The sequence below is a fragment of the Seriola dumerili genome, unplaced genomic scaffold (assembly GCF_002260705.1).
Source record: "Seriola dumerili isolate Sdu_G_001 unplaced genomic scaffold, Sdu_1.0 BDQW01000025.1, whole genome shotgun sequence".
NCBI classification, from domain to species: Eukaryota; Metazoa; Chordata; class Actinopteri; order Carangiformes; family Carangidae; genus Seriola; species Seriola dumerili.
The window spans coordinates 16,093,230-16,224,514 of NW_019174280.1; the positions used below are offsets into that span (position 1 = coordinate 16,093,230).

At 40.0% G+C, this 131,285-nt stretch overlaps 6 protein-coding genes across 8 annotated transcripts; 3 read left to right on the top strand and 3 right to left on the bottom strand.

The window, feature by feature from the left end:
* Positions 1–70: 70 nt before the first annotated feature.
* On the bottom strand, positions 71–4,445 carry nek2 (NIMA related kinase 2). The gene is made up of 9 exons (XM_022767583.1): positions 4,148–4,445; positions 3,145–3,362; positions 2,780–3,020; positions 2,515–2,597; positions 2,293–2,419; positions 1,925–2,159; positions 1,208–1,262; positions 976–1,052; positions 71–658 (listed from the first exon to the last, which is right to left on the bottom strand). Exons 1-9 carry the CDS (start codon positions 4,241–4,243, stop codon positions 453–455), a joined length of 1,338 nt encoding a protein of 445 aa, XP_022623304.1. The 5' UTR covers positions 4,244–4,445; the 3' UTR covers positions 71–452.
* Positions 4,446–13,535: 9,090 nt separating this feature from the next.
* Positions 13,536–60,104, bottom strand: lpgat1 (lysophosphatidylglycerol acyltransferase 1). 2 transcript variants are annotated; one of them, XM_022769511.1, is made up of 8 exons: positions 59,511–60,104; positions 58,587–58,839; positions 41,589–41,707; positions 39,518–39,613; positions 36,313–36,592; positions 29,785–29,911; positions 15,514–15,620; positions 13,536–14,494 (listed from the first exon to the last, which is right to left on the bottom strand). In XM_022769511.1, the coding sequence occupies exons 2-8, from the start codon at positions 58,822–58,824 to the stop codon at positions 14,343–14,345; spliced, it is 1,119 nt and encodes a 372-aa protein (XP_022625232.1). In that variant the 5' UTR covers positions 58,825–58,839; positions 59,511–60,104; the 3' UTR covers positions 13,536–14,342. The 2 variants fall into 2 exon arrangements, with proteins under 2 accessions (XP_022625232.1, XP_022625238.1); XM_022769517.1 differs by lacking the exon at positions 59,511–60,104 and adding an exon at positions 58,933–59,012.
* Positions 60,105–62,283: 2,179 nt separating this feature from the next.
* Positions 62,284–70,722, bottom strand: ints7 (integrator complex subunit 7). Its single transcript, XM_022770290.1, has 20 exons — positions 70,549–70,722; positions 70,267–70,396; positions 69,314–69,460; positions 68,994–69,131; positions 68,851–68,897; positions 68,391–68,590; positions 68,151–68,273; positions 67,943–68,060; positions 67,691–67,825; positions 67,456–67,553; positions 66,816–67,055; positions 66,311–66,448; positions 66,007–66,213; positions 65,552–65,746; positions 65,012–65,115; positions 64,852–64,920; positions 64,203–64,335; positions 63,766–63,864; positions 62,972–63,157; positions 62,284–62,652 (listed from the first exon to the last, which is right to left on the bottom strand). The coding sequence occupies exons 1-20, from the start codon at positions 70,640–70,642 to the stop codon at positions 62,371–62,373; spliced, it is 2,883 nt and encodes a 960-aa protein (XP_022626011.1). The 5' UTR covers positions 70,643–70,722; the 3' UTR covers positions 62,284–62,370.
* A 719-nt stretch (positions 70,723–71,441) lies between these two features.
* On the top strand, positions 71,442–78,162 carry dtl (denticleless E3 ubiquitin protein ligase homolog). The gene is made up of 15 exons (XM_022770418.1): positions 71,442–71,555; positions 72,529–72,666; positions 72,771–72,863; positions 72,947–73,008; positions 73,289–73,409; positions 73,736–73,801; positions 73,991–74,106; positions 74,213–74,286; positions 74,401–74,507; positions 74,604–74,708; positions 75,249–75,361; positions 75,478–75,567; positions 75,778–75,901; positions 76,154–76,800; positions 77,310–78,162. Exons 1-15 carry the CDS (start codon positions 71,504–71,506, stop codon positions 77,373–77,375), a joined length of 1,974 nt encoding a protein of 657 aa, XP_022626139.1. The 5' UTR covers positions 71,442–71,503; the 3' UTR covers positions 77,376–78,162.
* A 613-nt stretch (positions 78,163–78,775) lies between these two features.
* On the top strand, positions 78,776–119,938 carry ppp2r5a (protein phosphatase 2 regulatory subunit B'alpha). Of its 2 annotated transcripts, none has more exons than XM_022766759.1 (13): positions 78,776–79,859; positions 97,010–97,206; positions 105,609–105,710; positions 105,818–105,910; positions 111,270–111,400; positions 112,849–112,908; positions 113,748–113,856; positions 114,572–114,625; positions 114,813–114,863; positions 114,963–115,082; positions 115,932–116,059; positions 116,985–117,086; positions 117,659–119,938. In XM_022766759.1, exons 1-13 carry the CDS (start codon positions 79,712–79,714, stop codon positions 117,921–117,923), a joined length of 1,560 nt encoding a protein of 519 aa, XP_022622480.1. In that variant the 5' UTR covers positions 78,776–79,711; the 3' UTR covers positions 117,924–119,938. The 2 variants fall into 2 exon arrangements, with proteins under 2 accessions (XP_022622480.1, XP_022622489.1); XM_022766768.1 differs by having other exon boundaries at positions 114,575–114,625.
* A 3,564-nt stretch (positions 119,939–123,502) lies between these two features.
* On the top strand, positions 123,503–129,749 carry LOC111236955 (opsin-5-like). Its single transcript, XM_022765883.1, has 4 exons — positions 123,503–123,605; positions 126,026–126,307; positions 127,561–127,892; positions 129,240–129,749. The coding sequence occupies exons 1-4, from the start codon at positions 123,503–123,505 to the stop codon at positions 129,747–129,749; spliced, it is 1,227 nt and encodes a 408-aa protein (XP_022621604.1).
* The last annotated feature ends 1,536 nt before the right edge of the window (positions 129,750–131,285 follow it).

Below are 131,285 nucleotides of genomic sequence, written 5' to 3' on the forward strand. Positions count from 1 at the left end.
AAAGCTGTTGTTTTATCATAATAATTTATTACTACCATCAATAGTTTTTCAACAAAAAATGTACTGTAAAGGAAAATAAATTTGCATAGTTTACATGTTCATTGTTATCACAGGCTCAGGAGTTGTTTTTCACACCATTATCACTTCTTACAGATACAAGTCATGAAAGAAAACTTCACTTACATATATATATACATACAGCGCAAATGGGCTACACAGTACATTCACAATCACAATAGCTGCCAATAAAATTAACACATTCACACATCAAACTGTCAAACTAAGTAAACTTGTGACACTACAAAGCAACAGCATTAACATAAACTGGATTGAATCATTTGACTTCACTACTGTCACAGCTACTCAATTATCATATAAATAAATCTTCATTTACATCCAGTTATTATGACTCTTAGCCTTTGGTTTCAAGACCACCAATGATATCTGTTTGATCAGCGGATGCCGAGGATCTGTCTGCTCTTGAACTGACAGGCCTTTTCCACTTCGTTCAGTGTTTGAGCACGCAGATTGACCGCCTGCAGCCTCCTCAGCATCAGCTCCTGGGACGTCACACTCTGACGACTATCAGGTCGCTGGTTCTCTTTGCTCTCACCAGCAAAGTGGACCTTCTTCTTGCCAGGGGAGAGGCTCTCCACATCTAGGACAGTAAGGAGTTACTGATTAACAAAAATTGGAATAAACTTTATATCATCAGGCAGCCTTAAGAACAGTCTTTGCAATCCAACATGACAGCTGGATTTCAGATTGTCAGGCATGTAATATGAGCTAGAAACTTTAAAATGCAGATTTAATTTCATTCTTTATTGGTGTATAAAAACTTTATTTGCATGATTTAAAAGGTGATAAATAAACTTGATTTTAGTCATCTGTAATCCAAACAGAAGCACAAACACATAAAAACTCAGTTCTTGTCTTGTTTCATTAAGTCCAGAGGTTGTCGTCTGATTCCCATACCTATGTCTTTGCCATGGAATGGTGCCAGGTCCCTCTGCTGCTGTAGACGGTTGTAATTCTTTAGTAAACTCTCTGCCCTGAAACAATAGGTAAGAGTGAACAAAATGTACCAGGTCAGGTACAATCAGGTTGACAGACTGACAAAAAGAGCAAAAATGTGTAATCAGGATTGTTTCACTGACCATCTCTAGTCTTCTTTGAAAATATAAGAAGGAAAAAACAAAAGTTGTACCTTGCAAGCTTCTCATTTGACAATCGTTCACGAACACAGAGCTCCTGCTCTCTTTCTGCCATGAAAAGACAACAAAAGTAAAACATTATTTTTGGAATTTGTAGCACGTTTGCCATGTGTGACTTACAATGTTTTACTTGATCATCTTTTAGACATACTGTATGCAGACATTTATGGCCAGGGGCTTTGGGTGTGGAGGTTACTAGAAGTAGGCAAACGTCTGGTTCCAACACTTCTGTTGCAACAGCAACCTGTTCAAACCTGTTCCAGTCACGCAACGTTCTTCTACTACACTGTCACCCTCTTAATAAGACACACAGTGCTCTCTTTAATTTATTACAAACACACTGCATCAGTACTACTACTAATCTTAAGTGGGCTGAATCAAACCACATCCTTAAAAAAAACAAAAAAAAAAAAAATGGCAATAATGCCTATAAAATGCTTGTAAAGAAAGGACTTTGTCCTGAGGAGGACACATGTAAGAGTGATACATCGGTACTCAAAGATCCTCCAAGTGATTCTTTACACAGATATCAAAGACCTGGTATAGAGTGATATATAAATGTTTTTCAGAATCCACACATTTGTAATGGAGAGTGAGTGCAACTGCAGGTCATACCGTCTCTGTGGCCAGGCCGCAGTACAATTAAACCCTGACTGGACATTGAATCAAGGTCTGTGTGGTAAAAATGGGACTGAGGATCAAAGTCTTACGCTCCAGCCTCTCTTCACGCTCCTTCAGCGCCTTTTCTCTGTCCCTCAGTGCCTGTTCCCTGAGTCTGAGCTCTGCAGCAGAGGTGGGGGCTGCTTCAGCCGGCTTGTGTAGGGGACAGTCAGAGTCGGCTGACTTCCTTTGCAGCCGCACCTCTGCCCTCCTCTGCTCCTCAGCAACCGCGTCAGCCAACAAGCTGCTCTGGAGAATAGACTCCACAGAGGGCCTCAGATAGTCCTAGCAACAGAGAGGACCCATTACTGTACCCCAACTATACCAGAAAAAAACAGACAAACTGAGTATACTGTTTGGCAAAGTGAATGGCTATCTTAAACAATATTACAGGATTGGTGAATAATTCATTTCTAACCTTTAGGTTGAGCATTTTGCCGAGTAAGCTATTCAGTTCCTCAGAGTATCGGTATGGGATTCTTCTGAACTTTCCCTCTCTGATCCTCTCTGCCAGCTGTTTCTGGTTGTAAGCAGTAAATGGAGGGCTAAACAGGAGAAATTCAGGCAAAATGTCTCACTTGCTGTCAACAAACCACATACTGGGGAAAAAAAACTGAAGCAGAGGAGTTGGAAAACTTACGATAATGCACAGAGTTCATACAGCAAACATCCCAGTGACCAAATATCTGACTTCTCGTTGTATGACATCCGGTTTATTTGTTCCTTTAAGAGAAAATGTTGACATATTGTGGGTAATTAAGCTACAGTTAGGAGGTCTGCTTAAATGCACCATATATGCGCAAGCAAACAAACAAGCAAGCAAACAAGCAAACAAACAAGCAAGCAAACAAGCAAATGGGTATTCTGAGAAGAAAACACCTCAGATAAACCAGAATTCAACTCACTGGAGACATATAGTAAGGTGTCCCTACAAACGTCTTTGCGAAACTGGTGTCATGATTTAAGATCCTCGCTAGGCCAAAGTCACCGAGCTTAACGTTCTGTCTGATGTCGAGGAAGATGTTGGCTGGTTTCAGGTCTCGATGAAGAACCGTGGCCCGACCATCGCTGCGTCTGTGGCACTCCTTCAGGGCTAACGTGAGCTGTGCCATGACTCGCAGGATGAACTGCTCCTCTAAATAACGCCTGTAATGGTGAACACAAACAAACAAATATAACATTCAATACTGCAGATACTGTCAGGAAGCACAGATATGAAGTGGAGGGACACGTAATTCATGAATTTTACATTTTCAACACTAGGTTTCACCTTTCTTTGATGCAGCGACTGATTAGACTGGACAGATCCCCACCCTCGCAGTACTCCATGACAATATACAGCATGGTGTTGGTACGGTCTATGATCCGGTCGTAGTACCTCACTATGTTTGGGTGCTTGAGCTCCCTCAGGAGGTTCACCTCTGACACCAGCATCTGCTTTTCATTCTCCGCCATGGTGCCATAGTCCAGCTCCTTCCACACCAGGATCTACAATACAAGAAGAGGGTTAATTAAACAGTTACAGCACACAGATGATAATCAAAGAAGTCATGACTGGGAAGGGGTTAAAGCCATCAACCAGGAGTCAGTGAACAGCTGGAGAAAAATCCAGGTGGCAATTCACAATAGACGCCAGAGACAAATCCTTGAACAGAGACTGGGGTAACAAGAAATCAAAAGACTGTGAAATGCAATTGAAAGCTCTGGAAAAAAGCTGTGCAATTTGAGTTCAACTATTTATTTATTTACTTTTTTTTCACTGCTATGAGTTTCCTAATAAAAAGGACATAAAATCTCCCAAACTGCTATCTCTCTCTCTATATATATACAACAATGAAAGAGTGACACCTGTGCTTTACCTGAGACAAGTCAAAATGGCTGCCTTGAGAAAGGTGTGTTAATCCGAAATTAGTAGCGGTCTCTTCAAATAGCTCCCAGCATATCCATGTGTATGACATTTTACAAACCAGCACTAATAAAGAAAGGCTATTAGATGCTAAAATGAAGTGACGAACACCCTTCTAGTTATCCTCCGCCAGTTATCTTTGTGTTACTGGACAGAAAGATTTTCGTGTAACATTTCTTGATAGCGGAGACAAAACTTCCTAACATAATAGCAACTAGTTCGCTATCTCATCATCAACAACAAAACCCGAAATTCACGGTCGACGGTCCAGCGTTTAAATCAAGTAAATTTATGTACACCGAGGTTATGCGTAACTACAGGTAAGCAATGTGATTTTTGTGCAGACAGACGTGTAAAGTTTACTCACTTTCCCGTCAGATTTCCGTTTTATTTTCTGGCATCTTCCATAGGAACCTGCGCCTATAGTGTACAACACCTCGTAGTCCTCAACACGGGACGGCATGTTCGTTAAAACCGAATCCAACGTTCAGTTAACTGACTTCACGTTAACCCAGCAACTAAACCTGTTAACGTTAGGACAGACTCGACTTCAGCATGAACTTAAACCCGCGACTTCCAAATTAGTCTCTTAGTTTTCTCCTGCTGGACGCCTTTAAATTTTATCTTTTTTATTAAAGACAAAAAGTTTGTTTTGTTTTAGGTGTCTTTCCTCGTCCACTCGTGTGTGTTGCAGGAAACAAAACAAGAAGCTAGTCCTCTCAGTTTAAATTAGTGCCCAAATCCACGATTGTGATTGGCCTACGCTCCTCACACGGTGACTCCTGATTGGTCAAGGCGAAAATGCAAGTTGTGAGGTTGCTAAGCGCCTGAAAAACCGCGAGAGTAAAGCGGGCTGATGACATGTATTCAACCGTCCACAGGGTGGCGCCAAAAACACACTCAACTCAACTCAGAGCCACTCTGTTTGGAAAAGTTTGGAGTGTACTAAATATTTAAGCACCTAAAGTAAAATGAGGATACTTTCAAAATAATACCACAAATTGTTTTTATTCACCAATTAACACTAAGAGCTGTAAACAGTAAAAACCCAATTCAGTATTTGGTGTGACCACCCTTTGTTTTTCAAACACCACCTTGGTACACTTGCGCACAGTTTTTCAAGGTACTTGGCAGGTAGGTTGTGGCAAGCATCTTGAAGAACTTGCCACAGTTCCTCTTTGGATTTAGGCTGTCTCTGTGTCTTCTGTCTCTTAATGTAATGCCACTGACTCCATGATGTTGAGATCGGGGCTTTGTGGGGGTCAGACCATCTGGGGGTTGTTGTCATGCTGCAGAATGAATTTGGGATCACCTGTTGGACTCTAATTCTGCAAAAGTACAAGTAGCCTATTATCCAGGTGTGTTTTATTATGAAATACAGTAATCCTTCCTCAGTGTAGTGGCAAGATTAAAATGACTTTCCACCTTAGACACATGGTTAAATGAAAACCTGAAAACTGTGGTGCTCTGTAATGTTCTTCATTGTGAAGCTTCACACAGTCATTCTAGTATGTTGAGAAAAGAGTTCTGAAATAGGTTGAGATTACAGATTGCACAGAAGATAAGTCATAAACTCTACTCATTACTAGTAGCCTTAATTACCGTTGCAGATTTTTATTATTCGTACAGTTATCATAATAGATGCATTAAAAGGGAAAGGGGGGCACTGAGTCAGCAAATGTACAGGGCGCAGATTCTTATACTACACCAGTGACTGTAGCAATCGTGTTCCTGGAAATAGGGTTAGGATAATTCAATTATTTAGCAAAATTGAAAAAAGATTTTGAAGATGGTTTGATTAAAAGAAAAAAAATGATTATGTGGGATTTTCCCATTTATCTTCAATAGATTTCTCAAGGTCTCACTGGAAAGTAATCTGCGGCAGTATTTGGAAAGCTAATCAAAAATTTATGATGTTGATAAGACGAATGAGGTTTAGTTCTGTCTGTCTCCAGAACAATGGCAAACACAGCATTTATTTATTATTCTATCAACATTTTATTTTATTTGTATATGAGAAATATGAGAAATAGAATTTAAATAGAATGTAAAAGCTCCCTTTGTTTCACCACAGTTCAGTATTCAAATTTCAATGTTTTTATTATAACTATTATTTACTGCAAATAGAGTATACAGTATACTATTTTAATATGGACGTCAGGAGGAGTAGTGGTTACCAAGGCAGCAAGAAATGGGGATCCCAACAAACACAAAACTATTTAACTTTGCCTCTGACAATTTTAGTATTTGATGCTGCTCAGATGAAAGAGTACTCAGAAAAGTCTTTTGTTCTATATAAATAAAAATTCTGAAAATATAGTAGATTAAATGTGATACACTCTCACATGGGATCCAGCTCTTTAAACAAATCTTCCTTCTCCTTTGATGCTCAGAAGCAATTTAAGTGGCTGAGTCATGTACAGAGGTGGAAAGGGCAAGGAAGTGTTTCTTGTAGCCAAAGCACTGGGACTTACATTTCACTCAAGGAACAGTAAGAATAGCTGTCTAGAAAATTAATTAAGCAATGGTAAAAATAGCTCTCCAAAAATATCCAAGGACCAAGTAACTTGTGAGAATAAATTAAAAACGAAAAGTTTTGTGTATCTTCTTAAATCTTCTAAATGAACAGACTGCCCATGTCCTCACAAACAAAAAGTAGCAGATACTTCAGTTCTGTTGAAAACAGCAAAAAGACCTGAAGCAGAAGTCTAAAATACCGCGCATCTGAAAGCTATACAGCATTTTTCTTATTGTTTTCTGTCTGTGATGCTGACTGACATGATCCTCAGGGCTTTGTTCTCCTCACCGTGTAATCCCCAGTTATTCCCGAATACATGAAAAGGTCACAGGCCGTCATCAGAGCAGTTTCCATGGCTGCATATGTAAGACACAGGGAAGGCTGATGGGTATCTTATTGTCACTGGCCATTTGATTTGACCAGCAGGACCACCTGAAGAGTGGCCATCTGAGAGCAGCAACACACAGCAACCTCTCACTCTGCTCCTATTTCTGGGTATAACATATGTCATCAATGCTCTGAAAAATATGCCGTATGGTTTACTGATGTTGGTATAGTCTCGCCGTTGATTAGTCGCTTAATCGCTTAGTCAATTGAAAGAAAATTAATCACAGAAAATTTTCAAGGTGTTTATCAAAGAAAAAAACAAACAAATATTTCTTGGTTTTAGCTTCTAAAATGTGAAGATTTGCTGATGTTCTCCATTTATATCACTGCAGATGAAAATCTTTGGGTTATGGACTGTTGAAATGAAAAGAAAAATGAAGACATTACTTAGTTTTTCACAAATTTACAACATAAACCATTAATTGAAAAAATAATTGACAGGTTAATTGATTAGAAAATGGATTGTTAGTTGCAGCAGATACTCAAAAAATAATAAAAAAATAAGAATACACTTTATTTATACTGCACTTTTCTAGATGTTCAAAAATACTTAAAAAAGGTTAAAGTTTTGTAAATACCCAGATATTGACTTTCTGCAGAAACAACTTTTCCTTTCTTAACTATACTAAGCTAATCTCTGAGGGAATAACCTTATTTTGGTTTCACATTCATTCTTAGTCTGTGCTGCATTTGATTTCTACACAAGGATCTTACAGCTGAAACATACTGAGATGAAACTTCTTGGATCTGGTTATTAGCTGTAGTAATGTCATGCATTGCATTTTCAACACATTTATGATTCCCTGACACTTCTACAAAGAGCAAAGAAGTTCAAGCGTGCATAATCAAAGCAAGACTTGAGAAAATCCTACATGTGACAGATAAAAAATAGTTTTTCCTCATTACAAGTAAACTCTGATGTGTGATTCCTGCCTGAGATAAATGCAGTCTCTGGGATTTTTGTCAGTAAACGGTGGTGTCAGCGGGGCAGCCACAGTAACAGTTGTGTTCAAATTATCCCTTCAGCCCGCTCTGCTCTCTGCTGCCAGTACCACACACTGACACCACTCACACCACCAAGAGAGTGAGCGCCCGAGCCGGTCTGTCAGTCTGCCTCTGCAAAGGTCACTCCTACAAAGAGCTGGAGGAGTTTGGACATCAGCCAGGAACAGTCTGGGGGGGCCGAGCGGAAAACTGACAGCTAAAAACAACAGAGACATTCGGGTGCCTGAGGCCACTCGTGACGTCAGCCGCCCCTGTTAAAGGCCAGGAGTTGAGAGGGAGCGGCAGGGAGGACAGACAGCTACATCCCGTAATAACCTCCTGACCTCTCCTGGGGTGACTGTGGTCCTGTAATGGGGGTGACAGGAGGCTTATGGTTCTCATGTCACCCCCTAACTCCCCCTTTTTTCGGGTGTAGTTTTAGTCAAAGAGAAAAATAACACACATAAAGGTGACATGAATGAATCACACACACCTGCTGGGTGATTTCTCTTCTTTGACAACATTAATAAGTGTTAGATGGGGGGACTGATACTGCTCTCATATCTGTATGGCAAATATGAGACTGCAGTCAGCAGCCAGTTAGCTTAGCTTAGCATAAAGACTGGGGACAGGTGAAACAGCTAGCTTGGCTTATCTGCAGGTAACAAAATCCACCTACGAGTACCTTTAAAACTCACCAATGAACGCTATTATGATATTATTATTCAAACTGTACAAAACTAAAGCGTAACACTGACAATTTGCCATTTTGCAGGGAATTTTGTGCCAGGCTGTTTCTTGGCCGGGAGCAGAAACTCCTAGCCAACAAACAGTCTGGCACGTGTGTGTGTTGCAGTTTATCATGAGAAACTGGGACATTGTTTCTGTAAGGACAATTTTTTCAAATGCAGTTTCTAATCTCAGAAGCAAATATCTCAAAGTATTGATATGTAAAACCAAAACTATCTGCACCATGGAGAGTGAGCAATGTTTTTCTTATTTGAGTGAATCTGTTCATTTTTTTTCACTGTTGCACTCCTGATGTGTTGACAAGATATTTGCATGCCATCTTAACAACTCTGAGGGTTCAACCCGCAGTCACACCCATCACGCTCTCTTGTGAAAGCAGGAATGGCCAGGGAGACTCTGCGATGCTGGCGGCTGCTGCAGTGACATTCAGCCCGGACCTCCTCTGCACAGCTGGATGGTTTAGTGCTTGCTGACTCAAGGGATGCCACCGTCACTACAGCATTCACAAGAGAGCAGGCATCAAAGCGTGACAGTGAGGTCCTTGGGGAGCAGTGCCCGTGAAATAGTTCATTGCAGGTGTCACAGGAGGAACACTGGTGCATTCTGCAGAGGACACAGAAGTTCCTCTGGAGCCTAATTTGTCTGTGTAATGTGGGTGACCTTGGAAAGAGGTTTTGGGCTTGTACTGAAGAGTAGGATTCTCCATGCAGGGTGATGCTACACCTTCTCCATCTGGACACCGCGCTGAGCAACAGATCACCCTGTGTTCTCCTGACTGTTAGCCCTTTGGTATGTTGGCGATGCTTCTTGCATATTTAATCCCATTTTCCAGCTCACTTCCTGCTGTTTTCACCCTTGATTCCCATTGGCTGCCTGAAGCTTGCGGCTTTCCTGCAGACCCGAGCCTCCACATATCACTCCAGCTGCCATAGAAATGTCGTTGATGGCACTCCGACTGGCCTTTGTGTTCATTTATCCTGTGAATCAAACAATTTTAGGGCACACAATACCCCCCCCCCCATATTGACTGTCATAGTCAATATAAGGGGTACTATGTAATGTTGACCATCTCTTAAACTGTGATAACACATTGTACTGGTCATAAATCAACTGGTCAATATAACAAAATACATTCATTCAGGTACTGTACTTGTATATTGTTGGAAATACCTTCACTCTCTTTCTTGAACAGAAAAATAAATATATAAAAAAAAATATATATATATATAAATAAATATGAAGCTAAAGCTGGCAGTCAGTTAGCATAGCTTAGCATAAAGATTGGAAGCAGAGGGAAACGGCTAGCCTGGCTCTGGCCAAAAGTAAAAAGAGAAACAAAGCATCTCTAAAGCTCACTAATTAGTACATTATATCTTGCTTGTTTAATCCATACTATCTACAGGCCAAAGTGACATTCTCAAGACTTGTTATTGACTAAAATACATCAGCAGAGACTCAAGGAGAGCAGTGCTCCTAGCCAAAAAATGGTTTGGCATGAAGCCTGTAAAACTGTAGCTCGTAGTTTCTACACTCTGGGTTTTGTAAGGATTTAACAAACAGGATATAATGTTAATCAGTGAAATTTAGAGGTCCTTGTAGGCAGATTTCGTCACCTTTGGGCAAGAGAGACTTCCTGTTTCCTCATGTTTTCAGTCTTTATGCTAAGCTAAGCTAACCAGCTACTGGCTGTAGCTTCATATTTAGCATGCACCTAATTCTTGGAAAGAAAGTGAATAACTGTATTTCCTAAAATCTCAAACTATTCCTTTAAGTACAGACAGTTGTAGTACATCATCATTTTATGGTACTTGTTTTAACAATATTCTACAAAAAGAGTACCATAAAGACAAGTTGGATTGAATTAAAAACAGATTGAAATGTTCTTACTGCACTGCTAATAGGGGGTTTTAGGACTCAATTTTTGACAGAAATATCTTTATAAGATTTAGGTTTTGCAGAAACAGCCCAAACTTTATCAAGTTGTACACTATGAAAGGAGACACGTTTACTTGTAATGGAGTACTTTAACATTGAGGTATTATTACTTTTACTGAAGTGAATGATCTGAATATTATCCACTCCTACTTAGTTTCCCCTTAGTGTCTCCCCTTACCCCCAACCTCTCTGCATTTGGCTGTACTCCACACACACCTGAGCAGAGGTACAACAGGTCTCAGTCTCTCTGTGACGGATGCAGCCATTACTCCCTGCTAAGGTAAGGAGATGTCTCCTGTCTTTGGCTGAGAGTTCGCACCAACATCAAGTCACTGTCAGAGACCTGACGTCACAACTGAAATCAGAACTCACAACATAAACCAGTGACTGTCAACAGCCAGTGACTGACACCACAGTTAAACAACGGGCACAGAACTGAGCAAACACAGGCTTCAGTTACCTGGAGACTGTCCTCAGCTTGTATCTCAGTGCACAGAAAATGGATAAGTTGACATTTACATTTGCATACAAGAGAGAACACCCCCCCATAAATGACAAACTGTACAGAGATATTAACCCAGGCTCTTGTCCATATCCATCATCACAACCATTTTGACTTGTGATCCCTTATATACAAATCAATGAATACTTGTGACCCTTTACCACCAGTTTGGTAAGTCTACTGGTTGTGACCAAAATATGTTTAACAAAGACCCAACCAATTCTTTGATACATAAATGTAATACTTGAATGTACATGTATACCTCTAGTAAGTTATTTTCCCTCCTATATATACGTTTCAACTGAATGTCGTAGGCTACTAGCATTAGCTTTTTACCGAAGGTTAATTTTGTGCAAATGTCTCAATCCTTTTCACTTTTCTTCCTCGTTATGTTCTTAGAGACATTTTTATTGTAATCTTACTTTGACCATTTTCAATAAAAAAAAAAAAAAAAACATGGAAAAAGAAAAATTATTTATAAAAATGATTTAAGTGAAAAAACACAGTAAAACCCTATGATTATCTTGTGACTATGTGAATGTCCTGTATCATTATGCTTTACCATTTCCTGTGAGGCAACAGTATTTGCTTTATAGAGTTCATAAATATATTAAAGAGAAGCAGTACACGGGTTAGGATCTTTATGATGTTTTATTCCAGCACAAGTTTTTTGTGTTGTAAAATGGCTGTGTAGCTAGGAATTAAAGGAGAAGTACAAAATGGAAAATTACAGACAGTTCTAGTATAATTTGTTTAAATCCCTATTTTGTTTATTTCCTAAAACCACATCTAGGAAAACATTATTTCCCTGCCTTCTTTGGAAACATGGTCAAATAAAAATTAAAAAAGAAAAGAAAAGAAAAAAATTAAAAGGCAAAAAAAAAAAGAAAAAAAAAAAGAAAAAAAAAAGATGAAGGTTCATTTCAAGTCACTCTCACGATGGAGGGGAATCTGAAAGGGCCGCTGGATGAAACACATTTACAGCCTGATTCAAAATGTATTCACCTACCCAATCAGGTAGCCCTTTTTTAAAAAGTTTCACACACAGTTTCTACCAACAGTGGCGCACAGGGAGGGCAGTAACTACTAAGCACCTTTTATGCATTAGTTCTTAACAATGATAACTGCTGCTCCTCTATAATTTTCCTATTTAAAGCAGGCTAAGCAAATTACATATAATTGACCTCAAAACCACAACACAAGTACATTCGAGAGAGAACAGCTGCATCATTGCAGGGCCCTGCCAGAGTTTCCCTTCTAAGTGAAGAGTGATCCCTTCCTCACTGGCCCAGTTTTAGCTCGACTCCTTGGAACCATCTTTATAACAAACAAACCAAATGTTTGTCCAGAGGGATTGTGAGGAAACAGCATTATTTGGGATTGTGGTCTACCAGGACATCAGGTAAGGCTTGATAGTCGCAGTTTTTCCACTAATTCCCGATGATTTAACATGTACAATTGTACAAGTCTGAAACTGGGCCCATGTTTTGCTGTGCAAATAGTGTGTCAGCCAGGACACAGACATACAGTAGCTCTAGTGTCTTGAAGCACACAACAACTTCCTGCTCAGGAGTTCAAAGAAAAAAAAAAATACAGGTTTAACACTGAGAAGTGAAGGGAAAATCCTTGCTCTCTTCTTCTTCCTTTTTTTTTTTTTTTTTTTTTTTTTTTTTTAAACATTCATGATAATTTAAACTAAAATTCTCTGAAATTATCACGGACCAAAAGAGAGAGAAACGCTGCAGTTATTCCATTTCCAACAATGAAAACTCTTCCTCTGCTTTATGTACAAGATTTAAACATACCATGACATGAGGACAAAAGTTCATGTAATTTAAAATGAAATAAAATTTGACCACTTGTGGTGAAATTGCCGCCACACTCTGACGTCACAGAGCAACACGACATGAATCATATATATCAAAAATGGGGGGGGGGGGGACAACAACCACACACACTCACTTAGGCAGGTTATGCTGTAAATTTACAGTAATGACACCTATAGTTCTGTAAGCCAAAATCTCTATTTTAGAATGCTGAACATTAGGGTAGCTTTCTATAAAAATCATATTTTTTTTCCATGTCTTTTTCCCACCCCGACAACACTAAGCATATGGCTTAAATATTTGTAAAACTATATAGTCCAATGGGGGAATAAGAGTCTGTGCCTTCTCAGTCTGGCTTGCTGAGATGATCCTCGAGACAGACGTCTACTCTGCTGTGTAGCTGCACATGGCCGTGTGTGCGCATGTGTTATTTGTCTGTGTAAGTGTGTGTGTATGCATGTTGGAGAGCAGAGGGTGAAAAGGAGAATCCACATAGAGAGAATTACTTCATAGGTGATCAACTCTTGCCCTGGGTGCCACCAGACTTTTTTTTTTTGTTGTTTTTTTTAATCCTTTTTTGAATTTGTGTTTCGGCACCGTCTCCTCTTCCTTCCTTCACGTTTGAAACAGAAAAAGATCCTTGATCAAGCACCGCATCATAGCCACCGTCCTTTTAGGCTTTCAGCAGGGCTGCCAGTGTAAACATGATCCCCCTTTTTCAGTGAGCTCAGAATACTGCCTCAACAGACAGGCGGACACAGGAAAAAAGTTCCAATGACAACAACATTAACAATAACAACAACGACGACGACAAAAAAAACCAAAAAGAAAACCAAAAAAAAAAAAAGACTACAAATAACGATGGCTGTAGTTGTGGAGATATGCAGGTTAAGGGGAAGAAAACAAAAGAAATTAAAACACTGACAGCTACCATTCAGGAGCATTTCCTGGGGCAGGGAGCAGTTAGGGCAGTATGGATCCTTAGTGCAATGAATGCCAGAGGAGCAGCCAGCTGTGCAGCCTCGACGTTCATACAGTCGCTCGCTCTGGAAGGTGTGGCCAACCGGGTAGTCGGCGGGCTGAAAGAGAGGTCCAGTGGGCTTCGTCAGCTCTCGCCAGGAGGAAAAATAAGGGCAGACATTATGCTTCTAGTCACATAGATTCACTCACACACGCGTCCATACATACTTTATACTCTGTAAAACTACTACGGCTAAAGCCTGGGAGGGGAAGAGAGAGAGAGTCCGGTCCAGAACGTCTTCTGGAGGAGTCCTGAGCCTCATTTTCATTAACTTTGAATAAAAAGTTATGTACGTGTGAGCGTCTACGTGTATGAGGACGTGTAAACATCAAAATGTGAGTCGTGACGAGTGCGAGAGATTATTCTGCTAGGCCGTTGGAGCGAGTGTGTGGTGTTAGGGCTGTGTGTTAAGTTAACTATGCCTGTGAACAGTCTCATATCGTATGGGCTTCTGTAATCTGTGTGTCTGTGTACTTGTCTTCATATGTTTGCTGTTTCCGGTTTAGTCTCTCCACTGTTGCAAATGTACATTCATCCATCGTGGGGGGGGGGAGGGGCATGTATGACGCTGGGCCACACACCAACCGATCCTGAGGCTTTTCCAGTGGTCCGATTAAGACTCTCGCCTCATCAGCGCACTCAAAATAAACAGCAGTAGAGGTACTGGAGGACGCTGTACCACATGTAGCCGGAGACAAAAGCAAACGACTGGATGATGCACAGCCACACAGGGTCAAGGGTCATCTGCCGGGAAACAGCCTCCTTGTGTCCTTCTGGAGGGGGGAATGATCCTGTTTAGAAACGGATAAATACAAACTTGTCAGCAGTTTGCTCTTACGGAGATTTCTCGGTCTTTGATGCCACAGAGGTTGTGGTGATTTAAAATTGAACTGAAATTAAAATTTATTTTGGCTTAGAAATCTTAGAAATTCAATGTGTTCGACGCATGACCCCCCACTGCTGGCTACTTTTGCTCTGTTATGTATATTGAGTGTTTAATTAACAAGCGGTACCCGATGCAATTCGTAAAGCTGTACAACTCCTTCTAAATTATTATCATTTATTATTATTTAACTTTACCAATGATTGCTTTACAACCATGTTGGTGACACTTCTGTGGAAGATAACGTCGCTGCGGAAAATCCTCCAACTTCAATTACAACCAGGAGACTGATGTGAATGGTTATTCTGATGTGGTAGCTTGTAAATAAAGATTACAACATTAGCTTAACCGTCCTGAGAGACAACACTGAGCAGGCGTGGCAATAACATGAATAAAAATAGGCGTTTAGAGGGAGTAAGTGCTAACTGATGCCACCAAATGCAGAATGCTGTGAGGGGACAGAGGGCTTCAACAGTTCAGGAGCAAAAAAAATACTTTTGTTTTTGTTCATACACCTAACGGGGCAATAATATGCTATTTAGCTATATAGTGCATTAGAATTACTACCTGTCATTTATTGAGCGTCTCTGAGCGAGTTTATCTTTCCACTATACGATGCCCTCCAACATGCCACAACTGAACGAAGTAAGCAGCGTCCATGGCATGAACATTTCAGAGATGAGAAGACGACTGCTGCAACTCAAACTTATTGTAAGCAAGTGTCTGAAATTTCATTTTACTGCCCACTCCTGAGTGAACTACTGTTTGTATTATATAGGGATCAGTGAATGAGGAAATGAGGGAGTGATTTCCACAATGTCCACAAGCAGTTTCTTGCCTCTTTTGAATAATAGAGAAAATATGTGCGATAGCTGCACTGTTATTATGTTTATTATTTCAGTTTGACTTTACCAAAGTGAGACAGACCTGTGTCGTAGAAATGGGCCAGCAACTCTTCCTTCTCCACAAACCTCTGATACAACCAATCAGTCAGGGCCTCTGCCTCCACAGGAACCTCTTTTATTGGGTACATCCTGAAGGAAAAGAGAGACAGACAGACAGGGAGAGTGATGAGAAACACACACACACACACACACACACACACACACACACACACACACACACACACACACACAGAGGATAACTGAAGTCTCTCTCAGCAGAAACTGTCTGCATTGATCCGTCGTGGAAGCTGCAGTCCAAACCCAGGACGTCAGCGATGGTCCCTGAGCAGAGCAGCCTACTTCAAACCACAGTCTATTACAGCAAGTCTGTCTTTGCTGTACCTTCAGCTTGTTTTAGGGATTCATTAGTTTGGCAAGCTCATCAGAGTGTCACAGGGAGACAGAAGTGCTGAGGGGGACCCCTGACAGGACACAAGACAGGTCTGCAGCTCCACAAAGCGGCTGTTAGAAGTGAGTGGGAAGACGAGACCGACAAATTAGATCGAAAAAGTTAAATCAGTTTTGCTGTCAAGGAAGGGAGAAATCACATCTCCAAACCAGCGCCGGCCTCATGGAGCTGAAATATCATTAAATCGTGACGAGGCGTAAAGTGGTCAGGCTTTCAGCGTTTTGAAATCAGACACAGTGTTTTACGTGTGTGGGGGGCGCTGTGGTCGTACAGCAAGACTCCAACTGCAAAAAATATTCATCATGACTTTCCAGAGCCCATGTATTGGTAAATTGATTGATTGAGATGACAGATTGTATTTGCTAGAAATATCCTGAAAAGATAAAAGTAATGGTATTTTATTGAAAAAGAGTGCTGTTTAAGCAAAGTAGGAATTATACAGTTGCTTTGTTTATTTTTCTAATCACATATGAGAAACAGTGTCCGCTGCACTGGCTGACATTGTGAAAACAGTAGGAGGCTTATAAAAAAATAAAAACTAAAAAAAAAGGGTCACTTTTACAGGCCATGATGAGAGTGCTGATGAAATCTTGTTTTTAGCCAGAAGGGGTCCCTAGTAGGCTGCACTCCCACACAGGCAGCTCCTGGTCACCTTCAAATAGAGGTTACAGTCTCCTCCCTCAGACAAGCATTTCCTCTGCACTCAAGGCTTGCTCAATATTCCCGACAGGATAACGTCCAGAGTAACAGTACGTCTGTGCCTATGAGGAAAGCTTCTGTAAGAGGGAAGTAATAAGTGATACAGTATTGATCAGTAGAGTGTTCAATATGTATTAGAACGCAATCTAAGAGAAGACAGTTGTCCTGTAAAAAAATGATGTCTTTACTTTTAGATGAGGACAGGCATGTTTCTTCTGCTACGCTGCAGGTACAAACGAATGATGATGAGTTAAAGACAATCTCCAACCTCAGTCACTGCAGCTACATGAACCACTACTCTCACGATTGCCTCAATAAAAATGTCATTAATACGAAACTAGAAAATAATCAAGAGTGTTAAATGAGTTTCTGAACGAGTCTTTATTCTGATTCTGAGTGGGATAAAAGTGAGCTAAAGGGACTCGTTCAGACAGAAAATTAATCAGCAACTCAAATGTCTATTATTATTTGCTGCTAATCTTTTTCAGATACGACAGTAAACTGAATATCTTTGGGTTTTGGACTGTCCCCTTCATCTCTGGGAGAATAGAACAGGCTTTTTTCCTGACCTTTTATTTATGAAATAATTAATTGTCGAATCAAGAAAATACTTGGCAGGTTAAGTGAGAATGAAAATCACCATAAAAGTACAGAACCGAAATGAAAATGAACGTGCAGCTATGTGGATGATTGTGTAATCATTTTTGTAATTTCTTGAAGCAAAAAAAGTGAAATATTTGCTGCTTAAAGCTCCTCAGACATCAGGATTTGATGCCCTTCTCTATCTTATATTAATGTTAAGTAAATATCTTTGGGTTTTGGATTTTTGGTCAGACAGAATAAGGAATGTTAAGACTCCCCATTTTATTGACATAATGATGAACTGATTAATTTAAAAAAAATAATCTGAAAATGAATTGATACTGAAAATAATCATGAGCTGCGGCCCTAATTTCCACAAGAGTATATTCAGGATGGTTATAATGATCAATATAATGTAAATACAAAATAATCACAATAAACACTCACATGACAATTTCAATTGTGTTGAACAGATACTAATAAAGTTTAACCCTTTGATTATTGACATTTCTTTTGAAATGAGCCCGTACCGTCTGGGTCTACATGAAGCATTTTTATTCTCACTGAGCACATATGCTGAATATTATTAATGTAACATTAGGACATTAGTGCAAATAGACAAAAATTGGTCTGAAGCCATTCGTATGACCATATCAGGAAAAGGCTTGGCATTCTTGTTCCACACATCAGAAGAGCAGGAGCTGATGATTCAACACAGACTTCCTGTTGGTTTGTATATCTTAAGTGCATATCTATGGACACTTCTCCTCATTATCCAGCAGTTCAGTGTGTGAGTGCTGCTCTGTGGCAAGTCTGAACAAGGTCCTGTTTAAGTAGAGCAACTTTTATGTCCCAAGCGGCATGAAACTCCTGTTAAATTCAAGATAAAACTGAGTAAGATCAACCACTTTCATCTGTGAAAGGTTCTAATTAAGCTGAATTTTTGAAGATAAAAAAAGCTTTTGACCAACAGCTACACCAGCCACCCCCCCCGAGCAGCTCAGGCTGCCCAAAACTGGTGCTAAGCTGCTGTGGCCACCTGATAAGGTGATTAGAGGTCAAAGCAAGACGTTCCACGAAAGCTTCTCCTACTGTGTCTGTGAATATCAGGTATCTCGTGTGTTACTGATGTGCCATAGGAACCAACCACTCACACTGATGCTTTTCAAACCACTGAGGAAAAAGAATGAGTTCAGGAAGAGGCTGAGAATAATAGACACCATCAGTACCCTCTAATAATAAGACTGATGAGATAATATGTGGACAGAAAGTAGCAATTAAAGCAAAGGATAAATCAAACAAGTCACCACTACAACAATAAAAGCAGTGTTTTCCTGTAACTGCCTTCTAGTTGTAGTGATACGTGGTAATTTGTGGTTTTGGCTGCACATGCAGCTCCCATTACCAGTTTATTTTTGGGGTGTAAAATTTAGCAATTTTTTTTCACAGTAATTATCATAGTGGTGGTGTCATTAAATATAAGTGCATGAATGAAATATGATTAAAGCAAACATGTGTGAGCCTTGAGAGTTTTTCACACCTGCTCCAGTATAGGACGCCTATATAGGTCCTCTCTGCTCAGAAATGTAAACGATAGCTCTGCAACTCTGGCAGAGGAGAAAAGGAACCGGCTTGCGCCGCTTATTGGAGGGTTTGTGCATTTTGGGCCTCTGGTAGCAGGTGGATACCACAGCGCTTTCATGGAGCTGAAATATTCATGCAGAAATCAGGATCTTTCCGTGTCTGCAAAGGCTGCTGAGGTTTGGAGGAGGCGCTGATGATTCAGATCCACAGGAAATCAACACAACAGCTCAGATAGAGGGATGTTGTTTCCTCTCCCCTTATCCGCCGCTTTCACTGGTTTAAGAGCCAGGTTTACTTGGAAACAGCGTCAGTAGCCACATCTGCAAAAGTGGCTTCACATTAACCACTTGCAGCTATAGTCGAAACAGCACGAAGGGAGTTCACAGGGTTCATTTCCTGCCAGAAAACACCTGACTCTGCATCTCAAGACATTAACAAGGACACTGTCTTGCTCCAGTCCTGTGGATAATTTCTGATTGTGGCTGCATTTTTTTCATTATCAATTAATCTCTCCATTATTTGTGCCACATTAAACGTGATTATATGTGTCAGCAAAAATCTAAATGTGTCTTACATAATATCATATATGACAAAGAAAAGCATTCAATCCTCATAGTTCAGAAACAATGATTAAAACGATTAAATGAAAGATTAACTCGCTTTCCATTATCTTTATACAGAATATTAAAGAATGTAATATTATATTATACTTGCATCAATTACTAGCTTGATGAAAAACTAATGACTACAATGAAAAGCACAATTAACAAAAAGACTCTACACTTTTTAATAAACCATTAGCAACAGTCCACAATACACACAAAGTTAGAAGAAGTCTTCCTCAGTGTGTGTGATATTATTTTAATAATAACAATATATGCTACACAAAATAACACTAGCTATACATTTTTCAAGGTCTTAAACTTAGGTGACAAGTTATCCTTTCAGCATGTGCAGACAGTTCTCTGGATGTGGTGCAGATGCCAGGACTCCACTGGCTGCTGATATGTAGCAGGTTGTACTGAAGTTCAAGCTGCGGCCAACATCAGCGATCTCGTTTTGGCTCACAGAAAACAAACGGACTTTGATCAATCAGTTTAACATCTCGCCTGGGGTGAGATGAACAGTCGCTAGCAATGCGTGTGTGTGAAAAATGGAAACATTGCTCTACAGTGTCAATACTGCGCTGAGTGAAGGGAAACGGCGCACGGCTGCATGTGTAACAGTGTACAGTAGCGATGGAGGCGACAGTGGTAGTGGTGGTGAGGAACTGGTGGTGATGTGCTGGAGTGAGGCCACGGCAGCTCTCTCATTTCCACCCTAACCCACTTGGCACCGGCCCGCTTGTTAACCTGACACCCTGGCGCAGAGACAGACAGCTGGGGGAGAGCTGCACTTTCTCCTGTCAATACCCTTCAACATCAGACTTTTACCATGTCTTGACCTGCGCTACATGAAACAGATGAGTTTGCAGAATAGATAACAAACAAAAATCTCAAATTTAGTTAACGGATTTTAATTACAGCTGTTACTTTTTTGGCAGATAGAAAAAAGGAGACAAAAAAAAAAAAAAGACAAATTAGGGTTACGAACAGTGTGAATAAGAAGCTCTTGATCCTCTGTATTCACCGCCTTGTATAAACCATTTAGCTCCTGAACAGCTCTTATTCTTGAGATATTGTTTTCCCTCCAAACTGGGCTGAGAAGCTAATTAAATTTGGACTGTGGCTGGAGAAGTCCGTCCACTCAACAAGCCTCTTTGGAGGGCAGCCAGTCATTGTTTGGGGACTCTACACGGACTTAAATCTCTACGGCTGTGAAATCTTGAGAAACAAAAAGGTGCCCTGGGAGGCATGCGCTCGGGCACAAAGTTGCAAAAGGTGAATATTGAGATTAGTGGTCAGTGTGGCTCTGGGACAAAGAAAGTCTCCTGTCCTGCTCCCCGTCTCTTTCTAGTTAAGATAAGGCTCCTCATCTATGTGCAATGAACCTGCAAATCCCAAACCGCTGCCTTCCAGTTCTTTCTCTTGGTTTTCCTCAAGAGCGACGATCAAACGAAGAATAAGTTGTTGTGTTAAATTATACATGTCTTTCTTTTATTTATGCTACACCGGATCAATAACGATGGAGATTTCCTTGTATGATTTTACTTTTATGGTCAATGGGGATCCCTTAGTAAACCACGCACTCCACATGACTCTTAAGGGCTCTTGCTCGCAAAATGCCAAGAAGCGCTTATCTGCAATCAGAGAAGTTGAGGGACGGTAGGAGTCCGCTTGTTAATTGCTCCATTTAGTCTTTAATCCGTTTCCTCTCCGACTCAAGGCAGTCTGTGTTCCAGGAAATGCTTTGGCGCAGAACAACAGACACGAGTGATTCTCCACCAAGAAATGTAAAAAGGGCTCAGCCAGAGGGAGGAAGGTTTAGGAAAACTCCCAAGGTGTTGATACACTTGACTACTTTATGTTCACATTAAAAACTTATAATGAGAAGACTTAAGCAATACGCAGCAGGCAGAAGCTTTGGCTAAAACCACGACAGACAAACTGATACTGTTTTGTTACACCATCATGCATGATCTCCAACTTATTGCAACAAAAAATATCTTAAATATATATATATATATATATATAAATAACATCAGTGACTGCTACGTAAAAAGGTTTGATTTGATTGATGATGTATTATATTGTATAGTTATGACAGTCTCGTTCTAATGAGCTGTTGCATTATTACTCAGTAATATCAGTGAGGGTGTGTCGATCACATAATTTTGTTTATGTTATAAAATTAGAAACAGCTGATAGGAGCCATGAATGCTGTCACATGTGCACTAATATCCTTGCTCTGATCTTTTGGAGTGTCCTGTTAAAGGTCATATTCTGGCTTTGAAAAGCTAGACATGTTACCTGGAGCTACTGTGACACCAACCAGGATACTGTGGCATCTAAACACCTGATCCAGGTTTCCAAACATTCTCCATTTTGTGTGCAGGTTCGTCACCAACTAAGGTTTTACAATATTTAATCAGAAAAACTAAAATATATGATAATAGATGCAATTAGGAATGAAACTAACAATTACTTTCATTATCATTGTATCTGCTGATTTTTTTCTTGATAATCGATTAGTTGTTTGGTTCAATGAAAAACAACAAACGCGATGTCTTCAAATTGCTTTGTTTTGTTTGACCAAAGGTCTGAATTACACAGACAGAAACCCACAGAGTTTATCCTCAACTGCTGAGGGAAGATCAGAAACCTGGATACTGCTCTGATTATGTTTACAGGTTTAGGAATATCCAGGGTTCTTTATCAGATCCAGAATCTGATTAAAACCAGTATGAGATTTAAAACCACAATACTAGTGTGCATATAAGCATGGCCAACTTCTTTAAAATTATGGTAATCAGTTGCTCAGTCACTTAGTGGCTAAAATGGAAGTCCAGATTAATTAGTGTACAGCAGGTTTTAGGAGGAAGAGCCAGTGTTTATTTTAAGTGTGTAAGACCAACAGATACAGACACAGAGCTATACACCTGCTGCAGGGAAAGTGTGATCTCTGTCCTTGTTTGTTTGCAGTGACAGTGTCGCCATATTATCTGTGAAATTCGTAAATTTATCACAATGACAAAAGTGTCAGAACTTGTGTACAAAGACCCGGCAGTCATTAATTCATTTCCAACTAGAGGTAGTTTATTAAAACACGACCAACTGTCCATGTTGCCCATTCACCTTAAAGAAATAGTTGCTGCCTGAACAGTGGACATGACAACTGAATATGTATCACACTATGTGGCACATTGGCAATAGAACAGGTTGTGATATCGGTCTCAGCAATTTTCCTTAAAACGCTTCTAACTCCAAGACACTGAATGCAATTTAACAAACATCCAAACAGATTTGGTTCAATCTGCCATTTAAGGGTGTTGTGACACCTGACTTCGTAAGGAGGATGTAGACTGAAAAGAGTGAAATGGAGTGGTCCCACACCAACTATCCTCCTGTTGTATTACAGTGCAAAACTCCTCTTTTTGTGATATTTCTCATCACTGTCTATGATACATGAGGTTGAGCTGCAGTCAGATGAATAATTCTCATAATCAGTTACGCCTTTGTGAGCCAAGTGTGACACCAGGGAGCTTACAAAAAAAAAAGGAAGATTCAGTAAAGTGTTGCATGACCTGCTGTAAGTCACCTGAACTTGATTGTCCCTCATGACTCTGTATAGCACTGATGAGGAAAATTCACAGTAACCAAAACTTCACATGTAACCTCGCATTTTCTATTCTTATTTAGGTTGTAAAAAGTCAGTGTGAGCACTGTTTCCCTTGGTCGAGATCACATGAGCCTACCTGCAGGTTAGAAAGCAACTGGAAAATCTGTTTTGGATTTGAACCTGAGTGAACAGCAAGCACTACAAACACTACCATGTCTTTGTCCCCCGTTATCTCTACAGTGATCTTTGTGTCTACGTGGCAGGAGCACAGTTTCACCTTGTCACTGTGACCATATGCCTCTGACAGAGTGTTGCTGTTGTCATTTGAGGACACAGGAACGAGATGTAGTGTGTGGGAGGAGCAGTGTAGAGGTTAACAACAGCCTAGCGTGAGAGCATGGACCCGTTATCAGTGCAGAGGTCACAAGTAAGGGGCCATAAAAACCACTGTCACAGGTGGACGTAGATGATGTGGCCCCAACTGACATGATGGTCATACAGATGTTAGTACAACAGCTGCTGTTTATGATGGTTCATGTTTGAGGTCAATTCAACATCAGAGGAGAAGGAGGCTCAACTCAAAGACCAGAGACTAGGAGAAATCACTTATGAAGTCAGGGGCACAATTCAGGATGATAAACTGACTTCTGAGGCCAACAATGACTTCATCTGCAAAAAGGCCAATTAGACTGTTCTTCCTGAGAAGGCTGAAGGGTGTAAAGATGACAGATCACTCTTGAAAATCTTGAAACTTTTATCAAATCAATTCCTTCTTTTTTTTTTTTTTTAAAGTTAGTTTTTTGGGCATTTTTGCCTTTATTCAGATGGCAAAGTGAGAGAGAGACAGGGAAGTCAGGGAGAGAGAGGGGATGACATGCAGCCAAGGGCCATGGGTCGGATTCGATTGGGACTAAGCCCATGTGGTACACGCTCTACCAGGTGAGCCCCACTGAGGCGCCCCCTGTCCAGGTTTTAAACATGTTGTCGGCCCAGTTGTTATTGTGATTAACAAATACTGTTGAACTCTTTATTTATCTATTTTATTATTTTATTTTATGATGTGTATTGGTTGTGTTAACTACTGTTGTAAACCAGATTGCCTCTCAGGAACAATAAAGACTTTCTAATCTAATCATGTTTAGTCTGGAGCCAATCTAACTTTTTTTTTTTTTTTTAAACAGTCCTTAATATTCTGACACAGAAAACTGCTTTTACTTTCTCCCACATTTCCAATCTGTATACAACACCGCCTCAAACTCATTGGAGTCATTTCTATGTAAAGTAACAAGAGGCCAGCGATTTCTGTGACATGAAAGGGAATGTATGAATATACAGTAACTGGTAGAGAAAACACTTGACATTGACAGAGAAGCCGTATTTAGTGTGGATCAGTCGCGGCCGGCACTTCTGTCAATCTGTCAGTTTTCACAGCTAAAAATTGAGCTAAAAAAAACCAACTTTTTTTTATAATTCAAGTGCTGCAAGACAAGTGTTGAAGATTCTCCATCAAATGAGCATATAGGTACTGGATGACTCCTACAATGGGTTTCTATGGCGACACAACTGCTCTGAAGATCCTATGCTTTGAGAAAAAAAAAAAATCTCTACTCATTCATTATCCCTAGGCACCATCTCTAATCACCAAGGTACTCATTACACTAAAAGACCAGTGTGAGGGATATTGATCTTGGAGTGAGGCGTTAAAGGGACCTCAATAAACACAAATTGGTTAAAAGAAAATAAAAAAACAGTAGGAAATGTAGTGTTTGATTTACATCTAGTAAGCACTGACTTTGCAACTTTTTTTAAACATAGTGTTAAGAGAAAAAAAAAAACCTGCCTCAGATATCCTAAAGTGTTACGTCCGGCTGCGAGCTGAGTGAGCACCTTGTCTCTGAGAGAGAGCCAGGTGTGCAGCTCCAAAGCATGCATGTGATGACCAGGCAGACTCTGACTCTATAAATCATGTCACCTTTCAGATATTTTCAAACAGCAACTTTCAGAAATGCACACAGCGGCAATAAAAAAAAAAAAAAAGAGAGGAGAAGGTGCATTTTAAAAGAAAAGGATTTCAACGTATTTAACACCCACTACTGCCCTCGCTCGGCCTCTGTACACCCACCTAGCTCTCCCATCTGCCATTCACAGAGGGCTTATGTTGCTGCAGTCTGTGAGGCTGAGATTATATGGAGAGAGGGTAGGAGACACAGCAAGGGAGGGTGGAGCTGAGGGGTGAGGACTGGAGGCAGGGACAGAAAGAGGGAGGTAGAAGGATTAAATAAAAAAGAAAAAAAAAAAGAAAAGTGCAGAGCGCTGAACGTGGATTCATCTAGAATGTTATCAAGGTCAGTTCACATAGAAACCGTCAGGCTGAGGGAGTCACAACACACCAAGGTGACAGCAAAGACTGATCAAATGCTTCATGTCTTCTGTGAAATCACACCACAAAGGCTACATCCAATGACAAGCTGACTGCTGACAAACACCTACGTGGAGGAAATAACTAGTCGGTAGTCTGTATTTACAATCCAGAAAAAGAAAACCAGATGGTACAGCATCTTAAAAAGATGTTCAAAAAAAAAAAAAAAGAAAAAAAATAGCCAACCATCTTCATGCTCATCTGGTGGTTAAACAATCTTTGCTGTTCTTCTGTTTGTACGACAAGAAAAGAAGAGGTGGAGGCAAACAACCAGGAGACACCACAGTAAATGGGTGAAATCTCCAGCTGAACAGACACTCGGAGAGCTCTCTTACCGACTGCCTCCACTGCAGATTTAATGTGCTGAATCATCAATAAGGGCCGACGGCTGACACTCACAGCCCTAACACTGTACAGCAAGAGTCTGACAATCATCTTTTCTGCATGTTTTCCGATAAAACTTTCAATTTCATGACTTTTACCACAAATATTTAGAAGTGTTATTCACTCCAACTTCAGTCAGGCTGGTTCCTCGCCAGCCCATAACAGCAGGCCGAGTCCTATATATGCGAATATTGCTGACTGACTGAGTGATGTGATTCAATTCAATGCCTTTATTGTCACTGCACAGTGTACAATGAAAGTACGTGTCTCCAATGCTACATGCAGTAAAGTAAACATAAGCACATACAGTGGCAAAACTACAGTAGACACATTCCGATCGAGGCGAGAGCAGAGCTGCTGCATCTGTGCGTGTCGCCATCATAACGCCCAACAATCCAACTACAGTGTGAGTGATGAAGTTACACCATTGTTTGGCTGGACGAGTGCTGGAATTTTGCCTTTGAAATTGCCCTTTCAAAATGATTTCGAACAAACAGTGTTGTCAACTTTGACAACTTAGCATCTTCGTCACTAGATTAAATTACTTTTTGGAGCCCTTTAGCTGCCTAGTGACAAATCTAGCGACTTTTTGGATAAAGCTTAGCTTCATTATTCTGTAGTGTGAGGCTGGGCTTTCCCTCCACAGGCACACCTCTCTGTGCTGACCACACAACAGCTGACGTGAACGAGCTTCTAACTCTCTCAGTGATCATTTTACAAGTAAATATAGCCGAAATCACAACACACAGCTGTTGTCTTTAACTTCTATATTTGGTGATTTTGTCAGACACCGTTGCAGTTATAAAATTAGGATATTAGCAGGGCAGCAGCTTAGAAATGGTTTGGAAGTGACTGCTGGTTAACATGCAGTCTTAATGGGCTGCGTTTCAGTCACTATTTCAAACTTGTTCTGTTGTCTGAAAACAGAAACAGGAAAACATATAAATGAGAACAGCTTTATCACAGATTCGTATTTGTGAGAACAGAGACTAGGAGAGAAGCAAAAAGATAAAGAAGTGAAACGATCTGACACAAGGCAGAATGCAAATACGACGCAGTCCAGCCATTTGATCTAGTCTTGTTTAGTTCAATTTGTGTCTTGCATTACTGTTAAATGCTCCTCTAAAAATGTCAACTTTATTGCATTTGGAAAAGTACAATGTTTCAAGTCCAAAGTAGCTCTTGGTCATGTGCAAATTGAAATAAAAAATTCCCCTTTGTCTTGACTACGTTGCAATGCTGAAAACCACCATCTAATGCAACAGACTCAAACTACTTTGCAGTATGGTGCCGTAATGTGTCCTATTTGTAAAATTCACCGACTTCCCCCGAGAACAAAATCCCTGACCTTCCCCTTCTTAAGTAAACCTGTTTTTCGTCCTTTTGTGGCATTGAGAAAGACAAACTTTCAGATAAAAGATGCAACACAGAGTCTGTTGAAACAACCTGAAGCCTGATATGTACTCTCAAAACACTTCAACCAATGGTCAAGTATCATTCAATTCTTCTTAATAGATTTGTCTGAAGTTATTCTGCGTGTGTTGTCATTGTAGATGACGTGAATAAAGACGCTGTGAATGGTTAGCTGGACAGGTGAAACCTTTCTTCTCACCTGTATGACTCTTGTGTGACTCGTATCGTTCGTGTTTCTCTGACGATGTCTGATTTCAAAAGCGCAGCAATTAAAGTGAAGTCTTATCAATGTTATTATTACCATTTTATAATTTGCAGGCAGGCTGGTGAAAAAACGCAGCACTCACTGTAGAAATTGTCCCAGACTGACACAGCAGAAACACTGTCGTGGGGTGGCACACTCTTCTATCTGCATCACCAAAGTGCATCATATTGCTCACTCCCCCACGGGCACATTAATCCTCTTGTTGACTCTGCACCTGTACCAGCACGGGCCTAACTTCTCTATGATCAGTGCCGTCTACACAGTCAGAACTGTGTGCGCACACTTATAACAGGAACAGCTGTGTCTGTAGCTTGGTTGGGTGCCTCCCTGCCCGTACCCAGGATGCAGAGCTGCCGACCAAGCGGGGGAAGCTGATTGTGTCGATGGCTGATTAGAGAGTCCCCGAGGTGGGGTGGGACTAGTGCATCCTCTGCTCGTCTAATTACAGACTTAATGAGTCCTTAGCTTTAGTCCAAGCGGCCAGAGAAGCCTCCTGAGAGGGTCTGGCAAGCCAGGGCTCATAAATCACCTTTTACTTTGCCCTATCCCACCCTGCACACAGAAGTGTACACACATACACGAGCTGTGTCACGGAGGTTGGTCAGGGGTGCAAAAGAATATTAAGGGTCGAGATGACTTCTGCCTGATGACTCCTGTTTGAGCTGGGATACGTCCCTTGCGATCTACCTTGTCAAGACAATGCACAGAGGACCTCATCTATCTTGAACTGAGTCTACAGAAAATCTAATCCTGGCCCACCTTCATCATATCCTCAAGTGGATGGATTAGCAACAGAGGGGAACCTGGAGGGCAGTGAGAGCAGGACAACATGGAGGGGCAATGCATTCACTTTGCATAAGAGCAGTGATATTCTTAGCTACAGAACAAAGGATGGTGATTGTGAATAATGCGGGTTAATTTCTATTATGTCCTGCATTTCCATTTTTCTGTGTGATCTATGAGAAGTCCTGTTGCCATTCTACCACGTCAACATTTCCATTAAAACCCAGTAACGCTACAATATCACCAACTGGAATTTCTTTGAATGTGTCTTAAACATTTGCAAAAATCGACACAGTCAAATACTTGTACACTAACAGTAGAACATTAGTCAAATCTATGAAAAAAATTGGTTTAAAACTATTCAAATAAACTGATGTATGTCAGCAACTGATGATTATTTTACTATCTACACTGCTGATTATGTTCTCAATCAATCAATTCATTGCTTTGCCTGTGAAATGTGAAAAATGTCCAATGTAATTTCCCAATGCCCAAGGTGATGCCGCACCAACAGTCCTAAACCCCAAAATATTTTGTTACAATATACGACAAAGAAGAGCAGATAATCCTCACATTTGAGAAGCTAAAACCAGTGAATATTATTAAAAATGAAATAAATTATTAAATGACTAATTTTGTTGATCAACTCATTTATTTTTTCAGGTTTAAAATAATATATGTATACATTTTTTCTTTTTTTAAATCACTTGAGTCTAAAAATGTCATTACTTGTATACAAAGGCAGACCTGGAGTAAACACTCTGAAATCTAATTAAACAAGTTATGTTAAATAAGCCTTATCCGAAGCCGACTCTAATCAAAGAGGGAGAAAATCAAGGCAACATTTGGCTTACATGAAATGACATGATGACTGAAATGTTTTGTCACATGTGAAGGCATGCTGTAACTCTTTACTATCAAGTGTGTTCTGCTGATTTAATAGGCATGCAAGGTGGGTTTTTCTGCAGTGAACTTGTGTCATCAGTGGGTGGACTTAAAAATCAGTGATAAGTTCTTCCTCTGTATATGTGAACACTGGTAAAGTGAGTAATATGAATATTGTGGAGTCTCAAAGTCTCTGTGTATCAAATCTAAGTGACTTGTAACTCTATTACAGATCTGTGATGTGACTCTCTTGTAATATGATTCCTCTCATGGAGAAAATTTATAAAAGACATAGACATGGGGAGGGTTATGAGAGCTGGAATGTGACATGAGCAAAGTCACTTTATTAGTATCATAACCTGAAAGCACCAATACAGGTCTAAAATGTTTAAAGTCTACTAACATTATGTTGCACTTCCTTTGCGATGCAATGTGGTGCATTTTCATGTGATGCAGTTTCTTTGCATGTAGGCTGCATAATGAATTTGCATAGCAATAATGGTTCTGGTGTTCCCTCTCATGTGAATGACAAATTGCAGTTCTGAAAATAGGTTAGAACAAACCTCAGATGGAAAAGTGAAAGCTGAATGTAATGACAGACATTTATCCTTACCTGTAATGTACATGTGTGACTGTAGGAGGCCTGTAGCCAAAGATCCAGGTCTGAATGTCCATGGGTCTTGCTTTAGGGTAAGCTATGGTCACGTCTATTACCCAATGCAGGCCTTTACGCTTGTTACCTGTCATGGAAGAAACACAAATACAGAAAGAGAGTTGACACACAGGGAGCTAGCTAAAACATACTCAAACTTAGCCTTGTATTTTAGGTATATGCCGTATTCCAATAATCATCACAGTGACAGTCTTCTTGTTTAACTCCCACACAAGCCACAAGGTCTTAGAGGTCAAGATGAGTCTCCAGCACAGCAGCCCAGCAGCTGGTAGAGAGTCAATTCCATCAACCTGCTCCTCCATCTTAAGGACAGTGTCTGTAACTAGTATGTGGATATTTTCATATCATAGCAGTGAAGCCAAATGAAGGATGGATACCTGCCAAAGTGGCTGGTGGAAGACCAAGCACCAACTTGACAGAATTTGGCTGGCAGCTACACTTATGAGTCACAGTGAAACTAGAATTACTACCTCGTAGTTGTATGCCTCCACCACTCAGACTAGTTTCAGGATTTAATCCCTGTTTATCCAGAATCATAAAAAAAAAATTTGTTTGATTTGAAACTCCTTTGTTTGAAATTCAGTTATGGAGTTATGGCTAAAGTGTTTTGTGCAGTCAATCTGATCTTGACCTTTGACCACCAAAATCTAATTAGTTCATCCTCGAGTCCAAGTAAATGTTTGTGCTAAATTTGAAGAATTTCCCTCAAAGTGTTACAGAGATATTGCGTTCCCGAGAATGGGACAGATGGACGGACAGACGAAAACATAATGCCTCTGGTCCTGGCTGTCGCCCGCCATAATGAATGACTATGAAAGTGTACTTTCTTGTATTTTGTTATTCCAATTTATTAACTATAATTTATGAAAGGGTAAGACAGACAGACAATGTGGAAAAGGAGAGAAGGGGGAATGAGAGAGGAAGGCGAAAGATGACAGATGGGAGAGGGAGTACTAGACACGTGATACAGTTTGGGAGTCAGCTGTGGGGCGCATGTGAAAAACTATTTATGTACGTTATGCAGGGTCAGCACTTCACTCACCTGCACATACGCAGACAGAAATAAAAGAAATAAATGAAAAGACGGACATGATGAGGCTAATGTTTCTTCTCTACATTAAATTCCTTGTCTGTTAATAATTCCACAACTGCAGGACGTTGACACAAACATACATGTGTGAAATATGCCGCGACTTTGACTCTAAGGATGCAGTGACTTTCCACAGACAGTCAATGTGTGTCATTACTGGGAGGGGTGAATGTTGAGAAACATACAAGAGGTGACCGACCAAACAGCACTGCGGAGTGCAAGGCATATTTCTTCATTATAAATGGAGGCTTCACGTTTCCCACTGCATTTAGCAGCTAGTCTAGACACGTACCAGATATGTTTATTTCCTGGAAACACAGAGATAAAACTGATAACAACCTTAACATCTGACAGTGGGTTGTGACAGCAAACAAGCCGGGGAGCGTTCCTTTAAGGTGACGACTGCACGAGCTTGTCAAATGTGAAAGGGAGAACACCAGCAGCCTCAGTCAGTAAATCTGAAATGAAGCTGATCTGAAGCAGTGCAGTGTCTTTGACTGCTTGACTAATGTCCCAGCCCTGCTATTACTATAGAGCAAGCACCCCCCACTCTGAGCACACTGGTTTCTTTATGTTAAGTAAACATGCCATGCCTGCGTGACAAAGCGAAGCTACATTTTTTACAACTGACAACAGCGCCTTTACATTACACCTTGTCAGGGTCAACAGCAGTAAAACAGAAAACGTTGTTAACAAGTCATAATTTCAACCCTTTCACACACATAAAATAGTGGAAATGAGGAGCACGGGGTGAAAGAGTGCGACAGAGATATTACCAAATGAGTGGAGTTTTATAAACACAGAGTTCCTTTGATTTAGGTGTACAATGTTGCCTGATTTACTCACCAGCCTTTACAGGCTTGCTGTGTTTATACTCACGCTCTTGCAAAGTATTACTAACCCTCTAAGAGGAAAGACTTATGTAGAACAGGTAAGCGCACTAAATCAAATAACAAGTTGGAAGCTTAGTGTTGGTGACACTTAAATTATGTGACCCTAGTGTACTTTGTTTATATCCCAACATTAGCTTTTCACTTCTGGTGATTGTATTTAGGCTTCAAAAATCATAAAAGTGCTGATCGTTTTATGAAAATTATTTTGCTGAACAAAACGTTTAATTTTGTGCAATAATTCAAAAGCCAACGAACAAATCTCACTGGTTTTTGGTCGAGGGAACCAAGGTGATGCTAACTTCTGGGTTGGACTACAAAAATACATCATCCCTGCAGCACTCTATAGCAGTTGCAATTTAACTGACATTGTTACATCCACTATTTTGTCAGATGTGTAACCAGGCAAATATTGACATGAAACAACTTTTTGATTAAATGAGAAAATTATAAACAGATTAATCGATAAAAATAATTGTTAGTTGGAGCCCCCTTCACTTGTCACTATTCTAATTTCAATTTTACAACACTTTTGGTTTAATGCTTATTTATGATATTGTTTTTTGATTTGCAATAATAAAATTTGTTGCCAAATACTGTTTTAACAGTTTCACAATTGCATCCAGTAAAACCTAAAAATGCCAGCCTTTATTGTGTGTTTTGCTTACTGCATAGATGTACACCTACACACACACACACACGTAATGAGGGCAGAAACCCATGATAGACACCAGACCTAAGAGTGCACACCTCTGTTTGCGTAGTGTAAATCTGTTTGAGAACTTTAACTCCAGATAAAGGAGCCAGAAATACGCAGGTGAGGGACAAGCTGCTGGCTTATTCATACCAATGTTACAGTGACTTGGTAGGCAGTGGTACTGATGGGAATGGCTACCACCAGAGCTATCCCTGTGTGTGTAATTGGATCCAGATCTCTGTCCAAGTGTGCTGAAAGGCAGCCATCGTCTCCTGTGTGGCCAGCCAAAGAACAGGGCCCTGATCCAAGGTATCGTCAGTGCCCTTTACACCGTGACAAACAATACTGTAATAACAGCAGTCGTGGTAATTTAAAATGACATCAGAGAGGCCCTGTCCTTCTGTAAACACTTAGAGGAAGGAAATACACTGGCAGATATCTGGCTCTCTATCAGGCCACTCTGCGGGCCAATTACAACACTTCAAGCCCACACTTGTCCCTCCTACAGACTAAACTGTGGGTAAAAACAGTCTCTGATTGGTCGGTGCTATGAAACATGTTTACCTGTGGGTCATATGGAACCTCATTCACACCCTACATGACTCACAGCTTTGAACTTTGCTTGCCTGCCAACTGTTTTATAACATATATAAACCTTATCAGTCTTAGCTGCAAAACGGAGCCTTTCTGCAGGCTATGAAGTACACTGTCAACCATTGACCCATGTGCTTTGTATCTGTGCTGAGCAGTGTATTTAGCCCGGGTGACATTGCATGGCTGATACACAGCGGCATACACATTTACATCAAATCCTATTTTCTCCAAGTGGCCCATTTGTCTGTGTGAGTCAGCAAGCTCTGGGCACCTCTGCAGAGCATCAGGGAGGGTCAGAGGGAGACAGAGCTGTGTCTTTGATCAACCACACACACACAAACACACACAACACACACACACATACACACGATAGTGAGGGACATAATGCTCTTCTGGGTACGTGTGTTTTTTTTTGCCCTAGGTTTTAATGCCATTAGCTAGATTCAAGTGGAAGGACAAGCCCTACTGCAGCAACCAGCTTCCCCTCCTCCTGAGCTGCAGGAACAGAGGAAAGGACACAGGGACATGTACATAAAGAATGAACTGGGATATAAACTGGAAGTACAGTACACAAAAGCAGTGAAACCCATAATGTTCAATTAGAAAAGACTAATACTGACATGTCTAAAACCTTAAAAAAAAAAATTTCCCCTTCCTGTCAGAGGTTACAAACAAAACGTCTGTGATCATCAGTGTTTGTTGACACTGATGAGATGGTTAAAGACTTTGTGCTAAATTAGCAGACAAGCCAAAAACAAAAAACTGCACACACAGCACATACTTTAGCACATAAACAGCACTGAGCTTGTTGTATCTAAATTTTACAAGGCCAATTAAGAGATACTCCTTTGGTTTGACAGTCCATCCTGCAGAGGGATAAACAGACGGCATTTTGTCGTTAGTGCTGAGGCTGTTGGACACAGAGCTGTGTTAGCAAACTCAAGGAAGGCTCAAATCCCTGAACCACATTCCCAATAATGCTGGCTAAAGTCTCTCTGAATTACTATTAACACAGCACACTCTTAAAATGGATTTTGAACCAAAGCCAGGAGAGTCCACTGGGTAAACTGAGTGTGCAGTGTGCACAGGAATGGGGGAATCATTGTATCTCTATGTTTATGGCCATTTTAATGCCGTGCTGTTTTGCTGAGGATGGTTCCAAGAAGGAGGTTTACTGAGTTATCTGGGTAATTTTGCTGAGTAAAACCCTGAACAGGTATTTTTTACATTAGTCCACAGTCTAGATTTAAGGGCGTACTAACCCTCCTTTTGAAACAAGGCCCTGATCCAGGTAGTTGAAAAAACATTCAAACTTTTGTTCATCAAATTCAGCATAAGAAAATTCACACTAATTGCACTTTATGTGGGCACATGAATTCTTAACATTCCTATATCTTGTGGTCATGTCATTAACGTATTTTGGGAGAATATGTTTAATCATAAGCAGAATTTTAGGTTATGAGATCCCTGAGGACAGCACGTTTTTGTATCTTGGATTGATTAAAAATGTAAACTGGTATAAATGGAATTGCACTAGGCTAAGATAATGGCATAGTAAGGGATGTATTTGTGAGAGAAACATGACGTTGCATGAGACGTTTCCCTTGGGCAATAAGGGCAGACCATCCCCAGAAAATGAGATGAGTGGATCACCTGCACAACAAAAATAGAATAAAAAATGTGCACCTCACTTGGTCTCCATACCGTGTTGTTTGTTTTCTCTTCTTTTGTAAAACATCTTTAAATTGTTACAAATAAAGTGACAAAAAAAAAAGAAAAAAAAAAGAAGAAATTTTCAATCTCAAAGCTTGTTAATTGCAGAGCGTCTTCCCGCTCATTGGCTGAATTTAGGGCTGGTCTCTAGACAGAAAAATTACTCTTCTGCAAATCACCACTGTGGTTTCAGGGACCTTGATGCAATTTCTGGCACCTCTGTGCATGTCACCCCTCTCCTCTCCCGGCAATCTTTACCACCAGTCACCTTTCATTTAAAACAGGATTCCCAGAGGACAGTGGGACACAGAGGTGATGATTTAACGCTTCATGTTTGAAGCATGCTCCATCCCTGGCCCTCTAGCTAACATTTGAGCAACAACTATAGCGCACACTACAGCTGGACAGTTCACAAAGACTGAAGTACACTGAAGAAAGAAAAAATAAAACTGACTTCCCCAGAAATAGCATTCTACTTTTTGAGGCCCACAATCCTCAATGAAAAAAAAACACAATCTGCAACTTCAAACAACACCTTCAAATCCATCACATCACAAAAGGCTGAATAAAACATACTCAAAATCAGTTTCAACATTTCAAGTGAATGACTGCTACTCTGAAAATTCGGTCTTTTTATGGGATTGCTGTTGATTTGTAAAAGTTCTCCGAGTGAAACGTGTTAGAGAGCAGCAGCTAGTTTGCTGAAGTGTGCTGTCACACAGTACTGTTTCATTTTAAAATGTTGTTATATTGAAAACTGAAGAAAAGGAGGCGTTCTGGAGTGACCTGTCATTATTCTGGGATCAATTCTCAAGTTCAGGATGCAGGAATTTAAAAAAAAAAAAAAACACTTAAAAGGGTTAGGATTTCTATAGAATGTTTGTTTTTAGAAGTGAACAAATAAGAGCTTATTTATAGATTTTAAGAAGCTGGAAAAACATGACTGACTTGTTTATTTAGCTATTGTGCAGTTATGTCCTTCCCTTTTCAAGCCAATCCTGCTCTCAGACCCCCGCTCCTCTGTGCCTCTACATCTCCAGGTTTTGGATTGTTTGTCATTTTACTCAACCATACACTTCTTAGATTATTTTTTTATAACTAATATTTTACTGGTTCAACCTTTTATAAAAAGGGACAAATAAGTAAAAAAACATTTATAGAAGCAAAAGCTTCATATATTACTGATTGAGCTGCTTATCCTTTTGTGGTAAATGTTGTTTATGTTTTAAAAATACAACATACAATGGCATTTAAACCTGGCTTATTTCCCCTCCTTGTCACATACTTTAACACTGAGTTGAGCCAAAGACACTTCCTTGTGGTTTAACCCTCTGATTTTGCCTAATTTTTGCTGACTTTCTATGTGTTCATTTTTGTCTTTCAAATCCTAAATATATAAAAAATTGTACCTATAAACTTACAAATCTTCATCCTTCTTTTGAGGGATTCTGACTAAAGTTTTGGTGTGTTATGTGTTAAGTTACCTGTCTGGTTTGGGGTCCCGGTCTCGCTGCCCACGCTGCCGTTCTCCTGCTGGGCGGACAGGGTTTTCAGGATGACGTGGGTGGCCCCGAGACGAGGCAACGTGACGTGGGTCAGGTGGGGGAGCGAGTGCTTCTTAGCAAATAACTGGCTGGTTTCCCGCCGCTTGCGCAGGAAGCCACCCTCGGGGAACAGCACTATCCACTTCCTGTCACGGCTGTGGTAGTATTTGTCTAGGTGATCTTTCAGGTAGACCAGCTGCTTGTCTCTGTGAGCTTTACCCTGTAGGAACAACGGAAAAATACATTCAGACAACGTAACACAACATCACGGTTCAGCTAATAATTTGGTCACATATGGAAGATTTCAGTGTGGTCACAGCTGTGTCAAGCCACTATTAGTTTAGAAAAGGTAGAAGCTAATTCTTAAAGTGCCATCATTTCTCAGAGTTGGAAGGTATTTAAGTATCCCGAACAAACAAAGCAATTGAAGCTAAATGCTAAATTCATTAACTTCATTAGATGGAAGGTTTTGTCAGCAAATAAACAAATCCGAAGTTAGCTGCAGTAACACTGTGGGGCACTCAGAGAAACATTAATGGCACGACTGAAATGGATGCAAAACCTGATGGCCTTGATAACATTAAGAGCATTAGCAGTGATGGGACGAGGAGGAGTGGGATTGATTTCTAGTTAGGCCTGGTCAAAAGCTATTCTAAAAGCATTAGCAAAGCTGGGCTGGATTCTGTGTGTGTGTGTGTGTCATGTTAGCACACGTGTGTTTGATCTATGGAGCTGTATGTAGTAAAACTGCTTACAACACTACAGATTTATTGGCAAAACAAAAACTACTGAAGAACTATTCTTAGCTGCTCTGCTTTAAAAACACGGAGAGAGCGAGAGAGCGTGCGAGAGAGAGAGATCACAAACTTATACATGACCTCAAGACTGTTCTGATTTTACTCTAGCTTTAAGAGCCAAGTGGATTGAAGGAAATATACTCAACTATGTGTCTGTAAGAGTCAGACTGTCAGTGTAGTGGGGAGAAGGAGAGTTACTTCTCCTGCTTTCCCAGTGTCAGAAGAATATCCTTTCTTTTTAAATGAATAGAATGGTGTCTTGCATTTGGATTCAACTGTATTATCACTGGGTTTATCCACTCAAGGTCTCTGATGTTAGGCCACCTGTTTCTCAAGCAAACAGCTTTATTGCAGCCACGCTCCCACATGCTTTAGTCAAATGGAACCAAGGATATACATAGATACAGACAGAGTGTGCATGCAGTAGCCACTGGTCAGGGGATAATCACTGCGAACATTTACTAGATGCAGAGGTACTTTATTAGCACAATGTCTTTGGATCAAACACAGCAATGCTTTAACTTTTTTCCTGTTGCCTGCTGCCATTTAACAAGTAAAAACTATCCTGGATTTTCTCTACATCAAAGCTGTTAATACTCACTAGACCACTATTAGATCCCATTCTTATAATTTCTTCTTGTAAGAACTTGTGTTTATCACATGTTGGCCAGGTTGGCCGCTGGTCACTGATGTGATGATTTTGAGTGTATTAAGAATATGAATTCTTACACGTTGTGGGTTTGAAAATCCTTGAATAATGCCTCTAATTTAAGGTTCTTCTAAGTTTTAAAAGGTTAAGCACACGTGTGCTCCCAGAAAAAGTGTAATTAAAACCCCATACCATAAGTAACTGTGTGACTGCCATCAAAAGCATGCTGTGTTGTGCTGTGCATAATGATGCTGGAGACATGTCTGCCAGCCTGAGTGGTCACCAGATGCTTGGGAGGCTGGGGCAGATGCTTGCTGTGCTGTGTGGACGTGTGAAGTATTCTGGGGAAGGATGTCAAGAATGCGCACACTTGAATGCCAGAGGGGAATCACGCAGGGAGGAAGATGGCAGAAATGAGTGAGCCTGCTCAGGCCTTCCACTTTAGCAGGCTCATGGTGCTTCACCCTCGGCACAGTGCCTGATGTGAAATTCCATAGCGAAGCATTTCCATGACCCAAAAAAATTGAATTCCCTCTTGCCATCGCGTTTCTACAGCTCAAAAAAAGTGAGAGAGGATGTGTGGGCTTTTTCATTTATCTTCAGACAAAATCAAATATGGACAAACACGTGTCGTTATTAATGGTGGCAACCCATCAGCAGTGCTGTCCTTTAATAAGAAGTAATGATATTTTTAAACTTTTGTACTGTTTAGCCCCATAGAGAAAACATGACCACTGAGAAAACAGATCAGCTCTTTACCAACATCTACAGCATCAAATATTTAAACTGGTGTATTTTGTCATACAGTGGTTTGGGCTGGGTGAATATTTTAAGTGCATACATTGTAAAAACAAAAGTTTGAACAAAAGTTTATTTTCAGTCATAAAGTAACAAAGATGTTGTCTGGCTTCATTAGCTGTCTTGAGTCACCACAGCACTGTACACTGCGACTCGAACAGTCACACTATATGCATGCACCTGCTACAGTCCGGAGGACTGTCGTGACTTTAAAAAACAGCCCCACTGAGGCTAGTAAGCTAATGCTAACTAGCAGCTGTCTGCAGATATCAGACTGATGTCACAAAGCACAAACAGAAGAAGCAGATGAATTAGTGCACGCTCTTCTCTGCTTCACCTGTGCTGAAACTGATCATTAAAGTGAATGTCTGTACTGTACTTAGTTGAGGAGTCTGATATTAACAGTCCATTGCTGTGTGGTATTTTCAAATAGTCATAACAATGAAAGCCTTGCACTGTTGCAGGTGCTTCATTATTCTTTCACAACTGTCTTCAGCATTAAAGCCTATGAAATGTTATGACATAATTTTCCTGTATTTTGCAGGAAAATAAATTGATTAAAATTGTGAACTGACCCTGAAAACAAACAAACAAAAAACAAGATTACATTTTTCCCCATATTGCACAGCCCAGCTCATACAGTTATTACAAATGATTTGTGAGAGTGGATTCACCCACTTGTATGATATTCTGTCGATTAATCTATCAATAATCAAACTCTAAAACTTGCATATTTCAGGTATTTCCTGACCCGTAGGAGCCCTGTAGGCTCCTTGTGTAGGTGTGTCGGAGCTGGCTGCTCTGTTCCAGCTGCCCTCACAACAAAGGGTCAGTCTGACCCACTGGGGCTGAGCAGCCCTCCCACACGTCTGTCCACAGCCATCATCCCTCTCAGTCTTACCTGTCTGATGAAGAAGTCCCCATGGATCAAGGACACTAGGCCAAAGTTCGTGTATTTGAACACATGGTCCATCAACCACATCATTTTTCGTACCACCTGAAAAAGAGATACAATAACATCTGTGACAAACCCCACACAAATTTTACTCAGTCCCACATTTTCCTGTAAGCAGTAGCACATGACTGTGGCTTCGGTGCCAGTGCCCCAAACTGATACTGCCCCCTCTGAGCACTTCCACCCTCATGACCTGCACCGATGCAGCTTTGGCTTACTGTCCTTTCAGTGCTAAGAGGATAAACTGGGCCAGGGATGCAGTTGTTGAGGCGGATCATGTCATCATGTCTGTGCAGTTCAGCTCGGCAACTTCCAGTGCAGTGGCAGCCGCAGCCAAAAAACAAACACACATCATCACAGCTACACACACCTTCCAGCAGGACAGCAGGCTGCATGGTTTGAAGATGTTGTCAAATCAATAAATCTTTATGTGAAAAGTGTCAGACTGGACAGCTAATGTGACTTTTCTCTCTCGATATTCTATTTTCAACTTCACTTCTGCTGCCAACAATCTTCTTCCTGAAACACAACCTTGTTCTGTATGTGAAAAATTGACATCAAATTATGTATGTAATATCAACCTACGCAATTACGCAAGCAAATATGAATGAATAATATCAATAGTAAAACATAGACTTATTAACACCTCACGGCATGGCTTGAGGTGTTACAGGCTGCAGTCGAACCCTCCTTAGCTGATGACTTTCCAATCAGTCGTCATGTTCAAACTAAACATATGATATATAAATATAAACTAAAGATATGCTTCAAATAATAACTTTTCTCTTGCTTGTGGTCGTATTACCACACAAAGCCAGTGTCCATCCCCCAAATAAATTCTCAGAGAGAACAAAGTTGTAAAGGCACATAGTAGTGTGGATGAGATATATCAAACCTTTCCAAAATTATGACATATGCCTTTACAAACACAGCTTCAGTGTTTAGGTACAGTGGAAATCTTAAAAATCCAACTCTCTCAGCTTTCACGGCTCCAATTCTGTCTCTAATGACTTATTTCGTATGTCAATATGTCTATTTACACAATATAGAGTTTATCATTGATCTGTGTTTGTTTATGGTGCCAGACATCTATGTGAACTCTGTGGGTGTGCATGGCGTGTCTTCTCCAATGAAAAGTAGTTGCGTAAAATCATCCTAGTAGTAATCCAATTATCCAATAGTATCCTTTTGAAAAAGAGTAAGGTGTGTGTGGACTGTTGCGTGGACATGTTTCGCTGCCACACCTGTTGACAATAATCTGTATGAAGGAATGCAAAGCAGCCACCACTCGGATCTTTACACATCTGTTGTTGGCTGCCTGACAGACTTCAATTCACATTTTGTAATTTGAATGCAGCAAACCGCAGCACTGCTTCACGCTGCTGAATCTCTCTACTGACTCGACTGTTGTCACACACACAAAAAAAAAGGTATTATCTCATTACTCTCTCCTGTTCTACACAAAACACTCCCTCCTCCTCTGGGGACGACCAAAAAGTCAGTATGTGAAATGGACAAAACCACTGAGTATAAAAAAATAAATAATAAATAATAAATAATTAATTTCATTAAAAAATGACTGAATTGAACAGCAGAACTTGATAACAAGCAGTGTAAGATAATCAAAAGAGGAACTTTAATTTGAACTGAAACTTGCTCTTATAAACAATTTCCTTTGTGCAAATATCACTTGGCTAAACAAAATGACAGCTGAGACACTGGCTAACCTTTGACAAACATCCTTAAAACAAACATATTTAACTTGGGCTGAAAGGGTTTTTAGATCAATGTGTACCATTCTACATGAACTCCTTATTTGAAGTAACAAAGAAACACAAAAATGCTCGGAAAGCATCCTGTCCAGTAAAATACAGAGAGTGCAAAGTGCCCTGCAGGCTCAAACTTCTGCACGGCTTCAAGTTACACTGATGTCACCCCAGTTCAACCTTAACATTGTTATATTCTTGGATTTCCTAAAAGAGATACAATGAGGCAACACATCTCTCTCTATTCTTACCGTGCCCTTGTCTTGCAGGCACATCATGAGGGTGCACACATCTCCTGTGGACTGGTGGTTTACGATGACCATGGCTTCCTCTTCAGAGATGGGCCGTACATCGTCACCCCACTCCGTTACTGCAAGGCAAAATAAATAAGACAAATTTTGGTTAAACAGGCTGTGTAAATAGTTTCTTTTAAAAGTGCCCTGTGGAGTTTTCTTAAAACAATGTTTCTGTTTACACTCAGTGTTTGTCACTAAAGCTCATTGTGTCAATGTCTGAGGTCTAACAAGCACACTGACTCCACTTCATCATGATGAAGGCCACATTCCTCAGTTTGCTTTGAGATGAATTATCTATCTATCTATCTACAAGCTGAAATGCACTGGTCTCACCAACTACAAATGTTGCTGGAAGCTTGACTTCTTCAGATTTGTCACCTTTCACCAATTGTTAAAAATATTTTACTCATGCATTGTTTCACATGCACATTTGCTAGCTAACAGCCGCCTTCTTCTTCACTGCTTTTGTTGGTGCAGTGCTACATTTCTTGGCGTGTTATGGACACCAACTGTTGATCAGTGAAATAGTATAAAACCCTGAGCAGCAAACTGCACTGTGCTGCCCTTGTGCTTGTGTGCACTTGCATCATCCTCATTACTCCATAGAGATCTCAGGGAGTGCACACCTCTTCCAGGTTAAACACTCCAGTCATGTTTGGGGGAGAAAAATAAAACTTTTCTTTTATGTTTATCTAGATCTGTGTCAGCCAGATGTTTTTTTCCATTTAAGTAAGTGTTCATAATAAGTGAGCTAAAAAACACTACACTGGTGTAATGTTTAATTTTGAAATCACTTCACTGCATCTGGATTTGGTTCCAAATCAAAAAAACCCAAAAGTTTATTGAAAACTATTAACAAGGCTTTAAAAGTTTATATGCAAAGTATGAAATACACAACAGGGACAAAAACACTCTGTTCTTAAGGCAACAAGTTTGCTTTAAACATCAGAGTGAGAGGTGTGGTTCACTCCATCAACACAGTTAGAAAGGAGTGACTTTAACCATCTATGGTATACATACTGAAATCCGGTTCGTCTTTCTCAAGAGTGTTACATCTTTTAAAAATGTTGTCTCTTGTTCTTAAATCCACAAATATCCTGACACTGACTTACAGCTGTCTGATCCACATATCCTCTCTGCCTTAATCAAAGAGCAAAATAATAGTAAGTAATAGTAGTAAAGCAATCTCCATGCACCTACCTACTCTTATGGGGTTGGAAAAACATTTTCACTTTCCTGTTAATGTGGCCAAATGAGTGTCAGGCCACTTCCAGAGGCGGTTGCGAATTTTTACAACGTTGGATTAATCATCACTAAACATGTTCATTAATTGGTGTGAAAAGGGAATAAAAAAAAAAAAAAAAAGGTGCTTCGACAGAGAATGAGAAAGGAGAAGTGAGTTTCAGGAAACGGTAACACAATCACTTTCACTATTGGCCACCGAGCAGCGCAGAGGAAACTGTCCAAAAAAAAGAAAAAAAGAAAAAAGGGGATGGTTTGTAATTTTATGACATAGTACACAGACTTTCAAATTCTCTGACCGTCTGAGCTTTCATTACTTCAGTGAACTCTCATATGTGGTTTCTGGTGCAGCCACCAAGTGTAGGAAGGAAGGAATATATTTGAAAATAAAGAAACAATGACAACACAGGCTGAATATCTAACAACTTGTAATCAAAATCAATATTTCAAAGTATTACATTGATTTTGAAGTATATCAATGTTAGCATTTATCCTGCATTATTTGAGAAGCATTAAAACCAACTTATTATAACAGAGAATTTTTTATGACATTCTGGCTTATCAAATTAGCTGTTACATTATTAGTTTCCAGAGTCACACAATTATATTTTCCTTACAATGACTAAATGTACCGAACTACCTTCAAGGATACAAAATATTGGTATAAACATCCCTACTTGATATCTGAAGTTGCACTTATGCACTCATTTCTTTTTTTAGGCAGCATTAATTTATTTTTAGTAAAGAACAGGTACTGCGGGTACTTAACAAAGATTACAGTCTGAATATCCTCAGTTTAAAGACGTAATCATCAGGCTTTGTGTCAACACATAACATTAACGGCAAACTAGTTGGTGTGGGAGCTCCCTGACTGTTATAACATTTTGGATAAGCTGTAGGTTAGGTCTACATCCTGCTACAAAAGGAGCTCGGGCATATTTGCATGTCTACAATCCATAAATAATGTTTCCCACTTCAGTGAAACAACATAAGGTGTCCATGTGCAGCTGAGAACAGAACCAGCGCTTTGTTCGCTGTCAAAGAGATAAAAATAATACAAAGCAAAATATAGCTGCGAGCTGCAGTTCTTTGGGCCAAGTAGAGTCACGTCAAGCAGGGAACACTGCAAACACACACAGGTACAGAGGTGTTATCTACCCACAGAACAATTTTGATCAGACAAAATTTTGTGGATATATGACTCGTTTCCTGTTCTTGTGACTTCACTGCCAGTTTCTTTCAAATGTCACAGCCAAATAGTTTGGATTAATAAAATTAAGGCGAGTTAAAAATCAATTATTGGTCAGTCATATATGTCAATCACAGTTTACAGTCTTGTGTCCATGGCGTACTGAAGGAAGAGTGGGCTTGTCATGATTGAAATGATCCAGCCACAACATGGGGTCTGGCTTCAGATGAAGGCGCATTGACACTAAATGAGTACACAGAAAAATCACACAAAACCTTTCCTCAAAACTTACACGTGAACATTCAACTAATTATTTACACCTCTAAGACAGTAAGACTGACATGCAAGAGTGTAAAGATTAACAAATATGTATGAGAAAACTGATTCAATAGTCAATGATACAGTATGGCTACACAGATATGACCCAAATTCTACGTGAAAGTCAGCAAAAATCCATAAAGCAGTCAAAAAACAACTCTGCCGAGGAGCTCTTTCTGTGTGTGCAGTTTTGGTGCGTCTGAACTGAGAAGTCAGAATTTCTGAGGCTCCAGTCAGAAGTTTCAACTGAAACGTCCTAAAGTCGGATTTCCTACACGGAAAGTGGAAAGAACCTCACCAGACCCCGACCTCAAACTCCAAGATGGCTGCTCTGTGCATCAACAGAACTGAAAGCTGTAGTAATTTACAGTTTAGTAGCACTTCTGTCTTATTTCTGTCTCATTAAAACAGTTATGCACATAGTACTGTCCGACTTCTATCAGTGGACATACGGTGTTTGCATTCACAAAACATCGCGTGATGCGTTGATATAAACTGGTGTTGCTAACAATGACAACAACAAGCAACAACAACAATAACAAGCTTCTGACTTGAACTGGAACACAGTCCACTCAGGTGTACCGTCATTCCCAGCTCCCTCATCCGACTTCCACAGTACATGGAAGGCAGCATGACATGACCCGCCTCTCTCCGGCTTACAAGCTATGTCCTCCATTCACATACCTGTTTTGACAAATACGCCTACTCACTATCTCAACTGACATGCCCTCATGGTAAAGTAACCAATGAGAGAAGTCACCTCTTAAGAAATACTCTGAGAACCATCTGAAAAGTTATCACTGTTTACTACTGTTGGAGTGGCTGTGGGTATTTCTGATTCCGTGGTTGAATACAAATTCAGGAAATACACTTTTTATTTTTAAATTAACAATGTCCCTGCTGTGTTTGGTGTCTGTACAAATGTGCGTATCAAATGAGTTGAACGGGAGAGATACACACTGTTAATGATTGGAAACACTTAAAAACACTCACTGTGGACAGGCCTTTACTACTACATAGTAAATTAGTGAACTCCTGCCACTGTTTCTAATTCTCATTGATACACTGTTTCTATTTGACAAGCATTTTCAACCACACAATGACCAGTGTCTCTATCAGCACCTATAGGACTAGATCTCCATTGACCCGTCTGCTCTCTCATCCCTGATTTACATTGTCAGGCCTCTATTGAGAGTATGCAGGCTACTTCACTAGCCATTCACCTGTAGCTGAGTGTTGACAGGATACACACAGGAGCTGCAACAAAGGAGAAAATGCATCTCATGTGAGATGAGGGGTGACAACAATAGCCCTCCTGGAGAACACATGAGCTTCCTTTGCAATTCAAACACACTTGAGCAGCTCTGCATATCAACAGAGAACCAAGGAGGTGAAAGATTCGGCTGGGCTGCATTCGTTTCCTGGGAGTCCCCGCAGTTCACTGAGAGTCTGACCCGCTTCAGCTCTGTGTAATGCAAATGCTGCATCAGTCAGGCTTCAGGGTGTGGAGCAAGGGATCCTTTCCTCTCTATGGGGGAGTTAACTTTGGGGTTTCTGGCAGATAAAGATTAACCAAAGCTTATTTTACACACAAAGTTTAACATTTAATTAAGCAACAACATGACACTGACGCAAAACTAGATAGCTAGAAGATAAAGGGCATATTTGGTCCATGACAAAATGTTAAAGGTTCTGAGAACAAGAGAAGATAGTGCTAACATCCCCACATTTCACAATTAGTCATATAGATACAAAGATATTTCAGGGAAAAATTCATCTTGAAACACAAGCAGTGGTTTTAAAAATATTATTGGTATATTTACATTTCTGGGATTATTATTTTGTTATTGGGAGTTATAGTTTCCTTATTTTAATGCATGACTTTCCTGTTGCACACAACATGATATCACATTGTATTGGGAGATGATATATAGCTGCATTTCCACCACAGGAACCAGGAACCTTTTGGGGAACTATGTGCGTTTCGACCGCAGGAACGAGGGTCTAAATTTAGTTCCAGGGTTATTGATCGATCACCAAAAAAATACCTGGTCCAGGGGGTAGTACTTTCCAAAGGTTCAGGAACTTTGGGTGGTGTGGTCTGCAGTGCTAAACATTTCTGACTGGTCGAGTACTCACTGCATTTTATTTCACCCGCGATGTTTAAAAGTCTGCAGCGAGCGAGCAAACACATTTCCCACGCGCCAAAACAGGTCAGGGAGAAGGTAAAAAAGCTGAAACAGGACTTCAAAATAATAAAGTATCACAACGACCGGAGTGGCTAGGGTTGCCACCAATCACGTATAATTGTTTTTGGTCACAACGCGGCTAATGTCAGGTTGTGGTGTCAGTCCCTCAGAATCAAAGAACAAGATCAGTCAAAAAGAGAACAATTAATTATAGCAGAAGCAGATATGGTAATTTCTCCACTGACAGCAGCCTCAACCGACCACTCATTTAAGGGTGGATTTTTTCTCTTTAGGAGGAGCAGCCTTGGCACAATTAGTGAAAAGAATAGTCAGGGTCTAGTTGAGCAATAACGCAGTGTACCATATGGTCACAGTCATGGGCAAGGATGAATGTGACTAGTTCACCTTGAAGATGAACTGAAGCAGACTTGGGCAAAAAGTGACAAGGGATTTCTCAGAGCAGCAGAAGTGTGAAGCTAAAGAATCAAACAACAATACATAGTACATAATACATAGACTGCATAGTTATTCTCAAGACCTTTCTGTGGGCGATATGGCCTTAAACATCATGATATTTCCAAGGTAAGATTTATCGTCAGCATCAACTCAGCTGAACCAGATCCTGCACGTCTCGCCCTGTGAACCTTTTTAATTGCTAGTTACCAAAAGAAAGTGCCTTAAGGAAGGGCCACTTTCAATAATGTTTCATCACAAACCAAAAAATATGAGGCAACATTTTCATTTTATGTTTTCAAACATATCAACACGTCAGAATAAATATCTAAATCACCATTAAAAACCCTGTTAAATATGCAGTTATGCCATAGATAAGATTGGTGACGGCAGCTCATGGCTCAACACACTTTCCAGCAAGTTTTCCAGATGCACAGCAGTCAGAAAGTGCTGCCTGTCAGAGCAGTGGAAGGAGTTGTCACTGTAAACAGAGGCCTGAGAAATACCAACACACCTAAATCATAATTTTCACTGTCGATTAACTCGATTCATCGTTATCTCAATACAAAGTAAGAGATGAAAAATGCCCTCAAATGACTTGCTTTGTCTAACCAACAGTATCAGTTTATAATGACATAAAAAACAGAAAAGCAACAAATCCTCATTTTGGAGAAACTGGAAACTTTAGGCATTTTTGCTTAAAAACAAAATTAATTGATTATTAAAATAGCTGATGATTAATTTTCTGCTGAACGCTCAATTGATTTATCAACTGATTGTTGACAATCTCAGCCTTCAGCAATGCAATATATATTACTATTGTTTCTTATCACATCAAGATTCATACCACTATTATCAGAAACAATTTGACGGGGGCCACAGCCCTGTTGTCACTGTCTCATGGGTCTTTAGAGAGGGCTTAGCTGACAAGGTAAACGTCTAATGTTGGCTACTAAGAATATTGGACATTTTAGCTTAATTTCACAAGGTCATCAAAAATGTTTTCCAAACACCACATGACAGGCTCTCTGTCTCTGAGTGCATCTTCAAGGAATCTTTTGGATGATCACTCCACTCTGCTAAAATGATCAACAGGAACCGAAAACATTCTTAATTAGAGAGAAGTTATCTGAGGCTTAGAGTTCTAGGCTCAGGTTTCCTGAAATAAAACTGTTAAAATTTGTTCATGTCAACTATGTACCTTGTGGGCAGATTACCAAATGCAGTGAGCGTTTTATGGTAAAAAGTATGCAATTACATGCAAGTGTATACTCCACTGAATAGGAATCTCCTCCCAGGAGAGACATTTCAAGAAACCCATCAGATTAATCATTCCTATATGACTCATGGTAAAAAAGTTTTTTATGACGGTTGCAAACTGCTCTTATTCCACGAAGAAATTCAACCCACTGTCCCTGCTGCTAGCTATTCAGCATGTTCACAATGAGATTTAGTCATGTAATGCTAATGCACACCTCATTTACTCAGAAGTTCATTAGCAAATATTGGAGGACACACTTCTTTGCTGCAAGCATTAACAATATCTGCAAACATTTAATGCAGGAAGCTCCCTCTTGCCTGTTATGTTCATTGTATTATATTACAGTTATGAACATGACAGCCACTTAAACAGACATTTGAGCTGGTTAATGTTGCCTGGTGTATGCATTGAGTGTGAGACATAAGCAACAACTTGGTAATCATTGTTCATTCTATGTTCCTCAATACACATGGACACATTGTCTTAGCCGTAGCCTGGAGGCACAGGGTGTTTCTGAATCTTTCAACATTACACATCCTCAAAGACAGAGCTAGATACGGTTAGAAAAAGTGATTTAAAAAAGGGGAATGAAGGGGACAAGTTGTTTCAATGTTCAATTTAGGCCTTTGTTTCACCTCCTGTCCTCAAGAGAAAAAGGTCAATCCTCATGAGGACGGGAATCGAGAGCATACTTCTAGAAAAATGACACATCTGTGACACTTGCACAGGGGAGTGTGGGGTGTGCGTACCCTGAAGGCAACGTCATTTCATAAGGAGCATGCCTTCATGCTCACTGAAGTCCCCATTGTTGCGGGAGACGAGCATAAACGATATCACGGAGATGGGTCATCTGTCAGATAGAATACATTAGGGAAATTGTCTTTGAGAGATGACACAGTTAGCGTAGCAGGATGACAGCCACACTGCAGGCACAGTGTCTAATCCGGTATCGGTGGTCAGCTAAATGGTGTACCGCTGACCTTGCTACCCATCGCTACACTACTTTCTCCCTCTCTAGAGGAGGAGAGAGATGTGGCAAGGTATCACAGCTTCTCCATCACAAACGTGGCCATCCACAGCTAAGTACTGCCCAAGAGAAAAGAGCCCAAAAAACATATAAAACAAGAGTGGGAAGGGGGCATTTTCATTGATGGTTAAAGCTTTTTTGGTTAGTGGGTCAACTGGATGAAGAGTGGGATTTAATGCCAGCCAGCAAGCAAACAGTGAAGTGTTTTCTGCTTCAACTGCCACATTTTCCCGTTTTCATGGACTTTGGCAGCCATAATTTGAAACTCTTGCTTTTATAGTAACACTGATCTGTAGTTAAGACTGATTTAGGAGCGTGCTGAAGTTTTTCAAATAAAGGTGAAACAGCAGTCTGGTTAAAGTGGCCAAGGACGCAACCAGGTAGTAATCATGATCAGAGCTAAATTGTCAGTATTAGCCTTTAGAGATATTTTTTGGTGTAAACCATTGGTGTAATGGGTCATACTTACATAGTTTTTGCACCAGATGACAATGACAAGGTTATTTTTCAACTCTAAATATCCCACAGAGCACTTATTTTGGTCACAATTCTTTAAAAAAAAATGTGTTATGTGTTTATGAACAAGACTTGGGGTGCGTTCACACATGTGGTTACACAATAGTTGGCAGTAGCACTATCTGGCCACTCATGAATCTGCAGTTCTGGGGATGTGTTGTGATGAGCGTGTAATTTACATATCCTGCTCTGACTGGACATTTGTTTTCTGATGTATTCGCTGCTGCCAAACACATCATCAATGATGTTCTTTTTTTTTATGTCCTGGTAAACTCATTAAAGACAAACTGTAGAAAACTGGGAAGCCAGAGACTGTGATGATCAGCTTTTCCTCTATTTTGAATAAAGTTTAAAGTTACTCCATGTAGTCGAGCCTAGTAGACAACTCCGTGCTTTAGTTTTGGCTGGAATCAAGATGATAGCAATTGGCTCTCACTTGGCTGTCACTCACAGGGTGCCTGAGGATATTTGCATAAAGTTAAAGCCTTCTTTAACTTTCACCTGTGGTGTAGCTGAGCACTTTCTGAGTTGAGCTCAGCTGGGGGTGCAGGGCTTCATATTCAAGTCTCATTCACAGTGACTGGCAGCTGTAGCTCTCCCTGTTTTTGGAATACACATGTGTGACTGGCCCGTAAGAACGTTCAGCCATGCCAGAGGTGCAGTGAAGCTGCAATGCTCATTGTACAGAAAATGAAACTGTCAGATAAACCTAAGTGTTGTAATCTTGACACATTCTTGTCTGAGCCACAAATATCAACTTCATGGCATTGGAGGAAAAGTGAGAGGGTTTATCAAAGCCAAATATTTCGATAATTCCTTTAGGAACCACAAATACATCTATACAAAATATGATGGCAATCCATCTAATAGTTGTTGAGATATTTCAGTCTGGAATACAGTGGTGGGCTGACCAACCTCACCCTCCTTAGAGTTACGGTGCTATTGTGGCTATAAAAGTGCTTTTTGAGATTTTTTAAAACTCAAATATCAATACTGGCCTACTGAATGTAGGCTAGGGGCAGGAGTGCAGACGCCGCTTTTGGTGTTGTCCAACAGCGTAGATGTATCTAAAAAGTCTACACAATGCCTTGAAGGTTGAGCAATAAAATAGGATTCAAATTGGCTCAACACGACAGGATATTCAATATTTACCAGATATGTGAAACAATTATCACAGCCATGGTCTAACCATATAGGAACAGGTTACATTTGCCATGGGTGCATTCTGTGTGAAGATCTAATGGGCTACAGAGAATGATACCCAGTTATCAATCCGGGTCCAGTAATCTCCATGTTGGTTCAATGGAATAAATTGGGTCTCACAAACTGCCTTTAATTTCCTGCCCTCATTAAAAGCTAAGAGTCAATTTGACCCGAGCCATTCCTTCTAAAAGTTTGTTGAATCAATTACATCACAACACATTAACATTAAAATATGGATTTACCACATAATGCGTTGCTCATCCACATCAATACCCCACAGTCTTTCTGTACACTAGGGAGAGAAACATCAGCCTCCACTTATGCAAACATGTTTCAGGGCTTCAGAACAAAAGTGATGTTAATTCCCATTCATGCTATCGCCCTCTCAACTGAACTGGAGCTACAGGGCTATTATATCACATTGGTTCACCTCCTTCACTTGCTACAAGACATGATTGCATGTGTATCTGGATCTACGTTATGTTTTCATGCGCTATACACATTAAATTTTTTTTTACCAAAGTCTGTTAGAAATCATTAGAAAAGCTTCTTTATAAGTAAAACCTTTTATAAGTGCACACAGTTGTGGATTCTATCAAAAGATGCCTCTTTGCATCTTGCCTTGCTTCTGGACTTTCTTCCTTTGCACTGATCACAAAGACAAGCTTAGAGAGTATTCATTCAAAATGCCAGATATGTTGAATTCAAACAGGAGACTACCAGACATAACTCGACTACGATATAATGCACGATCAAGCTCATCTAAGGTTGATAATAAACTGAAAAGAATCATAAAGCTGTAAACTGTCCCAGCCAAACGAGTGCAACAAAGACAAATCAAAACAGCCGGGGACATGTCAATTAAAGATGATATGTACACTCCCACACAGTCCAGAGAATAAGTCCAATCAGCCAAGAGACTGATATCACTTCTGTGGGTGTATCCTGGCTGTGCAGAGGCTTTAACAAATGAAAAGCAGCTTCCGTTTTGGCTTCAAAGTGATATGATCCACTTTTACATTTACTCCAGCCCTACAGTGCGTATTGCTTAGCACACCTGCAATCTGATCATTACAAAACATTTACAGGAACACTGAAATGCAAATTCCGCATATACACAGCAATGTGACAAGCTTTTTCCTGGTTTTGGGGAACCTGAAGCTAGTTGGATTTAGAGCTACAATGATAAGCTGATTGACAGATCAGTAGAATAATAATTAGAAACTACTGTGTAATAAATTAATAGTTTTAGTAATTTTTCAAGCAAAAACAAACAAATCAATTCCCTGGTACCAGTTTCTCAAATGTGAGTATTTGATGGTTTTATGGTCATAAACAAGCTATATGAATAACTTGCCAGACTGTGAGAAATTATAAATGTTTCACTATTTGTTATTTTATAGACCAAACAATCAATCAGAGGCATATTAATTGAAAATGAGAATAATCAATTGCAGCAGTAATTGGTTTATTTTAAAAGAAAAAGGGACACTGTGGCATTTAAACACCTGAAACAGGTCTCTGCTATTGATACAGAGGCATTTGGCTTTAGTAATGTAGCAGTTATTCAGAAAAACATGATGATTATTTTCATTGTTAATTCAGCTTATTAACAAATTTTTTGCTGATTGAATAATCAATAAAACAATATAATAATTTAAATGACGGTGAAGTGGAAACCTAACACCGAGGAGAGGCGTGAGTATTGCTGGTCCATTAGTAGTGATAAGATGTAGAAACCAAATGCAGACAGAGTACAAGTCTGTAAGATGTTACATTCATGTAATCTAAACATCACATTCCCAATATGATCAAAGGCTGGGGAATATAACTTGTAACTAGGAAACAACTATGCAGAGTCTCCAATCTGACAGTCACCGTCTTCGATCTCTTCACAGGTTCAACAGACCACCCACTCATCGGACATGCAATGAAAACTTAATCCTGCTGGCTTTAGTGCACCTGTTTGTGCCCACTTTGTGTGTGTGTGTGTGTGTGTGTGTGTGTGTGTGTGTGTCTGTGTGTGTGTGTGTGTGTGTGTGTGTGTGTGTGTGTGTGTGAGAGACAGAGAGAGTGAGTCTGATCAGACTTCATGCAGATGCACTGCTTTTGTCAACAACAGGGAAAGGGGGTCAGGTCCAATGACTATGCAAGCAAGTAACCACGTAACAGTAATTCCACTAAATACAGTACAAGACTGTTTCTTGGAAAATGTTCATACTTGGGTGGCTTTCTGAGGTGACTTGTGTAACTGTCCAATTTATTTTTATCAATTCCAGGATGATTCATATTTGACACATGTAGCTGACAGTTCTCTGAAATGCAGTTTTCAAATAATTAAGAATCATCCTGCAAAGTGGTTTAACAAACTAATTACCATAATTTGTTTCACCACTGCCACAGTGCATCTGTGGTGTCCTTCTGCTGACACAAACTAAATGGACACACAAAAATAAGAGAAAAAAGTGTCGTGTTCAGCACTTACGTCAAAATGCATTTGTGACGGTAGAAAAGGGCATCAGCAGAACATAAAACACAGTAACCTGAATTAAAAAACACAAAACATGACCTTCTGCAGTGCAGTAGACACATTGTCGTACAAATGTAGCCTCAATATTGACATACAAGTATCTGATGTTAGCTGTCATTATGATGCCATGATATGATAAAATAATACACACTGTGGGCTTGGGAAGGGGGTTAATGATGCACAGCTAAGTGAAGCGGTTAAGCTCGCAGCAGCAGTGTAGCTTGGCTAGGGTCAGCGTGTTCATCAGTGTACAGTATCTTCAAAAGGAATGAACCTCAGTTGTTTTAGTTACGGATAAATGACTTAAACACATATCACTGCGGAGTGCTCTAACCTTACCCACTGAGAGCTTAGCTGAACTCCAGCAGTTGTCATTATTACACAACATTTTTTGTAGCTATCAAAGATAAGTCTTGTATCTGAGGCTATATGGTAAATTGCTTCTCACAAGTTAACCTGTCTGCAGAGTGGCTGAAACAAATTACAGCCTGTCTTTGATGTTATACCAAGAGAATCAACACCTCAAGAGGTAGGCAGGATGAGTTTCAGCCAGAGTTCAAGAAACATTTAATGACTCACAGCATGCATCCATCTCACACTAACACAGACACACTAACCTTCACTCTTTACTTAAAGTAAGACTATGTAGGTTTTGCTGAGCAGCGGCAACAACGGCCTGTGCATCCACAAGTGTTAATTACAGGACACTAGAGCATCCAATTTTTTGTTGGGCTCTGAGTCCGAGCATTTACAGGTACTGGACACAATACACCCCTAGAAGCTAACAGCTCAAGTTAGCTATGTTAGCAAAGCCTATCAACTGCTCAGGCAACAAACAGACAATCATCATCTCAGTACAAGCAAGCAATCACACTATCCACTCATGTCAGGTCAGCATTCAGCTAATCCGATTGAGTGAAAACATCTGAACCCACAGCAGTCGTGTGCTAAACTGTAGATGCTAGGAACTAGTCTCTTCGTCCGTACTGAGAATACAGGGCTGAAGAACCATAGCTGGTGGTGTGTGACATAGTGTATAGTACATAGTACATACATAGTAAAGCGTTCTGCACTTCTTGTGGCAGATCATATCCACTCAACCCAAGGTACGGGTGGGAATAAAAGAGGCGCCATTCTCCCTACTACAAGTCAGCATATCATCAAAATGATTTTGAAGTTGTTATTTTGATGTAAAACAGTTGATTAATGTTGCTTTAATGATACAAACAAAGCATCCATGAGCAGCTTGAGATTTAACTTCTCATTCAGTTTAGGAGTCAGGCTAAAAACTTTTCCAACAAATCATCAGAATTATTCTTCTGTACAAATGATCCTTATCATGAAGAATAAGGCGTGTATGATACTAATAACATGATCTATGTTATCTACAAAGCACCATTGTTCTGCCTCTCCAGTGGATGTGATGCAACATCCTTCATGTCTGATAACCAATGCTCAGCTTCCAGATTGCATTGTGTCAAGCTGTGAATACATACTCCCGTTTCCCTGGCACACATCCTGCATTTCTTGAGTGCAAGTGCACAGGCTGAATGAAGCAGTGTGTCAAAATATATGTTCTATCTGGACCAATGTTACCAGAATGAAATATTTGTACTTGCTCGTTATCGTTATGCATGTAAATCATCGTTGATTGATCAGTTTATTTTCTTGATTATTTGATGATTAATCATTTGGTCAAAAAGTGTCCAAAAGCCGAAGACACTTTGAAAATGCTTGTTTTGTCCAATTAACAGTCCAAAACCCAAACATATTTATAATCTCAAAGACGAAGAAAACCAGCAAATAATTGCATTTGGGAAGCCATGTGTAAAACATGGATGAATCAATTACTGTATCAGAATAGTTGCTGTCGATGAAGTATTTGATTAATCAACTATTTGTTGCAGCTCTGAAAGAACTAACATGTATCTTTATTGACTTTAAAGAGGTCTGTCTTTTAATATGATCAGGAAAACCACTGCCTTACAACATCTTAGGTTACAATGAATCAGGCAACTAGATTGGTCAAAATTCATCTCTAAGCATTTCAGATTGTTTGCATTTAAACTGAAATGTTGCTAATACCTATACGTACACAGTGGGACCCTAAAGCTTGAGACCACTTACCCATTCAAGTGCCTGGGAAAGTGGTCTACATATACATACTAAATAATTTACAGCTGTTTCTTGGAAAGAAAGGGGAAAAAAATCTGTACTCTAAGAGTGAAAGTACAGGTGTGACCTTGGACAAAACCCAAAGCTTTAAAATTCTGTGTGTTGTCCAAATTCAGAGGTCATTCACACAGTGCAGGGAGCTGATAGTTACACAACAGTGCCTTGTGAAGGAAAGGTAACAGGGTTAATTGACCCCACTTTCCCCACTAGCCTTGAGATGCAGGTCACAATATTTGATGCTTGCACATGCTCCAGGTCTGGTCGACTGCATGCTGACCCATGTACTAGAGCAGTTTAACTTTATATCTATATCATCGGCATTTATCTTTCCGTAATAATTTACTGCTCAGACCTATTTTTTGTCAGTCTGTTCAGTATTTTGTGATGTGGCTTATATCTGACAGCAGTCTAAACAACCGCTTCTGACACACGTGCCAAAAAACAATGCCAAAGAACACCTGACACATTTGCGCTTAAGTATACAAACGAAAAGAGGGCCATTTAAATTAGTGACCTTGCATGTCATGTCATCATGCTGCTGCACTGTGTCATACCTGGGCTTATCTCATATGCTTACGTGTAACTCAAATGCTTCTTTTATTTTGAGTCTGTGACTTCTTTTAAGTTCATTTTAAGGCTCATAACTTTGCACTCACATTCCCCTGGCTCCAGTCAGTCATTTCTTTTTATACAGATCACATGGGTACATCGAATGAGTTTTGTGGCACTGAAGTGACATTTAAATGATTATGTAGATACCTCAGTGCTCCTTAATAACTGACTGATGACACACATTAACTCAAATCTGGTTTGTGTCAGAATAAGAACCAAAAATCAGCAATCAGCATTAAGATATGTTTTTATTAGTTTTACACTGTAGTAAATACAGATCCCTGTCACACAGGCAGATTTTAAATAATTAACATGATTTGGACCATTTTACCTGCTGTTTGAATGTATCCTAAAACGCAGCTGTATGTATAAATGTATAAATTTAATTCATATGAGAAGTACCAGACTGAATTACAAAATATTACATCTGATTGTCGCAATTAAACTTGAGTCCTCATTCACATGCTACGCCTGTATAGTGTTTCACTTCCAAACACTCACAGGTCTGTAACACATATTGCTCAACAAAAGACCAGGTGTTCTATAGGCTGAAAGCTTTGCAATATTAATCAGTGTGCCTTGTTGCTCCCCATGTTCACCACTTCAGCAATTTGTAAGCATTTGCTCAGAGCTGTGTGCAACCAAACACCACTGACAACCTGAATCACTTCAAGATATTCAACCAGCCAGTTGAGAAGAATCAACAGACGTACTTTCTCGGTACAGTTACAAAAAGAAAAATTCCTTCACCTTGACTGTATTTAGTAAATCTAGTATTTAAGGTCACAGCTTATTTTCGTTTTCCATTAACCTTGATTAATCAATTAGACTATAAAATATAAAGAAATTTGCCGTCACATTTTTTGAGAGCCCAAGGTGATGTCTTCAGGTGTTTTGTTTTGTCAAAACCAAAAGTCCAAAACACAAAGGTGATTCATTTACTGTCATACAGGACAAAGAAAAGCAGAAAATCCTCACATTTTAGAATCTGGAACTCAAAAATCTGGCATTTCTCTTGAAAATCACCCTCAACAATTACCCAGTTATCAAAACAGTATGATTAATCAGTTATTTGTTGTAGCTCTACAAGTAATACTCCTTTTAAGTGGGGGCAAAGTAGGCCCATATGCAGCAAAAATACAAAATGTGACCATGTGTAACTACACAAATAAAAACCAGACTGAGCTATGCTTTTCAAGGTAAGGAGGTTTTTCACAGAATCACTGTAATAGAGGAAAGTAATCTTGCTTTGAATGGAAATGCTCTATTGAAAGTGGAGGGAAAAGCAGCTGTGCCACTTAAAATTCAAAAGAAAGAAGAGCATTTTTATTCATTTTTCTTCGACTATCTCATTTTTATTCAACCATCTGCCCTAACCCTGTCACTGACTTATTTCTAATTCAGGAAAAAAAATACTTGGTGACAGAGGGCAGTGGGATAGCAACTACACATTGGTGTCAGTGTTCATACAGTGGCCAGTACTCATCAGCTGGAGAGAAATTTGCCCCAATTTGTGCCTCTCATGTATTGCCATTTGAGTGTTTGAAAAGACGGTTGTTTAACAGCACTTACCAGCATCCTCAATACTATTCTTCTCAACTGGATGAAAAAAATTATGTCTGCTGCAGAACAAAAAGATTTTTCACCAGTTTCTAAAGCTGCGACTGTATTTCCTAATCTCCTAAGGTAGAAGGAAATGACATGTCTTTGTTCTTTTTGTAAAAAACAAGAAACATATTATTGCATGACGTTATACTATGATTTCTGATATATGCAATATACCAAATGTAACTAATAATAGCAATATTGATAAAGCTTAAATTTTGGTTCATGTTGTAGAACTTAAGCAAAGACATATATCATTCTACAGCTATCATCTTTGTTTGGACAAGAAAGCAGCATCATAACTGTTTTAATGTGCAGCAAACGCAACATTTTTCATCCAGATGTTTTGAAGAGTCTAACCAGGGTTTTGGACATATCTTCAGAAGAACAGCAAGTTTTGTTATAAAATATTCTGGGTTTGATGAGGTTTATATTTTTCAGTGCAACAGATGTTTATCTCTGTGATTCAAGTGTAAATTCATGAAGCACAAACAGGGGCTAGGGTGCAACTTCACAGCTTTTAGAGCAATTTTGTGCACGCTTACCCATCAGCAAACTGCTACCATTAGGTCCAGTGTGCAAAGAAGCAAGAAAGCACATGGACCAATGGCAATATGCATGAATCTATCTTACCTGTATAGCCTGCAATCCAGCCCCATGAAGACACCATGGCCAGCAACCATTTGAACATAATTCCTTCAATGTGCCAGAAAGTAGAGCTGTCCCATATTCTCAGCGGCTGGAGAAGCAGCAGGTATAAGCAGTACGATGGGATGGCTACACAGTTGTTGAAGAACATAAACACAAAACGGAGCACAGCCGTGAGCAGAACCCAGCCCAGTTTGCTGGCCCCGTCCAAGAGCTGTGCCATCCTGATACACACCGTCTGTAACAGAGACACAGCAGCAGTTAACATCTCGGCTTGGCTTGTTTGACAAAAGACAAAACGAGTCATGTGTGTACATAACATTAGCCTTACTGTAAACAAACTGATTTGCTCTGAACAGGACACGAATCCGCAGAATAACCCAATGATATACCACACACTGAGGAGGGAGTCTGCCGCGAACCGGTTGAGGGTGAGGCTATTTCACGGAATTTAAATGAAACGCGCGTAGTGGACGCTATTTTCTGATTTTTAATCAATAGGATTTATTCCTGACTGTAGCGGTTTGTTATTCGTGACTGCCCAATAGCTAGCTGCCTAGCCGTACCAGTAATGCATGCAAAGACAGGACCATAAAAGGACCAGTCGCACGGGACGTGGTCATGACATGCTAGCTAGCAGTAGGCTGAGTTAGCATAACGGGAGCAGATGTCATCAAACGTGTCAGGTGTGACAACCCTTGGGTTATAACATTATTGCTAAACATACTGACACACACAATAAAGGAAATAATAAACGTAAGTGCTTATGTATTTTATGAGACAATACCAAACGTTAACTCGGGCGCTGTATGTCTGGAGGCTGGTGCAAAACTCAATATCCGTGCATTTCACCCAGAATATAGTCCGGCCCTTTAATTTACTTTAAGTGTGGTAGCTAATGTTACTCACCCCAATTAATGTCACTGAAGCATCCAAGGACAGTCGGGGATGTAGCTAATTGCTGGAGCGAGATAAACTATATCACGTGTAGCTCTCCTAAACGGTTAATTTAGCAATTTTTGCTAGTTGACATGTTCCCTTTCTATCAAATCCGGGGATAGCGATGGAAACGTGTGATAACGTTACAACAAACCCCGTAATGTAAAACTGCAGTTGCAGCCATTTAGCTAACGTTATCCAGGGCTGCTCGGGCACGGTGTCTCCCGGCGGGCACCGTTAGCTCGCTAGCTAGCAAGCAAGCAGCTCCGCTTGAGCGTCGCTGACTCCATCTCAGTCAGAGACACCGGGATAAATCCACCAATGCATCATCATCATCGTCGTCGTCGTTGTCGTCAAGTTAGCTAGCTACTGAGCCCCCATTAACGAATACGAGCGAGAGGCGATTCAGGCCGGGCCTCAGATCAACGCCGCTCGTTAGCCAAACGCTACACAACGTACACACGACATATGCACATCAGATTCGAATAACAGCGATATTTCGTTTCTCGGCTGGCATCACCCGTTATCTCTCTCCAGACCCGATTCACATCGCGTCAACGCACACAAAAGATCAACACGCTGAGAACGGAAACGCGTCCGTCTTGCTTTCAAAATAAAAGCTTCAGTTGTAAGTTTCCATGCACGAATAGTGAAATAAGTGAAAGGGCTAAAAAAACCTGATGCTTTATATCCTGCTGGGTAGTTTGATTTATAATAATGTATCATAATTCATTTGTGAATCATATTTTCTTTAAATAATTTAGATCTGCAAAGTAACATATTTTTTAAGCTGCCAAATAAATATACTGCAGTAAAAAGTACATTTGCCTCTAAATGTAGTGGAGTAGAAGTATAACATAAAATGAAATGGAAATACTCAAGTTAGGTACAAGTCCCTCAGTTTTGTCCTTTTGTGTCTTTTAAGTTATCATCTATTGCCAAATGAGGTAACACAATGGTGATTGAGCCTATTACCAACCGATGAAATTATATAGAAGTCCTTGCATTTTACAGTTTTATGAACTGGGTCTCTGGTATGACTCACTCACAAAATCACTACCACAAACGTTAGTGGTTCAAAAACAAACCTGATAATGAAACTGAGATCTTCCATATTGCTACTTTAAGTCGGTACTTAAGTAAATGTACTTAGTTACTTCCCACAACTGGCCATTCATGTTAGGATTATATTGTTTGATTCATTTTTAGTTGGTTTAGTTGGTACAGTACTTTGTATTACCTTTAATTCTGAATGTTGAGAATAAAAATTTAATTGTTTAATCAACCTGCCTTAGTTGAAATTGTACCTTAGTAGTGCAAATTCCCCAACAAAGTTGCAACTAATAGAATTAACACTGTGAACCTGAATCTCCCATTTATGAGGCCCCTTGGCAGTTATCCACTTTGCCCCACTGAAAAATTTGGCATCAGAAATTAAGTGATAACATCAGAGCATGTTGTTTGTAAAAGTTACAACAAAATTTGGGAGTCTAAAAGAAAATCAATATACTTAAAATTCTAGTAACCGAGTCAACAATTAGGAGAAATACTGTCAATGTGCACACCAGGAGGCATGTCCCAACTGCTTTTCTTATTTATACTACTATGAATTTGTAAAGAATATTAACAGAATAAATAAACTATTATGCCTGGTTTTGTAAATTGTTAACTTGTCAAGCAGCTAATTCCATTGCATTAACAAAGAGAAGATCACAGCATCCTAAATTTGTCATCAGAATGTGACGAAAATGTTTCCTGTAGTGAAAATAAGGGTACCTAATTTCTGACTGTTGCCAAATGATCAACGTGAAGATAGCAAACATCTAAATTTTAATATTAAATAGGAATTTATTTGATGGTTTAATGAGATATTAATAATTGACTTGGTACAACCAGTACCTAGTTTTTATTTTGAAAACCACGTGCGGAAGCTTCATTTTTACTCCCTGTCACTTGACACTCTGGTGTTCACCTCCAGCCTCTAGCCGTTAAGTGCGCAGACTCCTTGATTCAAGTGCTGATGGTTTCAGTATTAATGGATAAGAAACTGTTTTTATAATTTTGTGACTAAGTCTCATGACTTCATTTTAAGTCATCTGGACCAATTCCCAGCTGCAAATTGTTTTCAGATTACATCATCATCAGTGTGGGTGTGTGGTTTCACCATTAAAATCACTGAATTTACTTGCTTTTAAACCAGAAGCAGCATAGGCAACAGAGTTCACATCACTATTAAAGTATGTGAGAGGATATAGAACTGGGGTGTCATAACTGTTGGTGAAAATAAGCATAGGATGGGTCAGCATGATGATGTACACTGTAAAATGGTAAAGGTAAATTTATCTAGCGGAAATAGACTAGATGCTGACCATTTAACATTATGATTCAGACAAGTGTGGAATTGACATCAGAGATTTTAGTACTCTTTAGACAAAGATGTTCAGTAAATGACTTAGCTCTGCCCCCTGGTGGCACTCTGTTATTACACTTATTGTAGTGTAGATGACAGTAAATCCAAGGACATTTGTACTAAATTGTCCTGGAGATCACTGCATGCATGAAATATGATTGGATTAAGAATATGGAGAAGCAATTACAAGCAATTTAGCATTTTCTGGTGGGCAACATTCACCTTCAGGTTATACAGAAGGCCAATAATGTATGGAGTGAAGGAATCATGTTCTAAATAACTGCATTATCCTGTATGCTTCACACATTTTAGAAGAATTACACGCAATTAAATCTGGTCTTTTAATCATTCAAAAAAATATTTACATAATAAGTTTTTACAAAACAAAACAGGTCAAGCACAAAAGTTAAAACACATTTACTAGAAGCGAGAGTATGCTCCCCTCTGTGGAGCAGGTTGGGCTCCGCTCTGCTGCATCTGGTGTCGGAGCTGCTGGGAGTAAGGATCCTCCAGGGATTTGACCGACACCGTCGTCTTAGGCCCCGTCTTCCACTCCGTGCCGCTCTCATCCACCACAGAGGCTTCCACAGTTACAGTGTGAGTGCCCAGGATGGAGAAGTTTAGCAAGAACTGGGTGCTGAAGTAGTCGTTGTGCGGTTCTACTCGCTGCTCGATCTCATTAGTTTTAGTGTCTAGTGGAATCTGAAGGGTAGGAAATATGGGAAATGGATAAAAATATGGGAATGTTATTGTCAAAGGAGCAACAACACAGCCAATGGAGAGCAACTTAGAGGACAGATGTGTGCACTAGTGTGGTCTGTGTATGTAGCTGTGTTAGTAGTGCCTATATGGGTTTTAGAATATCAGATACAAGCTTCAATACATGAAACAAAGAGTGATATCCTGTATAATAAGAGCACAAGAGAATGGAAAGAGAGGATGTTTTGGACTTAAGATTTCTATGATTTCTTAAAAATATTTAATCAATAATCAAAGATTAAGGCAAAAAGCCAATACATACCTTGTGGTCAGGTCCCGTCTTGCTCTGGAGAACTGAAGTGACATTGAGACAGACAGACTGGATCTTCCTGAAGAGTCCTGGAGTGGAACCATGCTGCACTACCCCCTCCACTTTTAGAGTCAGCTGCTGGCTGTTCTGCACTGGGATTGGTTCACTCGGTGTTCGTGGGGATGGAGAAATGGCAAGCTGTAAAAATATAACACATGCCTGGATAAGTCTTCAGAGAGCTAAAGAAAGTTCTCTACTGTACTGCACGTCTCCATGATCACACAGCCATGTAAAGTGGATACTATATGTGGTGTCCTCTGTTCCTTTCCAAATAACGGGTCAAATAAAAGCATCTGAGTTATGATGGAGCGGCTTTCTCATTCTTCCTTTTGTTGATGAATGATTGTTAATATGAACATTGAAAGGCATCCTGTAAAAGTCCTGAGGACATGTAAATCTAATACAATGACATTGAGAGGACAGTACTGCTTTTGAGTAGATAGAAAGTTGTGTAGTGAGCTCAAAGTCATTCTTAATGTTTTTCATTCTGTTTGGCATCAGTAACTGTGAATTAGGCCAGGAATCATTCTTTATAAATTAAGTTCTGATTTAATTTTGACAGAAAATTTAATGAAAATGCCACCGTCTCACACAGGCAGTGTGTTCGCTCTAACCCATTAACATGGGCACCAAAATGAAACACAGCTGCCACACGCATGCCAGGCAGCCAGTGCGTTCCTGGCCTTAGGATGTCCATATGTTTTTTGCTTTTCTAATTAAAGTGCTTATATAATGAGTTACTGTACCTTAATGCTTGTTGACTGGAGCTTTTGGAAGAAGTACCTCTGGAAAGACAGCGGCACCTTGAGCAAAGCTATGACAGTGTCACAGAGGCAACCTGTATGCTGAAAAATAATGACAGGAAACAATACATTTACATTATCCACATTATAGGCGGTTTGCTGCAGCTCATTTCAATTTTGTGAAATCAACAGCAAGACAACTGTCATATGCTTTAAGAGTATAGACAATATCCAGTTAAGATCCATATATGCATCTAGGTACACTGACATACAAAGCTTAGCTGCACAAATACACCACTTACATAATACTAGATAACAACAGAACATTTGTTGCAACCTTTACACTTTGAAAATCTGGACACCCTGGAACAAAACCATAAGCATAAGTAACTTAGCATATGCAAACTTGGTGATCACTAGGTGGTCCATGTTAATCTTACCAGGTATGAAACTGGGGGATGTTTCTTGGTGAGGCCCTCCACTTCCTCCAGCACATGGTTGAAGACAGACATCATCCGTCGCTCGTATTCACTCTCTGTCTGCACCGACCCCAGGGTGCCATACTCCTGAAAACTAAATTACAGAAACACAGAGAGACAATCTGTTACAAACAGACGTCTGCCAGGAGACCGCCTTCAGGGGACACGTGCCACAGCAAAGCACTGTCAGTACAAAACATTCAAGTACGTGGATACAGTGAAAAGCCTTTCTAACAAGTTAATAAGATGCATTTATTTTCAATATGACGCTGTGTGTGTCATGATAACTGGTCACAGCATTGATATTAACATTCCTTTACAAACTCAATAAGATGCATGTAAACTAAAATGAGATTAGTTCTCATTGTTCAGTCTTCTGACAGTCGACGACAAAGAAAATACATTTTCTCAAGTGCCAAACCAGTTAAAACCCTCTGACCCAAGGGATTTAATTAAGACGGAAGTCCTTTTTCTCTACAGCAGTTTTCCCCAAAGTTTGTGAGTAAAACAATAAATCTAAGATCAATTTAACATTTTTCCCTGAACTGCCAAAAAAAATAAAAACAAATCATATTGGTCCACCTTTCTGGACTCCAGCAACAACTCTCACCTGGCTGCCTGTGGGTCCAGAATCAAAGCTTCTATCACATGGGAGACAAGCAAACAGCTCTGTTGTTGTCTGGACAGACAGTTAAAGCGAAATACGTTACAGCTGAGAAAACAAGGTCAAAAACACTATGCGAGTGTGACCGAGGCATGTTTAAGGATACAGCTCCACATTGCGAAGGGTGGCATAGTCGGCATCAAACGAGGCCTGGTGTAAATCAGCATAGCGCGCTCCAAGACTTCTGAACTCGTCCATGCATACCTTCATCTGGAGAGAGAGAAAAAAAAAGACAAATTCTGGACAGTGAAGTAGACATCTACTCTGGGCTGTTTCTTTTTTCCAATTCATGTCTGCCTGCTGCTGCATTTTCCCCCTGCAACTGCAAGATTTTATAATGTATTTACCGGTTCCTTCAGTCAAAAAACAGACCTGTGTGCCATTAACCATCTCATTTTCCCACATCCATTTTCCACCCTGAATAATATGTATATGTGCCTATGCATATATAAAAAGTTCCTTCAATTGCTACCTCAGTGAAAGTAGAACACCAAGTATAATTTACAAACTGCTGCCAGCTAAAACTCTGGTGAGTACATGGTGTGCTACAGCATCTATACAAAAGCTATACAATGTGACTGCCTGGAGCTTTGGACAAAGGACCTATTCCCTGCAGGGTAACCTCTCTGCATAGACAGTGCTTCACCTGTAATGAGATGCGGCCGCAGCGCTGCAGGTCGTTGCCTGAGGTGAGGGCGATGGTGGTTGCGATGGCAGGAGGAGGGCTGGTTTTCAGGCTGTTGCAGGTACAAATGAGCTGTGACAGGGCTTGCAGGGTGTCGATCCGCAGCTTAATGAACTCGCACTGGAATGTTAGGGGGCTCAGAGGCGTGCTGGCAGCCTGGAGTGAGGGATTAATCAGATAATGTGTACATAACCACAGTTTAATTACCACAGTTAAAAAGTTACAAGCCTTGTTGAATTGACCTCATAAGATACAGTCAGGTACTGGGATAGAGTTAATCCATGAGATGCTGTGAAATCAGCTTCAATAGGAAGACTCTCCAGACTGACTACCAGCTGCTTTAAGCATCCTGTCATTGGTGAAGGAGGAACTGTAGTAATGTTTTTTGACAAGCAGATGCCTGACAGTTAACTGACTGTGAGGGAGGCGATGCCCTTTTGGTAGGAGCGCAGGGCCTCGGCGATGGCGCTCATGGCTCCGCTGTAGTCTCCGTCCTCCACGTGACTCAGGCACTGCTCGGCCTGTGAAAACTCCTTCAGGCTGTTCAGCCAAAAGTAGAAGTGTTCTGATGCCACACGGGTCCGCAGACTCTGGTAGAGCTCGCTGGAGAACTCATGGCATCCCTGCCGATTAATGATAAATACTTTATGATCCTGCTTCAGGAAATGGATGCTGCTTGTTGTGACACCATTTTGATTAAAAAAAAGATTTTTTTTTTACCATGCGTGAGGCTTGCCGTGCAATGCGGTAAACCGTCCATCCATTAGCAACATTCTCCAGCTGTTGTTTGATGACTGTCTTCACGTCAGCTGACAAAGATGACTGACTAGCAACAAAAATCACTGTTGCCAAGGAAACCTGCCGCAATCACAGTGAGTGGGACAAGTGTTAAAATCCAAAATCTGACATAAGCTAATAATACAATAGTAACAAAAGTGTAAACACAAGAAAGAATTCTTAATGTGAGTGCAAACTAATAGTCAACTATTAGCAGTAATGTAAGGGCTAAAAAAAGCTGTATTTCTAATTGAAAACGGCTGGATATTTAGGTTGATTGTCAACTAGAAAGTAGATAAAAACACGATCTCCGCTTAAATTTAATCTAAATGCTGCTGTAAGTCTGCTGTGTCTGTGCTTAAAACATAAAAGCTACATTAAGCTAAGACTCTCAAAGCTTTTACTGTCTAAACTTCAGCTGATGTGTGACTCATGCTCAGTCTCTCACCAGAAGCTCTTGCTGCTTGTCAGTGGAGGAGTGACTGGCCACTCTGTAGAGGTCCACCAGATCTCCCAGCATACCGTCGCCCAGCACCGGCAGGTGGGTGGCGATGGCTGCCAGAGCGTGGCACAGAAGAACGCGTGAGGTGTCACAGGATAAGTGGAGTTGGCCGAGCAGGAACTCCACAGCCGATTGGCTGAGATGGGGTCGACTTTTCAGCATCTTAACCAATGAGGTGAGGGCCGTCTGGGGTGGGGTTGACACAAAAAAAGGGAAGGAGAAAGTTATAATCAAGAACTTCTGCATGGCCCTTTCCCCTGACTTTATCGACTAGAGCTGGGAACAGTTTGAAGTGTGATATTATTTTTAGTTCACTACATTTCTACAAAGACTTTTTTCATTTAACAAAACAGGACAAACTTACCAAATATTAAATGTTCCCTAAACACAACAACGTTAATAAGTAATTACCATTACTAGTAAAATAAGTAAACATAATTACTAATCTGACCAGACATTTCATGACAACTTATGGAACTCGATAGTTTTCTATACCATGTTTGAAGAACATTTTGACTGCTGCCAAAAAAGTATTGCTGTTCAGTGTTCAGCCTGTATCGACTGCCTTGTTGTTATAATGTCTTACTTTGAGAGTGGCCTGGGCACTGGGGCTGCTGTCCTGACTGCAAAGCATCAGAAGGGACTCCACTCCCAAAACTGTGTCCTGCTCCAACTGTACTATATCTGAGGAGGAGAAATACACACAGAGGCACTCAACACAAAAGCAAACACCAGTGGGGTGAATCTGAAATTAAATCATTTGCATGAGTAACTGGCATTAAAGTAATCCCTAACCCAAGCCATTACTTGTTGTAACTAACCTTTTTCTGGACAGGAAATGGCAATGTTGGAGAGTACTATGACCCCATGAGCAGCCACTGCCAGGTTGCTGTGGTAACAGCATTCTTGCGCTAGTTTAACCAGGTCAGTGAGCCGGGGGGGAACTGAGGAGCTACCTGAATGTTTGAGAGGAATACAGATCAGTCCAGAGTTATTCTTTTTCACAATACAAGTAACAGCAGTGGAACATGCTATATATAATGTATATAAAGCCGAGGTAAAATAAACACCACCTGTCATATTACTGAAGTACTGCTTGATTGCGATTGTTCCAGAGAGGGTGGAGAGGACAGCCAGCATCCCCAGCTTCAAGCTGTTGTAAGGGCTACTCAATGCACACTCACACAGAGTCTGCAGGTAGAAACACGTTCACATTACCTACAGGTTTCACGCAAACATGACGAAAATGATGTGGTGCACTTTCAACATCTGAAAGGCTACCTGAGTGTTTTCTCTGATCCAAAGATGAGGAGCCTTTTTAGCCAGGAGCTTTAGGTCGTTAATTGCAAGTCTCTTCACAGCTTTTCTTGGGTCATCTTTCAGGTACTGAAGGAGGAGCTGTAACTGTATGGACAAGGAATCAAATAGCAACAACTGTTAAACACTTGTCAAGACAAAATACTACAACAGGTACAAAAACTAACCACCAATGACGATGTAAAGCTCTGTCATCGCCCCTACCTGCTTAGGGATATCAATGAGGGAGAAGGCGGCCAGCTGAGTGAAGGTGTGCAGGGTGACGATGACCATTGGGGTGGAGGGATAGGAGTTGACCAGGTGCTGTAGGAGCTCTCTGCTGCTGGACGCCAAGCTGGCATCATGGTGCATGTGCTGCAGCATGGGAATCAGCTTCAGCTTCAGTTCCACTGGAGTGTCCAAACCTGGAGTAAATGTACAGACCAAGGAGGAATACAACCTCTGTCAAAGATGAAGTGAACATAACACGTCCTTTCTTCAGAACAGAAAGCTTTGCCTGGACAATTCACTGTGAATCACTTGTTTTAGGCCTTAATTTGTTCTTATTTCAATTTTTGGTAGTTGTTTGGAATATTTAATGAATATCCAAAGCTTGTAAAAAATGTATTCTTGACAGCCATTATTTCCTAAAATGTGATTGTTGAATGCGATGCAAAGGTTTTACCTTGAATCATCTCACTGACTTTGTTACAAATCCCAGCTGCAAAGTCTCTGAAAATTAGAAACCACATAAAAAAAAAAAAAATCAAATTCATGTTATCCAATATTTTTGCACTACAGTTCAGTTTAAGTAATGAATTTCCTTACTTTGACTGTGCAGAAAAGCTTGCAGCTGCAAATATGGCAGCTTCTACTTCCACATTGTCATGAGAGTCCAGACTTTGGCGAATACTGTGGTGGGCATTCTTCCTCTCTGGGATGATGGAGGCCAAACTACCAAGCATCCTGAAAAGAGGGAGCAACAGGGAAATTGTTTTCAGTCTCAGACAACTGGAAGCAGGGGGAAGTTGGCGTGCATACATTACAAACGTATTCTGGGACTGTACAGTAGTACACTTTTATGGCAAAAATCCTGCGCCAACCAGCAGGTACACTTATGTTCCATTTTCATTATTACACATTATTACCTCAGCGTAATGGCTCTGGCCACAGGGTCATTGCTGTGGATGACCGAAAACACCCTTTTAACGAATTCATCCACATTAAGGATCTTTTCCAAGTGTTTCTCGCTCTGTTGAGTTACCTTCAGCACACAAAGGCGCAGAAAGTTGTTCCTGAAATCAGAGAAACCATCTTTATTAACAAAGACGTTTGTGCCACAATAAAATCAGTCCTACTAATTACACTCCATAGTCATGTTACTAATGATTAATTACTGTTAATGAATCACTTTTTTGTTATAAAAAATATTTAAAATATTGCTAATCACAAGTTACCAGAGCACCAAATGTCATGCAGAAAAATCAGAAGTACTCAATTAATGTTGTAACTAGTACATCTAGGTAAAAGTAATAGTGTCTAATACACCAGCCCTGTAATCAATCCTGCCTTCATGCAGGTTCTAATGTTCAGTTCTTGTTAAAGTTTTGGCGGCTGTAATTAGTGGTGTAGTTTAACTGCATTGTGTATTATTGAAAGGTGTGTCTAATATGTACTAAAGCCGATTAGTTGATTAATTAATTAGTCAATCAACAGAACATTTCTCGGCAACTATTGTGATGAATAATTTATGATTTTAAAACATTTTTAAGAAAGAAAATATTCTCTGGTTCCAGTTCCTTGCTTTTCTTTGTCATACATGACAGTAAGCTGAATACCTTTGGGTTTTGGACTGCTAGTTGGACAAAAAAGTCATATGAAGATGTCACATCAGGCATTTGGAAAATTAGATATTTTCCCCCATTCTCTAATATGACTAGTGGAGTAATCGAGAAAAGATGCAGCCCTAATATTTACTTTACCCAAGGATAGATTAAGATTTGTTGCATGGCTGTGTGACTGTATTACTGAAGCAGCCATCAAAATTTAAAATGTCATTCAGCAGCTATCGTGTCAGCACCAGTTTCTAAAGCGTCCATACCCAAGTCTGAAGATGTCTGCTAGTTTCAGAAATGCGGAGTTGATGAGGATGGGAAAAGGGTACTTCTGGAAGAGTTTGGGGAAGAGCACAACCGCCTCACACTGCTCTCCCAGCTTCCCTGACCGCAACCCTGGAATTGGAGCAATTTCACTAGTCACAACAAAGCAAAGACATCTCACATGGCCGGTAACATTTCGCAAAACCATCACATGGAAAAGACACAACACACGACGTAGGACAACAGAGCCGTGTGCTAACTAGTTAGCAAGCCAGCTAACGCACCTTTGTCCAACTCCATGAGAGCGGAATTGGCGTCGAGCTCTTGTTCTCCATAACAAGCCTCTGATAAGAATGACCGTGCAGTGGACAGCGACATTGTTGTTTAGTTTTTTTCACTTGAAAAACCAGGCTTCACTGCTCCCATCGGTCGTTAGATTTCACTGTTCATGGGGTGAACAGAAAACATAAAGCCCGGTGTTACAGCTGTAATACTTCCGGTTTGGGTTTGTTTTTCACAATAAAGCGCTCCTAATATGTTAAATGCTGAAGTTTCGTCCATTGACTATTTACTACTTTCTGAAAACACAAATCTTTATGTAAAAAAAAATCAGTTAAACTGTTATCGTTTAAGACATACATATTTGCAGTGGTGGAAAATGACAAAATGCACTTACTGAGGCACTGTGTAGGAAATATTGTACTTTTTACTCCACTACATTTATTTCACAAGTGCTTGTTAGTTATTTTTCACATTAAAATTTTACATAGAATGCATTTGTCGGTTTATATAATAAGACGCACAGTTATAGATTAAACTTAAAATATATAAAGCAGTTAAAATCATGTCCATTTTAAGTACAAATTTGAATACACTATTATTGTGTACTGTTACGGGTTATTACTGAATACTTATTCCATCACTGCTTATTTACAGAACACTTCCTGGACCACCCAAAACAAAGGTGATTTGTGTCTGGGTGATTCGGTAGTTATTATGGCAAACTTTACAAACCGGCGGCACAGACAAAGCGGATGAGGAAGTGCCGCTGTAGAGGAAGTTGCTGTTTCCACCAATGGCAGAGAGCGACGCAAGTTTAGCGGGGGATTCAGTCCCTGTGCTCAGGAGATCTGTTCGCGGGAAACACAAGCAGCATCAGCAACAGGCAAAGAGACCACCAGCTAACTTCTCGAGATTATTAAAAAATAATTGTGGATCGTCTTCTGCTGGAGTGTGGAGATGCTTTTCCGCTCTATCGTTGACAGAGGAGTCGGCAGACGACGGCAGAATGGTGAGACAATCAGTGTGTGGAGGTTTTACTGTGTGAGCTCTGCGGGTTATTGTGCTACATACACAGCTACAGGCGAGCTTTAGCAAGGTTAACATACAGATATTTAACGTAAATCTTTCTATTTTATGTTTACTTCACTCAAAGCGTGAAAGAGTCATTAGCAATGGATGGACTTAACTATAAAAAAGCTGTAAAACATGCAGGTTCATTGTCAGAAAAGCATATTACAGTATGTACCCATCTGAAAATTGAGAGACGTAAAAATGTTGAGGGGAGTTTCGAAAGCGAAGTTTTATACATCTTTTTTTACATGTAAATTGTACAATTTCTTGGTGACAAGCAGCTACTCCTTAGAATACATTTATGCAATAAAAATTTTGGACAGGAGGCCAATCAGATCTCATTACTTTCATGTCCTTAAGAAAGTAAAGGTCTTAAGTTTTGATCATGACATTAATATTGGCCTAAATAAACAGGCTTCTTATGTGTTCTGTGAACCTTCTTCGGGTTTCTGGATCAGTGACTTAAGATGTGCAATAGCAACTAGCATTTCTAGTAGTTATTGGTTAATCTACCAACTATTTTATCAAGTCATTGTCATTTGAGAAACCTGGAAGCAGGGAAAGTTTGCCATTTTTGGATAGATAATTAGTAAAGTTATTATTTGATGATTAAAATAGTTGCTGATTAATTTTCTGTCCATCTGTTAATTGATTAGTCGAGTAATTGTTGCAGCTGTAGTGTGTCAAAAGGGAAATGTATGGCATGTGTTCTGAAAAACTCCTTTGGACAGTACAGTACCTTTTTAGACCTTCTCCACATGAGGGATCAAAATGTGGATCCATACTTGCAGAACAAAAACAAAAGTATCACATGGTCTTGTCTCTTAATGTGGTAGAGCAGGCTCTTACAAAATTGAAATATTTTTGTTTATTTTAGTACAGCATCTGACTAAATGCTATTTCCTGTGCAGCCCTCCCTGCAGATTCTTGGCCCAGGTACCCCCTGAGCTCCCTGCTGCAAGGCTACCAGTGCGTTCGACACGACGAACACGTCTCCTATGGCAACCTGGGTGACTCCGTACCACCGTTTGGATTAGCTTTCTCCTCTGGTAACCCACCTGCATTTTTTCATCAGATGAGGCACATCAGAGCTGGTGGCTGTTGTCGTTTATTTGACTAACTGTACGTACCCTCTCCTCTCATCTCTCTTTAGCTGGGGACCTGCAGAATGTCCTCGCAGCAGCTAATGAAGAAGGCATCGTTAGGATCTACAACACAGCGAGCCGAGAAAACCCGCTTCTTAAAGGTATGTGTAGAGACTTCTTTGTTCACAATTGTCCTGTCCATCATCAGGGAATAGCAGTGGCTCATGGTATGTGAACTTTACAGAATGGCTGGCTCACGAGAATGCTGTCTTTGACATTGCCTGGGTCCCCGGAGAGTCTCAGTTGGTAAATATAAATGAATTCCACATTGTTAATCCTCTGTGAATCAGAGACATCTTTTAAATACTGTCTTTAAATGCATTTATTGACTATGTTTGGATATTTGTCACATTCATATTTTCACATGCTCTTGTGATTCCTTGTAATTCCTCATTTTGTAATATTTTCTCTTTTTTTCTCTCCATGTATTTATTTATTTATTTATTTATTTATTTATTTTATTTATTTATTGATTGATTGCTGCACACATGCTGCACATTGTAATCTCTCGGTGTATCTTCCACAGGTAACTGCTGCAGGTGATCAGATGGCCAGGTTATGGGATGTGAAGTCAGGAGACATGTTGGGAAGTTTCAAGGGCCACCTCTGCAGTCTGAAATCTGTTGCATTCACACATCAGGAGAAAGGTACATTATGTCCTTGAGCAAATATATAGCCAGGGGCTGTTAAAAACAGGAAAACATTGTGTTGGTGGTGTCTGGATTACATAATACAGCATATTGAAACTAGATGTAGGAGCTATGGTAACCAGTTAACTGAAATATTTAGATACTATATACCTTTGCCTGCTGTTGTGGCACTAAACCATAAAAACATGCAGAAATGTTATTGGGTCTTGATCTAAAAATACAAAAGATGCATAGCATGATAAAATGGCTTATAAGGTTAAATTTTTCATTTAAATTTCATATGTATTTCATTAATGAGGCTTTGTCTGTCCTGTATTCAACAGCTGTGTTCTGTACTGGAGCCAGAGATGGAAATATTATGGTCTGGGACACCAGGTGCAGCAAAAAAGGTATTGATTAGATCAGATATAAGTTACCAAGGTTTCTTTTGATATTCTGTGATGTTTTTATTTTTGCCCCACCACATCTTCTTTTGGTAAAATGGTAGAAGCCGATAGAGTTTATGGGACAAAAACAGAACGATTGTGGTCATTCATATATTTGGCAGAGTGTGTGATCGTATTGTGTCTTCCTCTCAGATGGTTTCTACAGACAAGTGAAACAGATCAGCGGCGCTCACAACAAAGCAGAGACAAACCCCGCCTCTAAAACGAAGAAGAGACGGAGCAGCATGCGCGGCATGGCTCCCAGTGTGGTGAGTTTCCTTAATACCTGACCCTGCTTACCGAAATGAAGTGGAACAGAGACTAGGGAGGCGGAGAGGCGAGGTTGATCTTCAATCACTTCATCTATTTTTGCAGGATACCCAGCAGAGTGTCACAGTGGTTTTGTTTCGGGATCAGCATACCCTCATCTCGTCTGGGGCTGTTGATGGGTAAGAAACAACTTCTTTTTGATTAACGTGCATCAAGTCAACGTGAAATGACTCATCAGCGTGAGCTTTTGCGTTGTCGTGTTGATTTTTTTCTGTTTCGTTCCTGCTTACCAGAGTAATCAAGATGTGGGATCTGAGAAAGAACTACACTGCACACCTTCAGGATCCTGTTCCACTGCAGATGTACCCGTACCCGGGTTCTTCCATGCGCATGCGACTGGGTTAGTTTTGTGCTAAAACTTGGCGTCACGTTTACATGGAGTTGAATGCAAGTCATGAAAAATAAACTGAGGTTTCGTTTTTTGCATGTCTTGCAGGTTATTCCGGACTTGCTCTGGACTCCACAAGATCCAATGTTACGTGTAACTGCACTGATGATAATATTTACATGTTCAACGTCAGTGGAATAAAGACGACTCCAGGTAAACGAGGGCTCCACTCATACTGCACATGTTGTGTAACTGTGCAAAAATAAGCCTTTTCCTGTTTATCACTTATTTATTACCATTGTATATCACTAGATGGGGCTGCAAACTAATGTCCTTTGGCTTAACTATAACGAGGAGCAGGGCCGTGTTTGATACAGAGGAAATGTAGAGATGCAGGGACTTAGTGTGCTTATCCTAATGACATTTAAATCAGAGCTTTGAAGGTGTAAAAGAGAGAGATTACTACCCCTCACTGGGGAGCTAACTAGCACCAAATCAACTAGCAAGCTGGGCAGCCATCTTGATGCATATTGCAAAACATTTCAGCACAAAGCAGATACTTGTTGTGTAGGATCTTCTTTTTTTCTTTTTCTTTTTTCAGTCACTGAAGGAAAGTTGTGTTTCTCTGGTTGCATCTCCTTCAGGCTCATGTCATTGCTTTGCCTTGCTCTCTGTTTCTGTGTAGTCTCAGGCTTGTTTGCTCTCTGAATCACAACTTTAGTTTTAATATTCCTGCTTGTTTTTCTTCCACAGTGGCGGTTTTCAGTGGCCACCAGAACTCCTCATTTTATGTAAAGTCCAGTATTAGTCCAGATGACCAGTTCTTGGCCAGTGGCTCAAGTGACAATCACACATACATCTGGAAGGTAAGGTCTTCGTTTTATTCTGCCCTTTATATCATGGAAATGGTTTAGTTTATGTCTGCAGTGTTTAAGGGTAATGCAATATGTTTTTAGGTTTTTCACCTATTTTTACATTTCAGATCTCTGATCCGCAACATCCTCCCATGATGCTTCAAGGTCATAGTGAGGAAGTGACATGTGTTTCATGGTGTCCAACAGACTTCACTAAGGTAGGTCAGCAAACCACAATGGCTTTTGAAAAAGTGTTAACAAGTCACAATCAGCTGTGTTAGTATCATGACCTCCATCTTGTTTCCTTTGTGAAAAACCTACAAATGATTCCAAGGTTTTTTATGTTTCCCTGCTGTAAAGCTGAGTGGTTTTAATAGGCCAGGAAGCTGGATTTAGGCTCTGTGTAATCCCCGTTGCTCTGTTGGCAGATTGCTTCCTGTTCGGATGACCACACTGTACGGATCTGGAGGCTTCAGCGGGAAATGGATGGAGCGCAGTCTGCAGTGGGAGAAGCCAACCTTGTAGGCTGGGCACATCCTAAATCCCCCACAAGTAAGAATTTCAACTACCTTCCTGCCATTGATCTACCGTGTAATCATATGCACGTTGTCTTTTCTGCTACTGTTATTTTAGCTAGAAAAACGTGACAAAAACGTTTCAGATGTTGTGCTGCTGTTCAAGCACAAGGAATACAGAAGAGCTTCTTCATAGATCACTGTTTTTCCTGCAGTTGAATACAAAATATGTGAGTCAAAGTACATGTGGTGTCACAGCGGACTAACAATGACTTCTGCTTTTGTCAAGGGCCTTCAGTCAGAGCTGAGACAACTCCTGCCAAGACCCAGAGGACAGAGAGTCTTGGAGGCCTGACCTCACCCCAGCTAGCTGTCTGTGCTCCCAGTAGAGCTGCCCTGCCTCTGCCCTCCAGCACCACTTCACCTATCCAGTCTCAGGATGCAAAGGCTGCTGCTGTCCGCCAGAGAACACCAACCTCTATCAAACAGTGGTTATCTCCGAGCCATGGCTCTCCCAGTCAGGTCAGCACTCCTCTCCGCAGGGTGTTGAGCCCGTGCCCCCAGAGCCCGGCGAGCAGCACCTCTCCCACTGAGCGACGGGCCAAACGCAGGCTGGAGACTGGCGGCGGTGCATCTGCAGGCTGTGAGGGTGCAGAACAATGTGACTGTGTTACTGAACTTTACCCTGCGGCCAAGAGAAGCCGGGCACTGTCTGGTATCTGCTGCCCTGCTCAGGAGAGCCGTGTACAAACAGACTGTCACACAGAGGACAAGCAAGCCTCATCTAGACAGAGTGGCAAGGAGAATTACTCTCCCAGACGAATGGACTGGCTGTCTGTGATGGGCCAAAAGATGAAAAAAGGTCACGGAAGCCCGAGCACTCCCAGAAGTCCCAGTAACTCTAAGAAACAAGAAGGCAAGACACCAGCTTCACCGGTAAGTACAGAACTCCCAGGTTTAGAAATGAGTCTCCTACCTTTTCTCTGTTATTGTAATCTTTCTCTATGATGTCCTCTTAGACAAAGCTTCCTCCCTAGAGCCTTTTTCTTGTCAGCATAAACATGTCTTTCACACAACCTTTAGATCATGAGAGACTGAAATATATTATATTATATATTTCTTCAAGGGAGACTGAACCAGTTCACTTATTTAACAGTAGGGAAGCTCACCATGAAAACACAAAAATATTTGTCATTTCTCCTGGCTGTGCAATGTTATTAACGCTTTCTTTCACTTTCAGTTACTTGGAATGTTGCCAGTCTAGAAATTCAAACTTAAAGTTGCTGAATAAGGATAACTGCTTTACAAAAGAAACACACAGGTTTGAGGGATTAACTGAGGTCTGCCCCTCCTAATCAGTGCTAATGTTTACATGCATGTTTTTTTTTTATGGCTATTAAGATGACTGTTGCAGTTGAACCTTTTTTTTGTTTCTTGTTTTTCAGACAACCCACTCACCGCGAACCATGAAGAAAATCTCCACATATTTCTCGAGACAGCCTTCGGAGTGACCTACATGAGCCAATCAGATGATCCGTGCTTTGTCAAATGCTATGTTTTTATTTTGGGTATTTTTAAGCAGGACCCACAAGCAGTAAGCCTCTAAGAACACTGATTTGAGTCCAGGTTATGTGAGTACATGAGCCTGGATGTTGCACAGAGAGTGACAAAACAGTCATTCTGCATATTTGATGCTGCATTTTTCACATCCAAAGAGGCTGTTTTTTTTTGGTTTGTTTTTTTTTTTAAATTGGGTCATAGGTTTTTGCATTTACCTCCTACACAATTTTTCTGGTGCTGTGCTGAATTGCTCTGCTTTAGAAATCAGATTGCATTTTGCAGAGCAAATCTTTCATTTTACTCAAATCTGACAACTTTAACCGATGTATTACCATTAAATACAAGAGCCCACGTTTAATGAAGTTGTTGAGGAGGATAAACAGGTATTAATCCTCAAGTGCAGAGAAAAATATGTCTACAGGTGTGGATGTTTTTAAGTTCTGCTAAAAAAAAAAAAAAAGAAATCACCATTTATTTGCTCAAATGTTTGATCTTTGAGACCTTTTATGAACTTAACTAAGGTTTAAACCATAAGCTGGGCACAGATAGGCTCTGTAACAGTTTGTACGCACGCCATTATATCTTAATCTTTTTGGGTATTTTCATACAGGGGTTTTGACCTTTTTCTGCCAGTGTTACACATGAAATTCTGCTAAATGTGTTTTTTCTTGTTTATATGTACAAAATAACCAATGATTGTTGCTTGGCTCATCTGTATTTAATTAACACAAACTTCCTGTGGTCTGTTCTTATTAAATTGAAAATAGTTTTCAAAGTGTGTGTTATGTGAATAGATGTATATTGTATAACAAATATTCTTCTATTCTCAGCTGATTAAAGTTAAAATATGCAGTATTTCATCATCATCATCATCCCCTGTCCTAGAACATATTTTTATTTAACTAGATGTTTACATAGTTTGAATTATGATTGATATTAAGCTGAATGGGTGAGAGCAGCTGCTTGGGGTTAGATGCAGGAAAATGCACAGGAAAAGCAGGAATATTTAATCTTTTATTTGAAGAGACAGTGCCATCACGTACATAAGGGCTGTAAAGACAGATTCCCTTGCTTTCAATGGTAAACATGTTTATATGCTGCAGTTTTGATGTTTTGAGGCTACTGCAGTAACTTTCTCTGACCATTAATACTGTACTTACTACAACTGCCACTCCTCATTCAACTGCACAGCGTCACGTATTTGTTTTCACATGTCACATGTTCAGGCCCCGCGTTCTCTGCCACCTGATTGGTTTAAAAAGTTTCCAGGTTTTTAATTCTCTGCCTGTGATTGGCCGTTGCAACTGTCGCTCGTTGACGTAAGCTTGTCAAGCTCTGCAGTCCACCAAACAGCCGAGTCCGATAGAAAGCGACGGAGCGGCGGTACTGGGAGTGTTTTATGGCTGCCTACTCAGCACGACATCTAGTAATTTGTTGTATTTGAGAATACTTGGTCTTTTTAGAGGCCGTGAAACTAGCGCTCTATGTTCAGCGAGGACTGCAGCTAAAATAAAGTCACCCGTATGTGCACACGGCTAACTTTTTAGTGCTAACTGAGACTCAGCCGTCGAGTGAAATTGAACTTCATCGATCGCGGATAGTTCTTCTGAAAATACACTCAACGGAAGTCTAACTAGGATTAAAAACCAGCGCTGGAACACCTTGACTCTGCATTTCCACGGAGAACTGTATGAATTTCATGGGGCAATCGTCTGTTGTAACTCGCCTCCCCTCAACAGCGGTTCAAACTATTGTCGTAGTAGCATACATTAACGTCAGCTAATTTTAGCCAGCTAGCTAGGAACATTAGCTTGCAGCCTAGCAGTACAGTAGTTTGCTGTTGGCAGTACTTTAGCCTACTACTCATCCAGGCAACTTTTTTATGACGATGTCTTTCATATGTTTTGCAACAGGTTGACTGTTTGCAAACACGATGATGCAACAAAAGACATCGGAAATTTAGAAACTTAAGTGATATTTGTTTGTGTTGCTTGTACCGCGGGCAATGTCATGAGTTGTACTTAGGCTTTTTTGGTTCGTGTTTTGAAGACCGTCCCCGTGTTTCAGAAAACAAGTTACTCCTATGATGCAGCCTTTGGACACAGTCTAACTCCAATACCGACCTAACATGTTGGATCATACACAGTAACGCAAGACTTGGATAGGAGACGAGCTTCAAGTGGTGCCGTTTGCTCCATATTTTGTGCTGATGTAAACGAAGAGGATCATTCAGTTGACCTAGGGATACAATAGCTTGTCTGAAGTCTTCATCAGTTCATGCATCAAAATGTCGGCCATCTCTGCATCCGAGAAAGTGGACGGGTTTACGAGAAAGTCCATGAGGAAGGCCCAGAAACAGAGAAAATCCCAAGGCTCCTCTCAGTATCGCACTCAGAGCGCTCCAGTTGAGCTTTCACCGCTGCCGCAGCTCAAAGGTACGGTAAGAGGATGAAGGGGTCTGCCTCTCAAAATAGGCTGTCTGTCATTACCAGTGTGTTGTGTGTTACGCTAAATCAGCAACAATGACATTCAGCTCGTGAAAGCAATTTATGCAAATTATGTACGCAATTTACGCACATGCCACTGTGCATAGCCTAAGCCAACCATGTTTAAACCTGCTGGCCAGGGGAATACACTGGTGCAGAGTTGTGGACGCATCTGCAAACATTTCCCTCTGTTACATGCTTCTTTTCCTCTGAACAAGCAGCTTGGACGAATTGACCAGAGGGAATTTGAAAAAATGACATGACTGTTTGCCAAATTGCAGTACATCCGTTTTGTGCTCTTGAGTTTTGCCAACAAGTTCAGTTTGCATTACTGTCGCTTTGTACTTACTGCCAAGTTACAAGGTGTTTTTATGGAGACACAGAATAGCCTCACGTGAGCAGATAGGACTGAATTGACATGCACAGGCACATCCAGAGGGTGATGTTGAAGAATGGGTTAAGAGGGATTTAATGCTTTTGCATCAAGGTGTTGTGGAGGCGAGATGCAACTCTGCTAGATGTATCTCCAGAGTTGCTGGTAGAGAGTGTTGAAAGTGAAGACAACATTGCGCATGTTGAATACAGGCTCAGTAATCTTTTCTTTGTGGCTTGACAAGTTTATATTTTATGACATTGCAAATCACTTCCAGTGCAAACATGCTGAAGTATAACTGAAGTCCTGTGCCAGAGGCAGGATTGCTGGAAAATCTCAACGTACAAGTATATAAAACTGGCTTAACTCATTCCCATTCCTTCCCCTAAGCCAAATCATCCAAGCAAGTATAAGAACATGAATGCGTAACCTGCATGTCACAAGCTACTTGAGCCAAGCCTTATACTAAAGTTTGCTCACAATACTACAGTTGTATTCCACAACATTTCACAAGACTGAAAGGTACCTGGTGAGGAATATCACAATGCTGCACTTGTGAAAATTAGAACTACCAATTAAAACACCAGGTAAACTGATTTTGTTTTTGCAGTGGTGTGTGCGACCCTATCATGTCAGTGGTAACTTAGCCATAGGATATTACAGAGGAAAGTACAGGACAGCAAAAATGCATCAAGTGAAACATGATAATGCGTGGGATAACATGGGTGACCCGTATTAGGCTTTGGAGAGTCTGTTGTCAGTTGATGCAGTCTGCTGTTGTAGGTGAAGGTGGGCATGTGGGGTGGAGGTCTGATATGTCATGTGACCTTATCATGGAATCTGTTCCTTTCCTGTCAAATGTAGTACTGCTCCTCCTAAAAGGAGAAATGCCTCACATATTTGTTGAATTGTGTTGATTGCCTGATATTTTCTTAACCACAAATAACACATATACGCATTTTAACAATATGTAAATGCAATGCAACCATCTACATAAAGTCTTTACATTCATACAGTCAGTGTTTTCTGCAACATGGCAGTTTGTTTCTCCATTATATAGTTATATATTTTATACTCAGATGTTGAATTCTTCTATGCAATTTATTCCAACACAAACACACCATGATTGGTATGAGCTCAAATTCAGTTTTTGATAGCTACAATGACCTGTGGCCATTGTAGTTTATTAACATGCTTTCAGTACTTGGCAGCAGTTAGGTTTTGGTTTGAAAACTGCACTGACATGAACTGGCACATGACATGAATGCACAACAAAATTAGACCTTCTTGGCCATTTCTTCTTTCAAAAACTGATTACATGATAAACTAAGCATACACCTGGCTACATAGCTGTTGGTTGTCTTCCTGTAGCCTGTGGTTAAATGCGACACTGCTGAGTCTGCTTACAACTGTGTGTATTTAAGGTCCATTCATAACCATGCGTGCATTTCCAGTGTGTACTTTAACACATTTTCACAAGTTATTTGAATGTAGTACAGCAATCAGCTTGCATTGTTTATGTTAAGCTAACGTAATACAGGGGAATGGAAATATGGAATTAGAGTTTTGGTTGAACTTTGTCTACAGTATCTCAAAGACATAACACTGTGTGACTTATAAAACTATAGCAGTGTAACACTTCATCGTATAATCACAGCATAATGTTGTAGAGACTACTGTTGAGAATTTAGAATAATAAGTTTTGGCAGCAGCCCTAATCCTGATTCATATTGCTTTTTTATTTCAACAGAATGGCATTATCAAATCTAATGACACAACTTAAATTTGACATTTGCTCACATTTATAATGCAGACAAACCTCAACAAATTATGAACAGTGTTGATGTTACTGGTAAGAGCAGAGGTGAGGTAAGAAACTTGCCCGATCAAGTAGTTGGAAGTTTTCAACATGATGCAACTTCTCATATGCTGAAAACAAAAGAATGTCTCAAACAAGTTGGAATCAAGGATTAAGTCTTAACTATTTTATTGTTTATCTTGTGTAGTACATACAGAGAGTAGATATTATTAAAGCAGGAATTTGAAACAGTTGATATGATTTTCCCAGACTAGAGCATTGCACCACAACAATACCCAAAATCGTCTTAAAACAGCGTAGCAGCAACTGCCTTGTTGTCTAGCTTTAAAGTGGCAGCAAAATTATCCCATTTTCTCCCACTAAAAGCTTGAGGGTGATTTGTGCCTTGGCATGGTGAATGCTTCTGGTATGGAAATATGGAAATCTCAGTTCTGAAATTTAAATCATTTAAATTCACATTGTCACACATTTCTTGAGGTTTGCCTTTCTGATAGTACAGCAGTCAGGTTTCATTCTTAAATCAGATCATTTGCATATAATTCAAGTAGATTATTGTTTATATGTATGTTGTGTAGGAAAAATGCTTGTAACAAGCTCATGCAACAACTTTCATTTCTATGAAAATGTGTTTGAGAAGTGTTGTAATTAATCATCGGCATAGCTGGAAAGCTTTTACAGTGACAGCACATAAGGGTTACCCACTCACTAAAAGTTTGACTTGTTTTTGGTGATTGCTTTTGCAGCAAAATCTGTGGAGTCTTGTGTCTCACCACAGCAGACTGACACATGGGATTGTTATTTTCTCCTGTGGCAGTGGAACACAGTTGTGAATGATCACTGTAAGGACTTACAGATTGAGTTCAGTTGTCCTGGAACTGTGGATGTTCAAACTCTCTATTATTTTGAGCACCTGTAGGACCTTTCGTTCATGTTTAAACTATTGCATTTTTTCATTCATAAATGGAAATCCATAAATAAATTTCTATTTCCGTCTACATTTGTACTTTACCTTGAGTATGTTTGCAGGACCAGTCTAAAATGTTTAATATTTAAATTCATTGCGTCTGTTATCTCTGTAGTGTGTGGTTACAAATAGGCCTCATGCACAGGCACAGCTGTGCATACTTATTGTATGTTATAGTGTAAATTTTAAACAAAACAAAATGGCAACAGTGTTGGTCTCTGAGTGGGACCAACACTGTTGCCATTTTGAAACCAACATTTTTGCTATTATCTGTGGTATTGTGCTATCAGCTGATAACACTGTTTGAGTCAGTGTACACAGTTACCTAAAAGCCAAAAGTGATAGGAGTACAATGTCAACATGCAACAATAAGTCCTTTTTATTAGTGTAAACCATGTATCCTGACATGGGTTCCCAAATTAGAGTGCATGCTTACCTGGCCTAATAAACTGAGATATGATGTTCACTTTATCAGCACTATTCCTGGTTCCTAGAGTAACCAGACCAGCTCCTAAAAGATAGTAGCCTGCAGAGATGCTTCTTCCCTCCTGCAGTGGAGAGGCTGGAGCGCTTATAGCTCCTGTTGTGTGATAGACACTGAAAAGATGAGTCACTCAGAGACCAACATTGTTGCCATGGTAGCCAGAAGCCTTGAGAGCAAGCCAGGGAAATGTTTTACTTTCCAAATACAGACTGCTTCATTTAGGCTGCTATTTCTGTCACTGGAGTGAAATTTTGAGCTGAGCCATGATTTCAAACTAGACCTAAGCTTATATTTTGGTGGTGTGGTGGTTATTGTCAATAGCCTAAATATAGTACATTAGTTGCACTATCAGTCTAAAAGCACATTGATTTTTATGTCCATGACTTGTTCCCACACATAGACCAAAGGTAGCAGTTCTGATGTGTTTCATCTTTTTCTGTTTTAAAAAGAAAAAAAAAAAGAAAATCTATTGATTCTTGAATCTGCTGATTGACAGTTACTTCGTTCGTGAAGTCTTACTCCTTGATTTATCACATCTGTGAAGAGTATTCTACAGATTTAGTAATGCACTCCGATAACATTGTTTTGACTCATGATGTACTCATGTTCAAAATCGATCCAGTAGAACCAGAGAAATCTTTTTTTATTCCACGTCTTCTTTGTCAAAAGTGTACGCCTACATTACAACTCAACTGCAGACAGTTTGGTTGGAGAATTGGGTGTGTTATACTAGTAGTGGCTAATGTAGCCTGGTGTTGTTGGCCTCAAGCAGAGATGTGGAGTGGGCTAGAGAGGTCTGGTATCCTCACTTCTTTCCAACCTCCACACCCTCATTTTTTATTTTCAAACTTGCAATCAGCTGATGCAATTTATCAGATTTTGCCACAAAAGGCTTTATACAACTTTTTGTCACATAGGCAGTAGAACTCCCCATGACCTGTAAACAGACTTTGTTGTGTAAAATCAGCAGTTCGCCTTTAAGCTACTCCCTTGGTTCCTAATCATCCATTCATCTGTTCTCCATTCGGTCTTAAAATATAGAAAACTGTTAAATGCTAAAGTTACCATTAACTCTTACTTACTACTCTTACTCAGCCATATGGGAGCTAATCACTAATCACCATCCTCATTATGACCACAATAGCTGCACTTGTACCACTGTTTTCTGCTCCTGACACTGATGCCAGAATTTGACTGAAATCTTTTCCACCACCAGCCCTGATCTCCCTCTCTAGATTTAGAGTGATGATGGTCAGGGGGCCTTATATCACTAAATAGCTATGTGGCTTGTTTTGCATTGATCACCAGCTGCAGTCTGCACCAAATCTAGTATTTGTCAAGGATTAAATGCTGTGTACAATAGTTGCTCCTGATTTCACTGTAGTTTTAGCCTAAAAAGTCACCATGTATTGTTGGTGTTGCTTTGGCCTTTTTTATCACAGTGCTAACTGTGCATTGTAATTTGTGAGTGCTGTAATAAATGAGTTGATGGACAGAGAATAAATCAACAAGGATGTAGATATTGGATTAATAATTTTAAGCAAACACTTTTGACTAACAAAGCACAACTTCCTATGGTTCTGAATTTACTGTTTTTCTCTGTTTTATATCATTTTAAATTGAGTATCTTTGGACTTGGGACTGTTGGTCAGATCAAGCAAATAACTTTGAGATGTCAACTTGGAAATTGTAATGGACATCTTCACTATTTTCTGACATGTTATAGCCTTCATGGTTAAGTACCAGAGTTTTAGCCAGTTTATAGCCAGCATCCTTCAGCAGTGGCTCATCAATGTCTGGTCATGAAATACATGGCCACTTTATTGGCCTATTGATTGACAAGTGTTTCCCACACAGTCTGTTTCCATCCTGTCTGCCAGCAGATGGCAAATCAATACATAATTTTCTAGGAAACAAAGAGATGAATCTGCTGTGTTGGACTGTGATTGTGTGTTTTTTTTCCTGTCCAGGGTTTCTGCAGGTCTTTTAAAGTCTTAAAAGGTATAAAATTCAATCATCAGAATTTTAGGCCTTTTTAAAGTTGAATTTTGAAACTAATTGAAATTGATTGGATTATGAAGTTAACATTACTTTTACTTTATGTAAGTTGCATGAACTACAGAACTGCTGTAATGTTTAATGTGAATAAATTCATTTACTTCACAAGTAAGTCTGGGACTCCGGTTTTCCCTCATATCCTTTGCACTATGGACATGTAAAAGGTATTAAATTGTTTTCATAATGTTGTTAAAAAGTCTTAAATTTATCTTGTTGAAACTTGAGGAAACCCTGTCTGTCACTGTCAGTTTCTTAATTGTTGCCTTGGGCAGGTCAGGAATCACTTCCACCTGTTTGTACAAAACCAGTGCTTCAACTTTATTTTGTGCTGGCAGTCTGCTGACTGAAGATTTGGGTTGTGTGCTTCTGTGCTTCCATTATGACCGGCTGCAACTAGGGCTGGGTGGTATTACATAATACATTTTTGACTGGACCAGCCATGGTCCAGCGCTGCATCCCAGTTGTGATGAAGGCAGAGTGTTGGACTTTTCCTATTGGCTGTTTCAAAATGATTTGCAACATTTTCTGATATGTCTTCATGCAGCACTTGAGCAACATTTTTAATTTTTGATAACAGTGGTTCCGCAATAGTTTTCAACTATATCCGCAATTTCGCACGTTGAATATACACAGTCCAGACATATACCAGGTTTTGACATAGTCTTGTTATGTATGCCACAGTATGTAATTTCCCCTTCATAAATTGAATACATGATTTTTAAATGTTTGGGACTGTACCTGTATTTATTCCCTGGAGTGAAAGTGACAGTATTTATCATGTAACTTTCATACATCACGAAAGTTAAGAACTCATTGTGTGTGTGTGTGTGTGTGTGTGTGTGTGTGTGTGTGTGTGGGTGTGTGTGTGTGTGTGTGTGTGTGGGTGTGTGTGTGTGTGTGTGTGTGTGGGTGTGTGTGTGTGTGTGTGTGTGTGGGTGTGTGTGTGTGTGTGTGTGTGTGTGTGTGTATTCTGCCATCTCTTTTGCCATTTAGATATCAACATCTTGACATACAGTTATGCCATGTTTCAGCAACTAAATGGTGACTCAGACAAGAATGTCTTCTTCGTGTTTTTTCTTTCCTCACCACAGCTAAATCTACTTGCGTCGGAGGCAAAGCGCTTTCTCTAACATTTATCACGCATGCAGACATGTTTCCTCAATGTTTGGGCCTGCCTTTCTTCATCTTGTCAATAGTCTTTTATTAGTATGCAAATATGTGTTTTATCCTGAAAAGGCAGCGTTTGCTCACTTGTTGACATGCTGTAAATTGCATTGATGCGCTTTATGTGACATAAGTGAAATATATGCTATAGCAGAATATGGATGCAGCCACATCTGTATCCATAGCCATATCTCTCACAGTGTACCGTTTATACTGGTCATACCTAGTGCTAACAAAACTGCTCTGTGACGAGGTGATGTCATTAAATGTCTTGTTTTGTCCAATCAGCAGTTCAATACCCCACAATGTTCAATTTACCATAATGTAGGGCCAAGAAAAAAGCAAATTCTCCCATTTGAGAACCTTGAACCCATCAAAAATATTTGGCATCTTTGCTGGAAACGTGACCCAAATGATGAAGCTATGATCAAAATAGTTTTTTTTTCATTTTCTTTCAATTGACCACCCAATAATTGACTAGTCTTTGCAGCTCTGTTCATATAATTCATTGCTTAACTGCCACTTTCATAGCTCTAAACACCTGACATAAAGTCTTGCAATACAGCAAGTGGGCTCCACACTGACACTGACAATTACTAACTTCTAAGTGAACGTTCCCTGTTCTCTTTGTTTTGATATATAATATAGAGCCTTGCCCATCCAAAAAGTAACCTGAGCCATTTGTGCTGCCATTTGTACTTCCGCTCACCTTGTGGCTGGTCTCTGTTGTCTTTTAATTTAAAAATAAAAACAGTAGCTGCTGGCAACTTGAAAAGAGACCATTTGAGATTGACGAGCCAATGACGTGAAGATGGACCTCGATTTGTTGAAATCTACTTTCCAAGACAGAAATAGGAATATGCCGGGCATCTAGTGTACCAGTATCATTCACCCTTTTTCCAAGTACAGTTATGACCTCTCTTGGCCAGACCGTCTGACATTCATCTTTCTCAGCAACAGTAACACATGCTCAAGTTTCATAGTAACCCACAGAGGTAATGGGAGTAAAACAGGTCTAGTGGTTTCTCTGTGACAGGCTGGATCACTGCTCATAGTACATAGTACAAAGTCTAAAATAGAAGCAGACCCCTGAAGAGTTTGATTTATTTCCAAGGATTCTTTTCCCTTTCATGTTTGGCTCATCCTTGGACAGAGAAAAGCGGTCTGGTTGACTGCCTTTCACTTGTGTTTTCTGTGTCCATCTTTAAATGAACATGTTTTTGGTTTTGAATGGGTTTGTAATTAGAAACTATTCTACAGAGAACCTAATAAATTGACTTTTTTTTGCTGGAAAAATGCTATAATTAAGAGATTATCAAAATAATTGCAGATTATTTTTCAATTAGCTAATTGATTAATTGTTGCATCTCTACCTCTAAATAGTATAGGTCATATAAACACGATTTAGAAACATGTCTGAAAGATGCTGAGTTAACTGTTGAAGATCTCAGTTAGGTAAACAAACCTATTAGCCACAGCTGTTTCTTATTACCATGCTGCTAGTGGCTGATTTCCTGAGAACAACATGCAGTTTACTGCCATGATTGCCTCCATTTCCCCCATCTTGTCCCCTTTTGGGGGATTTTACTTGTTTGCAGTTTAACATTTATGCCAGTGTTTAACTCAGGGTTGGGTAGCCTGATGGTTATAGGCCTTACAATGTCACCCCATAGAGGATAACAGTTGACATTGGAGTGACTTTAACTTGTTTTAACCTAATGTTCTCATGATAGTTGCCATTACTGTAACACTCTACTCAAAGAATATCTTCACTATACCCAAACAAAACCTACAGACCAAAGTGTGTTTATTTTAGTTTCTTTGTCTTATCTTAGCTATTGAGCCTTGGAAATAACTAGATATAGTCAAACTGCAGAGCTGAAACGATTTGTCAATTAATTGATTAGTTGACAGAATATTAGTCTGGAACTCTTTTGATAATCATTTGATTTACTTTTCAAGCAGAAATGTCAAGGATTTGCTGGTTCTGGCTCCTGAAATTTTAGGATTCGCTGGTTTATTCTATTGTTACATGATTGTCAATTAAATATCTTTGAGTTTGAGTGCTTTTACATCTGTTTTATTGCTTTGTGTAAATGTGATATTGTATCTTTCCTCACTTTTATAGTGTTGTTCTGTAAGTAAATAAGTCAGAAATGTTAAATTGTGGTGCAGTTACAGTGCTTTGTTTGAAGAGAATGTAAAACACATACTACCAGCTGAAATATTATCATGCATTGTAAAGTAAAAATATGTTGTGTATTCTGAGTATTTAGTCTCAAGTCTTTTCTAAGTGGCAGTCCTCATTTTGGCTCTTTGCATTCAGTCTGCATTGCCCAGCTTTGCATCTGCTCACACATCATATGATACTGTGTGCGTTAAATTGACTTTACCCATAATATTTTCTTTACTTCTCTGATATTTTCTGAGTGTAGTTTACATTAAATCAGTTTAAGATTCTTTAGGCCGTTCTCTGGTTGCAGGTTGTGACATATTGTGCCAGCGTTATTTCTAATGTTCACTCTAAACAACTGTGGAGACTAGTCTAAACCAAGTTGTATGTTTGGTAGCATCTTACCCAACCAGTTCAGCAGCTGTGGTGTGACCTGTGTGACATCACTGCTGTCATGCATTAATGGACACATTTAGCCTACAGTAGGCTGTCACTCCTGTTTTTTTACAGCTCACCAGTCATATTCTGCACATGTTGAGGCACTTCACAATTCCTTCAACATGGTTTCTGCAGCGTTTCCCACAGATTGAGAATTTACTTACGGCGGTGGGTATGACCGATGTGCATGCAGATGCAGTTTAGACGGGGAGAATGAAACCCAGGTTACAATTTACAGATGTCCCATAAATGCCTCACTTGCAGGATATCGGTAGATGATACCTAGACGCCTGGGCACAGAGAAGCCTCTAGTCTCCACTTCAAGAGATACCTAAGATGAAGCCGAGTGTGTTTATCTATCTGGGCGGGTCCTAATCTACCTGGGCAGGCCGCCCAAGTAGAGCCTATATAAGGGAAATGTTGTGTCTAAAAAGATTATTCATTTATTCTCTTATGGATTGGCAGATCATAACCTAAACCACAGTCCTTATTTTACCTTTAACCATCAATGACCTAAAATATTTGTGTGGCAGTTTGCTGTGACCATGGAAGAATCCCATAGTGCTGCTTTTAAACCAGCCATAATTGAAGGATCTATTCTTTTGGGTCTGTGCTTTTACTTTTACTTAGGTGTACATCAGTCACGTTGGTGTGCTTAACCATCAGTTCTATTCTAATGGTTATTAACTTTGTTTAAGCAGCAGATGTGGAGCTACAGGTCATTGAGTCTGTTACTTTGTATGTTTAAAAAAACACTGAAGTTAATATGTGGCAGTATAACTCGAGTGAACAAGTCTAACCAAACTAAATGCTGTGTCTTGGGGGGGGGGGACTGCAAGACTAATCTGTCACTGTTGCGAGGTCACCTGACCTGCATACTTTTCCCTCAGTTTGTTTTGGTCTCTTTCTGCTTGACTATAGTTCTATGAAATGTTGATGGGCACCAAAAGGGCAGGCAGAAGAGCGAGCTTTGGATTTCCGAGGTATGATATAAATATGTTTGTTGTATGTTTAGCTGTGAATAGGTAAAGACCTTTAGTGTCTCTACCATCATGGTGAGAGTTTTTCCCATGTGCACAGCGCAGATCTGTCCTTTATAGTTGCACCAAAGCATTAGAGGGAAAGACTCAGCTGAAACTGTCAGATAAACTTGTGTTGAAATAAAGTCTTAAGACTGAGATTTGACACATTCCCTTACAGTTTGCAACAGGATTATATATTGCGGCAGTAATTCTCTTCTGTATAACCACGTTCTGGTTTGAAAAGCGATGCAAAGTGCTGTTGTAATAGAACATGGGTAATCAAAATGCAAATAGAGGTCAGACACTTTACTGTTTCTGCACACTATCAAACTGGCATAGCTCTGAATTATCTTTTTGTAGATTTAATATCTGTGTCTAATACAACAGGCTGTTAATAAAAGCAAGGCATTTTATTAATTTTTATGAATTTTAAACTTAAATCTTTCTGCAAATTTTCACACAACTCTTGTAAACCTCATTGTATTCAGAAAAAAACTGTATGATCACCACAAATGCAACCTATTTCTGTTTTCCATGACTGTTGCCCTCTGTTGCAGTCGAAAGCAGCAGAACACAATTTATCCGGGCCACAACACATCGGTCACCGGGGCAGTGAAACATGGGATGCTAAAATGGAAAATGGTTGCATAACTGCAGTTATTGTCAGACACTCATATACAGTGTTGAATTCTGTTCACACGCAACACGTTTCAACAGTTATTAAGCAGATGGTGTTTTAACTTTATGCTGAAATGCCTGGCTACTGTTTTGAACAATACAACATTTCTGAACAAATAATAATAATAATAATAATAATTGTATGTATTTGTATGTATGTATTTTAGTTATAAATCTGCCTGTTGCAGTTTGCATCTACATTTGTGCACAGTCTTTATGCCTTTCCAGTATGCAAACAGCCTTACCTGCTTGGTGCTGAGTTCAGCTCATGATCAGCACCAGGAAAACACTGATGGATCCTGGAAAATTGTGCTTTGGTAAATTTTTTTATACTTTTGTCCAGATGCTTGTCTACTTTCGAGGGCTGCTGAGATTTCCTCAGACCTCATGGCTTTGTTTTTGCTCTGGCAGAAATAATGAACTGTACGGCCTTATGTAGACAGGTTTAGCCTTTCTAAATCATGTCCAGTAAAATATGTTTGTCTGAACTCCATACAGTTTATAGAAATGTCTTTTTGGTTGCTTTTGGATATGCTCATGCAGTCATGGGCAGTAAACATATAGATACAATATGCTTTTACAGGTTGTACTTAGCTTATCTATGGACATTTTCAGAAGGGAAGTTTCTCTCATGGAATATTTAACATTTTAAAACCACCACTCAATTGTGCAGTTTAATGCACGATACTTCCTCCTTCCTTCCAATACCGTCACTGTTTGCTCTCCCTGACTGTACGCACATCTCAAAATGGCTTCACTGGGTTCTCGGTCATGATTAGAAGAAACAGGATGTGTCTTCTCGCTGAATTTGCAGCCTCGCAGCAAACGGTTTAAAGAGATACTGCCTATTCAAATTTGAACACATTTGCAAATTTTGATGGAAATATGCTTTTGCTTTGTCACTTTGTGGTATTATGTGTAAATTTGTTGCAAAAAATAATAATAAGATAATAATAGGAAGTAGCTATGAGAAGTTCATTGCACAGCAAAATATAGTGATACAGGACAGATTAAAGTGTGTCAGTAAGATGTTGGGCCTGTAGTGGCCACCAGAACAGTTTCCAAAAGATTTTCCCACATTCAGTGTTTTCATGATGTTGGTGGAGAGCGCTGTCTAACACACCCCTCCAAAATATCCTGTAGGTGTCAAAACAACTTGAGATCTGGTGGATGCTTATGACTCACATCATTTTCATACTCAACAAACCATTCATGCCCTGTGTAGAAGCCTCTGCCTTAAGTTTCTTCACTCTTTTATTGTGTTTTTGTCGCTTGTCTGCTTGTGGTTAATTGAACAATTAACCAAGCATGTTCTTTGAACAGTCTTTGCAGTGCTGTGGTCGTTGAGATGAATTCATATTTCCTGTTTCTCACAAAATCTGGATTTTGTTGTGCGATATATACGCATGTTTCTGAGAAACCACTCTGAAGTTTTACTCCACTGTCTCAAATACTTTTATAAGAGTCAATGATACTGAGGTGCAAATTTCTTAAAATCTTGCAGCACAATGTTGTCATCATCATTTTTAACTGTGATTTCTTTTCCAACAGAAATTCTCCTTCATATTAAGAGACGAGTTTAATGTGAACGCATGAACAAGAGTTGGTGCATTTCAGCAAGTTATAATTATAGGATTTGGAAATAAACAGAATTGTGAAGTGTCCATCCTTCCAAACATCCTTTGTTCTGCAAGCATCCCAACTTAGTGTTTGTCTCATAGCTACAAACCATTGTGGTATTCACCTCTTTACAATAGGCAGAGAAATGTGACCAGCATCATGACTGAATAACTTGTGCAACATTTGGTTTCTACATGACAGTGCTCGACAACAACTAGAGTCTGGTGTTGCTAAATACAGAGCAGATGAGCTGCTATGTTTCTTTAGTATTGGGGGTTTTCAACAGAACAAGCTGCAGTGTATTTTAGGATTGTGTGTGTGTGTGAGAGTGAGTGAGTGAGTGTGTGTGTGTGTGTGTGTGTGTGTTTGTGTGAGATTCTCCATGGATCTTATTCCACTAATAGTAACATAGATGAAACTGGTATATGTAAAGTTTTCAACGCTGTGGGTGATTACTAGTCGCAAACTTGTGCAACCCTTTTTACAAAATTCAACTTCCCTTTGAATCTAGGTTTTATTACAGTGGACTAGCGTGTTGTTGTTATTTCATGGCTTTTGTGCTTGTTTGCTGTGTTTGGGAGACACTGTGCTTCCTGTGTCATTTGAGGTCATTTCATCTTTAAGATATTCAAAGGTTTGGCATTACCTGGAAAACTATATAATCCAGCGCTCTTCTTGTTATAGTGCCACAGTAATTCTGTAGAGACATTCATTCTCAAAAGATACAGAAGTTCGGCTAAAGCAAATACACAAATACCTGCAGAGATTAACGGCGACACAATAAGACCATTTGTGAATTATTCACTGTGCAGATCAAAGGAGTTATTATACATCTTGTGCTTTATCTCTCTCCTTTGAACGCTGCCACTTCCTTACTCATGGTTATGTGTGGTCATGAAATTGCATGTTTTTGCATCCAGACAATAGTATAAGTGATTCCTGAAGCTTTTTGGCAAGATGCAGCATTCAGAACATGCAGCACATAGAGATTAAATGTGATGCCTCGTCTTCCTTCCCGTGTTGTGAATCCAAGATAAAGCACTTCATGTGGGAGTGAAGTACTCCTGTTCTCTCCTTCAGATTAACATTACCATTTATTGCTCTGAAACTGAATCCATGTAGATCTTTGGCAGCTTGATTAATTTGGAATTATTATCTGATCTCTCAGATGCTTTCTTATCTTTGTTCTCACACATAGCTTCATCGTCCTAATGGAAATATTTTCCCTCCATGCTAAACACCCTGAGGAGTTTGTGCACTGAAGGATATGTATCTGAAGGGCAAAAATAGCCTCACATTGGGAAAAGCATCTGCATGTCTGTAACTGGCAAGGCCGGCCATCTCTCCTCTCTGGAGGCTAAAGACAAATAAAATTTGTAACATATTCTCCAGTTACGTTGAGTATGAGAAAACTCAACTTGAATGTTGCCTGTGTTGTTTCTCTGAAACAGCAAGGGAGGCGTGTTTGTCATTTTTGCATGACCATGACCCCTCATGACGGAACTGTGGAGAAAAATATAGTTATGATCCACAGAGAAAACCTTCAGAGCGTAGACTTAAAGAAACAGTTTGACATTTTGCTAAATGCACTCATTTGCTTTCTCGCTGAGAGTTAGATGAGAAGATTGATATCACTCCCAGATTTTTACAGTAAATATGAAGCTACAGCAAGGAGACCTTTATCTTAGCTTAGCATAAACACTGGAAACATAGGGAAATAGTTATGCTGCTTCTGTCCAGAGGAAACAAACACTTCCAGTAACTCGAAGCTGCCTAATTAACATGTTGTATCTTGTTTAGTCAACCTGTGCAAAAATGTAAAAACAACAATGTTGGTGCAAGACGGGAGAAAGCCTGTCTCACAGTTAACAGGCTGCTGGCTATAGCTTCACATTTACTAAGAGACGGTATCAATCGTCTCGTCCCTGTAGGTGGCCTTAAAATATGTGGTTCCCACTGCCAAGAAAACACTGAAGGTTTGAATCCAGTATGCCTGCCCAAAGATATGACACCCAGCCCTACGAAAATCTTCCACATGCCACTGACGAGGAAGAAATGTGAACCACCCATGTGTCATATTAACGACAGCAACATTCAGGCCACAGGGGCATCACGGCCCTTCTCCTTTCTTGTCCCAGCTTGGTATTCAGTCTGCCCTTTCAGTATGGAATCCTTTGAGATTCGATACTTTTGGAAAATTGGCATTAAGGCAAAGAAGTGTGATAACAAGTCCCCCTGGTTTACTTACACTCAGATATTACACTCACTCAGTGCAGAAGCCGGTTGTTTGACCTATGGAGTTGAGTTGCGTAAGTCCTTCGTCAGCTGTCAACACCATTGGAACCTTTTCACTAGCTGTGAACATTTTTCAGCTGTGCCTCACTTTGCAATGTCCCCATGCCACACCATTTTATGGGGTAATGCCTGTTCAGTTACATAACATTGCTCAATAAGAAACCGCACCATGACTTCTCACCCTCTCACTTCTCTCCTCTCGCTGTTAAAAACACATTCTGTAGGAGTGGAGTGTAAACGCACAAGTGTGTTTTTGTGCTTTAGAGCTGCGAGAAATAGTTTTTTTCATGATCGATTGAAAAGTTTCATATTCAAATTGCAAGTCAGAAACAGAAACTTTTGGTTAATAAAAACCAGCCGGTCCTCACAATTTGAAAAGCTGGAGCCAACAAATGTTTTGTATTTTTGCTTGAAAAAGTGACACTGTTGCACTATAACTAATAATTATTTCACATGTATTTTCTTAATAAATCAATTATTTGTTTAGTCTATAAAATGTAAAAAAAAAAACATAAATAGTGAATAAATTCCTTGACCATGGTGATGTATTCAATTAGCTTGTTTTGTCTGAATGAGTCCATAATCTTAACAATATTCAGTTGACTGGCATGTACAGTATGACAGGAAAGCAACAACTCCTCGTGAGAACCTGCAAATATTTGACATTTATGCTTGAAAAATAACCGACGAGATTAATCGCTTAACAAAATACTTGCTGTTTAAGTTTCAGTGCGTATATATGTACATACACTTGGTGAAGTGTATTGAGAACTGCTTCACAGGGAGTTACTTCACATTAGGGCTTAACAACATGCAAAAAAAAAAAAAAAAATCATATCGTGATTTATTTTGGCAGATATTGCGACTGTGAAATGAGTCACGATTTCAGTTGGAATTTCCTTTTTTTGCATTTCACATTCACTGAAAAAAACATAGAAATGATGATGATGGGATTTTTGTTGGGTCTTGCACCAAACAAGCATGTTCCTTTACATCTGGAGAATATGTATTTGTAGGCCGGGTGCATCTCTGTGGCACCACAATGCTTCATTTATTTTCTGTTAGGACACATTAAACCTTTTATCAAAAATAACTGCAGCTCTTGTGATTTGGATATTGCTCTTGGCCATATTGCGATTTCAATATTATTTTTAATAATTGTTCAGCTGTACTTCACATCATGTGACTCAAGTTCTGGTAGAGATGGGAGACAGTTACCAGTGTAGAAAACAACCAAATTTGATCAACTTGTATTTCATTTACACCCAAAAATGTGCCATTTAGACATAAATTTTAATGAGCTACGCCAATGTACCTCAGTGTCAACGAGTGTCATGGATGGCATCTGTATTTGCATAACCTCACAACCTTTGGGGTGTAGGGTTCCTGAGGTGTCGTTAATCAGACCTGAGAGCTAGTTCACTTTAGCTGCGTCTTCCTGCTACCATTACAGAGAGGGTCTTGTGTCTGCAGCCACGAGCGTCTGCTGTGTAGGAACAGAACATCACTGTACAGTGTGTCACCGCGTTTCTGGACGGCTGCCAAACACTGTTTATAGCTTAGCCGGGGTCAAGTTTGACAGCTCTAATAACCCTGAACGCACTCACCGTCTAATCCATAAAAGGCTTTACAATCAAAGCCGAGAATGACTGGGCTGCCTCTGTGTGGCAAAATACACTGGTGTATTGTGTCTGTCTGCTTGTCGGTCTTGGATATGTAATATTATGCAAAAGAAATATCAAGAGGTTGTTCTGTTGTGTCATGGTTTTAGACCTGCTCACCCAGAATTAGCCGGGGACACAAAAAATCGCTCCTGACACATGCAAAATTAAAATGCACTCCCTTAGATTTCACACTATTATTCTGCACAAGCAAGTCACACCACCTCGGGGTTGCAGTTGTCAACCCTGCTTGTCTCATCTGTAATCTCTTTCCACAGAGCATTACATTCTTTGCGTTCTATATATAAGCGGTGATAATCAGTGTATTTTCTCCTTTTGTGTGATTTCAGATGCCCCCTCCACGGAGCAGCAGGAACTGTTCACCCAGAAACTCCAGCAGTGCTGCATGCTCTTCGACTTCTTCGACTCGGTGATCGATCTAAAGAGCAAGGAGATCAAGAGGGCGACGCTCAACGAGCTTGTGGACTATGTTTCCACCAACCGAGGGGTGCTGGTGGAGTCCACATACCCGGAGATCACTAACATGGTGAGGACACAAGCACGGAGTGCTTAAAAATTTCAGTGGCCGCTTGAGATTTAGAAAATAAACTCTACATTCAGAGCCCAGAGTGACCACAGCAGCAGTTAATTGTTAAGTCATGTGCTATTATTAAACAGCAAAGAGATCTCCCCTGTGTGTCACTGTAACATCCTGTGCACTTGTGCAGGATTAAAAAATGGAGGCTGATCGTTTGTCTAGACAGGGTGTGTCACGTCGGCAGCACATGAGGAACATATTACCATCTTTATTCAAAACTATCTACCATACCTTTTTCAATGTAAGCATAAAATCCACAGCGCAAACATAGGAACAGCCCAGTGTTATCGGCGGTGTAATTTTAAGTTCTCTGTCTACCTGTCTCTTTCTTTCCTCCTCTGACTTTGACCCACTGCCCATTGAACACCTTGATACATGGTTTCATGAAATTGGATTTAGATTTGTCATTGTCTCCAACATTGCCCAGTACAAACTGAATATCGGTCTCTCACGCTTTTGATTATTCTTTTTTCTCTACAAAACATGTTGTTGAAAGCTTGTACAATCAAACCCACTCATTTTTCTAATCATAGCCACAATACAGGGAAAATACCGTTGACCTTATAGATGCCTGTCAGAGGTTTGAAGACCACTGCACCATTTGTCTTAAACTCATCACCAAACCTTTTCTCGGTGTAACATTAATCCACTGATTTTAAGATTGAAACCAACTTCGAACCTCATTTAAAACCTAGATAGCCTACACTAAGCTAATGCTAATATCTACCACACGAGACTTGCTGTGGCTTTTTCACAACAAAGCCCATACACTTTCTCTGTGCTGGTTTGCTCTCTTGTCTCAGTGCTTTTTCCAAACCTCCAAGAAACGGCACTTTTCTGTGGGGCTGTTTTAGTATTGCAGGGCACATCACGACTTCCCCAGAGATTTTTTTTTTTCCCTACACATCTACTAGAAAACATTCCTGCACACTCTCTTACCGCTAGTATATTCATTTATTTACGAAGTTTCAGTCTTCACAACCTTCAGCAGCAAAGTTTGTGCTTTGCTCTGATGTACCTACAGCACATTGAAGTGTTCTGAGATGTTTTAAGGAGTTTTTAAGGACATCCATTAGAAAAGAAACAACTTTAAAACACTTGCCGCGTTACTTGAGTGTCACACAAACATTAGAAGTCCCTTTAGATCCAAAAAGAACCATTAGATCCAATATATATTCAAACGCCAGGAGTCTTCTCACATAATGTTTGTGGCGGTTATTATTTCCATGTTATTAATTCCTTGTTCCATGTTGCTGCAAATTTTGCAAGTGATAGACACCTGTGTTAATTGTGGCGGCATCCTTGTCTGGTGTGAGAGTTATCTAAACTCTGTCATCGTCTATTTGAGTCTGGAAACGCGTTGAGCACTCAGCACACATGGGAAGTGACAAACTGTAACTTGAAGAGTCCCATGTAGGGATGAGACGTCACTACATAAATGATGTTAAGTCATATCTTATTAACATATTATCTGGATGTACTGTACATCCATGAGCACATTCACCAGAAAGGTCAGAGTGCAAAGGCTTCCAGTGACTAACACTTTGGCTGCTGCAGGAATCTTAAACACATGATAGTCTGTTTAACAACCAACCCAAGCTCCTGCAGGGCGTCACTGACCAACATGGTATATAGATTTGTGTTTGTGTAGCAGGTGCCCTGAGCAGCCTAGTTTCTTCCTACAGTGTAATAATGACTCATGTGCAACGTTTAGAGCACAGCAGTCAGTACTGTTTTCAGTGCTGCGTCGATTCACTCCACACTGCAGATTAACATGATGGAGACAAATGAGCACATCCACAGCTGAGTCAAGGAGTCTTTAGATTACTAATGGACTGTAGGCAGTAATCCATGTCAGACCTTGCAACTATTGATTTAGGATTCACAGGGTATTTGCAGGTCTTTAAAAGACTTAAAAAGCATCGAATTTTAAGGCTTCCCTCAATAAAAGGCCATATGACTGTAAAAAAAAAAAAAGGTATGCAATTGCATTTTAATACAGACAGACAAATGTAGTGCTATTATTTGTTAACGTCCCTCAATAACAACCAGCTGTGACATTCAGCAAACGGCATTTTTATGCAGCTGTTGTGGGCTAAATGATATTTCCTGGGTTCGTTTGTCTCAAAACTACACGTTGTATGCTGCGTGAAGTGCAGATGTGTAATTAACTCAGCGACTCACAAACAGGCCATTTCCAGTAAGATGAAAGCCATAAACAGTGACAGTGCTTCAGTTGTAATGAATAACGCCAAAACAGCTGGCAGTGTAAGCTAGCTTCAGGGAGGCAATGGAAAAATAGAATACAAGGGTAAATAAGAAGTTGATGGCAAACAGTGTCAACAAACCTGCATTTTATTTCAGTGTTTAAACTGATGCAGCATCTGTGTTTAAGACACAGTGTGTGTTAGCAATATACTGTACCTTGTTATTGTGCCAGTTCCACCCTTAAAGCAACTGAACACACACAACAAGGACATGAAGTAATTTAGATTTGGCTCAGAGAGTTGTGGCTGCTCATGACACCAGAAAGTAAATAAATACCAGAAATCTACCTTATCTTTGTCAAGAGAGAGAGAAAACAAACGCGCATACACTCAACAGAAGAAAAATAAAAATAAAGGCTATTTTTCAAGCTGTGTCTTATTTTATGTTCTCAATGACATTTATATTCTTAATGCCATCATTTCAAAAGTCTGCAGAGTAGCAGAGCGAATTTTTCCTAAATATAAACATTGGACCTTGTGGTAAATACAGGACGGATAAATGGGATTTTGTGCTCTGTCTGCAACATGGCATGGTAAACTTTCTAATGTGCCAACACAGGCAGCAAACATAGCAGTAAATCCTTTGATGTCAGCACTCCAAAGTCATAAAAATAAAATCACATTAATGCAATCACATTAACCAGAAGCAAGAGACGTCTGCTTGTAGTTATTTTTTGGTTAATTTTGAATTCATGACTGCAAATTAATTTCCACGTGTGTGTTCCATTGAGTAAAATATCGGAAGCATTTGAAATTCTGCTTTTACACTTTCTCATTCATGACGTGGCAGTCTGAGCAATCCAAGACACAAAAATGAAATCAGCAGGACCATCCAAAACTGAAATGTAGTGACGATTGTTTCATCACAACCAATAAAAGATATTAGATATTGATGTTAATTTAATCTAATCACTTTCTGGTTTAGATTAGTTTGATATTTCTTTGAAGAATTACCAGGAAAAGTCAAGAAAGTAAATCTACTGTCATTGAACACATGGATAATGAGCGACTTAACATGTTGTAGCTTCATCATAATCATCTTCAGGGACCTCTCGGGCTGCCACACCAGCAGGTTAGCAGGTCTGTTACCTTGAGTAGTGTAGATGCCTGACTCCGGCTGGTCCATTGTCAGCGGTCTTTCTTCATAATCTCGTATATTAGATGGACGCAGGTCGAGCTCATGAGGCAGCCCAGTGCAGAGCCAAGAGTGTGTACTTACAGACAGGCTCCTGAATGAGGTTAGACAAATAGCAGCTGCACTTTCAGAAAGCTGGACTGATAATAGCTCTCCCAGATACTCCATGCTTGGCATCACATGATAATGAAGAGGTGAGTGTTTAAAGTGCAGCCCATTATTCTGGTGCAGTGAGGGCCGCTTTGATCACAGGTTGTTAGGAGTACAAACAGCCAGGTTTCTCATCTGTGTAAAAGGACGTGTTGCTGACTCTATAATTGGCGCCACTAGTATATTATAGAAAATCACTTCTTTAAAATGATTTTTTTCCCCTGATTTCTTCCTTTTCTGTGTCGGGGATAAGAGTAAGAAGACAGCAGGGTTAGCTAAAAAAAGAGCATCAGTGAGCTATAATTCCCCTTTTATTCGCTTTAATTCCCATCCTTTTTTATCCTCGGTAGTGCTACACTCCAAGCTTGTATTTTCTCTCCATCTCTCCCCCTCCCCCTCCTCCCCCTTTTCCTGTCTCATCCTGTGCGTTGCTAGGTGTTGGTTGCTACTACCGTCACCCTCAAACTGACCCCACACACAGCTACAGCCTCTCCTGCCATCAGCGTGCCCACACCAGTTTCCCTTCCAGCGCTGTCACTTAGGAACAGCCCTTTTTTTTTTTTCTTTCCTTTTTTTTCTTTTTTGAATCGTCCCACATCACCATCACACACACAAATCACTGTTTACTTTTTGCCACACATGAAAATTTCTCACACGCCTCCCCATGTTTGTCATCCTCCCACAATATTTTCTCATGTTTTGTCCAACTGAAGTTATTTTTCAATATTGGGAAGTGACTGGGGGAATTAAAGGTGCTCATGTTGTGACTTATATAACGTATATAGCCTCTCATGATATGTAGACAGTGTAAATCAGAGGCTGTAGACCAAAGAATAGATAGATATATAAAGTCAATGGTTGCCCCTCACTAGCAATACCAGGCCATATGTGGTTCAGACCATTGCCCTGTGTGTGCCCCTCTGACATCAGCCCCATCATTATATCATTTATTATTCATATTTGGTACAAACGTTCACCTGGACACAAGGACCAACTGATTAGATTTTGGTGGTCAAAGGTCAAGGTCGCTGTGCCATAGCTCAAGAATTCACTCAGCAATGATGACAAACTTTATTATTATTATTTATTATTATTTTACGATTCTGGATAAAGTAGTCTTGAGTGGCGGAGGCATACAACCGCGAAGCAGTAATTCTAGTCTTGACTTTGTGAGTATTTGAACGCCTCAAGCTAAATGGGCGCCACAGTGAGCCGCAGTGTCCCACCTGGCAACCTACCCTGTGATGTGAGTCATCTGATTCCAGCTCAGCCACTGACGTGCCTCATACCAGGCAAAACACACAACACAGTAACACACCACAGAGAGCTCATAGAGGTTTATTCATCTGCCTCATTATCAGCATCTGCATACGTCTGCATAGTCTGCAGATGATGAAGTAAAGCCATTACTGCTGTCTGGGAGGCTGATATCGTATTACATTTGGTAAAAACACATTTTAGTGTAAACACGTGTTATAGTTCCATCACAAGAGACAAGCCCCATAGTCTGCTCAACGTGCCTATGCCCTGTGTTTTAAACAGTGAAGGGGACTTCATTTGTGAGGGTGTTACCGGTCAGACATTGAAATACAATGCAGGAGTTGCATCATCTGAGTTACAGACTAATAAATGTAAAGACTTGTCAGACGCCAAAACACTGCACAGCGGCTTATAATGGATTTTACAACTGTTTTTCACTGCAGCGATTATTGTATCTTTCCTCACAACATCAGCGAGGTAAACAGAAGAAATGTGTTTTTCACATTACAAAGATTTCCACCACATACAGTATGTGTGATTGTAGTGCCTTGCCCAACTTTCTTGCCAGGCGAACATGCGTCGGCACCGCTGCCTCGACGGGCCGGCTGGATTGGTTTTCATGTTCGGCATGATGACGTTTAACGTCCCCGAAAACATCTGTAGCGTCATTGAGCCACTTGTTAGCAACCGGTCTTTGTTAAGAGACATAAAAGCTTAAAGAAATCACGACTGGGGTATTTACTGACATATTTAATGTTGTATAATAAAACATGAAACTGTCTTGAGCTTTTGTTAACCACAGACCTTATTTCAGCCATATAACCAAAAACCCATTCAAAAGCCCATAGACTAGGGGACGAGGGAACTGGAAGTGCTAAAATGCTAACTGATTTCCACGTTGTAGGACTCATCCCAAGTAACGAAGTGTCCTTCCGGTGACGTGTGATAGGCCTAGTTACCCTGAATATAACTATTGACTTTTACATGTATTTGTGGGTGTGTGGGGAATGATTATATGTGCAATTTTATTTTATTTATTGTCACAAAGTGCTCCTAAATGCAACCAGCCAGAACAAGTGAATTACTCTGTGAATAATAAAATAATAAATCATGCAAGCAGTCGCCAGGTTCTGTTACTGTTTGGCTAATGTATGCTCGATGTAAGCGATTTTGAACATTGTAAAAATGTTGTTTCCAGATGGTATTTTCATCAGCTCAGAAACAGCTGCACTACAGTTTCAGACTTCTCTAAAATAACAGGAAGGCCACAAGCAGGCAAATAACAGCTCAGTACAACAGTGGTGAGCTGAAGGGCATCTCTGAATGCACAGCTCATTCAACCTTGAAGGGGATGGACCGCAGCAGCACAAGAACAAGCCTGGTACCATTCCTTTCCATTAATAACAAGATCAGACTAATTGTCATGTGAAAATCGAGACTCTTCAAAATACTTTTTGTCATGTCACTTTTTTTTTTTTTTTAGCCACGGGGGACAAAATCGACAATCCCCCTCCAGCGAAAAAATGTATTCAAAGGTGGGCGTTCAGCCAACCGAGTTAAACAAATTGAGTGACGACCCTCCATCATTTTAACTGAAAAAATATTAATGAGGGAAATTTAAAGGGATATATCCAGAAATTTTACATCAGTTTCTTGAACAATTTATCCCACTGCGGAGCAAAACAGGGACTGAGGAGCTATTTGAGGGCTGCGCCGAACGTAGTGGCCACGAAGCGAATAACGCATCATATTGTATTAAGAAATCCTTCATTACAGGGCTTTAACACCAAGTTTGCAAGTTCAACATAGCAGAGGCAAATTTAAACAAGTTACAAGTATGATGGCCTCCATAACACACTGTATGTCCAGAGGGATTCAGGAATTGACAGGAAGCCCAAATTATGATGACTAACTGAGGAAAGGTGGACAAGTTCAGGATCCCTCCTAAGGGTTTACAGAAAAAATACATGATAAATGATAAATGATACACAAAATCAAATTTATTCTTCAGACTTTTTTCTAATCTTTTTCTTTTTTTTTTCAAATTGTCTTTTAACTACTGAATAAGTTTAACTCTGCAGGCTTCCAAATATAATCTGAGAAGGAATAAACTTGCTGCCTGTGATGAGGGGTCGCAAGAAGACATAGTTTTGTTTTAAGAAGTCAGAAGGTCAGAAACAACTGCTGTAACTCTTCTCTCTGATCCTTCTGGGACCTTCCGAGTTAAAAATTTCCAGCATGGTAGAAAATATCAGAGTGGATACCACAATAATTTACGCAATGAGTCAGCCTGTAGTATCCTTGTTTGCTGCTTTTGTATGGGTATCTGCTGGTATAACCCACGAATCCATCTAGAATCGAGAGTTGTTCACAGATCTTGGGCGAGCGTTTAAAATTCCTTCGCTGCCTTCCTCTCCCATTAGTGTCATTTGGATTTTCCAGCTGCCAATAGGTAATTTGATGTTGTCTTTATCACGTCAGCATGAGTGTGCACCCAATCACGTAATGCCAGCTTTTCCAGCTCGCCACTGCTGCGTCTGTGTGTGTGTCACTCTCAAATTTACCATGGCTAAAAATAACAAGGTGGGACGGAGGTGGCGGTGACCTGTCTACCATGATTGTCTTTGGTGTGGAATTTTAATAGGGGGTTACAGCAGATGCAGAATCTGTAATGGTTTTATTTAGCTCCTTTCTGTTTTGGTGACCATATTAAACATCCTCAGTTAAATGTAAATATGATCAGACGATGTCCAGACTAAGTTGCCCTCCACTCCCAATTATCAAGTGTGTTCGTATTATTCTTCTCCTGAGTTATACCAGAAGTTTTTTGAAGAATTCAGAGCAGTGAATTCATTTTGTGTCCAGGTTGTGTAGAGGCGGGTTGCAGTTTACACTACGCATCGATTTGCCTCTCTCAAATACATCTTGACCCGCTGTGCCTACATTTATTTCACCTATGGGAAAGTGTAACAGCTGCTTACCACAAAACATCTGGTCATGCAGCTCAAAATGGGGATTACAGCATCTTTTTGGTTTTTTGCCTCAGGTACACACTCAGTAACTTTGTCTAAGTTGTTTGGCTTTTCGGCTAATGAACTGTAACCAAATTAATGAAGAGGTTTCAGTACTCCTCATTCACACTACACTACAATATAGTATGTGGTAAAAAAAAAACAAAAAAACAATTGCAAGGCAGGGTGTGTGACTAACGATGTTGGCAGCCAAGCAGAGACGTAGTTTTGGAACAATGCTACAAGCAACTTTTTTTAATTAGAGGAGGGTGTGGGGGCCTGGAAACCAAATCAGATTTGACAAAACAGCATCTGGTCGGGGGAAAAAAAAGTCAGCAATAAAACTTGATCAGCTTTCTACCTATCATCATGTTTCTGTGTGTTGAAGTAAAGGATCACTTGTTGATCATCTGTGATTAACTGTCGGTATCTGTTTTCCCGACTGTAGGTCCTTCCATGCTCTCCTGGGATGTTAACCCCCTTCTCTCTGTTTGTATAATAAATCTGACTCTTTCCTTCCTTTTCAAGATCTGCACCAACATTTTCCGGACTCTTCCACCAAGTGAAAACCCTGATTTTGACCCAGAGGAGGATGAACCCACTCTAGAGGCTTCATGGCCTCACATGCAAGTAAGAATATGATCCTTAAACAAGTCTGTGCTCTTTAACATTTACATTACATCATTATGTGTCAGAGTATCTCTATTTATTTTCTTAATTTTCCTTTTATTTCCCAGCTGGTCTACGAGTTTCTCCTGCGTTTCCTAGAAAACCCAGACTTCCAGCCCAGCATCGCAAAGCGCTACATAGATCAGAAATTTGTTCTGCAGGTGAGTGAAAACACTTTGACTCATGATAATGAATGTGTCAAACTATCAGCAGGTTTCCAAACACAACATGCATCATTGCAACACATTCTATTTATACATTTTTATTGGGTTTTCAAGCATCTTCAAAACCACATGATCACGTATACCACCCATCACGTTCCCTGGAGAACCGGCCAACACACAAACAAACACTCACGAACAGGAATCAAAAAATCTTGCAGCTGTTCCAAAGTTTGGAACAACAGAAGCCGGGGTGAGAAAACAGCTGTCGGGGATATTTGCTATATTAAGATAATTGTACAGATTTCTGTCTCTTCTTGAAGACATTTCATTCTGTTGCGCTCCGTTGTAACGATCGAGGAAGTTGGGATCTGAACACCCAACTCCTGAAAAAGTTACACTGGCAGCATAAGAGAAAGGTGTCAGTTAGAGACTTTAAGATAGATTTCTGGTAATAACATTTTCTTATTACACCACATTAGGATTACAGCAGTCGCCGATTGAATAAAAGCACATGCATCAATACATGCTTGCTTGTTAGCAAGAAGAGAAACGTAATGCTACAACAGTGGCAGTGAAACGGAAGCCATTTTTCCTTTTGCCATTTTGAGGACAGTAGGACACACTGCTTTTTATCCTCCTAAACTTAACAATGAATAAATCATGATAAATGATCCACAGCCAATACTGATCATTTTTGGCGTGCATTGCAGATGGCATATATTATATCAGTCTCACACACTTTGTAAAAGTTCCACACGACCAACATGATGTTTTGTTTCTGCGGCATGTCGTGCGCCGGCGCAGTGAACAAGGTGTGAGGAATAACTGCACTACACAGCACACAGTGCTTCTCTCAGCCGCAGACACCAGAGTATTTACCACAGGACATTGACAAATTGTAAAAAGTGTAAGTTAACAGATTCCTGTTGTGATATCTTCAAATGCCGTGTATCGTCCAACAAGCAGTTCAAAACCCAAAGATGTTTTGTTTTACTTTAATAGGAAGGTAAGAAACTATTCACATTAAAAGTCATTTAATTGTTGACAGCTCTTTTTGGATTTGAATTTCTGAATGTATTAAATACATTGTGATGTGTTTTGGGAGTTCACCATCCTACGTTATGCTTTGTTGAATGAGTCAAACCATTAATCCGCTGCAGCTCGTCTACATCTGTCCTGGCTCAGTACCCACCTACCTCAGGAATGCTTCGCTTCTTGTGTGAAGCTGCAGGGAGAAGCAGCAGCAGCAGCAGCAGCTAACAGGGACCACAGAGTCTGGAATGTTGGCTGGGCCACATCCAAGGTGCCTGGACCGACTTTCCATGATGTTAGTGTGTCGTGGGGAAGCTTTAAATAGCCGCCCGTTGTTTACTCTTCAGGGGGAGAGAGGCGAACTGTGGTTGGAGCAACGGGAACAAGGTGGAGGTTTGGGTGGCAGTTAAGGAAGGGAAAGAAGCCCTGTGGTTAAGTTAACTTAAGTCACCGTAATACACACAGCATAGACATGAGATGCACACACCACAGAGGTTAAAGCACTGAGGGGAGCAAGGACAAGCATCCTAAGAGGAAGTAGAGGTTGTGACGTTTTCTCAAGGACGTTTTTACAAGCCTCTACTTCTGTGCATCTGTTGTCATACTTTTTTCAATTCTTATTGGCTCTTTGCACCTCAGCAACCTACTTCCCAAAGGCAAACCCTGTGGAGACCTTACTCATTACAAGGTGTTTGATATTTGTACTGTACACGTACAGTATGCGTCTCTGTTATTGTGTCATTGTCTCGCAGCCCACTCTTTTTAGTAATGGATGTTTTGATGTCAACTTTGATCTAATCATCTGAAGCTGTGAAGCTGTAAACCTGTTCTCAGTGTCTACTTCAAGCACATTCTTTGAATTCTAGCTGGGAGATGCTGTGAATCGATAAGTAAGCTACATGTAGCTGTTAGCATGTGGAAGGGATCACAAGGAAGCAGTGACTGAAGAAGCAAGAACCAATATATACGGTATATGTTTGGTAACATCCCTTTAGAGTGACTCGCAGTGCAGCTCCTCAGGACCAAGCTCATTACCGGTTTTCTGCCATACTCACTAGTTACTGGCATATTTTTGGGCCTTGAATATGTAGCTTTTAAAACTAGCTCTGGTGCTGGTGATCCTGCTGCAGAAAACAGCCCTCAACATGGGAAAACAACCATATGTGGAGCTAAGAGCTGAACATGTGGTCAGACACGTGGTCGGGGAGTATTTTAGGCTGTTTTTTTTTTTTTTTTTTTTTTTTTTTTTTTTTTTTTCCTGTCAGGGAGCACTGGTAAAGTGCTGTGGAGTGTATCTGCATCTGTGTGTTGACATGAGGGATCTGTTCCTTCTCAGTTTATAGTTTATTTTAAAATATTTGATGCATTTAAATCCATAACTGATTCAGCACAGTGCAAGAAGAGTTTCATTAGTCTCTGTGTAATGGACATTATTTGACAGAGTTGAAATGATCAGATTCCGGTCGGTGTATATTAGGTCACTTTGTCACCTGTACGTATCTCTGTCCGGTCGAGATCATACTGTATGAGCCAAGTGTGAGCAGGGTGTAAGTGTCTGACATCCTTGTACTGATTCTCACATCCAACCACCAAAGACGTGTAATCACAAAATCAAATCATTTTATGGTCAGTTTCCCAATGTATTTAGGTCTCAGCACAGTTTTAGCATCAGGCTTCGTGCAGCGCACATGACCCTCAGGCTTTAGTGTGACATTGTCCAGTCAGTGTCAGTGTGAGCCTGAGGTTTTATACGTAAATAGAAAACTGCTTCACTTGAAAGTCATTACAGTCAGGACTATAGTCATGAACTGCACATGTGCCTTTCTTGTTGTTGTCACGTGGTCACACTTGTTGCCCTGTCTGTATCTCAATCAAATTTGGTGCACATAGGCTTTTAATCAAGGTATTACTGAATTAATTTCAGTAATGACCTCATTGTTCTCATAGTGGATAATCCTTTTATCATGAGCATGAAATTAAGGGATTGACTTGATTGCATATGATTTCCAGGAGTAGGTTTATTTAACCATGAAGGAGAATTGTTTTCTTCTTCATTTTTGTTTTAATTTTTTCCCTCAATATGTCTGTGGACCCTTTGTAAGTAAGTTGCATTTATATTTAAATACAGATGGATATGTAGCCTGGTAAAAGGTAAAAGTCGTACCATGACCACTGGCTTATTCAGGGACATGTGCATGTCGGGCTCCGGAGAAAACTCGAATCCTAGCGTGACTTGTTGTGATTGAATATTGACATTACCTCAGGCACAAGCAGCATCTCTGAATTATACTCGGGCAGCTTTGTGTTTATATCCCGTTTTTTGCTCATTGATTAACTCCTGAACGGTCAAAACTCATCTCTGCTCTCAGTTCTATAAGGATGCAAACTTCACCAAATTTACCAAAACACTTAAGTGTAAGAATATTTTAACAAACACTTTCCAGTTTTCTTCCCTTCTTCTACATTTCACTTTCATGAGTCAATAAGTTTATTGTCTTTCTTTCAATATTGATTAATCTGCAGATTCATTTCTTGATTCATTTATAAATAATTTAGTCTATAAAATGTCAGAAAATGTAAAAAAGAAAATTTCACATTTTACAGCTGTTGTCTGCTCCATCTTTCCGTTGTTTTTACTATGAGAGTTTGAGCTCATTGTTTACCTGGCCAGCCAACAACTTCACCGCCTGGGTTCACTCTCACTGCTCTCGTGGTGTCATATCTCCGGACACAGCAGGAACCTGCGGCTCTAAAAATGATCTTAAAATCCCAGTGTGCGCCGCTTGCTCAGCACCAAATGACTGATAGATGCAGTTAGAGACTCGCTGGTGGAGCCTTTTTAAAGCTGAAGAGGACGGGAGGCGGTGAAGAGCAAAAAAGAGTGAACACTGGATTTAACAATCATTAGGTGCATACAAACACAACTCCAAATGAACGATAATGTTTCTCTCTACGCTGGATGTGTAAATAAGCAACTGTTTGTTAACTATGTTCACAACTTAAGGTAGCTGCCCCCAAGTGGTCAGAAATATCAGTCATTGCAGTTTAAAATGAGTAGAAAAGGCCTCCTTAGTGTGGTCCTTGTGGTCTTGTCCTCTTCACTGTTTGCCTAAATGGTAAATGGACTTGCTCTTATACAGCGCTTTTCTGACCACTCAAAGCGCTTTACATTCATACATCACACTCATACACTGATGGAACAGCCATCAGGGGCAAATGTGGCGTTCAGTTTCTTGCCCAAGGACACTTGGACATGCGGCCTGGAGGAGCCGGGGATCGAAACACCAACCTTCTAATTAGTGGACGACCCGCTCTACCTCCTGAGCCACAGCCGCCCAGAGAAAATCAATATCACAATATGTAATCCCATCGCCCAGCTGTGATTCAGTATTCAGGGTTTCCCGCAGATTTTTATAATGAAGGACCCCCCCCCCCCGCGGCATGAATTAAAGAGGCCTGCACTAACTAAAAGAAATTATTACATTTTTATGAAATATGAAGCATTGAATAAATCCTCTAGTATCCTCTAGAGATGAGGTGTGTCAGAATCTGACTTCAGCTCAGCAGGTGATTGATTAATCGATCACGACGTACGCTGGCTTTGCATTAATTAATCATAGCAGGATGTCACGTTAAGTCCCTCTAAGTTTTAACAAGTTGGGAAAAGTAGAAGCAAACAGACCAGAACAGATCAGTCACAACCTCCAACCAGCACTTAGCAGCTCAGCCCATTCATTTCCTGGGCAAACCCTCAATACGTTACAGTAGTTACTAAAGTATTTCATAGGAAATGGTTAAAGATGAAACTGTGTACATGTCAATCCCATCAAGTCAAATGTTTCAGCGGTGAACAATAGCATTGAACCGCAAGGTTTGTTATATGCGAATCTACTCCTCATCGAGCTCTCGTCTTTCCCAGGTCATCAAAAATATCACAAGTTCTTACTTTAACGTGTCAGGACGTAGATGTGTAAACAAAGGATTTGTCCCTGCCCCAATTCCTCATGAGTCCCCTGGCACAAATATTGCATCTTGCAGTTGTTTTGTTGACTTTTTGTTGTTGACAATGTTTAAGGAGGTCGGCCATTTTTGTTGTTGACGACAAACTGATCACATGTTTGAATACGTCATCTTTTTTCATGTCTGTGGTGTCAGAGTGAGATGCAAAAGAGAACCCATCCTTATTCTTGGTTCATTTAGCTATACAGTAAAGACACATGATAAAGTATTTGATCGTATTTGATTTTATTCACTTTTTAAAAATTTCTTTCAAATGAATCAGGACTGAGAGAGTTTGTGTTTGTCTTTTCCTCTGTCCTCTCAGCTCCTGGAGCTGTTTGATAGTGAGGACCCAAGGGAGAGGGACTTCCTGAAAACCATCCTGCATCGCATTTATGGAAAATTCCTGGGATTGCGAGCCTTCATCAGGAAGCAGATCAACAATATTTTCTTGAGGTGAGTAAAATTTTGAATTGATTCTGAAAAAGTTCAGCAGAAAGGTTTTTCTTTCTTTTCCCACGTATTTCTTTTCCTTTCCTGAACAAGAGGAAAAGCACTTTATTTGCTGATTGTTACATGGAGCATATGTTCAAAAGCAGAAATAAATAACCTTTATAATGTGGAGTCGGACACTCGGGAGGTTTCAGTCCTCCTTTTCCTTCAGTCATTACCGCCACTCAAACATCTGAAACGTACAACCTTAAATACACACATCATGTTGTCCTAATATTTTCTTGTGTGTAAATATTGTTTACGTTTTTTAGGCCTGCTCCGCTGTTGGTCTAGTTTGCCTGATCTTCACAGAACTTCAGATGCTGGAAACAAACAGGAGACTTCATGGTTCCTACTTTTGTTCCTGAGTTTAGTTCCTTTGGTTCCACAGTTCCCATTTGGTTTTCGACCTGCGCAAAAATAATGGCCCCTTGTCCCCCAGTTGTGATTTTAAAAGAAAGTTCTCAATCTCTTTCTGATCAGTCTCGGGGAGACGCTCTGTTTCACTGAAACATACAGTGAATGCAGCAGAAAAATATCTTCCATCAACTCTATTAAGGTTTGGTTTGGAGTTTCTGGTCCTGGTTTTCAGTTTACTCCATTTTGCATTGAGCCATCTAAGAAATCATCACATTCATCATCACATTACGAGGCTCAGACAGATTCAGGGAGCAGAAATATAAGTGCAGATGGAGGCAGCGTGCTGAATCTTTACGGCTCCCGTTGCTGCGTGACAATGAGCTTTAGATGATTGAAACAGGGGACACTTGATGTCGTTTCCAACAGGCAAGGTGGCAAAACGGGTGCACCCACTTTGACCATCTGCCACCGAGAATAAAAATAGTGCCACAGTTGTCAGGCTTTGTCTGTACATACCATGGGTGCACAGCCACATGGAAATGGGTTACCAAACAGAGGAGATGAATGACGTATGGGTCATTAAGTTAAATAAGATCAGCAACAGTCAGTCTTTTAGTCTGAGTATGTTTACATTTTCCGAGTCGCCTAACCATTTGTCACCTATTTCAATGAGACGTCTTATCAGTTAGAGAATTTACAGATTTTAATCCTTTGGTCTCAAGTGATCCCAGTTTCCTAGAGGCTCGACTTTTTTGGCAGCTCAAATGCAGACAGACTGTCACATTTTTTTTCTTGTTGGAACAAGTAAAACTTTTGTGGTTTTGTGGTCTGCATGTGTAAGAGTGTTGGGACACCAGTGAAATCTCATATATAAAACGCAACTCACAAATCAGGGTGACGATATTTATAAAAAAAAACAAAAATAAAAAAAAGAACACAGTATTGGGAGCAGCCTGGATCAATTGTTCTGATCATTGTGCTCTGTTTTTAGAGCCGTTATGTCGTGATGTGTTTCATAATTTCTGTCGTCAATGTGTTTGTTGCTGTTGCAGGTTCATCTATGAAACGGAGCATTTCAACGGCGTGGCTGAGCTGCTGGAAATCCTGGGAAGGTGAGTATTGACGTATGGTGACATAAAGTTGGTCATCACGTAGATGTTGATCATCAATAAATTGTTTCAGTTTTTCAAGCCAAAATGCCCAGTCATTTCTCTAGCTTCAGCTTCTTCAGTGTGAGGATTGAATGTTTTCCTTTGTCATTTATAAACTGTGAACTGAATATCAATGAGTTTTGGACTGTTGGATGGATAATCTGAATGTAATTCCTTGGGCTCTGGGAAATTATAAAAACCGTTTTTTATAGACTGTACGATTAATTGATTAATTAAGAAAATAACCATCAAATAAACGTATCATAATAGTCATCAGTTGCAGCCCTAATGTAACATAACATCACAACATTACCCTTTTGCTTTTAACACTGACCAGTCTTGATTATTTTTTTCGTGTGAATAAAATGTCAAGCGTATCTTTTGAGGCTAAACATGTTGGGTTGTAAAATATTGAGTGCATTTATCCACAAAGAGGTAATATTAATTGTTTTGACTTCTTCCAGTGGCATTTGGCAACATTGACATTTTGTTTTATTTTAATCACACATTCTCCAAAAAGTTTTTCTCAATTTTTAAGTTAGATTTGAGATGAATTAGATAAAGATTTAATCATCCAGGTCTTTATTAAGTCTTTATTCGGTCCTGTGTTTAAGGTTTTAAACGGGCTTGTGCGGAACGTCCTGAAACGCTCTCCTCCTCTCATGTTGGAGCTGTTATTGCACTGAATTCCCTTCTTCAGGAGCTGAATATTCACAGCTCTGCTCCGGTCCTGCAGTGTTCAGGTTGTGCTGCTGTCTTTCAGTAATCTCACATTGTTTCTGTTGTTTCTCTGTTTACAGTATCATCAACGGGTTTGCGTTACCTCTGAAGGCGGAGCACAAGCAGTTCCTGATGAAGGTGCTCATCCCGTTACACACAGCTAAAGGACTCGCCCTTTTCCATGCGCAGGTAGTAAAAACTCTCTTATGTCTATTATTTTGGCTGGATGTCCTGTATCACAACATGTTTGTTTGTTTGTTTTTTAATCTTCATTTGATTTGTTTATTTCAAAACAGAGAAAAGATTTGATATAATTTATAACAGCTGTTGTTAGGAGTTGTTTTTAGCAGGATTGAACACTGTCATGATGTAATCTCAGTACTGTAGCACCGTCTAGTGGCTTTGAAATGAAAATGCACTTCATTGATTATCATGATGTTGCAATGTATTTTCAACTTAGCACAGTGGAAATTAAAAAGATGATCATACGGACCAGACTATTTGTACAGTCACACATTTTTTGTTTTTTCAAATTTAAATAAATGAATGGATATTATATTAAAGTCTCAGCTTTAATTTGAGTCATTTTACATCTGTATGAAAGGAACTGTGTGGGAAGTACAGCCCCTTTATAGTTTAGCGGTTCAAAAATAATTAGACAGATACATGACGTCAAAAATCATCATATTGAATATTCTATAGAAAATCCGTTGACCTATAAACATCAGCAGACTCTTTGTATCTTGTCTGATGATGCCTTCCCACGTCCACCTCCGTGTAAACGGCAACTCTCAGCTGGTCTGGTCTGTATGTTTCCATCCCAGATGTGTATCTAACAGCTAAGGCAGTCATCATTCTAATGTAGTGTTATCAGGTTGATGTTGTTATTTTTTGTGTCACTCAGCTGGCCTACTGTGTGGTCCAGTTCCTGGAGAAGGATCCTACGCTCACTGAACCGGTACTTTTTTAAAAAAATTTCTTTTATTTTTATCATTCCTCCCACTCAAAGCACAAAGCCTCAAGCACTAAATTAGTCTACACCGCAGGGAAATTTTTGTGGCTGCTAGCAACCACGCACTCAAACAGACTGTTCTTTTTTTTTTTGACATTAAAGAGAAATTCTCAAGAAATGTTTATCTGTGCAGGTGATCCGCGGGCTGCTGAAGTTTTGGCCTAAAACCTGCAGCCAGAAAGAGGTATACTGCACGTCTGTGAATACACCACACACTTACCAGAGGTGTCGACCAGATTTTAAGGCTCTGCTTCATATTCTGCACCTTTTTTAATCCAATTAGGTGATGTTCCTCGGTGAAATTGAGGAGATTCTGGATGTCATTGAGCCAACGCAATTCAAGAAAATCCAGGAGCCGTTGTTCAAACAGATCTCTAAATGTGTGGCCAATCCACACTTTCAGGTAGGGCTAAAAACACACCAACCAATCATTCTACGACCTTCGTCTTTTGTAAATAGCCCTTTTCAGACAAGGACCACATGCACCTACCTGCGCACGTTGGTAACATTTTACTTTAGCTCCCCTATTTAGCATTCATAACCAGTATATAAACATTTAACGATAATGACAATTTTACACAACGTGGAGATGAAAGATCTCAACGAGAGGGCTGCTTATGTTTGATCAAAGGTAGTTTATAACGTCAGACCACGCTGGAAACCAGAAGTGTTTATAGTTACAACCAGACACAGAGGCGGAGTGAAAGAAGATGATAGAGAGCAGGGAAGTGTTATTCAGATAAGCTGATAAACGAGAATATTTTCAGGCTGTCTCTCCTGGAAGACATCCATAGTGTTGCATTCAGTGTTTCACATGAGAGGCATGAGAGAGATCGGTGTGAATGTCTATGATCGTCAGTTTTGGAAAATTCCAAAAATGTCCGGCCCCTTCCGAATCTGACCTCAGAAATGTGTCAGGGGAGGGGGTTTCCTTTGTTCGACCATCCAGCCTGCAGAGTATACTGGCGGCTTAATTACCTAACTACCTAATAATTACTGTGTTAGAGCTTTTGTCCCGCACTGCGAGTGACTCATTCACCATGCTTCAGTGATTTCATTTTTATTTTGTTCCCGCTGCGATAACTTTTATGTGACTGGTGAAATTGCCATCACATTTAAACAATAAGGTCTGAAACGTCCCACGTTGCTTTTTCATGAGTGAAGCGTGTCATTAACCAGCACGGTCCTTCCTTCAGCCCCGCCTCACTGTTTGACTACAGTCCTCCTTACCCCTCCCTCTCTGTCCTCACAGGTAGCAGAGCGAGCGCTGTACTTCTGGAACAACGAGTACATCCTCAGCCTCATCGAGGAGAACATCGACAAGATCCTCCCCATCATGTTCGGTAGCCTGTACAGAATCTCCAAAGAGCACTGGAATCCGTATGTACTCTGAAGCCGGCCGACTAACTTCACAATCATCCACATGCAGGAAACACACATCCACCTCACATCCTCTTCTGTAAAAAGGAAACCTGTCGTATGATGGAGACAATCTGAGCTCAAAGGTCCATTGACTAAAGATGCAGCTCTCAAACACATCTGTGAATCATTAGCTTGTGGCCCTGCTCAGCTCCCATTATTGTATATGCATCGTTCCCAAAGGTCAAGAGTCAACATCAATGCACAGAAACCTGCTGTGTTTGTATAACACTGCAGTCATATGCTGCTCTTGAGATTATGTTTACCCATACATGTCGCAGATGTATAGACGCCACCATGATGATATGTCCGTCGTTTCTGCTTCTAGTTCTTGGACGTAATTGCATCAGTTGCATACATTTACCGTGTTACTCAGACAATAACGGCTCCTCAGTTACTGTATATGGAGAGTCCATATTAATTAATGTGTTGTATGAACACATGCTGCATGTTGATGCGGAAACATCAGCTGAATTAACGACTGCTGGCAAAAATAGTCACGGCTGGGTTTTTGTTTTGTTTTGTGTTTTTCAGAATTATCCCGGCACAAGCACAGAGATAGAACATGTACTGTAGTGTTACAGTGAACAGGTTTTCATCCTGGAAATTCATTCCTGTGTTTTGTGAGGTGTATTTAAAGGGTCACTTCGCTCAAATTACAACAGAAAGATTTCTCAGTTAAAACGCAACACTATCTGGTAATGCAGATGGTTGTAGTCTCATTTGTTTTTTGTTAGGTTTGAAGGTTTCTGCTGCCACATGAACCCAGTGTAGGTGAAAGGAATTACATTTTAAAAATTTACATTTACAGGTTTGAGAAATGTCCACTGCTATGTGTAATGTTTCTTACTGTTACTGATGGCAGCGTCTCTCTGCTGTGTTGCAGGACAATCGTAGCTCTGGTGTACAATGTGCTGAAGACGTTGATGGAGATGAACTGCACACTGTTCGATGAGTTGACTTCCTCCTATAAAGCAGACCGGCAACGGTGAGTTACAGACACAAAATCAGTGATATAAAATCTTGTCCCTTTTGGCATTGAGTGTAAAACAATCACAGCGCTGCCAGTTCTGCAGCAGAGATTAGTAATGTCCTAATTTATACACTATAACTAACATTTTACACCATTTTACAACATATCAAACCTTTAAAGATGTAAAAAAATGTATTCAAAGTGTGTGTATATATAAAAATATATATATATATATATTTTTTTTTTTTTCTTTTTTTTTGGAATTAGTTTGTGAGACTTTACATTTGTTATTTGGACATTAGTGTTATATTTCTGCTCTTTTTGACCGCAGCTGCTTTTTAATTGGCGATGCATCAGCTGTCTAGGTCAGTTTTCCATGGGTCTGTTTAAGGTCAGGTCCAATATCCTGTTGTGAAGACATGTAGTCTGCAGTTACTGGAAGTTGTTTAGAAAAAACACTATGTACCCTTAATTATGGCTCACTCAAAGCATGTCAAAATGCAGAGTCATATTATTTTTTTGGTTTCCGCTGGTTATTTTTTTTTTAATGCAAACAAATAAAAGTATTCAAACGTTGTCCTCCACAGGGAGAAGAAGAAGGAGCAGGAGAGGGACGAGCTGTGGAAGAAGCTGGACGAGTTGAGGCTCAGCGACACCACTCTGGTCCAGAACAACAGCCACGGGCTCCTGAGTGTCCAGAACAACAACAACAACAACAACAATAGTAATAATAATAATAATAATAATGACAACCAGGACAAGAGCATTGATTCTGCTGCTGCCGTCACCACAGACGACAAAGAGCCTGACGTCAGTGTGGCAGCCAGTGAGAGCACCCCATGTGCCAAATGACAGCGGACATTGTTTTTTTTAATTCCGTAACGGTTTGACGCCGTGTTCAGGACCGTCAGGGGAGGATTAACGGAGATGGAAAAACACAAATTACACCTCAGCAGTATATTACATCTACTTAGAGTGACTTAGAACGCCAGCAATTCTTTGGCAGAAAAAAAAAAAAAAAAAAAAAAAATTATATATTTCAACTTAAGACTATTTTTGGATGTTACAGTGTGGCAGCAGTATATTGTTTTTTTTTGTCTGATCAAAGATTTATCCTTTCACATTTAGTTTGTTAACTGAAAATGATTTTATTTGTTATATTCATTGTATGATACATGGGAGGGGAGAAAATGATTATGACTTGAATTTAATGTTTCCGATCGTGCTGCACTTAGACGAGCTGAATAGCTATTTAAAGATGTCTATTTTTTAATGTGCTTTTCCTTGTTGCTGCCAACACTTGGGTGCAAAACCTTAAGGAAGAAGGGAACCGCAGACTATGGGAGTATTTGGGGCAGATGGGACCAGACGCATAATTAGGCATTTAGTGTCCATTAATGTGTAGTAAAAGGGCTGTCGTCAGGAGCAGAACAAGCTAGAAGACAGATTTCTTATGAAAGAGATGAACGAGAGATGCATGGCCAAAAAAAAATTGCATTGTAAAGAAAGATAATCCCACATATGGTTTGATATCTCCATGAATCACTAGTTGAGACTGTGCAGGTAAAACTGGTTCACAATTATTAGGGTAAATTCATATTTGTGAGATTATTTTTGTGTTTCAGGTGTAGGTAAACTTTTTGTCTGGGTGAAAACATGAAGCTAATAGTTGTAACACAACACCTGCATTTATGAGATTATTTACACTAAAGTATTGAGAGTATCTCAAAGAATGAAATGGTTTTTAGCCTCTCTTGACTTAAAGGAAAAGTCTGACATTTTGAGAAATACACTTGTTTGCTTTCTTGCTGAGAGAGAGATGAGAAGGTTGACACACATACACATGGTGTATAGGGTGTTAAAGGAGGAGCTGGAAGGGAGACTTTTGTTACTTTAGGACAGAGCCAGGTTAGCTGCCCCCCACCCCCACCCCCACCCCCAGTCTTTATACTAAGCTAGGCTAGCCAGCTGTGGCTTCATATTTACCTTACAGACCTGAAAGTGGTATTAGATCTCGTCTAACTCTCAGCAAGAAAGCAAATATTTTCCAAAACAACTGAACTATCTGTAAATGTAAAAAAAAATGAAATAAAAACATAAGAGACTTAAAGTACTATATTTTTCCAGAGTATTGACAAGGCAAATATTTTTGAATGTTTCACTTTGCAGATGGATTATGATGCAGGATGTGCTTGAGTGTATATTTGATGAGTGCATATATGTGTATATGTTAGTTTGGAGGCTACTTAAAGGGAAATGCCACTCAATTTAAGATTTTATGTACAGTATAATGTTTCTGTGGTCTAGGAAAAGTGCAGTCAGTGCTTATAGGAACATAAATGTTTCTCTCTCCAAGCTCAAAAGAAAAGACACTCTTGCCACTACTCTTACCTGTTTATTTTTTACAGTACACAGGAGGTGGATTTTGTGTATCTATGACATCAAAAAACCCATGATATAGTGATATCATGAAAATCAATGCTTAACACCAGAATATACCACAAGATTGTTTACCATCAATGCCTGTTCACCCTCCAGACTTTATATAACCTCACATTCACTTTTACTCTCCATTTTCTGGTGTTGGGAGTGGAGAGATATGTCCATTAACTTAATCTGACTGCCATGGATCATAGCGATGACCTGAGAATTTTTTTTTTTTTTTAATTGAATGGTGTTCCCTCTGAACCCGAGTGTTTGCTCTCTTACTTTTAAGTTCATATTTTAGGTCCAGTCTTTTCTGATGCCTTTCTGTCAGTACAGCATTCCAGCCTCTGTGACGTTAACACACTGCGTGGGGAACCTGTTTTCTAATCGCAGATCTTATTTAGGTTTCACCATCAAATAAAGTCTTCTCTATCTTTCTACTCAAAGTATAACATCAGTCTGTTTTTTTAAATTTTTTTTATATCATTATTTTTTCTCCACGTGTGTGTTCACCTGCAGTACATCATGGAGGTCAACAGGTGGCGCAAGGTTGTTTCTTTTACCTGTCATCAGCACGGAGCTCCTGGCTATATTGTTGGTCACTTCATGTAACAAATGTATTTCTTTAAATAGTTAATACATACACATATATATATATATATATATATATATATATGTGTGTGTGTATGTAACCTTTATTTAATCAGGTAGTCTCATTGATTGCTTTTTGCAAGATGCACTTGAGTACAGCAGGAGGAACAACAACAGCAAAACACACACAAAGCACAAGAAACAATGACATACATACACATACACATCTAAAATGTTGAAAATTAAAAGTTTAATTTCATCCAATGGGAACCACACTTCACATTTTAATGTCTTTTGAGCTTTATTCTATTTATATGCTGCAAAGTCAGTGTTGGATGAAGCATTCAGACTGTTTTAAGTGTGAGTACCAATACAGCATTACAAAAATACTAATATGAGGCCTATTACTGAATCAGTCTGTAGGCAGCCTTTTGTTACTGCTGCAGCTGCTTGAATGTGGTTTTCACTGCTTTATATACAGTTACTTAGTTTATTCCAGGGGTGCACCAATGTAGGGGTTGGGTCCCCTCAAAAGGCCAAAAGATCAACCTGTGGCATCATGAGATGATTAATAGTCAAGCACAGACATGAAGATCGATAGCACAAAAAATGTTTTCATGTCCGGAAGAGAAAAACATGCTTTGTTCAGATCCTGTACCAGTTCTTCCAGATGAGGTTTAAATGTCAGGCTGCTATCTAACCAAACACCAGATGATTATCAGACCGAAGAATCGGCACCTTTAAGTGTGTGCATGGCAGGAAGAAGTCAGACAGAATTATTAGAACATTGTGTCTTGTACATGAAGAATCTGCAGCAGCAACATTTCCCACAACAATGTTATCTCACCAAATCTTTGTGGTATTTTCAACATTAACTGTAGTTGAATTTAATAACAGTCATAAATCAGCAAGAACACAAATAGAGTAAGAACCACTGAAGGAGTTTTAATATGTTTACTACTGATTCCAAAGAATGACTGGTCCAGCTGGGTTGTCTTCACACTAATCCTGCATTAACTGCAGTTGTCATAGTCAGATTTATTATAAAGGAAGCTGAAAATATGTGTTTAAATTCAGCGTGGCTCAATCTGTTTTGGTGAAGCTTTCAGCTCTTGGTCATAAATGGAAACACAAGACATTAATTTTACAATGTTTTGGCCTGCTTTATACACACTCACACACTCACACACCGACTGTAGTCGAAAAGGGAAAATGTCTGATTTGAGACGACACGTAGGAGAATCAGACGAACAGCTGACGACCCAATCTGTCAAACACAGTGCTGGTTCTGTCATGGCCTGGGAATGTTTTAAACTGTCTCACTGACATTTACTGATGATTTCACTGCTGACAGAAGCAACAGGATGAATGCAGGTACAGCAGCATTCTGTGCTCAGATTCAGACAAATGCATCAAAACTCACATGACGACATTTCATCTTTCAGACGGACAACCGTTATGAATACATGGTCAAAGCAGCCGAAGAGCTTTTTGGGGTGAGGAGGAGGAATATCCTCAGCCGGCCTGAGACTAAAAGAGACACTCTACAACAAAGACAGAGCTGAAGGTGGCTGCAGTAAAGACCAAACATTAGGCTAAAGGTCTGGACTGTGACCAAATCACTTGAATGCACAAATATACCATATGTATATAAACAAGACACACACATGAACAACAGAAATCAGTGCTCATAAGAAAGATTAGACAAGAGCTGTTAGTAAAACAGAGCAGACGAATTCTAGTGATTAGACAAACTTTAATGAAACAACAACAATCATTACAGCTCATGTAATGAAAACACTTCATTACAGCTCATTGTTTCCCAGGAATGAATCACAAGTGTTCACTCATTATTTGCTCAGAGACACATGTAGTTTTAATTAGACTGGCACATGCACAGCTGACACCGAATGTAAATTTATACTGCATGAAATAACTACATGCATCTATGAAGAAAAGACTTTTGTTATGATAAGGGGTTTAACAAAGGACTACAAAGAGATGCAAAGTCACAACACATTGACACAAAACAACCACAAAGAGACACGAATGAATGAATCAAACTCAAAATGACACAAAACTACTTACAAACTATTTTGCATCTTTTTCAGCCTGTGTGTCTTGCTGCTATGTAGGAAGGGTGTGGGGCTTTTTACATGTCTGTGACCAAAGGTCGATGTTTATTGTTTTGTTTTTTTTTCTGGCTGAAAATGGCAAAAATCATGCTCAGTTCACTCAGGGGAGGTTAGCATAGTCCGATAGATAAAAGCGCTAAAAGCCTCCAGTCGTCTCTCATGAGATCTACTGTATATGTGCAGAGATTTGCAACATGTGATGTCACATCAGCCAGGCTTTCTCTGGATTGTTGAGCTCATATAAACAGACTCAACAGCATGTTAGCAGTACATGTTACCAATATAGCCCTACTTTATAATTAGAATGTAATTTATGCACTGGTGTAGATCTGCACCACTCACTGATGAGGGAATAAGTACAGATAGAAGTACTACTTAGATCTTCTCCCTCTGTAGTATTCACACACTCAAGGCTGTATCGCTGCCATTGTAGACATCTCTGTGCTCCTTTGAAGGAAAATGAAGACCTGAAGGGCAATTTACATTAAATAAGTCACAGATGGAAGAAGAAGAAGAAGAAGAAGAAGAAGAAGAAGAAGAAGAAGAAGAAGAAGAAGAAGAAGGTGGAGTAGCAGTACAACAAAATGGCCCCAGTGACTTATTTAAGTAGTACTTATGTTGTGTCTCATAAGCCCATGTTGGCTGGACTCCTTTAGGTGTACGATACTTGATTAAAAAAAAGAAATAACAAAATCAATAATTAATTCACACTACAGGCTACAGGCATGAGGGGGGCAAGACAGACAAAGCTTGAGAACGACTGATCACAAAGATTTTATGGTTGTGTAAAAATGGAGATGACTAAAAGCAATTTATGCAGATATTAAACCAAGGTTTGTTCACTTCATTTAAAACTTCAGGAGACAAATAATCGGTCTTTTTCACAAAACACATTTTGACTTGTCACAGTAGGAAAAGCACAGCTGTCACTGATATACATATACAATGGCTCTGTGTCGGGTACAAATTCAAATAATCAACAGGAGCTTGGAGATGAATTATATTCCATGTTGTTTCCAGTCATCAGTCCGGCTGCAGTGACATTTGTCGCCTCTGGGACTCCATACGCTCCATACCTGCTGTAGCAGCTTTCCCACTGAGAGTTGATCTGATCAGCTGTTGCTTTAGGTTACCATAGTGACACATCAGCCTGCATAAAAGAAAGTCAGCCGGACCCGGTGCGCACACACACACACACACACACACACACACACACATCTCGTCTTGTGAGACAAGTCTGGATTTTACCCGCAACACATCAGATAAAAGCAACAACCAATGCCTCTGAACTCCTCTGATGACAACCGGACCATCTCTGTGTTCACCTCCAAACTGACCCCTGCCGCTGACATATGTGTGGGACTGGCCATCCTCTCTGTAGGTATGTGCATCTCTCTTGTTTTAAGGTTGTAACAATACCTTTTATTTTCTGTATCACTTTCTTTGAAGCTCTCTGATGTTTAGACAGTGGATTATCCAAACCCAAGTCACCACTTTAATTCATATTCTACATATTATACACATTTTTCCAAAACCCAGCCCAGTCACATTGTGTTGTGTGTTTGAAAACATTAGAATTTCCATTGAGTATAAAATTAAGTTGAACAATGTTTAGAGTTTGTAATGACTGAGCCACTGATATTAAATTAAATTTGTTATGTTGATAACAGAAAATGTTTGTACATTTTGTTTGAGATGTGAATAAAAACACACATTGCATGTAAGTAAAAATGGTGGTTTATGTGAAAACAGCAGACACATTTGGAGCTTAACTTTGTAAATGTCACAGTTCCTGCTCATTGACATGCATGTGTTATTCTTTATTTAGCATACCTAATCAGGAGTAATTAAGAAACAGTGTGTTTGTTTTGCAGTAATGACACTTGCATGTTTAATGTGTCTTAATATGCAGTTAATATTTGAACTGTGTAGTTCTGCCATGAGACATGTGGCGTCTGAAAAAGCCAGTTATCCAGTTTTTTTTTAAATTTATTACTAAAGTATATAAACTATACTATTAACTATTAACTATAGTATACTATTAAACTATAGTATACTGTGCACTTAAACTATACTATTAACTATTAACTAGAGCACCAAATGTGTATTAGTCCACATCTGAAAATAGTCCGTAACAAATGCTCAGTTCACTTCTGTGTGAGAAATGTGCAGAAACAAGAGCGACAGCCCTCCACTGGCTGATGTAAAAAACAAAGGATGAGGTCATGTGTTGTTGTTAGAGTCCACACAGGTAGGCGGTTGATGTGCATGGATGGGTCATGAGAGATTGCTGTGTGTTTCTTGTTTCAAACGAACAGCCAACATAACAACTTTTTTTTTTTTTCATAGTACAGCTGTGATTGGTCCATAACTTTAACCAAATGTTCATTATTTTAACCACAGGGGGCATCAAGTCCGAAAATGTTTTGGGCAGCGCATTTGGGGGAGAACAAACAGATGGCCACAGTCAGGCTGCGGAAGCTGAATTGTATTGACAGATGGACTGATACATTGTTGGTTCGGCCTTTTCCAGGGATTAGTGGACATTAAGAAACAAATACAATATTGGCTTTAATCTTCAACAAATTTTTTCTTAAAACTAATTTTCTGTGGATAGCCTCATTGATTGATTTACTAATTTTTTCAGCTCTGTCTAACAATCAGCACTGAGCACATGTATTGGTTCAAGCTGGATGTGTGAAGACACCTTTTATTTAATTTCAAGTCTAAAAGCTGCAGTATCATTTAGAGTATGAAACTCCTTGTGTTGTCATCCATCGAGCGGACTGATAGTGTGTCAGATGTGACAGCAGCTAACACAGAAGTGTATCCGTTCACGGAATAATTCATAAACCTGCAACCGCCACTTTGGTGGAAGCAAAAAACCTGCAAACACTGACATAATATCAACTTTGAAGGTGATATGGAGAGGTTGTTAGCAAATAAATACCTTATTAATTTGTATGCATGCTGTGTATCTGTCCACCTGATGAATTAAAGTCCCAACCAGAACAGTAGTTACATGCAGATAAACCAAAACAATGAGCTGAAAGAAGCTAAAATGCTCCATGAAGCTGAGGTGAGCTGCAGTTGGGTGAAAACTCTTTGTAGGTTCATCATGAAGAGCGACACCTTTCACATTAAATAAAGTTACATGATCCGTTGTTTTATTTATTATAGTCACTTACAATCAAATTAATTAATATACAGTACATCAAAGTTTTCTACATTCCAGTCAGACTGCCTGATAAAAGCACCATGCAGTCAAGTTACATTGTGTTGATTGATGAAGAAAAACAACCTCTCAGCAGGAGATTCTATCTCACAGTGGCTGTTCAGATTTTTCTTTAATGCAGGACTATTTTTTACACACATTAACTGTGTGTGTGTGTGTGTGTGTGTGTGTGTGTGTGTATTGTAGTGTAGCAGCAGGCAGCAAAAAACAAAACAAAACAAAAAAGAAGCCTAATAAACCAACTGTATACTACCTGCTCAGCACTAGATGGTGAATGTAGTGGTGAACTTGTTTTCCTGAAATGGAGGAAACCCAAACAGAGCTAAAAGAAGAGCAACTATTGGACAGGTGAACAGAAACATGACTCCAAATGACTGCTTGTTTGATAAATCTGCCAGATTTGTAAATAAGCAGTTGGTTGCTAACATGTTTTGCCATATCAACTTTATATGCTGATAATATGTGAATTTTGTGTTTACAGCCTGTTGTGCTGCCTCCAAGTGGCCAAAAAGAAAATGCAGTTATAATTATTGCCCCCCCCCCTTGTCCTCTTTCCCTCTCTGTAGTTCTGCTCTCAGTTCTGGGCAATGGGCTGGTTCTGGTGATCTGTTACCGCAGGAGGAAGAAGATGGTGGGCTCGGAGCTGCTGTGTGTCAACCTGGCTGTGGTGGACTTCCTCTGCTGCATCTGTTTCTACCCGCTCTCCATCCTGTCCTCCTTCCACCACGCCTGGCTGGGGGAAGACATCACATGTGTTTACTACGGCCTTGGCTGCTACATCTTTGGACTGTGTGGCATGTTCACCATCACCGCCATCAGCATCATGCGCTACCTGAAGACCTGCTACAGCCTGGTTTACGGTGAGGGCAGGTGATGATTGGGGGCAATTTGAGGACTTTGATTGTAGTTGAGGAGATACAGACGGAGAAGGACAGGACAGATAAAAAGCTTTATCGGTAGTAATACATCAAATAATCCTTATCTAAAGCTTTTCACAAAGCCCCCATGCACAATACAGGATCAGAAGTAAAGAAAAGTACTGTTAAAAGTTTTTTTTTTTTTTTTTTTTAAGCAACTTAAAAGCAAAATTGAAGGCAGTGTATTAAATCAACCCAAAGAGGTTTTCACAATGTGAAGTTATGATATTGGTAAAAGTTAAACTACATTTACTTTTTGTCACAATGGAATCATTTTTACTCCTTTTCTTCTGTCAAACTGTCAGAAATAATAGCACTTTGCTGCTTTGTGTGTCAGTGATTTTTTTTTTAAATGGCTTGCACAAAAATTGAGAAAATGTCAAATGAAAGCTGTCATTTCAGTATGACCAGCATGTCTGTTCTTATGTGCACAAATGGCCACATTAAAGATGTTTTTCAGGATAAATAGAGCCTGATGTGCAGAACTGATGACTTGTCAGCTTTTATTAAGAACTGGAGAACATCAGGGGTTAGTTTTCTACCATCATTATATACTGTGACCATATTATACCATTATTTTCTCCATTAGGGGCACCTGATATGTGTAAAAAAAAAAAAAAATCCCTTGTTCAATTTAGCCACAAAGGAGATACAAAGATAATGTGGATTAAAGCAAGCTTCTTAGAAGAAAAAGTTTCACATTTTAGGAAAAATATGCTTATTCTCTTTGTTGCCAAGAGTTAGCTGAGAAGATACAACTTAGAAGCTAGTTAGCTTAGCATAAAAAAAATAGAAACGGGGGGAAACAGCTAGCCTGGCGCTGTACAAACCTGCCCAACAGCACCACTCACTCAAAACTCACTAATTAATACGTTATATCTTAATCTGCACAAAAATTCAATTTGTGGTTTCACAGGAGCTTACAACAACAAGATTTCTAGCTAGCTGTTTCCCTCTATTTCCAGTCTGTGTGTCAAGCTAAGCTAACTGGCCGCTGGCTAGCGGTAGCTTCCTATCCTTCCTTTCCAGGCAGACAGAGTTGTCTCTTCATCTAACTTCATCTAAAGTGTATTTTAACTATTCCTTTGAGCATCAAAGCAGCTGAAACATGGATTATATGAGTATACACTTTGTAACAACACTAACGCTGTAAAATCACTAACAACTCCTGCTCCTCTCTGCAGCTGTGTGGCTGGAAGGAGCCAACATCCGAATAGCGTGCTGCGTCATCTGGCTGGTCGCTGCCGTGTGGTCCAGCTTCCCTTTGTTCGGCTGGGGCGAGTACGTCCCTGAGCCTTACGGGCTATCCTGCACCATCGCCTGGAGGGGTTATCATACTTCAACGAAGGACGCTTTCTACGTGATCTGCTCCTTTGCCTGCTTCACACTGGTTCCTGTCCTCTTCATCGTGGTGTCCCAGTGTCGGATCCTCTACAAGGTGTCCCGCTTCTCCTACTCGCTGTCTGCCAGAGGCATCCGCAACAACCTGCGGCATGCTGAGAAACGGCTCTCCGTGGTGAGCGAGGTGGTGGGAAGAAAGTCAGTTATGTGTATCGTTGTATATGATACAGAACCTGTAACCTGAGACTGAACCTCAGACATAAGACTTCTAGATTTATGCCACAAAAATGAAGACATGAGAATCAGCTTTGACCTGACTGCACTAAAACTTCATTTATTATGAATTGACTCTTACTCTTGATTTGAGACTTGAAAGCTTAATCATATCTAGTTTTAACCTGTAGACTGTTACAGTAGGTATCTAGAGTTACAAAAAGACTTGACTTGGATTTGACTGCACTAAAACCTGACTTTGTAAGACACGAGTCCCTATAGACTTGACTTGATTTGAGACCTGAACAAAAAGGAGTTTTTGCTTTGACAAGACTTGACTTTCCTCTAATACTTAAAAAAACAGCTCTGGAGTCAGTGCATTTCTAATCCAAGTTCCAAAGCCTTTAGGGCACGTCAACGTCAAGTCAAAAGTCTTGATAAGCAAATAAGCATGATGATGGTGGTGGAGAGTGCTGTCTGATGGGACACGCTCACAGATGCTCAATTGTCTTGAGATGTGGTTACTGGGAAGGCCGTAGCATGAGATTCCTATTATTTTCATTCTCTATCAACCAGTCAGTGTGTTTGTACATGCATTTGGTTGCTTTCATTCACACAAAGCACTCAAGAATCACACACAGCTTGTTTATCAGACGGAGATATGAGGGACCCTCTTCCAACTCTAATAATAACAATCATTCTCAGGCAGGTTCTGGAGTTGTGAGGAGAATCTTTTGTCTATGATTTCTAAGTAGATTTATTTATGGATTGTCTCCAGGGATGGACATAGAAGGGAAGGATATCCTGCGAAAAATGTAAGTCACACTGAATCTGAAAAATGTGTATCATGTCTGTGGGTTTTCGAGTACCTTGTCTGCTTCCAATCAAGGTACTAAAAAACCTTTCAGGCAACGACACCTCGCAGTTTGAAAATGTCTTCCACAATGTGGCAACCCAAGAGTAGTTCTTATCAATAGGATGGGTTATAACAAACACACCCATGGCTGTGGTGACAAAGGTATACATCATCACAATACTTCCTGTTTCACTACTGGAAATAAATGTCATTTTGAATAATTTGAACATCTGATATTCACATGACTGTAAAGAGATTAGTCCTACTTATCAGCAGAACATTGGCCACATGACCATTGCTTTTGTTTTTCTGTAGTCTCCCAGGAAACATGCTTTATGTGACTACACTCCTGTGTATTAGTAGCTACACATCATAAGAAATGATTCATTAAGTGTTTTTCAGTGTTTCCAGTGTTGCAAGTAACTGTCTGTCATCTGTTACTTCCTCTTCCAGATGTTTTTCTGCATCAGCCTGGGCTTTGTGATTGCTTGGGCCCCGTATGCTGTTGTGTCCTTCCTCTTCATTTTCCACAAGGAGCACTGGTATATGGCTCCTGAGGGCTTTGTTTTCCCCGCCCTCTTCGCCAAAAGCTCCCACATCTACAACCCTTTCATCTACTTCTACTTCAATAAGACTTTCCAGCGGGAGCTGCGCTGCCTGCTCCTCTCATTCTGCCCCAAGCTGGGGGGAAACCGAGTAGGCGACCACGTCACTGTGGGCCATCAAGGCCCGTACCCTATCCACATTCAACTCCAGGAAAGAGGCTGCGTTAAAAAGAAGACCTTTGGTTTGTCTCAGGACAGAACTCAGAGTAGGAGCAAGAGCAAAGGCAAAGTAACACACACTAGCGGCAACCGTGTCCATGGCAGGCCTGTGTACGCCTGCTGGGGCTCCACATCGAAGAACGCTCCCACCATCATACACAATAAACCTGCCAAAGACTCCCTACCGGTCTCTATATGAACTCTGTCTATTATAGGGCTGTGTATTAGCAAGAACCTGGTGATACGAAACATATCACGACACAGGGGTTACGATTCAATATATTGTGATATTGTAAGCAAGGCGTTTTTTTGTTTAATCTAATTTTAAGAAAACGTATAGTATAAAGAACACACCACTATATGCATTAAATCTGGGTGGGCCGACCTGATAGCTGAGTGGTTGGGGCGTATAGCACATGAGTGCAAATGCCCTGAGTAGCAAGTCCATAGGGCAACTCCCGCCTGGCCGGTTGGACCATTTGCTGTGTGTCATTCCCTTTCTCTCTCCCTGCCTTTCCTGTTCACTGGCACCATCCAATAAAGGAATAAAAAAACAAAAAAACAATAATAAGTCAAAGTAATAAAAATGCTTGTAGGATTCTTTAGGTGAACAATTACATGAATAAAATAAATAAATTAAACAGACAGTGCTACATAGACAGTGTTGAGAGGGATCCGCTTGTTTAACATTTGTTGTTCCGTCAGCAGTTCAGAGTGATGTCTTGATAAGTGTGCTCTCAGATTTATTGTGTTACCTGAGTATTTGATTTTGCCATGGCACGTTTTGCAAACGATGCATGGCTCTTGTCGATCTCCTTAGTGCCTTCTTTATTGTGGAAGCCGAAATGAGCCCACACTTCAGCTCTGTTCGCTGCCAGAGCCTGACCTTGTGCTCCTTTGGATTCAGGTGGAAACGTTTGGTAACCCTGAATCGAATCTTTGCACATCAACTATTAATTATAAATCAATACAGTGTTTTTGAGAATCGATACAATGTCACCAAACATAATATTCAAGTGTCTGGATATTTTCTTACACCCCAGTCTAATATAATGTTTATACAGGGACAGGGAACTGTGATGTAAAGTAAACTATGGACAGCCACCAAACAGTCTGGTCCTGTACTTGTCATTGAAGACTCAGAAATCATGACTGGATGATTGAGCAGCTAACTCCATTGATCTTGTTACTCTCCATATGTAACAAATAGCAGCTGCATAGTAAAGTGTCTCCTTAGTTGTCCTAACGCCTATTTAGACCACAAAACTGATTCAGTTCATAAACATACAAGTCATAAACTCGGTGTTATTATTAGTGTTATACATGCAAACGTATACAACTGTGCATCCTTTTGCACAGGTCTGACATGAAAACAGGGCTGAGTAGATTCGCTATTTACATGCAAGTAAGATCTGCGTCATCCGTTTGTATTATGCAGACTTCTTCCTCTGTCTACTTGCACTGCAAATTAGAGGAGCCACAGAAAGATTATGTCAACATTTCTCTAAGTTGATATTTTTGTTCTTCAAACGCCGTCAATAATGGATTTATTCCAGTTAGGTGACGTATTGTAGTTGCAGGGCTCTGGTATTCAGCATGCTGGATTGCGCTGGTTTGGACTGGATTATTTTCACTATTTTCTGACATTTTACAGACAAGATGATTAATTGACAAAATAAAAAGGAGATTAACTGATTATGATTAGAGAACTGTTGTTGTGGTCCTAACATCAACA

Excerpts from the sequence above, each read along its gene's own strand:
- nek2 (XM_022767583.1), bottom strand. The coding sequence starts at position 4,243 with ATGCCGTCCCGTGTTGAGGACTACGAGGTGTTGTACACTATAGGCGCA. Across the intron at positions 2,420-2,514 it reads TATGAACTCTGTGCATTATC|CCCTCCATTTACTGCTTACA; the intron begins GTAAGTTTTCCA and ends TCTCCTGTTTAG. Across the intron at positions 1,053-1,207 it reads TCAAATGAGAAGCTTGCAAG|GGCAGAGAGTTTACTAAAGA; the intron begins GTACAACTTTTG and ends CTATTGTTTCAG.
- lpgat1 (XM_022769511.1), bottom strand. The coding sequence starts at position 58,824 with ATGGCACAGCTCTTGGACGGGGCCAGCAAACTGGGCTGGGTTCTGCTC. Across the intron at positions 41,708-58,586 it reads CTGGATTGCAGGCTATACAG|TAACGGAGTGGGGTGACGAT; the intron begins GTAAGATAGATT and ends TTTGCCTTGCAG. Across the intron at positions 39,614-41,588 it reads GCCTGCAAGACAAGGGCACG|GTGGTACGAAAAATGATGTG; the intron begins GTAAGAATAGAG and ends TCTCTTTTTCAG.
- ints7 (XM_022770290.1), bottom strand. The coding sequence starts at position 70,642 with ATGTCGCTGTCCACTGCACGGTCATTCTTATCAGAGGCTTGTTATGGA. Across the intron at positions 70,397-70,548 it reads TCTCATGGAGTTGGACAAAG|GGTTGCGGTCAGGGAAGCTG; the intron begins GTGCGTTAGCTG and ends CTCCAATTCCAG. Across the intron at positions 63,158-63,765 it reads TCCAGTCAACAAGCATTAAG|CTTGCCATTTCTCCATCCCC; the intron begins GTACAGTAACTC and ends ATATTTTTACAG.
- dtl (XM_022770418.1), top strand. The coding sequence starts at position 71,504 with ATGCTTTTCCGCTCTATCGTTGACAGAGGAGTCGGCAGACGACGGCAG. Across the intron at positions 73,802-73,990 it reads CACCAGGTGCAGCAAAAAAG|ATGGTTTCTACAGACAAGTG; the intron begins GTATTGATTAGA and ends TCTTCCTCTCAG. Across the intron at positions 74,709-75,248 it reads TGGAATAAAGACGACTCCAG|TGGCGGTTTTCAGTGGCCAC; the intron begins GTAAACGAGGGC and ends TTTCTTCCACAG.
- ppp2r5a (XM_022766759.1), top strand. The coding sequence starts at position 79,712 with ATGTCGGCCATCTCTGCATCCGAGAAAGTGGACGGGTTTACGAGAAAG. Across the intron at positions 79,860-97,009 it reads ACCGCTGCCGCAGCTCAAAG|ATGCCCCCTCCACGGAGCAG; the intron begins GTACGGTAAGAG and ends GTGTGATTTCAG. Across the intron at positions 114,626-114,812 it reads ATCCTACGCTCACTGAACCG|GTGATCCGCGGGCTGCTGAA; the intron begins GTACTTTTTTAA and ends TTATCTGTGCAG.
- LOC111236955 (XM_022765883.1), top strand. The coding sequence starts at position 123,503 with ATGCCTCTGAACTCCTCTGATGACAACCGGACCATCTCTGTGTTCACC. Across the intron at positions 123,606-126,025 it reads ACTGGCCATCCTCTCTGTAG|TTCTGCTCTCAGTTCTGGGC; the intron begins GTATGTGCATCT and ends CCCTCTCTGTAG. Across the intron at positions 126,308-127,560 it reads CTACCTGAAGACCTGCTACA|CTGTGTGGCTGGAAGGAGCC; the intron begins GCCTGGTTTACG and ends TCCTCTCTGCAG.